Source organism: Narcine bancroftii, chromosome 8 (assembly GCF_036971445.1).
Source record: "Narcine bancroftii isolate sNarBan1 chromosome 8, sNarBan1.hap1, whole genome shotgun sequence".
Classification (NCBI taxonomy): domain Eukaryota; kingdom Metazoa; phylum Chordata; class Chondrichthyes; order Torpediniformes; family Narcinidae; genus Narcine; species Narcine bancroftii.
Genome location: NC_091476.1, coordinates 134,766,275 through 134,910,453, shown reverse-complemented (window position 1 = coordinate 134,910,453; position 144,179 = coordinate 134,766,275). Strand labels below are relative to the sequence as shown.

The following is a 144,179-nucleotide window of genomic DNA, read 5'->3' as shown; positions in this document are numbered from 1 at the left end:
TGACCTACTCCTGTTCCTACTTCCTATGTTCCTATGTATACCCTAGATACGCCTATGATCAGGGACTCTTTTAAGGACAGTTATTTGTGAACTTTATTGATTTTTTTATTCTCTCTCTATTGCACAGTTTGTTTACATTTATTATCAGTTTACAGTTCTTTACTTGTTTACCTATAATACGGTGTGTTCAGGTATTTTTTGCATTACCAATAAGTGGCAATTCTGCCTCATCTACAGAAAAAAAGAATCTCAGGGTTGTAATGTGATGTCATGTCCTTAACTCATAGGAAATGTGAGAGGATCTTACTGAGGTCCATGAAATCATGAAGGCCATGGATAAAGTGAATTATGACAATCTGCTTCCTGTAGTGGGAGAATGTATAAGGGCATGACTATATGATGAGGAGGGTGGAATGAAAGGGACATGAGGGTGCCATTCAGAGGGTGTTGGGGATATCAAATAAGGTGCCAGACAAAGTAGTGGAGGCCGGTATGGTAGCTTCCTTTGAGAAACATGGATAACTACATTGATGGGAGGGGATTAGAGAGGTATGGACTTAATGTGGGCAAGAGGGAATAAAGCAGGACATGTTGTTTGGCATGGACAAGGTGGGCCTGTGGGCATGTTTGCTTGATGTAAGACTCTGTGACACTCTGATTTAAATTTTCTGTATTGGGGACAAAGGGAAGTGTAGGTGAAAGCGGATGTGGTCATAAACAAATATAGCTTATCCAGATTTAGAATACAGATATCAGAAATTTACCAAACTAAGCAAATTCCTCTACATGTAACAGTTGATATATTACAGCAATATATCTTGCAGCATATGTTCCCATTACCGTCCCCACTGGTAGTTACATGTGGTGCAAACTCATTGCAAATAGTGTCACATACTTTCAAGTGATTTGATGCAACATGAGAACCACTTCGCTAAGGTGCTACTAAAAATATTTTTCAACGTTTGTGTGCTTAATCCTTATACATTGACCATATCGACTACAGCAATAAAATTTAACATTAAAATCAACATAATTTTGATGTAGTTCTTAAATGTTTTTATTTTGAACTCTATTATTTTCTTTAACCACTCTAGCACGAATAAAAGCTCTCAGAACTAGAGAAAGAACAGAGTTTATAACTATGGGTAGGGTTTCACAGTAGTCTTCGGAAGGGTTCTGGGTTTAGGCGAGAAACCAGGGTTATATGTGAGCAGATGGGGGTGGAGCTGGGAGGCGGGGCCAGACATCAGCGCAACAAACTACCAGTGAATCCCAGTTCACTGCATTTATCCCTTCCTGCAGAATTTAGGGTCTGTGAATGAAGACAGAGAACATGGGTTCAGAAAAAGAATTGAAAAATATACAATTATTTACAAATTTAAGTGGTCTGGGGGTCTGGAGATCCTGGTGGAGCGCCTTAGCACCGGGGTGCCTTGGATTCCTTGAGTCTCCTGGTCTCCTAGTGCAGTGAACTGGGATTCACTGGGAGAGTGCTGTATTGATGACTGGTCCCGCCTCCCAGTTCCACCCCCATTTACCCATATATAACCCACCTAAACCCAGAACCCCTCTAAAGCCTACCTGTTGTTGAAAGCTAATAAAATCTTTTGTTCTCCCTCCAGTCATATGAGAGCTATTATCTATGCTACAATTTTATTAGCTTTCAAAACAAGGATGGAGGTATTACTCAAGCCCAGTATGCAGCTAATAGACCCCCAGTCCCCGACACGGATGAGGAGCTCACATATTGGCTTGACTGCTTCCAGGCCTACCTGAATGCGACCAGGGACATCTTCCATACAGACGAACGCTGGAGGCCGGCGCTCATCTCTAGGGTAGGAACGAAGGGGTATGCAGTCATCAGACTGCCAGACGTACAAAGCCGCCATCAAGGTGCTGAAGACTCACTACGTGAAGGCCCTGAACGAGGACCTAGCAAGGCACCGGCTCGCTCTATTTTGCCAACGGCCCGGAGAATCAATCAACGACTACCTGCTGGATCAGCAGTTGCTTGCTAAGAAGTTCAGGTATGAAGTGGCTTTGGGCCGTGTCTGAGAAAACGAACAGATCCAGGATACTCTAGTTGCAGGAGTCTGCTCAAGGTACATGAGGTAGCGACAACTTGTGTCCGGAAAGAAGGACCTCGCTAGTCATGTCAAGCTGCCCAAATCACTGGAACAGGCCAGGCTCAAAAATGATGATCTTGAAGCCAGAGAACTCACACTCTCAGGTGAGCTCATCCAAGGACCGGGTGCTTCCGCTACGGCTGCCCCTGCTCTAACGGCTGCCACTTCCCATGCCAGGGAGTGCTTTATTTGCAGAAAAGGTCAGCAGCCCCAAGCCCATTGCCATGCTAAAGACTTGGGGTGCTCCAGCTACGAAAAGAAGGGACATTGGACGAGGGTCTGCCTCGCGAAGGGAAGTCTGGGGAAGTCCACAGCCTGCACCACTCCTGGATCTGATTCCAGCCCCAGGCCATCTGCCAGGTCCCTGATGGAGACAGTGACCTCCCTGCCATCCAGGTACTCCACATAGGCATATGTGGGATTGGCGTGGAGTGTTTCACCCTTTCCACAAGGGGGTTGGTCTTGCTTCTCCTCATGTGCTTCCTGAGAAGGACTGGACCAGGAATGGTGAGCCAGGTTGGGAGTATAGTTCCCAATGCTGACCTTCTTTTGAAATTTAATAGGAGTTCGTGAGGAGTAGCATTGGTCATGGTACATAGTAGTGACCAGATGGAATTGAGCGCCATAGGGAGGACTTCCTGCCAGCATGAGTCTGGAAGGTCTTTTGACTTTAGGGCCAATTTGACAGCCTTCCAGACCGTGGTGATCTTTTTTTCAACCAGCCCATTCCCCTGGGGTTGTAGCTAGTAGTCCAGCTGGATGCGATGTCCATCACCAGCAAGTACTGACGTAGCTCGTCACTCATAAAGGATGAGCCCCAGTTGCTATAAATATAGCTGGGATACCCGAAAAGGATGAAAATGGAGTCTAGGGCCTTTATTACTGATGAAGTGGACGTGTCTGGACATGGGAAGGTGAAGAAGGTGTTCCCATTCGTGGAGGGGAGGGGTCCCTTAAAATCGACACTGAGCTGTCTGAAGGGCCTGGATGATTTGATCAGGTGCGCCTTTGATTCCTGGCAAGACCTGGTCCTGTCCTTGACGTCTTCCATCGAGTAGGGCAAATTGTGCGCCTTGACGAAATGAGCCATGCTCGTAACCCCTGGATGGCAGAGCTCATTATGCAGAGACCACAGTTGGCCAGTGTGTGCAGAGGCATAGCTTACTGGGATAAGGCATTTGGAGGGTCATTAATGGCTCCTGGCTGATAGGCAATGTCATAATTGTAGGTGGAGAGCTCGATCCTCCACCTAGAAATTTTGTCATTTTTGATTTTTCCCTTCTTGACATTATTAAACATGAATGCGACAGAGCACTGGTCAGTGAGGAGCTTAGTGTCTCCAGTGCCTCATGGCTTCGACAATGGCTTGAGCCTCCTTTTTCACAGATGGGTTCCAGAGCTCGAGGCCTTGTAATGACCAAGAAAAAAACGCAACAGGCCTGCCTGCCTGGTTGACGATAGATCTTGAATGAATATTTTCATCTGCATTTGTTGTGGGGAAGGTATGGAAGCTAAAGAATTGAGAGAAATGAATAGGGATGGCTTGGAATATACCCATGTTATAAAAGACGAAGTAATTGAGGCCTTAAAGCACCTGAGGATGGATAAATCATCATGACCTTGTGGGAAGCTAGAACCTTAGCAGAGATAGTTGTACATTCTTTAGCCACAGTTAAGGTACCAGAAGACTGGAGGGTACCTAATGTTGTTTATTTGTTTAAGAAGGGCTATAAGAACAAGATTTTCAATTTTTTAAGACAATGAACTACAGGCTGGTGCATAACATAGTGGTGGGAAATTACTGGAAGGAATTCTCAAGGAATTCAGAATTTAGAAAGGCAAGCATGATTAGTGACAGTTAGTAAGACTGTGCATTGGAAATTGTGTCTCACAAATTTTATTATGATTTTTGAAGAGTTGACCAAAATGATTGATGATGGCATGGTGGTGGACATTTTCTACATGAACTTTACAAAGGCTTTTGACAAGGTTCTGCAGGGTAATTCTTCTAGAAAGTCAGATCACATGGATGCAAGGTGAGCTGGCCAATTAGATGCCACAAGACACTTGTCAGGAACATGATGGAATATCAACCACTTGCCTGATGCCACTTCATCAACTCTAAGAATCTTGACACCATCCAGGAAAAATTGGGTGACCTTCATCCATTTTAAACAGCCATTCCAAATCTACTAATGTATACTGACTGCAGTATGTGTTATCCACAAATGGCTTAGTTTATCACTCAGTGGCATCACTTGGGTTGGTGTCCTCCCCCCAATCACACCCCCTCCCCATAGACCTCCTTCATACCAGACCATACAGAATCCTTAGTAATGTTTTTTGAACTAATGTTACTTGAAGCCAGCAAGCTCAGCAAGCTCACCTAGGTGACCCCTTCCAAGGACTGGCTGCTCCCACTAACCTAGCCCGAATGGCTGCCACTTCCCGCTAGAAGTCCAATGCGCTATCCATTGCGCTACGGAGCCACCCTGGCTGCCACTTCCCATGCTAGGGAGGGCTTTTTCTGCAGCAAGAGCCAGCACCCCCGATCTCGTTGCCTGGGTAAAGACTCAGTGTGTTCCAACTGTGGTAAGAAAGGGCATTGGGTAAAGGTTTTCTGCCAAGGGGAAGCCTGGGGAAGTCCACGGCCTGCACCGCTCCTGGATCGGATCTAGTCCCAAGCCGTCTGCCCCGAATTCACCCGAGCCCACTTGCTGCGCTACATGCCCGACAAAGGGTGGCAATGAGGAAATAGCACGAAAAGGCTCCGCGGCCACCTTGCCGTGACCCAAATTCCATTGTCAGAGGAGGAAGGAATGCAGCTATCTTGCCGTACCACGAGGTCAACACCATCTTACCCATGCAAGGCAACCCAGGATGAAGGGGCCCACTCGAGTGAGGAGTATGGAGTCTTTGGGGTCAATTGGTGTGGAGGGAGGTCCTCTTTTGCCTTTCTGAATTGTCTCTCAAGAGAATTCCTGTATCTCAATGACTTTGCCTGCACTCAATTGCCGTTATCTCATTTTTGCTAGCCAGAGTCTCAATACCCCTCAACAGTCAGGGTTCCCTCATCCAGGAAGACTTGGCTTTCACTTGATCAGGAAGACATTGCCTCTGGACTCCTCTTATTTCACCTCTTATTGCTAGATGTACCCTTGGAGAGTTAATGTTTGATGCCGTCAAAATTTACCTTTCCCTCTGTTTAGGACTTTATAACTTTAACTTGAGGACCAGTGTTATCTTTACAAATAAACTATTTTAATAGAATTATGGCCACTGGTCCCAGGTCCATAATTCTGATACTTCAATCATTTGGCTGCTTTGTTTCCCAAGAGTTGTTTCCTGTGTTGCACCCTCTCTAGTAGAACCCTCTGCATATTGCTTGACAAAGCTTTCCTGGATACTTTTAACAATTCCCTCTCCATCAAAGCCGTGTGAGGGCAGCTGAAATCTCCAATTATCCAATTATTCTTACACCTATCTGTAATCTCCCTACATGCTTGCTTCTCTAATTATCAATTACTTTTATCTGAGTTGATCCTCTGTCATTATATTCATTAAAAAAAAAACTAAGTTCAAATTGCAAAAACATAATGCTCTATCGTTATAGCTTGCACAATCAAATGAAGTAATCAATATCTGCTGCACACATCAAGTCTTTCCTCTATGCGGTCGACTCTGGCGTAACACAATAGTAAAACAATATGGAATTATTTCAAAATCACCTCACTGAAGCAGATCCTTTAAATAAGAAAATATCAATAGTTCACTGAAATATAAATTTTTGATCAATATTTTATAAGGTAAATTAAAAATGTGATTACATTTTGTTCAGTATTCCCTGTAGAAAGTCAATGATAAAAGAAATCTGATCTACTACTTTATCCTAATTGCCACTGCTTCCAGTATCTGCTTGCAGAAATTGCAGTTGATGGAATTAAATGGCCAATCCAGCAAATTCAGAAAACATTTTTTTCCAGATATTCTTTCACTTTTGAGCCAATTCCAGACTCATAAACATGAAGAATTTTAGAGAAGGTTGAGTTCCTAGCACGCTGTATTTTCCAGGGAACACTAAAACTAATGGCCATATTCAAAGCTCAATGTTCAGATTTATTGTCAGAGTACATACAGTACATGGCATCACATACAACCTGTGGGCCAGGCAGAATTACGATTTATCAGTAGTGCAAAAACTGTACTCAAGAAAGATACATATACCAAAGAGAGAAATGTAAATAAAGAAAGAAATACAATCAAACTGACTGTGCAATACAGAAAATAAATATTCTATAATATATAATGTGAAGAGAAGGAGTCCTTAAATGAATTTCTGATTCAGTTTGTTGTTTAGGGGTCTGATGGTGGAGGGGTAGCAACTATTCCTGAACTTGGTGGTAGGAGTTTTGTGGCACCTCTACCTCTTTCCTCATAGTAGCAGCGGGAACAGAGCATGTCCTGAGTGGAGTGAATCTTTATTGATTTCTGCTGCTCTCCCTCAGCAGCGTTGCATGTACTATTTTTTGAAAATTTTATTTATCATTTGTATCAATACAAAGTATAAATTCAATAGTATAATAACTTAATAAAACATACAAAATGACACAACAATTTTTTAAAATTTTCTCCCCAACCCCCCAAAAGAAAGTAAAAAACTGAAGAAAAAAAGAAAAACAAAAAGAAAGAACACCTACTTCTACATATTAACATATATAGTATTCAATTACTTTTTTAAAAATTACTAACTGAGAGGGGTGAGAAGATGGAAGATTTTATTCATAAAATCCATATATGGTTCCAAAATTGTATAAAAGTTTCCAATTCAGTTCCTTAAACTGTATGTAACTTTCTCTAAAGGTATACAATTTTGCATTTCAATATGCCATCTGTCTATTTTTACCAAATTCTCAGTTTTCCACGCTACTGCTATACATTTCTTTGCTGTCACTTCAGCTATATTAAAATATTTTTCTTGATATTTATCCAATTTCAATTTTACATCTTCTTCATATTTCATCCCAACTAAAAATATTCTTGGGTCTCTTTGTATCTTTATCTTCATAATTTACCCGAACAATACACTCAAATCTTTCCAAAATTGTTCCACTTTCACACAGGACCATACCGAATGTAAAAAAGTCCCTATTTCCTTGTTACATCAAAAACATTTATTTGGATAAATAGAATTAAGCCCGTTCAATTTATGTGGACTATAAGTGATGAAGAAAATTATATTGAACCATTTGATATCCAGCATTAGCATGTACATTTTCTCAATGGTAGGGTGAGTTTTGTCTGTGGCATACTACCTTTTGCAGAGATTTACACGCAGAGGTATTGGTGCCCCTATACCAGACCATTCAAATTCTACTGCCAGTTTATTGTCACCTGTACCAAGATAGAGGTTATTTTGAGAGCAAAACAGTTAGACATTGTTTTTAATTTAATCATGGTGTCTGCAGACTTTGGAGTTTTACTCCAGAGAGGGTGTTTTGGTTTTTATTGCCGATTAATTTGCTCAGCAGCCCAGTCCCGGTGGCCACTCTATAGCCTCCAGCTTGCTCTCTCCTCACCTTGCCTTGGATCTGACATTGTGGAGATATTCATTTCAGTGTTTTAAATAATCCTGTCCCAACGCATTCCCTTCTGTGGCTGGCAGATGGGTCCAGTGCCGATTGCAACACTGATGCAGGGCTCTCCGCTGACGTGGAACAGGGAGCCCAGGCTTGGACATTCTCCACACATCCTCACCCCCCACTCTAGAATACAATGTCCGTATGTTTTATTCACTCCCATCTCCCCTCCTGAACCTTCCAGACTTGACCGGCACTGGGGAATTGTCTGCAACTTCTGCTGGAATCTCATGTTTTCTAATGAGAATCTCTTTTAGTTCTAAAACCAGGAATACCAGCCTGTTCTGCTTAATCTCTCCTACTTGCTCACTCCAGGGATCATTCGCATGACCGATGGCCTGGTGGCAAAGCCCAGGCTGAAACTCTGCTCTTGAAACAGTCCTGATCCCATGACATGAATTCCTGTTTGGATCCTGGGGATGTCCCAAAGTGCCTTGCAATGAGTCCCTGTTAAAATGGGGAGAAACAGAGAAGGCAGCACACACAGATGCTCGCCCAAGCAGGCAGTACATACACACAGACACTCGCCCAGGCAGGCAGCACACACAGACACTCGCCCAGGCAGCATACACAGACACTTGCCCAGGCAAGCAGCACATACAGATGCTCGCTCAGGCAGGCACACTCACCTGGAACTTTGAAAGGAAGAAGGGAGAGTCGCCAAATGCTGACTGGTGGAGAGAGGAGGCGGTGAGGATAGTTGTGGGTTAAAGGGTTCACAAGATCACAAGGTAAAGGAACAAAAGTAGGCCACTCGGTCCATCGAGTCTGTCCCGCAACTCCACCCTGTTCTCTCATCTAGTTCCAAATTCCAGCCTTTTGCCCTGATACCCTGACTAATTCGATTCTTATCAATCTTAAACTCCCCCAATGATCGGCCCTCCACAGCTGTATGTGGCAACAAATTCCACAAATCTATGGCCCTCTGGCTACAGAAATTTCTCATCTTTGGTGAAGGTTAAAGTAAGTAAGTTTTAACAGCGGGAAGGAAATTTTTTAAGCTAATTCTATATTTGCCCATGCGGAAGACTTATTTAGGTCAAATTTTCCACTAATAAATTGCAATTGAGTAGCTTTATAATAATGCTGAAAATGTTGAAGTTGTTAACCACCTAATTCAAATTTCCAAGTTAGATTTTCCAAAGATTAGAGCATTTTCCCTTTCCATAAAAAATTCTTAATAATTAAATTGAATTCCTTAATTTTTTTTATGTATTTGACAAGGAATAGACATATTGGATCCTTGGAAAATTATACATTTTAATACAATTTACTCTATCTATTAAAGTTATAGGTAAATCATTCTACCTTTTTAAATTATCTTTAATTTTATTAAGTAATGGTAAATAATTCAATTAAAACAAACTATCCAAATTTGTATCAATTTTAATTCCTAATACTTAATTGGATTTTGTGTCCATTTAAATTGAGCAATTCCCTTACACCAACCATAATCCCTCTCAACTAATGGCATAATTTCACTTTTATCCCAATTAATTTTATAACCAGATATTTCTCCATCATCTTATAACTTTTTATATAATGAACTTAATGAATTTTCAGGATCTGTTATATAAATTAAAACATCATCAACAAACATATTAATCTTAAATTCCTCACTATTGACTTTAATTCCTTCAATATTATTAACTTGTCTTATTTTTTGTGCTAATGATTCAATTGCCAAAACAAATATTGCTGGAGGCAAAGGACACTCACCTCCCACTTTAAGTAATCCCTATGCCATAGGTGCTCTGTGATTAGTAAGGGATTGCTTAAGGTGGTATGTGGGTGGAAAGAAAAAGTTGGAAAACCACTGTTTTAATCGTACCTCATTGACTCGTTATGTGCACGGTTTCATATCTCCAAAGGAAATGGGACAATGACCATTTTTCTCAAGCAAAATACTTCAGTAACAACTGGGTCTAGAGCAGTGATTCTCAACATTCCCTTCCCACTCACATCCCAATTTAAACAATCCCTTACTAATCTCAGGGCACCTATGCCATAGAGAATACTTAAAGAGGTATGTGAGTGGAAAGAAAACAATGGAGAACCACTGGTGTAGATCCTATTGCAAACCTATATAGTCTTCTTCACTGTGTACCATAGATATATTTTTGTGTCATCAGCAAACTTTACTTAGCATATATATTCTTGTCCAAATCATTTATGTATATCACAAAATGCAAGGGTCCCAGTACCAGACCCTGAGACGATCCACTGGTCATGGTCCTCCAGTGTGAAAAAAACTGTTCTTTACCCCCCACTCTCTGGCTTCTGACTTTCTTTAAAATCCAGTTGGCTCATTGACCTCCTGTCATGTGGGTGCAACCTTCTCGACCAACCTACTATATGGGTCCTTATCAAATGCCTTACTAAAATCCATATGAATGACATCAACTGCCTTCTTTGTCGCCCCTTCAGAAAATTATTTCAAGTTCGTGAGACACAATTTCACTAACACAAATTCATGTTGGTTTTTCTTAATTTTCCCCTGGCCATCCAAATATTGATGGATTCTATCAGAATGCTTTCCAGAAATTTCCCTACCACTGTGGTTACCTGGATTATCTTTGTACCTTATTTAATCTTTCATTCTCTGGAACTTCTGTCCTCAACGGTGAGTTAAAAATGTCTGTCATGGATCCAACAACTTCCTTATCTCCCCACAATGCTCCAGGATGCACTTGGTCTGGACCCAGAGATTTATCCACCTTGATACAATTTTAGGATTGCTAACACCTCTTCACTACTGATGCACACATGCCATAAGCTAACTTTAGTCACCTCCCACTCCTGTTTATCTTGCTCAACGGTAAACACATTCACAAAATATTAATTTGAGATCTTTCCCATATCCTCTTGTTCTACACACAGATAACCCCTCTTGATCCTTAAGAGGATTTACTCTTTCCCTTGTGATCCTCTTGTTCTTAACAAACTAATGATATTTTTGGATTCTGTTTTTCAGTTCGACAAAGCCATCTCAAAAGCTCTTTAAGCTCCTTGTTTCTCTTCACTGTGGTCCAACATGCCTCATACACCTCAAAGGAAGTAACTGACATATGTCTCCTTTTTCTTTGATCTGTTCCTCTATACCTCATTAACTAAAATTTCTTTACCTTGTCATTCCTGCCCTTTACCCTTCAGGGAACCTGTTCATCCGGGATCTCTTTAACACACTCTTAAAGGCAGTCATGTTCTTACTCTCTAAAATTTGTGTCCCACTAACTATTGCCAACTCCTAAATCTTGTGGGGCACGGTTAGTGTAACACTATTACAGTGTCAGTGACCTGAATTCGAATCCAGCACTATCTGTGTGTATTTTGAAACACATTTAAGTACTTACACAACATTTTTAAACATGCCTCCTAAAAAAGAAAAAAGCTGCTGCTGCCTTACCTTGAGCCCGACATGACAAGAAGACAAGAAGAGAAGTGAGGCCTACCATTGGTGAGAAGCAGGGAGCTAATGTCCAAGCTGCTCCCTGGCTGAGTGATCCTTCGAAGGGCTTCTTTCGATGTCGCTCTCCCACAACGATGGGGAGATGGCCTCCAAAAAGAAGTGACGTGTGCATGCGCGAACAACAGAGGCCTTCAGCGGCACTGTCAGAAGAAGACTCAGGCTCACAGATATCGAGCAGTGAGGAAGATGAAGATCAAGGAAGAGAAGGAGAGCAGCAGCAGGAAGAAGAAGAGGAGGTAAAGAGAAAAGAAACAAGAATTATAGAAACTAAAATAAAGACTAAGGCTAAAGATGTATCAAACATTGACTTTTTTCCTTGATGCCAAGTAACATAAATAACATAAAAAACAAAGAATTTGGACTTGATTTGGATGGTGCACAAAAAAGATTGGTTAGGATAGCCCTAGCTGTAGCAAAAAAATGTATTATGTCAGCCTGGAAATTGGAAGATAACTTGAGAATACAACAATGGTATATAGAAATGAATAAATGTATTCCATTAGAAAAAAATAACATATAATTTAAGAAATAATATTACAATATTTGAACAAATATGGGAGCCATACATGAAACACAATAGAGAAAACCTACTGGGGACATCTATCACCTAAAATGACAGAAGGAGAAGGAAATGAAAAGAATTGACTCAGTGGAGTTTCTTGTTTATTTTTATTGAGTGACAACATTGTTTGGCGGGTTTAATGTATCTTAGATTCTGAACTTTAAATGAATGGGAGGGGAGGTAGGGAGGGTGGGATGGGAAGAGGGAGGGGGGGGGGAGAAAACAACACTGTATATATTTGAAAAGAAAAATGTATGTATCTTGATCAATGTGGTTTATAGTGTGAAAAATAAAAAATTTAAACAAAAACAAAACATTGACTTATGGGCAAATGTAAAGGGAGAAATAAATAGTGTTGGAGGCTGTTAATAAAATGAAGAAAAAAATCAAGTAAGTTAGAAGGCTCAATGAAAAGAATGCAAGAAGATATGTAACAAGTAGAAGAAAGAGTCATTATAGTAGAAGATTTGTAACTACTGCTTCAACCATGGAGAACAAGAAGTTGCAGCAAAAGGTGGATGTATTGGAAAATTTTAGTAGGAGAAACAATATTAAGATTGTGGGTCCCAAAGAAGGTGTAGAAAAGCAAGATTTGACTGGTTTCCTTCTGGAATGGTTTTCTGAAATCATTTTGATTGTCCCATAGAGACTGAATGAGCACTCTTAGACCTAAACTGCTTTCAACTCCAAATCCACGCTCTCTATTGATTAAATTTTCTTTGGTACCAAGATAAAGAGAAGAATCTATCTTTGGTGTCAGCAAAGGCAAGACCATCAGGGGGGCTCCACTTGAGTATGAAGGTGCCAGAGTTTTATTTTATTCTGATATAAGTGCAGATCTATTAAAAAAGAAGAAAATTCAATCCAGTTGAGAATATTCTATGGGAAAAAGGATACAGGTTTGTTTCTGCACCATCCAATGACTTTGAAGATCTTCATACTGGGTGAGGAAATCAAGTTCTTCTTGAGGTTTGCGAAAGCTGAGAAATTTGCATAAAATATCCAATTGTTCAGAGAGAGAGAGAAGAATATGAAGATCTGTTAATGTTTCAATTTATTTAATGGACTGAGCCTTTTTTGCAGTTTTGAGAAGGAGGAGTAATTCAATATACTATATTTTAATTACTTTTTTTTGTATAATATATGCCTTTTTTTCTTTTATTTAAGTTTGGAGTTAAGATTTAAAGAATTTAAAGTAAAAGAACCGGGGGGGGGGGGGCGGTTGGGGAGGGTAGGTGTAGTTTCGATCATGGCCCATTTTTATGTGTTAGACTATATTTTTACAACAGCTATTGAGGAGGGTTCTTTTTGTAGTGACATGTTTTGTTATAAGTGTATTTTGAGAGTATCTTTTCTTTCTTCATTCTTTCTTTTTATTTGGATTGCCAGAGGAGAGGTGTGTAAGGATGCTGGATTTGGAATAATAGAGTTATGGGAGGAAGGCCTACTACAGCTGGAGGCAGAAGAAATTGTGAATTATCAAGATGAATAACACAGTTAAATTAGTAAATTCTAAAGTTAATAGATTAAACTGGTATATGAAAAGGAACAAAGTATTAACATATCTTAAGAAGATGGGGTAGATATAGCTTTTCTGCAAGAAACTAATTTGACTGAAAAATAACATTTGAAGTTAAAGGGAGATTGTATTGGACATGTAGCAGCTTCTTCCTTTAATTCCAAAGCAAGAGATGTTGAAATTTTGGTTAAAAAGAATATTCCAATTAAAATACAAAATGTAGTGACAGATCTTACTGGAAGATATGTGATGGTACATTGTCAAATATTTTTGGAATTATGATGCTTCTTAATCTTAATGCACCAAATGTAGATGATGAGACGTTGATTCAAGAGACATTTTTGAATTTAACAAATGCACAAGATAATATCTTGATAGGAAGAGATTTTAAATTTTGTTTAGACCCAATTTTAGATAGAACTACAAGAGGTGCAGTAAGAACTAGAGCAGCAAAAACAACTTTGGTGTCAATAAGTGACTTGAATTGATAGAAGCCTTGAGGAAAATTCATCCTAAAGAGATTACTCTTTTTATTCAAATAGACATGACTCATTCTAGAATTGACTTATTTTTAATATCTCACAATTACAAGATAGGATATTAGATGTGGAATATAAAATTAGAATATTATCAGACCACTTGCCTTTGTTAATGACTATTATAATGCCAGATAAAGAAAAATTGGTATATAAATGGAGATTGAATGACCATATAAAAACTTTAAGATCACCAAGAGTGTGGAACAAGCCTGCTGGAGTCACTCAGCTGATCAGGGAGCAATTGTGATGGGAAGGAACCATCCACGTTTGAGGCAGTGGCCCTGACTTACACTGTGGTCACTTGGAAATTATTGAAGGGTGTATTTATCAAAATAAATTTGTGATTAGTTCTCATTAATTTGATCTGAGCTGATCCTTTGTGCAACCCAGAATAATATTATCTTTCTCTTTTTCTATATTTTTTTCTATTATTTTCTCATAGCTATATATCTATTTCTATTATTATGCTTTTTAGTGGGCAGGGGGTGTAAGAGGGAAGGAAGAGAGGGCAAGGGGGTGGGTTAAATCATTTTGTAATTATTGTAATTTCAAATTTAATCAAAATTTTGCTTATGTAAAAGTTTATAATTACATGGATGGAAATTTTTTTAATAAAATATTCAAAAAAAAACATAATGTTACAGCTAATAGAATTGTGGTCACTGGTCCCAATGTGTTCCCCTACCATTACCAGACTAGTTTTATCTGCCAGTACAAGATAGGTCCAATATTGGCCCTTCCTTAATAGGCCTACCCACATATTGCTGTAGAAAGTTCTGGACACTCCTAACAAAGTTCACCCTATCCAATCCCTTAACACTTTGATATTTCCAGTCAATGTTGGGTAAGATGAGTTTACTACAATAATAGCTTTGCTGTTTTTACATACCTCAGCAATCTTCGAACATATTTGATCCTCCAGCTCCCAGTGACTGGTGGCCTGTAGTATAAATCCATCAAGGTGACCATTCCTGTTCAGTTAATGATTCACCAGCAATATCTTCTCTAAAGATTACTACAATATCTTCTTTGCAAGCCTGCCTGTTAAAATAAACACAATGTAACATGACTGATTGCACTCAGAGACAAGTGAGGAGTACAAACATGCTTTTAAAAGCTTACAATCAATGGTCAGTAGAGACAATAGTCCTCAGGTGAATTTGAGGTAAGAGTAGGTGAGGGTGGAGCCAGGGGAGGAGACAGCCATCTGAACAGTGACAGTGAATTCCAGTTCACTGCATTCACCCCTTCCTTAAGAACAGAAACCATTAAAAAAAAACTTAATACTTTACAAATATTTATGTTAAGTCTGTCTGGGAGTCTGGTAATTCTGGTCAAGCACCACAGTACTGGAGGCTTTGGTACAGGGTCAGTGGGTCTCGAAGGCTCTGACTCAGATAGTGGGGTGGATTGGTCCACTTCCTGAGCAGTGTCCTCCCAGACCCTGAGTGGGGTATGGGTAGTTCCTGGCACACTTGAGGCATTGGGTGCCAGGTATCTGATTGAGACAGTGTCTTCCCTGCCATCAGGGTATGCCAAGTAGGCATATGTTGGGTTGGCATGCAGCAGGTGCACCCTCTAGATCAGGGGGTCTGTCTTCTCCTCACGTGTTTTCTCAGCAGGACTGGCCCTTGTGCCATCAGCTGAGCTGGGAGAGTAATCCCAGTCATGGACTTCCTCTGGAATGTAAACATAAGCTCGTGAGGAGTTGTATTGGTCGCCGTGCAGAGGGGTAACCTTATGGAGTGGAATGCCGTGGATAGGACTTCTTGCCAATGTGAGTCTGGAAGACCTTTGGACCGGAGAGCCAATTTCACTGCCTTCCAGTCAGTCACATTCTTTTTTTCAACTTGTCCATTCCCCCGGGGATTGTAGCTAGTCATCCTGCTTGAGACAATGCCCCTTATGAGCAGGTACTGGTGTAGCTCTTTGATCATAAATGATGAGCCCTGGTTGCTAAAGATATAGCTGGGATTCCAGTTCACTGCACACAATGAAGTTATTGCTTCAGCTAAATGTGTGTCCTCCACCATTCTGCTTCCGTGTGCTTCCTTTTCCTTCCTTGCTATCTGTAATCTTGTCAGTCCCCCTCTCTCCATCTTGGATCCTGACCACCTGCCAGATTAGTTTAAAGCCTCCTTGGTGAATCGAGCAAATTTTCCCATCAGAATATTAGTCCCCCTTTCATTCAGATGTAACCTGTCTCTTTTGTGTAGGTCACTTCTGCCCCAAAAGAGATCTCAATTGTTTATAAATATGAAAGCTTCCACCAGAATGCCAACTGTTTAGCCATGTGTTCACGTGCTCTATCCGCCAAACCTACTCTCACTGGTGTGTGGCACTGACCATGTTCTCTACTGGTGTCAATGGTACCAATGTGTTCTCAGTGAAATGCTGGAAGATTTCTCATATCTTGGGAATGTCTCAGTGAGGGCATTTATAATGATGAAATTAATGATGGTCTTCAAAGCATGAATGTGGCTTTTGATTGATTGAGAAAGATATCTGCAGATCAAGGTCTCAGACTAGGTAGCAGTGATCCCTTTCCTTTTATACACTTCTGAGGCCTGAACTACCTGCAGCAGGTATCTCAAGGCAAGGGAAAATTCCACCACTTTCTCAGCAAAGCCATTCAAAGTCAGTGTAAGGATCAATGTCAACGTCCTCTCCAAGAAGACAGAGTAAAACATTCAAGGATGTTCTCAAAACTTGCTTGTAAAAATGCATTATCATGGCTGACATTCAAAGTGGATGAAGGTAGTGATCAGAATTGGTGAAAAATAATTTGGTTTTCCTTTGACTTTAAAGTCATTTTATCAGAGGGTGCCTAACATTTTTAACAGTTGTTTCTCCACTGCATTAACTCTTACACAATCTCATTTGTGTAACATTTAAGATATTTCAAAACAGGAGAACCAGCCTCACTTCAGCACATCTCATACTTCCCTTCATCTTTTTCTAAATTGCATTTAATCTGTTGATTAATCCAGAAAGTCAGAAGCTTGCCTGCATTTATCTTTTACAAATTTGAAATACTTCAAAGCACCCTCTAACTAATGAAATACTTGCTGACACGCAATCACAACTATAAATCCTGCGTCACACAGAAAGCTTCCACTAATGACCAAATTATGTTATGACGTGGGGATTATCTGTTCCAATGATGTTGAGTGAGTCATTGTCCAACATGAATGCCTGCCACGGGTGTCTTCATATCCAAATACTCTCAGTTTTGAGCAAAGTCAGCTTAGAACTTTGCTTTTCTGTCTCAGTTGAATGAGTGTTTTACAGTGAATAGAAGGTAAAACACAGGATTCTGTTGTTTTTTAAAGGTCCAGAGCGGGCAGCTGGCCAGGAGGTGTCCAGGAAGGGGAAGAGGTCTTGAAGTGGGAGAAAGGGTCTTGGGGGGGATGTTGGAGTGTTGTTTTTTAAAGGTCAAGAGTGGGCCCTTAATGGAGGGCTCAAGCCCAAAATGTTGATGATGTATCTTTACCTAAAGGCACTGTTTGACCTGCTGAGTTTCTCCACCATTTGTGTGTATCGATTTTTTTTACACTGAATAGAAGGTTAGTTGTACCTATGTTGTTCTGCCTCTGAGCCTGTTTGAGGCAACACATTTTCAAACAATTCTCTTCATGCTTCTCAAATAACACATGATAAAAGTAGGGAAATAATTAGAGTTAAACAAGGAAATCTTGTTTACAATCCATGATTGTAGTTTAATACACAACAGTGGTGGAGAAACTCAGCAGGTCACACAGCATTCTTTATGCACCAAAGATACATTACCAATGTTTTGGGCCTGAACCTTTCATCAAGATACGAGGAAAACGCAGACAGGCACCTGAATAAAATGGTGGGGGAAGGAGCAGGGGGAGGTGCACAGGCCCACAGGCAAGAGGTGGATATGGGCAGGGGGACAGAATAGAAAAAGCTGAGAAGTGAAGAGGGAAGGGGTAGCTCTCAGAATTTTTAAAAAAATTAAATTTACAGATTCAGCATGGTAACAGTTATTTCAGTCCATGGGTCTGTGCCTCCCAATTTACACCCAATTAACTTATACCCCCTGTATGTTTCTAACAGTGGGAGGAAACTGGAGAGAGTGTGGGATTCAAACCCCAGTCCTGATCACTGGCACTATAAAGGTGATGTGCTCACTGCTACACCAACCATGCCGCAAATGGAGAGGGTAGGGGCAGGGAGCTGGAGGAAAGGAGATGGAGGGATAGGGAAAAAGAGAGAGAGATAGGAGGGGCCTAATGGAATCTGGAGACCTTCTGGTTGGAGAGTGCCCAGACGGAATATTAGATGTTGTTCTTCCGATTTGCAGGTGGCCTCAGTTGGCAGTATGAGGCCATGGACAGACATTTCCGTGTGGGAATAGGGTGTGGAATTGAAATGGTTAGCCACTAGGAGGTCTCTGCAATTGTACTGTACAGAAGGAAGGTGGTCTCCAAGTCAATGTTCAGCATACAAAATAAAGCATTTTACACCTACGGCTCCTAGAACGCTTCCACCAGCGTTATCTCTGCTCCATCCTCAACATTCATTGGAGCAACTTCATCCCTAACATCGAAGTACTCGAGATGGCAGAGGCCGACAGCATCGAATCCACGCTGCTGAAGATCCAACTGTGCTGGGTAGGTCACATCTCCAGAATGGAGGACCATCGCCTTCCAAAGATCGTGTTATATGGCGAGCTCTTCACTGGCCACCGAGACAGAGGTGCACCAAAGAAGAGGTACAAGGACTGGCTAAAGAAATCTCTTGGTGCCTGCCACATTGACCACCGCCAGTGGGCTGATATCGCCTCAAACCGTGCATCTTGGCGCCTCACAGTTCGGTGGGCAGCAACCTCCTTTGAAGAAGACCGCAGAGCCCACCTCACTGACAAAAGACAAAGGAGGAAAAACCCAACACCCAACCCCAACCCACCAATTTTCCCTTGCAACCGCTGCAACCGTGTCTGCCTGTCCCACTTTGGACTTGTCAGCCACAAACGAGCCTGCAGCTGACGTGGACATTACCCCTCCATTAATCTTCGTCCGCGAAGCCAAGCCAAAGAGTATGTATGAAAATAAACAATTCTATTCAATTTGATCTATCTTGCCCTCGCTATCTTGTCTATCTTTATCATTCTCGCTGGCTATCTCCCTGATTCTTTCTCTATGTATATTCCTCCATTCTCCAGGTTATCAAATTAAATGGCATTGATTATGCTACAAATTATGTGAATGATGCACAATTATTTTAATTTGCAAATGGGAAAGCAGCATATTGAGGGGAAGTGATAAATGCGATTAGAAAATGCCCAAACTGCTAATTTTGATTTTTATTACACATTGAATGGCTGGAAATTTCTTTTTAAAAGCCATCAGTTCCAACATCAAATCAGAAATGCAAGATGAGCACCAGCAGATTTCCCCAACTCACTGGTTGGGTTCAGCACCTTCATTCATTTCACCAAAGTGCAGCTGTAGTGGGGTGGGGGGGGGGGGGGGGGGGCGGGAGAGAGAGAGAGAGAGAGAGAGAGTGCAAAGTAGCATAACTGGTTTTGTGTCATTAGGTGGAATTATTTAATTGAGTTTAATTAAACATATTCAATTATTTCTAAGGATTCTCTGGTTTTTTGAAGTGTTCTCATTTTGTTTATTTTAACACATTTTAATGCATTTTGAAACATTTTAATGGTATGTTTATTTTTTAAGAGTTCTTGAAGGTTTTTGAGTGTTAGAGACAGCTCTGATCACTGATTCAGCCCAGCTGGGATCACAGGAGTTGTACTGCAGGCTTTGTTGGTTGACTTGTTGGATTTTTTTTCCGGGGACCTGTCTGAGAAAAGAGTAGATTTAATGGGCAAAGACAGCCAGCAGCATTATTACCAGGAATTACGAGTGAAATTGAAAAGCCTGAGATGCTTTCACGTCACCATTCAATGAGCTCTTTACCTTCAGGGTGACAATGTTCTCGGTCATAGAATCATTGAATCACACAGCATGGAAAATGGCCATGGACATTAATGGACATCCATTTGTATTAATCCCACTTCCCAACACTTGGCCTATAGCCTTTTATGTTTCTGTTTATCTAGACATTCTGTCATGCTGTCAGTAACTCTGCTTCCACCACTCTATCTGGCAGTGTTATCCAGGTACCCACCATACTTAAAATGAAAAAAGTCCCCCCAATAAAACCCACAATAAATCTCTTCCTCTTTATGCATGCCCTTTAGTTTTATTCACCTCTGATCTGTCTATCCTATTAATATCTTTTTTAAAAACTTTTAAAACAATGTAAAATCAATAACAACAGAAAAAAAGATTTTTATATAATATTATAAACCCCCCTGCCTCCCTCCCCCTCAGCCAGCCCCCGTAAGGGGAGCAAATAAAAAACATAAAACATATACAATATTTTAAGATATTTCTAAACCCATATATTCTAAATAAGATTACCATATTTTAACAAAAAAAGAGTAATTATTATGTAAAATGTATGTTATTTTCTCTCTCTCTCTCTCTCTCTATATATATATATATGTATATATATACACAAGATCTCACTTCATTATGCCAACGTACTTTATTAATCTCTACATTGTCTTTACAAGTAATTGCTACACATTTTTATGCCACAGATAAGACCAAACGAACAAATGCAATTTGAAACTTATCCAACCCTAATCCAGTCAGAGAAACCGTGTAACCCCCAAAAAAAATCATTGGATCTAATGGTAATTTAATTTTAAATATTTTCTCCAAAACCCACCTAACTTTTTCCCAAAATGATTGTACCTTATCAGAAAATCAAACTGCATGCAAAAAGGTAATCCACATCTAAAACAAGAATCCGAATGACTAAATCCATATTTTTTTCAATTTCTCAGGAGTCAAATACAACTGATGCAAACAAATTATAATTAACCAAACCATATCTTACATTAGTCAATTTAGTTACACCTTCATGACACATAACCTCCCAATCCTCTTGAGATATAATATACTTTAAATCACTTTCCCATTTATTTCTAGATTTCTCCACCTATTATCTCTCATGAATTTATATGCCTCAATCATGACCTCTCTTAACCTTCCCTACTGTGGGGCAAACCAACCCAACCTCTCTTGTTTCTCCTCATTGTGGAAACGCTAACTTTCAGCCCCAGGCAATATCCCATTGAAGATCCTCTGCATCCTCGTTAGCACAATCATGTCGTTCCTTTAGTGCGGTGACTGGAAATGCACAGAGCACCCCAGGTGTAGCCTCACCACTATTTTATGAAGTTGTAGTAGAACCTCCCTGCTCCTATATTCTATGTCACTGTGATGAAAGCAAACATCCCATGTCCCTTCATCACAGCCCTAATTACCTCTGCTGCCACTTTCGGGGATTTATTAACTTCTACTCCATCCTCCCTCTGTTGTAGTCATTGAGTTATGTATCGAAGAAAGAGGCCCTTCTGCCCACTGCATCTATGCTGACCATCATCCCTATCGATTTTAATCTCTCTTGTCTTCTCTAATTCCATATCCTTCTATGCCCTGCTCATTCAAGAATTGGTCAAGGTTCCACTTAAATGTTGTCATTGTCCCTGCCTCCACCATCATTTCTAGCAGCTAAATACAGTAAAAATCCCCATTATCCGGAATTCAAGCAATCGGCAAAAAAAATTTGCAGAAAATAAATAGATCAAAAATGTGTGTTTAAAATTGGCGCCCCCTAACAGTTAGTTCGCCAATCACACAACATGCAATCTCAAGCAACCAACAAATTCACTTATCTGACATCTACCAATTTCCCTAGGTGCCAGATACCGGGGGTTTTACTGTACACTTTATGTGAAAACATTAGCCCTCAGATTCTTCAACACTCTTCTCATTCACTGTACATGTCTTACCCTTATTTGATCTTCACAAAATGCTTCATCTCATATTAATCAGGATTGTCTCCAGCAATTCTTCGTTTGATTAAGATTTCACCACCAGCAGCTGTGGTGTTTCTCCATGTTTCTCTCACACTAACATCAGCATAGTTACTTCAAAGAGTTCAATCAAATTTGTAATTTTGGTTATCCCAATTCAATCCCTGCCTTTCCAAGTAAAAGTACATCCCGTCCCTAAGAAATGTTTACGGAATCAGAAGCAGAATTTATTGTCAAGAACAAGTCACGAAATTGGGTGCTTTGCGGCAGCGTCACAGAGCAAACATTTATATTATGAACCATCTTACAAGAATAATATACCAAAAAAAATTAAAATAGTAGTGGACAAAAAGTAACACAGTGTCTTTAGTTCATTGATCATTCAGGCATCATGGCAGCAGGGATGAAGCTGTTCCTGTGCTCGTCATTAGGCTCCTGTTCCTCCTTGATGGTAGCAGAGTGAAGAGTGGTTGGGGTCTTTGAGGATAGAGGCTGCTTTTTTAAATCACCACCTCTTTTAGATGCCAGTGATGGAGTGAAGTCTGGTGCCTGTGATGTCGCACGCTGTGTTAACAATCTTCTGGAGTTTTTTCTTGTCCTGAGATTTGGCCCCTCCATACCAGACAGTGATGCAACCAGCCAGAATGCTCTCCATGGGATACCTGTAGATGTTTTTGAGCATCTTCGATGACAGACTGAATCTACTCAAGCACCTCAAAAAGTATAGCTTCTGGTGAGCCTTCTTCATGATTGAATCAACATGGAGGCTCCAGGACAGATCCTTGGAGATGTTGACACCCAGGAATTTGAAGTTCTTGATCCTCTCCACTACTGAGCCCTCGATGAGGGCTAGGTCATGTTCACTTGACTCCCTCCTGAAGTCCACAATCATCTCCTTGGTTTTGCTAATGTTGAGCTCAAGATTGTTGATGTGACATCATTCAAAAAGTTGACGTATCTCCCTCCTGTACACTTTCTCATTGTCATTTGTAATTCAGCCGACAAGTGTGATGTCAGTGGCAAATTTGTAGATTGCATTGGAACTGTGCCTGGCCACACAGTCGTGGGTGCATAATGAGTAGAGCAGTGGGCTAAGCACGCATCCATGGGGTGTGCCTGTGTTGATGATCAGTGAGAAGGAGACGTTACTGTGTGACTGCCAATTAATACTGATTGTGGTCTTCCGATGAGAAAGTCAAGCATCTTGTTGCAGAGTGAGTTACAGAGGCCCAGAGTTTGTAGCTTCTTGACCAGTGCTGAGGGAGTAATGGTATTGAAGGATGAGATGTAGTCGATGAAAAGTAGTCACATGTCCAATAATTTTCTTACCACTAATATAAGATTAATTGGCATGTTATCAATGTCTTAACCTTGCTTGAATAAAGAGACTGCTTTCGCTAACTCATGCTAATGAAAGTGTGAAAATCTCCCACAAGGCCCAAGCAATTTCGTCCCTGCCTCCCCATAATGGCTTTACTATGTTAGTCAATATTAATCAATCAACATTACTGAAGCAGATGAGCTGGTGATCGTGATATTGGTGTTTGTTGGAGCTTGATGTTCGCAAATGTTCTGCTGTGTATCCTAAATTACAGCAAGGACCAGTCTTCATTGAGATTTTTCACTGACTGTTATAAGCCTCGGGCTGAATTGCATGCATTAATGGCACTGACCTTTCTTTCAAAGTTAGTTCAGGAACTTGTTTTGAAATGTGAAGAAATCAGTCTTGGATAATGCCTGCTGGGACCAGAATTGCACCAGTGGTATATTTTTTTAAATTCTGCCCCTTTTGCATCCATTATTCGAAAAGTGCACGCAAATTGTGATTTTAAATTTCAACATGATGTTGAATCTTGTCCAGCAGAGGGAAGCACAGAGAAGCAGTAGAACACCTCTTTTTCTATTGGCTTCACACAGCAACATTTAGCCAAGACATGTGCAAGGTGAACATTTTTTAGCAAGGTTTTCAGTGGCAAAACCACAAGAAGAGACAAAGCTAGAATAAAACCATTTCATATCTTTTTAGAATAGGCATCTTAATGAGAAATGAGAAATGTGGATGTACTGCCGTAGCCAAGATTGGCTCTAATACAATTTGTGCACACTACTGGTGCTAGCTGAATAGTGATATTTTGTTAAATTTGATTAAATTAATCTGCTTTTTCTTTGTATAAAATGTTATTCCATACTGGCATTTTGTTTGCAGCCCAAGGCTCAACACCAGTATAGATAAACTTACACTTAGCTATTTACCATGGGGAATTATTGAATTTCAAAATCTGTGTCCCATTTAAAGATGTTAAAAAAAAATTTTGAGTATGATGATCCCATAGCAATCGGTGATGGTTTCTTGAGCACAGATGATATATTCAGCTGAGGTTGCAATATGATGAGGAGAGATTTGGTCCCTGTCTGATACACAGTTTATTGTGGGGGCTTATGATATGGTTTCTGCTTGTGAAACAGGGATCCAATGGACCTTGCAGCTATAAATGAAGCCCAGCTCATTAAAGCAAAATAGTTAGCAAGCTGTACTTTTCTTTAAATTGAAGCCTTGTTGATGATGTGCTGCTCTTTAATATTAATATTAATCAGTCTCCTGCCAGGAAAGCACTGTGGTAAATTGATAAGACCTTGCTACCAGAACCCACCTTGCTCCCAGTGTATACAAGGAAATTAAGCCCACTAATGAGAGATAACTCTCAAAACTCTTTTTTTAATCCACAGATGATTACTGATTCCTTGTTGATCATTTTCTGCTTTTAAATTCATGCTTGCTCTGGATTATAAATCAAAGACACTGGGCAGCCTTATTTCCAAAGTGTGCTTCCCCAACAGAGACACCATGCATGAATTCTGCTCATAAAAGAACACTGAATAATTAAGGGAAGGTTAACACAGATCATTTTAATGATAACGGTTAACATAGCGGTTAATGTGATGTTATTATGGCACCAGCAACCTGGGTTCGAATATGACGCTGTCTGTAAGGAGTTTGTACGTTCTCCTCTTGTCTGCGTGAGTTTCCTCCGAGTGCTCCGGTTTCCTCCCACCCTTCAAAATGTACGGGAGTTTAGATTACTTGGGGTATTTGGGCGGAGCAGGCTTGTCGGCTGGAAGGGCCTGTTTCAGTGCTGTGTGTCTATATTAAATTAAAAATTAATGTTCATTCCAGTGTCCCTTGCAGCTCAGTAATTTTATAACCTGCGCTTTCAGAATCCTACACCCCAGCAGATTCTAGAGTTAAGCACAGTCCCTAGTTGAGGTTAAAAACTTCTCCAGCTGTTAATTGTATCCACTGTTCCAAAGTGTTTAAATCCTCCCCATTCCTTGCTCTCAAAATTGAAGATTCCCTGCCTACAAACCAAGAGTGAAATTGATTTAGATTTTTGTAATTTGTTTCACATAATCCCAAAGCTATTGCAATACAGGAAGTCAATGAGCCAATTTATACACCGGAAGATTAGACAAACAGTGAGAGTGACAAGATAAATTTTAAAAATATTGCACGGTAGACCTTGTTTTCCATTGAAGATATACCATGGGATTCTTCACCTATCTGAGAAAGCAAATAAAGTGCCAAGTTAATAGAATACCTGAAGAATGGTGCCTCTAGCAGTACCGCTCCCTCAGGTACAGATCCAGATTGTCAAGAGCCTGGTATGCATCTTACCTACTCAGGGCTCAAAAAATTGCTCGTGAATTGTCCTGGCCACCCACATTGAAGCAATGGTCATCAAAAAGGAACAGTCCCTCTAACTTCCTCAGAAACCCACATACCTTAATAACTTCTACAGGTCAGGGTGCATCAGTGTGGTATGGCAGCTGCTCTGCCCAAGACCAAGATAACTGCCGAGCGTTGTGACAGTGGCATGGTCCTTCATACAGTTGCCCCTCCCTTCCCCTGACCAATCTATAATTCCCACCGCCTTGGAAAAGCAGCCGACATGTGGCAGTGTAATAGTGTTGCACTAACCGCCAACTTCACCACCTGTAAGTTGCACAACGATCCTTTTTGAAAATACATCATTAGTTCTTCACCATTGCAGCATCAAAACCGTAGAATACCCTGCTCTGCAGCTTCATAAGAGGGATTGCAGCAGTCTGAGAATGTAGCTCATCATCACCTTCCTTCAGGCACTGTGATATTGGCAGTAAGTAGTGGCTGGATGAGCGGGATGCTCACAACACATGCATGATCAAAGAAAATAGGCCAGTGAGTCAGTACATTGGAAGTGAGTTACTATAATGAAGGAATTGGTATGACAAATAGTCCTTTCCAGACTCATTTCAAATCAGTGTCATTCCATCATATGGCAGGAGACCATTCAGAGCCTCTGTGAACAGTTGTCCAAGTAGATGGATATTTATAATCATGAGGAAGAATTCAATTGCCAAAAGATTTTGGGTTTGGCCATGACTACCAAAACAATGGAGCAACAACCTGGAGTGTCCAGCTCTCTATTGTGTGAGGTGAAAAATGAAAGACTGAAATTGTAGTAAAAAACACAGAGATGCTGGAGGAACTCAGCGTGTCTTGGAGCGTCCGCAGGAGGTAAAGATATATTACCAATGTTTTGAGCCTGAGCCCTTCTTCAAAGTATAAGCAAAAAGCAGACAAGCATCTGCCTCCCGTGGCTGCTGCAAGACTGGCTGAGTTCCTCCAGCAATTCTATCCGTTGTGTGAAACTGCCAGGAGCTGACCACACAGTTACACATCAGATTGCTCATCAGGTTATTCTGTGGTGTAACCCAATCTCATTGGGGACTGGGAAGAAAGCAGTTGCATTTCTGTTTTCAATCACTATTCAACAAGGTCAAATGAATCCCCACTTGTCTGTAATCCAGCATGTAGTAGTAGGAGAGTTAAATTTAGCTTTTTGTTTAAACTGATGTGTCACAGGACTGCAATAAATCACTTGGATTTAAAACAGGAAGTCAAAGCTGAGCACAAAATAAAATGCAGTTCAACACTTTCAAACTTCCCTATTGCATCCATGCCTAACTTCGACTGACTGTTGATTCCAACATGTAAGATCTTAAACCAATCACCTGGCAGAATCTAATGGAATGGTGAGCCAGAATAGAGAGAAAAGCAGCTACTTGATCATAGGAGAATTCAATTCAGATCAGAACAGTAAGGCTTCAACCTGGAAAAATGGACAGGGGTCAGACATGATCCTTCCACAAAGGGAGTTTGATGAAATACTTAACTTTGTTTAAATATTGTAGATTTTCAGTATATATGGAGAGGAAGAGTAAGGATCTGTGGATTTAGAAAATCTTTGCAGGCAGGGTGAGTGAAGTGTCTCTTCTGTGCAGCAAGCTTCTTTGGTGCTGTTAAAGATATCGTGTGGTGTAACATGGAGATTTCCAGATACTGGTTCATGTAATAAAAAGTTAAAACTCAGCAGGTCAAGCGGTGTCCTTTATATAGCAAAGGTAAAAATGAGACCTTTGTTATATAAAGGATACTGTTTGACCTGCTGAGTTTCTCCAGCTTTGTGTTTTTACTTCAATCACCGTGTCTGCAGAATTTTGTGTTTTTACACTGGTTCATGTAAAGTTGATGTAATGAAAAGAAAATGACAAAATGTTATCACTAATCAAGAAAGTCACTCCCCACACTTTCTCGAGGATAAATACTGATGGGGAATAAATTCTGACCCATATTTTAGACATGAGTTAATCATGCCACGTTATTAATCCCCTCTCTTCTCATTCTCACAAAAGAGACATCACCACAGGTTAACATTCACATCCTTGGTTCCTCTTCCATGTTTTTTGTCCATCATGTAGAGGAAAAAAATGGGTGAGAATGAATGGCAAGACCAGTTGAATTGGAATGATTAACAGATTAGGTGAATTTCTTCAAAAATAAGGCATGAAACACAAATATCAATGAGACACAGTAGAGTGAAAGTATCAGAATAACCAAGCTAATCTTTAGATTTAAGGCATCCATCAGTGGCTCCATATGAATGCTGATTCATTTTCTAATCACCTTTACAATAACAATAGGGCTGGCACAGTTGGTGTTGGGGCGGCCTGGTTGGCGTAGCAGTTAGTGCAACGTCTTTCACAGCACCAACATTCGGGACCATAACCATATAACCATATAACTGTTTACAGCACGGAAACAGGCCAGGGTTCAAATCTTATGCTGTCTATAAGGAGTTTGTACATTCTCCCAATATCTGCCTGGGTTTTCCTCAGGAGCTCTGGTTTCCTCCCCCATTTGAAAAGTTAATTTGCAGGTTAATTGGGTGTAAATTGAGTGGCACAGACTCGTGGGCCGAAATGGTATGTTACTGTGCTATATGTCTAAATTTAAACATCCAAAAATAAATGAATGGTCCTGTATTTACATTCAGTGGGAGATTAGTATTCTTCATTGGTGACTTCATATGAGCCAACCCATCAAGACCCAGGAGTGGCATGGATTTCCTCATCCCTAACATTGGGCATGGACACTCAGCAACAATGATGTCTTCAAGCAGGTTGAGCAATCCCTCGTATTTCTTATTTCCCACTGACAGCAAACTAGGAAACACAAAACCTCAGTCATAATTGTTTAACATTATATAGATAGTCATTCTCAACGGTCACCCCACAGCCCCCCGGGGGGCCACATCACATTTAAATGTGTCTTGTTTTCACTTCACGTAACAAATTTTTAAATGATTTTTTTTGTAGTCAGTAGAAGAGAAGTACGGAAGAAACCAAAACTTGACTGCTTCACAGGGAAGAGGCCCCATAAACTTTGAGCAGAGTCCGGTGGGGGGAGGGGGGGTGGAACGGGGGGACAATGACATAGCCAAAAAAAGTTGAGAATGGCTGATATAGAGCATTAAGTAAAAAATGGAACACATACGTGAAATTAAAATAGATATTTGTATATAATAAACAAACATAAGATAAAATAATTGTTATTTGAATAGATGTAGTATTTTAACAATATTTCAATGCATTCATATGTAAAGTTAATGCTTTGGGGCCATGGAAATTATTATGCTTAAAACATGAGGGGAAATCTGACTCATGCAAAAATGATTAAAGTTTTCAGGATTCTTTACTCTGAGAATAGATAACAAAATTATCGCAGATTACACTGGAGAAGGCTATCACTGATGAGCACTTCTTAGCAACCTCACTGATACTCTAATTTCAATTCCAGGTGACAGTGACAGTCAACATTTAATGTTAAATTCTACCACTGTTCAATTCCACTCATGGCACCTCAGAAAATTAAGGTGCCTTTGCCTGGTGGCAGTCAGACCCAAACAATGTTCAGCACAAGGTGACGAGTACCACTCGTGTTATACTATCATCAGCTCTGTCAACTGTGTCTAAGCTCCTCCACCAGTGGCATGTCTAGGTAAAATTCCGCTATGGAAAGCACTGAAATTGTGCCCCCCGTTAACAAAAAATCACATAAAGTTGACAGTCGGGTGATTTTCACACACAATTGGACCGGTGCTAACTGCTACACCAACTGTGCCACCCGTCATATCCTTGTGAATTTCACACGTTACGTTAGAATTTATTAGAAGTGATCCAGTGGATTAACTCCCACCCGGGTCCCTAGGCCGAGCTTTAGTCAGGGAAAGCACTTTCCCCCCACCCTTGCTCCCCTCTTCCTCTGCCCTCTCCTCTCCTCCTGCTCCCCAACACTGGCTCCTTCCCTCACTAACAGAACCCTCGATTGTGAACCATGACACACCACATTAAGGTGTATTATTCCCAGTCGCCAAGACGTGGGATTATCCAGGCTCCAGCCTGTGTTGAAGCGAACCAAGACTTGGGTTTTTTACCTGCCGTTCCCGGCTGGAAGCTGCAGCCTCTGCAGGCAAAATGGCCGTCTTCCTTACCCCTAATTCCCTATGCAACTGGAACCACTGCTCAGTTCACCTGTGGCCAGGGGTATGTGAATATTTCAATTCAAACATTAAATTCATGGACAGAGTCGTTGAATATTGTAAAATACAATTTTCTTTTGTCTTTTCAATGTTCTTGTCTCCAATGTAAACATTTTCATTAGGAATACATTAACAGTCTGTTCATTCACAAGATAACCCATGCATGTATAGATTACTACTTGTTGTTATAAAAAGCCTTTTTATAACAGCAGGTAGATCCCATGAAAATTAGCTGCTGGCGCTCACACTCAGAAACACTGGAAACACGAGTGTAGACAAGCAGAAGTGGCAACCCCCTCCACACACACACACACACACACACACACACACACACACACACACACACACACACACACACACACACACACACACACACACACACACACACACACACACACACACACACACACACACACACACAAGCCAAACTTAGCGATCATGGCCCAGCTTTCAGGCAGGGAGCAAGGGCTGACTGTAATGTGGCCAACACTGGGATTAAGGACGAGCCTCACAGTGGAACACACACGCAATGGCCCTCGGCCCTCCATAAAAAGCAGGAAGCTTGGCTGCAGCACCCCAAGCCATCCCCAGCACCAAACACCGTGGTGCCGCCCCTGGGTGCTGATGGGCCTGGGCTGCTGAGCAAATCAACAGGCAAGAAAAACCAAAATACCCTCCCTGGAATAAAACTTTAAAGTCTGCAAACACTATGAATCAATGCTGGAGAAACTCAGCACATCAGGTTAAAATAATGAGCAAAGATATTGGGCCGGCATGGAGAAGACACAGGTGCCCCCCTTCAAGTGGTGCCCAGGGCATGTGCCATGGCTGCCATACCCTAGATAAGTTTATGACTTCCACTCTTCACTGGGACCCCACTATCAAAGTTTAGGAAGATACCAGAAAAAGTACTGGAGGAGAGTACTGGAGCAGCTTCTGACGTCACTTATTTTCTGTCTCTCCAGAGCCTTTCACCATTGACAAGGCACTAGTCAGGAGTGTGATGGAGTTCTCTTCACTTGTGCAGATGAATGGAGCTGCTCCAATAACATTTAAAATGCCCAATACCAACCAATGCAAACCCACTCTCTTGGAAACCTATACATCTGATCAATGTTTTTAAACTAACATTAGACACAAGAACAATCTTTCCAACAGGCTCTTGAAGCTCTCTTGTTACACTAATCAAGGACTACTCTGAAAATACAAGAGGACCATTGTCAAGACACTTTTCAGATTTCAGGTTTATTGTCAGAGTGCTTACATGACATCACATACAACCCTGAGATTCTTTTTCTGAAGGCGAGGCAGAATTGCCACTAATTGGTAATGCAAAAAAACTGTACACAGCATATTTAGGTAAACAAATAAAGAACAGTAAACAGATAATGAATGTAAACAAAGTGACTGCAATACAGAGAGAATTTTAAAAAATCAATAAAGTGTACAAATAAGAGTCCATAAATGAGTCCCTGATTGAGTTTGTTGTTGAGTCTGATGGTGGAGGGGTATTAGCTGTTCCTGAACCCGGTGGTGCAAGTCTTTTGATACCTATACCTCTTTCCGGATGGTAACAGCAAGAATAGATCTGTGCTGGATGGTGTGTATCCTTGATGATTGCTGCTGCTCTCTGACAGCAGCGTTCCCTGTAAATGTTCTTGATAGTGGGGAGCGTTTTGCCTGTGTCCACCACCTTTTGGAGGAGTTTAAACTCTGGGGCATTGGTGTCCCCATACCATATTATGATGAAGCCAGTCAGCACACTTTCCACCACACCTCTATAGAAATTTGCCAAGATTTCTGGTGTCATACCAAACCTCCTTAAACTCTGAGGAAGCAGAGGTGCTGACGTGTTTTCTTCACAATGCCATTAGTGTGTTAGGTCCAGGAAAGATCCTCCAAGATAGTGGTATTCAAGAACTTAAATTTGCTCACCCTTGCTTTCCATTCCTGAAGTCAACAATCAACTCCTTAGTTTTGGTGACATTGAGTGCAAGGTTGTTGTTGGTGCACCATTCAGCCAGGTTTTCAATCTCCATCCTGTATGTGACTCATCCCCATCCTTTATACAACCCACTATCATGGTATCATTAGTAAATGTCTCGTACCTAGCCACAAACATAGTTGTAAAGTGAGTAGAGCAGTGGGCTAAGAATGCAGCCCTGTGGTGCTCTGGTATTGATGAAGATTATGGAGGAGATGTTCTTATCACTCCTCACTGATTGTGGTCTGGAGGTGAGTTGGATGTTGAGTCCCGGGTCTTGGTATTTGCTGAACTGTAGTCGATAAAAAGCATCCTGGGGTCTGCTAATCCAGCCGGTGTCAAAGATATCTCATCCATTGTCTCACTTAAGTCTGTTAGGTTGCAGGATCGGAGAGTGAGGACAGACATAAACACTCTGCAGCCTAGAACTCTGGACATCCTGTGGGCATCTTGGGGAAACTCTACACAAAACAGTATGCCTCCTATGTGGGGAAATGGAAAAAGTACTGTGCCCAAATTGGACTGAATGAACAGTCAGCCTCTATCAGAGGCGTACTGAGTTTTCTAACCAATATATTCTATGTGCAGGGGGCCAGCTACAGTGCGGTGAATACGGCAAAGAGTGCGTTGACTGCTTTCTTGACATTCCAGGACTCTGAGCATGAGATGATGAATAACCTTCCGATCAAAAGATTTATGAAAAGAGTGTTCCACTTGCATCCTCCAGTACCCGGATATAAGGAAATTTGGGATGTAAAGATTGTTTTGGACTATTTAAGGGTACTATCACCAACTTCCAGTTTGGACTTGCATAGTCTGTCCCATAAACTGATAATGTTAGTGGTCTTGACCTTGCCCCAAAGGGTACAAACTTTGTCTTGCATTCACATGGACAATATCCATTGGGAGAAGGACTGTGTAAGCATTCAAGTTACAGACATTTTGAAACATAACAGGCAAGGGAGAATTGGGACAACTTTTTCATTGTTTGCATATGGAGAAGATGAAAGATTATGTGTCTTGGATTGTTTAAAAAGATACATTGTATGTACTAAACATATTAGACTAAATGAGAAATTTATATGTTGGCCAGATGGCTGTGGGAGATCATGAGAGTGGCTGGAGTGGATATTTCTCAGTTTGGGTCCCATTCAACTAGAGCGGCAACAACCCCGGCAGTCAATAGCGCCAATGTCCCTATATGGGATATCCTTCGTCAGGCAGGGTGGAGTGATCAGAAAACCTTTAATAGGTTCTACAACAAACCTTTAAATTCAGAGGGGCAGAGTTTCACGGCTTCCATCCTGCATGTGGCAGATTGAATAAGGCTACAGAAGGGGGATCCATTGAACTGATTATGGTCTGTCAGACCACCCGAAGGGGATAAGCTACTGAGCTACAAACTCTCACGTTGGCGAACCAACATACATTGCAAAGAATTATGGAACATTAAATGAGCACTTACCTGTGCGAAGTTTGATGATTATTGTTCGAGCAACGGGAGTTGGTGAGTCAACGTGCCCACTCCCTCCCCCTTTTTTCTTGTTTACAGATAAAGATGTTTGGTTGTAATAAGTATGTTCAGTCGCAAGTTTGTGTTGTGGTTGGTTCGTCTAGTTTAGCTCATTTAAGTTCAGTGGCTTCTCCCCTCCGGACTGTAAAGGAATGTCTACGCATGCGCGGATGGGATCTTACGTTGACTCACCAACTCCCGTTGCTCGAACAATAATCATCAAGCTTTGCACAGGTAAGTGCTTGTTTAATGTTCCATTATATATAATATTATATTCGGTAGATGGAGGTTTGAGTCTGGCGATCACCAATGAATTTTATATATGGTTCCTAGATTTTTTTAAAAATTGTCTAAAATGATCTCTTAAATTATAGGTAATTTTTTCTAATGGATTACAGTTATCTATTTCTATATACCAGCGCTGTATTTTCAAAGATGTTTCCATTTTCCAAGTTGTCATTATGCATTTTTTTGTTGCTGCTAAAGCAATCATTATAATTGATTTTTGAGATCTGTCCAATTTTAACTGTAAGTCTTTATTATTTATATTAAAAGAAATTTTTTTGGATCTTATGGTATTTTACCTTTTGTTATTTGATTTAATATTAGATTCAATTCATCCCAGGAAAATTTTACTTACTCACATGTCCAAATTGTACCAATTTCTTGTTTACAATGGAAGTATTTTTCTGATAATGTGGGATTCCATTCTTTTAATTTTTGAGGTGTACTATATAATCTATGTATTGTATCATGCAATACCAAATATTTATTCTATTTATCATAATACCATTACATAGTTCAGACCAAGTTTCATTTTTTATCTGTATATTTAAATCTTCTTCCCAATGTTGTTTTGATTTGTACATTTCTTTATCATTTTTATTATTTTGTAATTTAATATACATATTTGCAATGATTTTTTAACTATCAATGTATCTGTAATTATATATTCAAAACAGCTTGACTCAGGTAGCCTTAAACTTATTCTTATCTTCTCCTTTAAATATGTTTTTAATTGATAATAAGAAAATATTGTGTCATTTGATATTTCATATTTGTCTTTCAATTGATCAAGTATCATTAAAATATTACCCAAACAACAATCTTTTTTTCTTTTAATTCCTTTTCTTGTCCATTCATTGACAAATATATTGTTCATTGTAAAGGGAATTAATTGATTTTGCTTTAACAACATGTTTGGTAGTTGATAGTTTACCATCCCTCTTTCTAAATGTATATTACTCCATATTTTTAATATATGATGTAATATTGATGTATTATATTATTGTGTACTTAACACAACCCAAAAAGTCAATAAGGATGTTACATACTAAATTGAAAGAATACAGTGCAGAATCAGGATATAAAGTGAAGTAATGCCAATGAACACAGCTGATTATACACATTGTAAACAGGAATCTCCTTTTAAATGGCAGACACAGGCAATACATTTTCTAGGTATTACAAAAGACAATAATTTAAAGCATCTGTTTAAATTAAACTATCAACCATTATTAAAAAGATCCAAGATGATCTCGAAAATGGAAAGACTTACCTATAACTCTGAAAGGGAGGGTAAACTGTATAAAAATGAAAGTATTTCTGAGATCACAGTATTTTTTTTCCATCATTACCTATTCCCTTATCAAGAAACAAGTGGGTACTATAACCTGGTGCAGTGAGATATTGAAGATATTCGTGAATAGATTGGTAAGTTGGTCAGCACAGATTTTTAATACTCAACCAGGTACTCCATCTGGGTCAGATGCTTTCCTCGGATTCACTCTCCTGAAGGTAGCACGCTCTTCATCCTCAGATTTGGACAGGATGGGATCATTAGGGGATGTGGGGGTGCAGAGGGTGGTTCTTTGCTGTTACTGTTGTCAAATCAGGCATAGAAAGCATTAAGTTCCTCTGGGAGTGAAGCTTTGCTGTCTGCTACTTCACTGGATTTGTTTTTTTTAGGTCCTGCCAGAGCTGACAGAGGTGTCCCTTGTTATTTCCACTTCGCCTGCAAGATAGCTTTCTGCAGGTCATACCTGCTCCTTCTGTGCTGATCTTGATCTCTGTACATAAATGCTTGTGATCTGGCTCTCAGCAGGTTCCAGATTTTATTGTTCATCCAGTGCTTCTGGCTGGGGAACACGATTTTGTAGGAACACACTCATCCACAGCAGTTTTGAAAGTCTTTTATTTGCACTAGGATAGTAGATATTTATTACCTGTATCTTTTTTTTATATTTATTTTCTTTTTTTAATTCAACTAAGTATTATTTTAGTTGTTTTGTATGTTTTTTTACTGCCACAAGAAAGAATTTTGGGCATCTGTACATTGTACAATTTATATCACAAATTTATTATCATGTATTTATTTTCTATCCCTTTTTTAAATCCAATTTTTCTGCCTGTCTGTCTGTTTCCTTCCCTTCCTCCTTAAATTCCTCCACATCTGATGTGGAATTCTCTATTAATTTCATCAGCCATTAATTCAATTGTTTCACAGAACAGTTTCAGCTCTTCATGTTTTTGTTTCTGATTTCTGGTCTACAGTAAGCATCAGTCTGTAACTATCTTTGCATATTGTACAGTACTCGAACATACTAAAACACTGTAGTATTAGCAATTCTACTGACTTCATGAAATTAAATTTAAAACGGGTTGCATCAAATTATTGGTGAGCTGTAATCTTAATGTCTTGGACTTGTTAGTTATCAGAGCCACATTAGTTATTGAAAATGACTGTAATCTGCTATATGCAAAGCTATTTCTTAAATTTAAATTTCAACATACAACATGGTAACAGGCCTTTTTGGCCCACGAGCATTTTTGGCAATTACACGCAATTGGCCAACAACCCCAGTACATTTTGAAGGGTGGAAGAAAACTGGAGCACCTGAAGGAAACCCACACAGACATGGAGAGGTCATGCAAACTCCTTACAGCCAGCTCTGGTTTCAAACCCCAGACGCTATGCTAAACTTTGTAATGGTGAGCATAGAGAAAATCTACTCAATAAAACATTTGGAACATTGACATCCAATGCAAAAGAGGTTGATGACCTTGTATGCAATTTGTCAAGCATAATTAAGCTGAAGAACCCTCAATCAGCCCATGAAAAGGCTATGGTCCATTTTTCATGAATGAACAGTGTTGTACTTCCCTTATTTTTATTGATTAAAATTCATTCTGATTCTTATACTTCTTTGCATATATTTTCTTGATAAACAAGAATTGGTTTTAGCATAAATAAATTTTATATGTGTGCAGCAACTTGTCACTAGATGAGGTTTTGTTGATATTTCCCAGACTTGAATTGGCAATCCAAGGTAAATAACCTGCGTGGCCTCACTATTCCCCTGAGCTCATCAGAAACTTGGATCAAACCTCTTTCAATCCCATTTCTTTAGTTAAAAACAAGTTTGCTTTTGCAAGTGCGTCCTCAGAATGTCAAACATTGCAACACAGCAAGTAAAAGTTTCAGATGGGCTCAGATGTTGAATGACAGGAGGCCAAGCAGCAGAACATTGGTCTAGACAAGCGTTAGCAGCCCATCAGGGAGCAGGAGGGGGTTAGACAATGACGAAACAGGAGAAGTAGAATCAGGCTATTCGACCCACTGTTCAATATGAACTGAATTGAATTCACATGGATAAGAGGATTTGCCAGTTACTTGAAGCTGCATGTTGCATTAACTGGCAAACTAACTGCTAGGGGTCACCAATTTTAAACTTCAGTATTTTTTACCATTTATTTTCTGCAATTTTTTTTGCCAGCTGCTTAAATTCAGGATAACAGGGATTTTATGTATTATAATAAAACAGAAGTGTAGGCCGCAGTGTTACATGAGATAAAAATGCAGGGCATAGTAAACTGTATGAAAGAGAAAAATATAGCACCTGATAAAAGGGCCAGGCCTGAAACATTGGTTGCCTTTTGACTTCCTATGGATGTCATGTGACCTGCTAGGTTTCTCCAGCACTGTTTGAGTAAGAGGAAGCTGTATCATTCTTGTTCAGCAGACCAACATGCTATTGCTTGATGTTTCATATGAATGTTCTGCAGAGAATCTTTCGGTGACCTTGTCTTACGTAACCAAACACAGTTGTGTCTCCACGTTCAGACAGCACTACCAGAATTTTCTAAACCAGTCATTATTAACCTTTCTTGTCTGTGGCCGCCACCCCCAGGACTCTGCTCAGTGTTTATGGGCCCCCCAATCCTGATGAAGCGGTCAAGTTTTGGTTTCTTCCAAGATTCAATTTATTTAAGATTCAATTTATTGTCATGCTTACAGTGTCATAGTAAACAAAATTGCTTTTGAGAGATTTGCCATTGGCAGAAGTTCCCTGAAGCTCCTCTTACCGTCAGAGAAAGAGAAGCAAACGAGAGATCCCCCCCCCCCCCCCCCCCACCGCCAGAGTCACCAAGTGTCCGTGGATTCGCCTCCAGCGCTCCTACAGCCTCCGCAGCCACAGAGTCCAGTCCAATCCGAGCTCCAGATTTGAACCACCGGTATGATTAGAAACCCTTCAGTGCCCTCAGCGCCCTGTCACATCCCGGTTCTGAGACCTCATACCTGTTAGTCAGTCGCAAGCCAATCTGGTGTGTGTCCCTTGAACACAGTATCCAGCAGCACATAGCCTCCATTGATTCTTCGCTTTGACTCACCAGCAGCTCACTACCTGTGTGGTTCCTTCAGCCACAGAACACCTCGCTGGTCTGCCACCAAGGTCACCGTCCCCTGGGTCATCACCTCTGCTTCTCCTTCTCAGGCAGGGGGCGTTCTCCCCATTTTCTGGTGCCCTGAGCCAGTCACCTGCTTCCCTGGAACTCATCGTGGCCACTGCCAATCATAGATGCCGCCACCTTGGGTCCAGAACCCCACGATCAAGGAATTTTAAATAAAACTACCATTTGGCTCCTTTAATGGGCCATTCAAAGCCTGTACAGAGCTGATGGCAATCGGACTGGATGGGTGGACCCCACAGGAGCGCTGTGTCTTTGCTCCCGGCTCTCCGTGAGTCTGCACCAGCGGCAACACTGCTGGTCCAGCAGCTCCGGTTCCGTACTTGTCTCCTACTGACTACATAAAAAATACTTATGTTACTTGAGTGAAAAGAAAACATGGCTTTTACTTAAATGTGCTGTGGCCCCCAGGGTGGCCATAAGAGCCCTGTTGAGAATGGCTGGTCTGAACAGCTTCTACAGGGTGGTCTGCTGTCACCACAAGCAATACTTGGCAGATCTGAAACTATGGCTGCCTGTTGCTATGAGTCAAGGTAGATGTTTATGAACATAAAATTAACTTTCTGAAAATATGCTTCACATTTTGTACTATTTATATTTTCAATTATATAATGTTGGTAAGGTGACAAATAATATTGTGTAAAAATATAAAATTCTTGGAATTTGCAGCTTAATCTTCAAATAAAGTCTGCCAATTTTGATTATTTTTACAGAAGTCTACATGGTCTGTGCTTCCTTACATTAATAGTGTTAGAAGAGAGCCTGAGAATACAGCAAAGGTGCATAGAAATGAATAAATGTATTCCATTGGAAAAAATAACATATAATTTCAGAAATAACATCACAGTATTCGAACAAAGTTGGGAACCGTACATGGAACACAACAGAGAAGTCCTACCGTGGACCTCCAACCCCTAAAATGACAGAAGGAGAAGAAGACGAAATGAACTGACCCAGTGTGTAAAAGTAGATGACACAATTTTCTTGTTTATTTTCATTGTGTGATGACATTGTTAATGGGTTTAATATATCATATAGGTTGAACGTTGAGTGGGTGGGGAGGGGGGGTGAAGGAGGGAGGGGAGGGAGGGAGGATAAAGGGGAGAAAATGACATTGTGTATATTCAAGAGGGAAATGTTTGTGTGTATTTTGGTCAGTATGGTTCATAGTGTGAAAAATAGGTCCTTGCTGTTTGTTCCCTCCTCGCACATTTCTCTGAAAGCAGTCAGATATAATCTTCCTACCATCCATTCCAGCTCTCCAGCCATCAGCTGAGTGATCATTTTGAGCATGAGTTGATCCTGTATTATTTACTTACTCCATCTCTGTTCCTACCTATCGTAAGGAGGATGTTGCAATGGGATTCTCTATTACATTCCCTCTTATTTCCACTACGGTAAACATGACTCTGCTACTAACGCTTTCAAACAGAACTTAAAGTTGGTTAATATGTTTATGTTGAAAACATTCTCCCCATTTTTGTTTATGCATCTGATGGACTAGCATCAAAGCTGACAGAGGTCATGGCAGCAGCTAGAGACAGGGATATTACCACGGCAATGAGCTCATTGCATAAATTAATCCTGTTACTTAAGGAAATGTGGGATACAAATTGTACACCTGTAGATCAAGTGAGTGCAAACATATCCAGACTAACTTGGATCGAGATTCAATGGTATAATCAGTTAATTTAGAATATTTAACTGTATTGATGAAGTGCATTTTTATTCAATAAACAATGGGTTCATGCATTGGGTAGCATGAGGCCATGGATAAGAAAGATTGCAAACTTGTTCTGGTTAAGTTATTGATTGATATTGAAATCCACATCCTGGTTTTCTAATAAAACCAGAAGATCATAAGACATAGGAGCAGAAATAGGCCATTTAGCCCATGAGCTGATCCATTTTTCCACTCAGCCTCACTGCTCATCTTCTCCAATAACTTTTGATGCCCAAGCTAATCAAGAATCTATCAATCTCTGCTTTAAGTCCACCCATGTAGAAACCATATAATAGATATCCTATGCATGATATGGTTTCCCATCTTTCATTCCAAGATAAATGGATGCCATTCATCCCATTAATTCTGTGCTCACTCTCAGAGCAATCCCATCCTCTCACATTTCCCTGTCCCTACTTTCTCTCATGTGATCATCCAATTCTCTGCCATCCACACACGCATATTAGGGGTAGCTTGCAGTGACAATTGACCTGCCAGTAGAGCTTTGAGATGTGTGAAGAAACTGTCGATTTATGCAAAAACATCCCTATGGTTAGACTTGGTCTTGCAATATAGGCAACATTCCATTCACTAATTGCTTGGTGCGCCTGCATAAAGACTTTTTGCTTTTTTTTATAGAAAGAGCTCCAGATTCCTTTGTATCACTCCATCTAAATAATAATTTGCTTTTTCATTCATCCCCAAAATTGGATAACCTTACACTTTCCCAGATTGCACTCCATTTGTTCTCGATCCTGAAGCAGGATTAAATCAGTGATTGATTTCTCGGACAAGGAATAGTTTTAAATTCTAAAAAAATTATGGTAACAGACCTTCCAGCCCACAAGCCCCTGCCACCCAAATACACCAATTAACCTATACATTAATACTCTGATTAACCAATGTTTTTGGAGGGCGGGAGGAAACTGGAGTGCCCAGTAAAAGCCCACATGGTCTCGGGGAGAACGTACAAGCTCTAGATTTGAAGTTGGGTCGCTGGTGCTGAAATACCATTTCGCTAACTGCTCCACTAACTGTGGTGCCATAGTATGTATGTAATCAACATAAAGGTTCCATATCCCAGACTATCAGGTTCTTTGGCCCAGTGCACCATGTACAGCATCAATTCATGGCACACAGGAAACTATTCATAGGAAAAGATGACTTTACAACTCCAAGCGCGCCTTTTTTCTCATTATTCTCAAAACTCTGTGAAGACAGTTTCCACCATGATACTGGGTACGTTGTCAACACCTTTTACCATCATGAGTGATAAACAAATTGTCACTGCTGTGCTGCTTTGGGCTCCAATGGTCAGCAAAGCGTGGGCTGCTTTCCACCCTTTTCCTGCCCTTATTCAGAAAGGCAATAATAGAAGTTGCCAGAGTGAAACACAATAGGCTGCAGACACTGTGATTGTAGTAAACACAGCAAAATGGTGGAGGAACTCAGCTGGTCTTTCCAGCATCTATAGGAGACAAAGATATAGTTGCCAACATTTTGGGCCTGAGCCCTTCCTCAAGGGAAAATCAGAAAAGACAGAATCAGGATATATCAGAAAATCTCAGAATTCAAACAATGGGGGAGGAATCCAGGCAAACAAAAAGTGTTAATTGGCTATGATAAGGGACTAGGTAGAATTTATCACATCTGTGTGAAAGGAGACAGAGAATGGAAAGACAGGGACGGGGAAGAAGGGGGGCGGTGGCATTTTTTTAACGAAAAGCAGAGAAGTTGATATTAATGCCATCGAGTTGGAGGATGCTCAGTTAAAAGATGAGGTGGTGTTCCTCCAATTTATGAGTGGTCTTAGTCTAGCAGTTCATGAAGCCATGAACAGTCATGTTGGCAGGGGAGTGGGATTGAGAATTGAAATTGGTGGCCACTGGGAGATTCATGCTACTGCAGCAGTCAGGGCCGAAGTCCTCAACAAAGCGATCTCCAAGTCTGCATCCAGTCTCTCCTATATAGAGGAGACCACTGGATGCAGCAGATAACTCCTGCAGGTTCACAACTGAAATGTTGCTTCACTTGGAAGGATTGTTTAGGACCCCAAATGGTGCTGAGGGAGGTGGTGTGGGCGCAAGTGGAGCATCTCCTGCAGTTACAGGGTAGGTCCCAAGAGGCTGATTGATGGGTAGGGAGGAGTGTAAAAGGGAGTCACAGAAGGAGGAATAGAAGTTGCCAATCTGGTTACAATCAGAGAATTGGAAGAAAGACATTTGGATTCAAAGGTGCTTCCTGCAGCTCTGGTCAGGAACAATGCACATTGGTAAATATTACACAGAGGTTAATGAAGTGTGAAGAACTGTGTGAAATAGCTGGCATAGTTCAATGAGTTGTAAGTGGCGCCTTAGTGACTAAGGATGAGTAGAGCCAAAATTTCATGCCACTCTTGCAATATGGATGGATGCTATCAAAGCTATCTCAACACAGAAAAATTTTCTCATGTTTTGGATCACTGTAAAGGCATCAAACTCACAGAACAGAGAATCATACAGCACAGTATAGGCCCTTTGACCCACAACATTGTGCCAATCCATGTAATCTACCCAACATCAATCTAATCCTTCCCTATCTCACACCATTAACCCGCTAGTTTTCTTACAATGGTGACAAGATTTACCTGGCATCCATGCAACAAAATCTATGACTTTGAAAGATAGTTAATATCAATACCGTCTGGTCTATCCTTGCTTGTGTTGATGATACACAATAAGTAACTGTTGACATTAGGGGCCTGCAATGTTTCTGTGCATTACAATTATCTCTGAAGTAAAACAGGAAGGTCTGCAAACACCATGGTTGAAGATTTCAGTGGAATCCAGCAGCAACGTCGGGACTGTGGTGTCTGTGTATCGGGAGCCAAGTGATGAGAACAATTTTTGTGGGATCCAAACACTTCAACCATGATTGTCTCTGAGATCAACTCCATCAGTGGAACAGAGAAATCTGGATTGAAACTTCAATGTGGTGCCAAAGGAGTGCTGCATTGCCAGAGGTGTCATCTCATGAATGAGACATTAAAACTGAAGTGGATGCAAAGGATTCCTTGACACACTTGAAAAAACTGTCCACTGGCCTGGCCGATGTTAAAGCAGACCATCTGCCTTGTATCTCTTTTGAGCTTTGGGGAGCTATTTTAACATAGTGCTTTGAGTGTCATGAGGTTATCAAAGGGCAAGACAGTGGTAGTTTGAGCAGTGGATCTTGACTGTAATCGTGAAGTAAATGGCATGAGGTTTAATTTTTGCAGGAGGTGGTCAATATTTGTATCTCTGTTGTCAGAAGGTGATTTGTTGCAGTTAAATATTTCACCAATATAGATTAAATCAGGGAATTTGATTGTGGCCTCTGGTGTTTATAATTAGACTAGAGTAAAAGAAGGGCTTCACAATGAAAGAAGATTAGACATATGACCTCACATACCTGGAGTGGATGGACTGGGAAATCCTGGGGAAGACATCAGACAGATGAATGACTGAGAATGAGAATGCGTCTGTTACGAATAAAATGTGAAAGATGAAATACAGGCACATTTTTTCTTTGACTTGGAGTCTGATTTTCAGGATCTTTCCTCTCATACATTCATGATAATTGTGTCCTGTTTCAATATTTCTATTACATTTTACAATAATAACACAGAAAGTAGAAGCCATATTTATCTAAATATAAAGAAGGCAATATGAAATAGGAAATATATAAAGACATGGTAATTGTGTCTAATCTGTTACTAAAAGAATTACAGAAAAATCCTTAAAAGTAAGTTATGCAAGTAGTTAGTAGTCATCTCTTATAAAAGTGAAGGAAATCTAATTCACTTCCAGGTTACAAACTCAAATCTCAGCTCTCGGAAAACTATTGCCTACAGCAAATTAAACCATCCAGTAAGATGTGAACAAACTCATTTAATACTGTTAGTCACTTTATTCCAGCAGTGCCCAAAGTTCATGTAAAATTTAACACAAAAAAGTGCACAGCAGGGGGTCGTCTGAGTGAATGAATTAGCTCATCTAAATTAACACCCGTAAAATCATTAACTGAAGAAACACCAGCAATGATCTCTCTTCAACCATCTGAGTTGTTGCAACTTCTTTATTCCTGTTGAGGGCAAGCAATCTTGAATGGGACTAGGCAGATGAGCAAGACATAAGGCCTTTTGAGCAAGGAAAATGCCCAACTGTAAAGGTGGAGGTTCTCCGAGACACCAAATCCAACCCTTCTCAGGGAAGGATAATCGGCAGAGTGCTGTGCTCCACCACCTGGCTTGCAGCGGCTGGTTAGGGGCGGCTGTTGATGACGTCAGCCCACGACCCATCTCCCTACTCACCCCTCTCCCTCCTTGACCTCCTCAAAGGCAGGGGTGGTGAACAGGTGCTGTCAGGGCAGCAGGGGCCAACGGGAGCCATTAGGGCAGCGGGGGCCAATGGGAACCATTAGGGGAGTGGCCGGTACGGGCTGTGACAGCCTCACCAGGTCGCTTCAGCCTTTGGGGCTGTTCTCTGTGACTCAAAACGCCTCAGAGCAATGGCTGTCTTCCCAACCCATGATCACCCACACAGTTGGAACCATTCTTTGTTTCCCAGAATAGTTCCAGTTGTGTGGGGGATTATGGGAAGGGAAGATGGCCATTGCTCTGCCACGTATTTATGATGGGTGGTGCTTTGGCACCAGTTGCCTTGCCTCCATTGGATCTGGAGGGCCCTATGAGTTGCCACTCAATATGAATGCAACGCAGGAGCAGCCTTTGCTCTATGAAAGGTTAAGTTTTAAGTTTTCCTTCTGTGTTTGTAGCCAGCCTCCAGGCAGAGGCCTGGCATGAAATGGCCTATAGATTGATGTAGCATGGATTGGTGTATGACTTGGACTGGTGTGATATGGATAGTTGGGACATGGACTGTGTGACATGGGTTGGTGTGGCATGGACTGGTGTAACATGCATTGGTGTGACAAGATCTTGTATGACAAGATACAAGATGGGTGGGTTATGGATTGGTGTGGCATGGACTTGTGAGATAAGGATAGGTGTAGAGAGGACTGGTGTGACATGGATTGGTGTGGCATGAACTGATGTGACAAGGTGCTTTTGGGGGTTAATTCCAGGGATATAGGGGTTAATCTGCAAGGAAAGACTGAATGGATTGAGCCGATACCTAATGTTCAGAAGAATGAAAGAAGCCATTGAACCGTATAAAATTAAAAATGGTCTTCACAAGTTGGATGCCGAGAATATATTTCTCTTCACAGTGAAATGTGGAGCAAAGTGGTGCAACTTTTGGAATATGAGGGTTCCCATTTAAGATGGAAATGAAGAAATGAATGGAATTCCTGCTCTTAAAAGTTGGTCAATCTTTGGAATTCTTTTCCCCAGAGAATTGTGGAGACTGAATTATTGAATGCATTCAATATGGAGATAAACAGATATTTGGACCACTCAAAGTTCAAGTTTGATGGGGAACAGGCATTAACATGGAACTGAGGACAAGTTCAGATCAAGAATTATCTTACTGAATGACACATTGATCGTGAGAATCTGTGAAACCTGCTGCTGTTCTTATTTCTTATGTTTGAAAATACTGTAGGATTCAGCTTAATTATTCATTCATGGACATGGTCATCAGTGGCAATGTGAACATCTACTACCCATCACTAATTGCATCACTGAAGCTACCAGTTAGCTACTTTTTGCAGTATGGTGAAGTGCTGCACAGAAGTCCAGGAATTTGACACACTTATGAGGAAGGGCCAGTCATATAGTTCCAAAGTGGATTAGCTGTCACTTAGAGGAAACTTGGAAAAAACGGAGCCTTATGTACCATTTGTCCTTGTCTCATGTTTAGGAACTGCTGTGAAAATAACATTGGTGAGTACCTTGTTAACGATATACACTGTAAGCATTGTACATCAAATGGTGGAGAGGGGATCATTGATGACCGAGTATAGGATGTGGATTAAATGGAGTTTGCTGATTTGTTTAAGTGTTTTTGAAGCCGAACTTATCCAGGAGAGTAGAGAATTTTCCGTCACATTCCCAACTTATGCACTGTACAAGGTAGCAAAGTCAGCAGACATGTCACTCATTGCAAGAATCCCATCCTTATGACTATGAGGATTTTTAAAATTTAATTTAGACATACAGCACAGTAACAGGCCCTTCTGGGAATCGAGCCTGTGCCGCCCAAATATCCCAATTAACCTACAGCCCCCGTACCTTTATGGAGAGTGGGGGGGGGGGGATCCGGAGCACCCAGAGGAAACTTACACAGACATAGGGTGTACAAACACAATGCGGGAGAAACTCAGCAGGTCAAACAGTGTGCTTTATGTAGCAAAGATAAAGATATATTGAGGCGGAGTCTCTATCGTTACATTTTGGGTTATAGCTCGAGCTGTAAAGAAGACTCTGCAGACCAAGGGAGTGTAATCAACACTGACTTTATTGGGCTGCAGCTCTGCCTTTTATAGGCTGTGTCACCACCGGGGTGTGGCTTGAGCGAGGCCGGCTGCTGATTGGTTGTCCTGGATGCACAGGCCTGGATTGGACCTCCTGCGATCTGCTGGCTGTGATTGGCCAATTTGACTGCTATTCCTGTGGCCTAAGGGAACAGGCGTCTCATCCTGCATGCTGTCTGCCCCTCGTCATGTTTGACGACTGTTTGCAGTGTCGGCCCATGAAGTGGGTTGCGGGCCGCTACAACATAAACAATGTTTGGGAGTCTTTCATCAAGGTATAAGCAAAATGTAGGCAGGCGCCCAAACATGTTTGGGGGGGGGGTGGGGGAGGAGGGGCACAGGGAGGAGCACAGTTCCACAGGTGGATAAGGGAGGAGGGGAGCACCAGCAAACAAGGGGAGTGGATGACTCTGTGTATGGAGAGGGAAGGGGGTGGAGAGCTGCAGGAGAGAGAGGGATAGGGAAGAGAAGGAATGCTGGAATAGGCTAGCAGAAACCAGAGAAGTCAATGTTTGTGGCATCTAGTGTTTCAACCACAGCGTGAAAAATATTTAAGTTTTAATATTAAGTGACAACTATTAAGTAAATGATCCTAGATGCTAAATAAACCAGCTGACTTCCTCCAGCATTTTGGTGTTTTTACTACAATCACAGCATCTGCAGTCTCTCATCTTTCTCTGTATATTATGTTTGTAACTTGGTTGTGAATATCAGATGAATGGAATCTTCTTGAGTATTGCAGGTTAAAAATTAGAATAAGAATGGAAGTTGAAATCTTTGACAATGAGATCCTGGAAGCTGTCTGAAGTGGTTTTGTAGGAGATGGGATAGATTGCACATTGATGGGGGATGAGGGTGTTATATATTTTTTTAAGAAAAGACATACTTTATTGAACTTAATATTTTCACACTTTGCTTGATACACCTCTTATTAACCATATTACTTGGGCTGCACAAAGCAGAGAAGTATTTAAAAGATTAGAAAAAAACGTGATAGACAATAAACATTTGCATGATGTGCAAGTCAAGCTTGTTGACTTTATTCTCTCTGCTGAAAAGTATTGAGCTAACAAGGAGAAAGTGGGGGATTTTAACTGAGACTTAACAAGACCTGACTTTGTGCTCAGTCACTGTCAGATCAACACAATTAACCAACCTTTAACCAAATATAACAACCCCTTTTCATTAATTCTCTTACCTAGATATGGTGGAGGTATTCTCATTCAAGCTCACAAAAGCATCCTATGTGAGATTGGTTATGAGGTGAAATACAATAGTTCACAGAGAGCATTTTGAATGGAATGAATAGTTCAACAATGGTCATATGTGGGTGAAGTTAAATTAGATAGCAGCGGAGCACAAAGACAGGATTTGTTAAGTCTCAATTAAAATGAGACAGACTTGAGTATCAGCTTTCAAAGATCCTATATTTTTCAAAATACGATAAGACTGAAGGAAAGGTGCCCTTTGGCTTGTTCTGATTTTATCCTTTTTGTGCCAAATTCACATCCTTCAAATCTTGCACATACATACAACCTATTCATTACAATGTCAGGAAGACATGAAGGTGTTGTTGATGAAAGACAGAAGCCCATTTCCAGAAAGAACAGTCCCATAACACTTCAGAAAGTCTCTGTCAGTGAAATCTATGTTGGACTTTCATGCTAATTCTAGGAATCAAGCATCACCCGTCTTATAATAGCCTCTTTGTCCTTAAGACATGACAAATTTTAAATAAGAATTGGTCCCTTTGTGTCTGATTTGTTGGCAGGAGTCTTGGATGGGGGTACCAGTTCTTAAAAGATACCTGTATCTTTTAAAATAATCCTGGATACAAGATCTTCATCAGATTTAAGCATTTGCATTACTTCAGATCTCCTGAAAGGAAATTATATATCATGTTTATGTATGATCTCTTGAAGGGTTTATTTGATACATATTATTTGCACAGAGATAGATTATTCTGCAGTTAACTGATGTCATTTAGATGATCCACTATTTAAGTTCCCAGCAGGGAATGAGATAACAATCTTCTCATTTTTAAGTCACACCAATATCCAGACATGAGAATTCATCAACTCTCAATTTCTAATTTGTTAAAAAAAATAGACATATAGCATGAAAACATGCCCACAAGCCCGTGCCACCCAATTACACCCAATTAACCTATAACCCAGTAGATTAATGCTTTTCTATAATGAATTAGGCAATAAGGGGAAACAATAAAATCTGTAGACGCAGTACATAAACGTGCTGGAGAAACTCGGTATCTCAGCATCCATAGGAAATAAAAGAGTCGATGTTTTGGGCCTGAGAGCTTTTTCAGTGCTGAAAGTCAGAGCTCTAGCTGAATAAAAAATGTTGGAGGGGAAGGGGAGGGGGGCAAGGCTAACAGATAAGAGGTAGGAGGTGGACGTATTTGGGAGGGCAGAAGAGAAAGAAGCTGAGAAGTGATAGGGGAGCGGGCAGAGGGTAGCTCCCTGATAGAAGAAGGAAGGGAATATAAAGTGTTGTTCCTCCAATTCGCTGGTGGCCTCAACTTGGCAGTACATGAGACCATGGACAGTGGCAATGTGGAGTTGAATTGAACTGCCTAGCCACTGAGAGGTCCTTGTCATAGCAGCGGAGAAGGTGCTCAACCAAATGATCTCCCAATCTGCAGAGGCCTCATCAGGAGCACTGGATGCAGAATGGTGGTGTCCTCTATCAGTAAACATGTGACTGAGGGATTGTGGCTCAGCGAGAAGAATGGGTGCTTAACTACCTCTGCGATCTAGGTTTGATCTGGTCTCTGGTGCTGTCTGTGTAGAGTCTGTATATTATCCCTGTCATTGCATGGATTGGATCTCAGTGTTCTGGTTTCCTTTCATATCCAAAATAATGGCCATTTGGCAGATTAATTGGTGACTGCAAGTGTAGGGTGTTGTAGATGATTGGTGTGGAATCTGTGGAAGGAAAGGCCTGTTTCTGAGCTGTATCATTCTGCAACTCTATGAAAATGAGGCCCTTCAGCCCACAGTGTGAATGCTGGCACTCAGCAGAGCAATTCCACCAGTCCCATTCCTTCTGTAATTTACTCTCTCTCTTTCTTTCTCGCTCTCTCATGCCCATCAGCTCCTCTATGAGTTTATCGCCTATTACTCTGAGGGGAAATACACAGACCAATCAGCCTCATATGAATACTGGAATGCACAGAGACGAACTCAAATGGAGAAAGTGCAAACTCCACACCAACAGTACCCATATTTGGGTTGAAGTCAGAGGGTTCAGTCAGAGCGCGATAATGGAGGATTGTTTTAAATATTGGAGGCTTGTGACTGTACGAGTGCCATAGGGATTGATGCTGGGTCCCTGCTGTATGACGTATATTATCAACTTGGATGAGAATGCAGCTGAATGACACAAACTTTCTGAGGTGAACAGAGAAGAAAGTAATCTAAGATTACAACAGGATCCAGCTCAACTAACAAAGTGGGCAAAAAAATCGCTGATAGAATTCAACTCAGACATGTGTGAAGGGATGCATTTTGGGAAGTTAAACCAGTCATTACAAGCAGAGTGAGTGAAGAATGTGGTAGAACAGAGAGATCAAGCAGTTCAGGTTCATCATAACAAGAAAGTGATGACTTCGAGAGACAAAGTGGTGAAGAGGCACGCTCACCTTCAGTGGTTTGGTCGTTGAGTTCACAGTTTGGACGTCATGTTACAGCTGCATGAGACATTGGTGAGACCATACCTGGAATAGTGTTCCAGTTCTTGTTGCCATACCACAGAATGATGTACTTAAGGTGGAGAGGGTGCAGAAAAGATTCAAAAGGATGTTGTTGGGACTAGAGAGTTTGAGTAATAAATGGAGATTGGTTTGGCTGAGGAATGACCTTATTTAGGTTTATGAAATAAATCATGAGGGGACATAGAGAAGTAGTTATTTTTTCAGCATCTCTTTCCCCAGAGTCGGGATGTCTAAAACTGGAGTGTTAAGGTGAGGGGGAAAGATTTAAAGAGAACATAAGGGACAACTTTTATGGATTAAAAACTTTTAGGATTATGGAATGAACTGCCCGAGGAAGTGGTAGAGGAGGGTGCGATTGTAATATTTAAAAGACACGTCTGATTGTTTGGACAGGGAAATATCAGCCAAATCAGGCAAATATGACCAACTCAGGAAGACACCTTGGTCAGCATGTACAAGTTGGGCCGAAGGGACTGTTCCTATGCTGTATGGCCCTATGACTCCATAACTGGTCCATGTTCCTGGACATGTGTATGAGCAGCATGACCATACCTTCTTGTTGGTGGGTATTATGATTGCCTCCTGCTACTGGTCTGCCACTCTGCCTTTGGTTCAGCTTTTGATGGCTGCTTTGAAATTTTGACAGCTGATTCCATCAGATAAATTAAAAACTGGCATCACCATTGCATCTTCTCTCAATTATATATATATATCAATCCTTCTGGAATCAAGCAGTGGTAGTGCGAGAGTTCAAGTATTTAACCCAAACCTCACCTTTTCAGCCTAAACTCAGAAATGCTGGAGGAGCTCAGCAGGTCTCGCAGCATCCACAGCAAGTAACAATATATAACTGACATTTTGGGCCTGAACCCTTCCTTAAAATATGACTGAAAAAAAGACAGATGTCTGCGTGCAGCAGGGAGTGGATATGGGGAACAGTGAGGGAGTCTCTCACAGAACTCCCTTTGAAGATAGGAGAACTTCTTCAGGTTAGGTAAAAACACAATGCTGGAGAAACTCAACAGGTCAAACAGTGTACTTTACGTAGCACAGATAAAGATACAGAACCAATGTTTCGGGCTTGAACCCTTCATCAAGGTAAGATTTTTCTTCAGAATAGGCATCCCTTGAAGAGATTTCACAGTGGAGCAACTGAATGGAGTGTAACATGCAAGTCTGCAGATGCAATTATTGTAGTCGTTACACAGAAATGCTGGAGGAACTCCGCAGGTCTTGCAATGTCCATAGGAGGTAAAAAAATATATGTGACATTTCAGGCCTAAGCCCTTCTTCAAGGTCAATGTGCTGAATTGACTCCTGCTCTCTTCGCTACCCATTCCCTGAAGAAGGACTCAAGCCCAAAATGCCAGTAGTATATCTTTGCCTTCTATGGATGCTGCGAGACCGGCTGAGTTCCTGCAGCATTTCTATGTTTTGACTCCAATCACAGTGTCTGCAGACTTTCATGTTTCATCATTGTTTCAGCACCCGTGGGAGGAGATTGTTCTGAGGAGGGGAGATAAAAAGAAAACAAATGGAAATATTCCTCTACTACAACTCTTACCCACATTTGGCAATGGGATGGACAGCTGTTGAGAATGAAAGAGCAGTGCATGGTCCTACATAATGTTTCCAGGGTGGAAAGGAGGTAAATTAACATTTAGGTCCAGGCTGTTTGGGTCTAATGGATTAAAATTCAACTTCAGAACACCAATGTGCACATCAACTCTTCTAAAATTTGATAACTTTGATGTCCCAAATGACTCAAAGTTCAGAAGCACAAAAAAAAGTTGGACGCACGAAAAGAAGCATTTAATGGTCTGGTATTTCTACAATATGCATTTTATAGTGGTAGAGGTTTTGAATTCTCCTCTTGTACATCCAATCAGTTATAATTTTAACCCTGAGATTAATATCCTTTTGTTACAGAATGAAGGGATGTGGGGAGAAAAGCTCTACAGTAAAATCCCTGTTACCCGAAATTCAAGAAACTCCCAACCACAAGCAACCGGCAAAAAAAATTGCGGAAAATAAATAGGTCAAAAATATGGAAGTTTGAAATTGGCGCTTCCTAGTGGGTAGTTCATCAATCATGCCACATGCAATTTCAAGCAACAACAAATAGACTTATCTGACATCTACCTATCCCCTTAGGTGCCGGATATTGGGGATTTTACTGTATATGGAATTAAAACACAAATTAGGCATGCTCTAATTAACTAGCAAAGAAGTAAGGGGCTAACTGACTTGCTCCAGTCCCTACGTTCACCAGCAGATGTTTTGTCTGACTTGTTGGCAGGAATTGGGGATGTGATGTTAGTTAGCAAGAAGCAGACACGACAGCTGTCCAATTTTACTCCCCTACATCCTGTTGATTGACCATTGTAAGAACAGAGAAAATATTTCTGAATGAGAGAATTTCCATTTATGGGGATTGGTAATGAATTTCATGTTAGTTGATAAAGTAAAGACCCATAAGTATCAATCATTTCTCCCAAACTCATTGATCACTTTTGGAATCCAAAGATGAGTTACCCAGAATTTGTTCTTCCTCTTTTTCTGCCCTTGAACAATGCTTGGCCTGCATGCAAATTACATTGTTCATCAAGAGGTCCATTTGATTGACCAGGTCCTTTATGCCCCTTCTTCTGTATGTAACATGGAAATATTTTGCAATTATTAATGGAATGAACAAAGTCTTCAACAAATCAGAAGAAATCAAAAGGTGCTAATCAATTAATTCCTTGTACCTGGAAGGATTTAATTGGCTGAGAATGACATTCCATAATCACTAACTTGATTTTCCATGGGTTTATTTTAATATTTCAAAAGGAAGTTGGTTCTAAACACCAGCTGTCTCTTTATTCTCTGTAATGAGGTGAATCAATACTGAACAGGAACAGGCAAATCCACCTCCATAAAAAGCTGGATCTGCCTATCACTTGCCAGCTCTTGCCCCATCCCTATCCCTTACCTCTTTATCCAGGCTTTTCCTCCTCCTCTTCCGACACAGTCGAAGGGTCTCAACTAAAACATTAACTGCTTATTTCCCTCCACTGATGGTGCCTGACTCTCTTGAGTTCCTCCTGCAGTTTGGTCTTTACTCCATCAGAAGTGATTCACCTTCGAAGTAAAATCAAAGAGAAATGTTAGAAATATGAAATAAGTCCACAAAAGAAAAATACAAGTTCATGCTGTAAGTTAATCCATGGTAATGTTAGTCACCGAAAGTCGCAATTACATTCTAATCATAAGAATGATCAATTTCTCTGTAACATCGGACAGTTACCCGAATGTTTAAATAAAGTAAATAGTTTAAACATTCATAAACTCCATTGGATTTAAAGTTAACTTATATTTCAACTCTCTGGCACTATGGGGATGTTTAGCAATTGAATATTATGAGAATTGAAAGAAATGGAAAAAAAAGTTGTCGAAAGAATGTGATGAATCTGCCCAGAAGTTTGAGTGTGTAGTCAAAGTTACAGGTCCCCTGTGTCAGGAAATGCTGTTAAATTTTTTGCAAAATTTGGTCCATATCCTCAACCAGGATTTGGAATTCAAGAGCTGAGCCAGACTGTGTTTTGCAATTGTAGATTTCCTGTGGACTTGGCACAAAGTGTCTCAGCTGCTGGGGTACTCTCTGGGTCTGATCATCTAATAACTGCTAACTTGAAATGCACCTAATACTCAACAACACCTTGTATTTGTTTGTGAATTGAATGTAGAAAAACAGGTGTTTCACATGAGTGCTATTTTTAAAAAAAAACAGACACTCAGCCAAAAAATGCTGTTAAAGTCTTGGCCAAAGTGATAGGTCTTACAGAGCATCTTAACAAAAGACAGAAGATTAGTAGAGAGGTTGAGGAAGGGAATTCCAAGGATTACAATATTGCCAGCTGAAGACACATTAACAGTGACAAAGCAATTACATTTGGAGATGTACAGGAGTTGAGGATTGGAGGAGCTCAGATGCTTTGGTGGTTTAAAGCACTGGAAGTAATTAGAGAGGCATGAGGCTGGGGTTGGGGGTCAAAAAACTTAATAGGAGCCAGTTTGTGATGGTGAGAGCGAGGTTGGTAGGTGATGGGACTTGTGCTTCAGGGTATGGGCAATGAGATATGCCTTCACTGATGCACTCTCCTCAATGAACCCCATCAATTGTCATGTGTGATCTCAGTGAGCACAGATACAGGAGGAAGTTTCAGAGACAGCTTTAACACTTTAGTGGACTAGAAACTAGACTCACTTTCATTTGCTATAGTATTTGGATGCTGCATATCAGGTCCTGCTGACTGCCAAAGGCCTGAGATATCAAACAAAAATATTTCATTTTAGCGAAGGCCTTCGACCTGAACTATTTCCCTTTCCACTGCTGCCAGACTGAGACCACTCGTAAATTGGAGGAACTACACATCATACTCCATCTGGGCAACCTCCAACTGGTTGGCATTAACATTGACACCTCTGGTTTTCATTAGACCACTCCTAACCACCTTCCCCTATGTTTCCTTTCTTCTAGCTCTCTCTCTTCCCTTTTCCTTCTGTCCCCTTTCACAATGCCAAAAGCTACCCCTTCCCCCAAACAATTCTCACCTTTCCTCTCTCCTATCCTCATCATATCCAATTCATATCTTTTGTCTGTTGGTCTGTACTCCTTGCCCTCCCACTCTTCCCTTTCAATGTAGGCCCCTGCCTACTTTTTGGTCATACCTTGAGGAAGGGCTCAGGCCCGAAATGTCGGTTATATATCTTTATCTCCTATGCGAGACCTGTTGAGTTCTTCCAGCATTTCTGTGTTTTCACTTTTTTTCAGTAAGCTCTTTGAACAGAAGGAATATTCCCTGTGCAGAAATGAACATGAGCAACATTACTCTCCTTACAGCAGTTCAAATATAGAAGCCTCTTCATCAAGTTAATTCCCAACCCAATGTCAGTTTTTTTTAACCAGCATGCAAGACAAATTGTTTCACTGTGTCTCGGAATGCATAACACTCACCAGTCCAATTCAATGTGTATACACAAAAGTGATGGAGAAACTCTGCAAGTCATGCAATGTCCAGAGAGAGCAAAAGGAACATTTTGGGCCTGAACCCTTTGTCAAGGTATGAGCAAAAAGGAAGAGAGAAGAAGAGGCGGGGGGGGGGGGGAGGGAGGCTGTGTGCACATGTGGATATGGGTGGAAGGGCAGAAAAAAAAATCCTCAGATCTCTTGCCTGTTAGCTTGTGCTCCTTCCCCTGCTTCTTCTCCCTTCTTCTCTCCTCCCCCAAGCTTTTTATTCAGACTCCTACCTGCTCTTTGCTCATATCTTGACAAAGGGCTCAGGCCCGAATGTCGGCTATAACCCTTTCCTTGCTATTAGCTGCTGTGTGATCTGCTGAGTTTCTCCAGTACTTCTGTGCTTTGCTCTACAAACACAGCGTCGGCAGACTTTCCTGTTTAACTCAATTCAATTCAATATCCGGTGTGCCATTGACTGAAACTTGTTCTCCTTGCCTTCACCTCCTGATCTCAGTTCTAAAAGCCCAATGCTTTTACGCTGAGAGTCGGCCCCTGCTTCTAGACGTTCCATCAGAAGGAGCAGCCTATCTGGTGACAAGCCTGGAATGCTTTAGATGGATGGTTGTGGTGAGAATGGGTCTAGTGCCAAAGAATACTCTGTTCCAAAGGCCCAGCTGCCCATACAGTCTGTTCATGTTACCACCTCCTCTCAGGGTTTTGATCCCTGACCATCTGCTTATTCAGCTCAGAGTGATTAGAGTCACAGAATGCAGAAGCAGTCACTTCAGCCCAACTTATCCGCGTTGACCAAGTTGTCTCTAAGAGCTCGTCCCATTTGCCTGCATTTGGCCCATATCCCTCTGAACCTTTCCTATTCCTGTCTAAATGTCTTTTGAACGTTGTCATTGTGTCTGCGTCTTCTGATATAACTGAATAAACATTGTCTCTCATTGAACGCCTTCTCTTACCCCACCATCCCCACCACTGCCCCAATGTGAGGAGATGCATCTGGGTTCTTCTGGCTGTGTCTAGGAGCTCTGGTAAGGATAATATTCTATGTCATCATGCTGCGAAGAACAGAGTAATGAATATGATTCTCTTGTCTCATTCACCAAACAATTATTAAATAGGAAGACCATTTATCAAAGAAGATTAAATCATTGTGGATAGCTCCATGCCTGTTTGCCTATCTTTGTTTTTGCAGTGAGAGCCAGCCTTTGTTATTTTCATTGATGTGAACTATGGGAGGAAGGCACTCCTTTCTCCTGCACACTGACTGTCTTATTGTTTTGGGAATTTGACATGCATGTATGAGGCGGTCTTAGCCCTGCCTTGTATATATAATACACCTGCATCTTTCTGACTGCGTCACTCTGGTGAAACAGCCAGTGTAGGGGCTATATTGGTGATGTAGTAAGTGACACTCACTCCTGTTCGGCTCCGAATCATGGGTCCTCTACCGGCATCACCTACGGCTCCTAGAACGCTTCCACCAGCGTTGTCTCCGCTCCATCCTCAACATTCATTGGAGCGCTTTCATCCCTAACGTCGAAGTACTTGAGATGGCAGAGGTCGACAGCATCGAGTCCACGCTGCTGAAGATCCAGCTGCGCTGGGTGGGTCACGTCTCCAGAATGGAGGACCATCGCCTTCCCAAGATCGTGTTATATGGCGAGCTCTCCACTGGCCACCGTGACAGAGGTGCACCAAAGAAAAGGTACAAGGACTGCCTAAAGAAATCTCTTGGTGCCTGCCACATTGACCACCGCCAGTGGGCTGTCTCGCCTCAAACCGTGCATCTTGGCGCCTCACAGTTGGGCGGGCAGCAACCTCCTTTGAAGAAGACCGCAGAGCCCACCTCACTGACAAAAGGCAAAGGAGGAAAAACCCAACACCCAACCCCAACCCACCAATTTTCCCCTGCAACCGCTGCAACCGTGTCTGCCTGTCCCGCATCGGTCTTGTCAGCCACAAACGAGCCTGCAGCTGACGTGGACATTTACCCCCTCCATAAATCTTTGTCCGCGAAGCCAAGCCAAAGAAGTAAGTGACAATTTATCATTGCATGCTGATTATCCCATCATATCAATCTGTGCAGAGGCAATTTTGATTTAGGACTGGGATTTGGACCAAATCTCCTCAAACTCACTTGACTTTTCACTGTTAATGGAGAAAGGAGATCACTCTGCTGAACCCGTTGTCTCATTGATTATTCATCCCGTTGACATGGAGGCCTGAATTAATGTCACATCTGTGAAAATTCAATTGTACAAGATCATCCTGGGCTGAATTAGCTCAGGATTTTTCCTTCTCAGCTTTTAACTCTCAACAAGAGTTATCACTGCCAGCCTTAAATTAAAACTAACTGCACTCTACCATAGTGAGGGAACCCAATCCCAAGTAATCCCTATTCATGCTGAATAATTTGTCAATGTGGAGCAAAAAACAAAAGTCTATAGATGCCATGATTGAAGTAAAAACACAATGCTGGAGAAACTCAGCAGTTCAAACAGTGTCCTTTAAATAGCAAAGAATAAGATACATAACCAATGTTTCCGACGTGACCCCTTCATCAAAGTATGAGCAGAATGTAGGCAGGCACCAAAATAAAATAGTGGGGGGAGGGGAAAGGGGAGGAGCTCAGGTCCACAGGCAAGAGGTAATAGGTGGATAAGGGAGGGAGGGCACACCACTAAACAGGGGGAGGGGAATAGTTCTGTGAATGGATAGGGAAGGGGGTGGAAGAGGGAGTTAGACCACTCCCCATTCTCCTCTCTTTCCTATCCCTTTGTCTCCTTTCCTCCAGCTTTCCACACCCTTCCCTCTCCATTCACAGAGACATCCCCTCTTCCCCTGTTTTCTGTGGTGCCCTCCTTCTCTTCTACCTATTACCGCATGCCTCTGGCCATGTACTCCTCCCTTGCCCCTCCACCATTGCTTATACCTTGATGTAGGGTCAGGCCATAAACGTTGGTTATGTATCTTTATTTTTGATCTGCTAAGTTTACTTAAAGTGGTCAGTGTGCATGAGTTACTCTTTCTCATACCTTGATTGGCAAACCAGTCAGAGTTACAAACTCTGAAGTCATCTCCTGAAGATGTCATAGAACCATACAACATGGAAACAGGCCCTTCTCCCATCTTGGTCATGCTGACCAAGTTGTGGACCAGGGTTATTCCCATTTGCCTGAACTTAGCCCATATCCCCCTGAACCTTTTCTATCCATTTACCTGTCTGAAAGTTTTTCTTTAAATATATGGAAATTGTACATGCCTTCGCAGCTCATTCCACATACCAACAACCCTCCGTGTGGGGAAAAAAAAGTGCCCCTCGGTTCCTTTTTAAATCTCTCCCCTCTCACCTGAAATGTATGCCCTCCAGTTTTAGATGACCCCTACCCTTGGAAAAAGATCATTAACATTCACAATCCCTCATGGTTTTATAAACTTCTCTAAGGCACCCCCTCTGCCTCCTTTGGTCCTGGGATTAAACAAGAATTTTGTAGTCTGTCCTTATTGCTCAAACCCTCCAGACTGTTCTTATAACTCAGCTACCTCTGTGTGAATGTTTTCTGTGCAAGCACACAAACTGCTGGAGGAACTCAGTGGGTCAGGCAACAGCCATGGAGGGAAATAGATAGTCGATATTTCAGGGCAAAATATCCACAGATGCTGTCTGATCCACTAAGTTCCTCCAGTATTTGGTATCTCTCTTGGTTACCAATCTTTTTTGTACCTTTTCCAGCTTAATGACATCCTATCTATTACTAAGTCAGTGTTTATTTCTATCAGCCAGGGGTTACATTGTAACATGCAGACAGAGAATGCAAGATTTATCAATCAGATTTCATAATGGTGGTGGCTAATAATGTTGAGCAACACCTAAACAAAAACTCTCTTATTCTTTGAAACACCAGAGATAGGTTCAACTTAACAATGGGTAGAATTACAGTTCCTGGAGTGCAGCAGTTCCTAGCAACTGATTTTGTATCAAAGTTCTAGGGCTGTGCCCTCGGAAAGACAGGACTGCCACTCACAATTAAATTTAATGAGGGGCACATGTGACCGGATGTACGACTGTGAAAACATTTTAACCATGTTGGGAAACCAATGATCAGTTTACTCCACTATTTAGAACACCAAAGAGTAAAGATGCTGGAAATCTGAAAGAAAAACGATGTAGTTCTCAGGAGGCGAGCAGCGTCCATGGGGAGAGAAACAGAGCTAATGTTTTGATCCAAACACTAAAAACAGAAAAGCAAATAAACAGGTGTATTTTAAATTGTGAGGGTGCGGTGTGAGGCGGAATTCTGTCTGTCTGTCTAACATTTGACATTCAAATGTTTCAAAAGTACGACTGGTTCCCTTTAAATAAATAAAGTGAGACATACTGTAATTCAATTTGCTTAACATTTTGTTGGAGTCCACAAATTCCTATAATCTGGACAATTCCCGATCCAACTTCATTGGAGATAATATTTTTTGAAATATGTTGAAATCTTAAAATATTAAGGAGACAGTTTCTACCTTTTGTTCCAAGTTTTAAAATTAAGTTTAAAAGACTTCTGAAGTTTGATGAGGAAGAGCTGGTCTATTTTGCAAGAGGTGGGATGGCCTTGATTTAACTGTTGGCAGGTTTCACTGTAAAAACACACAGTAAATGCTGGAGCAACTCAGCCCGGTCGGTCTCAGAGCATCCAGAGGAGGTAACAATATATAATCAACATTTTGACTCTGAGCCTTTCTTCGAGATATAAGCAAGAAGCAGGCAGGTGTCTGAATAAAGACTGGAAGATAAATAGGGAAGAGTTGGAGGGGGAGGAGTCCAGACCAAAAGACAAACATTGTTAATTGGATATGATGAGGAAAGATGAGGATTTTGGCTCTATGAAGGGAGACAGAGGGAAAAGGGAAGAGAGAGAAAGAAAGACAGACAGACAGAACTAGAGGAAAGGAGATAGGAGACAAAGATGGGGGAGGGTAGGTTTAACCTTTAATTGGGGTTATTAACACAGACTATCAGTGTGGTTTCTCACAGCCACTGGTGCGGCACAAATTACAAATGATCACCTTTAAATGGGATTATTAATACAGACTCTCAGTGGAATCTGATAGCCACTGTAAAAAGATTAAAACAAAACTGTTTCTCAGAATTCATAGTTAAGGTACATAAACACAGGGGCCCTTGAAATTACAGAGCCCATAACATTTGCTCCTCTTGCCTTTACATTAATCCCACACCCACCCCACCCCACACCCAGCATCCCACACCCAGCATCCCACACCCTACCCCACACGCAACATCCCACATCCCACCCTCCCCACACCCCACTCCATGCACCCCACCCAAGATCAGGAATCCATTTCTCCTACTTTCCTCCTTTCCCTTGGTGGTGAGAGCCAAGCCTGACAATTCAACTGACTTCTGGGATGAAGTTTATGTTTTTTTAAGTTATATTGTGAATTGTGGAGAAGTCCTGATTCCTGCGATTCCAGTCTAAAACTCTGGCCCTTTCCATCTCTTTAGCCTGCTGCAGACAGACTTGCTAATTTTTTTGCAGGATTTAAAGATTTTCTGTCGCTAGAGTAACAATTGATTATTTGACGAAGAGCCACGGTATAATGTACAACACTGCAGAAGCTGAAAGTACAAGATATGCTGTGAATTCTAATTAGGCCAAGCAGTGTCTGTGGAAAGAGTGTTACATTCCTCTTAATGACTGAACGTGAGAACTGTTCTAATGTAAAGTCATTAACCTGTGGGTAGTTTTGAGGAAACAGGGGCATATAGAAGCATTTAGACAGATTAGGAGAACGGGCGGAGAAGTGGCAAATGCATTGGAAAGTGTAGAGTCATGCACTTTAGTTTAGGAAATAAACGGGTGGACTATTTTATAAATGGGGAGAAAATGGAATATTCCCAAATATAAAAGAGCGAACTCGTGCAGGATAGCCTGAAGGTATATTTGCATGCTGAGTTGTTGGTGAAGAAGGTAGAGGCAATCTTTTCAAGTGGAGGAATGTGATGTTGAGGCTTTACAAAGCACTGGTGAGACCTCACAGTGTATTAGTAGTTTTGAGCTCCTAATTTAAGAAAGAATGTGCTGACATTGGAGAGGGTTCAGAAAGATGATTCTGGGAATGAAAGGGTTATTATATGAGGAATGTTTGACAGCTCTTGGCCTGTATGCATTGGAAATTAGGGAGAATGAGGGGTTATCTCATTGAAACATTTCAAATGTTGAAAGGCATGGACAGACAGAGTGGATGTAGAAAGGTTGATTTCCGTGGTGGGCACAACTTCAGGATTGAAGGGTGTCAGCTCAGAACAGAGATATGGAGGAATTTCTTTAGACAGAAGGTGGTAAATGTTATGGGAATGTGCGTGTGTGAGTCATGCGCGTGACATCAGATAAACAGAGTTACGCTGTATGGAGAGTTTCAGTTTGGTGTCATCTTAAAACGAATAAAGACATGCTTACCTCTCCTCCTGAGTAATGTCATTTACAAAAGGAAAAAACATGAAAAAGTGGTGATGAGGATGAAAAATCCAGACTCCAGACAACGGGATCTACAGGATTTTGGAAAAAGAAGTGGGTAAGAGAAACAGTAAAGTGAAAGAGAGAAAATGAGATGCCAAAATCGAGAGCCGTGAGTGAGAGGCTGAAAGAACTGTGACCGGAACATCTGGGGAAACGGGCCAGTACAGCCGGGGGCCAAACTCAAGAGCCGGGACGAGAACAGCCGGGGAAATGAGTCAGTACGGCCAGGGGCCATACCCAAGAGCTGGGACCAGAACAGCTTGGGAAACCAAGGGCCGGGACAACTGGTGGCCAAACTCAAGAGCTGGGACCAAAACAGCTGGGGAAACAGAGACAGGACAGCCGGGAGCCAAATTCAAGAGTTGGGACCAGAACAGAAACCAGGGCTGGGATAGTGGGGGTGGGAGGGGGTCGTCAAACACTGAGTGAGAGACTGAAAGAACCAGGACAGCATGCCCACAGAGGGGTCAGTCAGCCAGGACTAGGGCAGCTGGAGCAGGACTCTGCCAGGTGTGGAAAAGTGATGCACTAGCCAACGAGTCGATCTTCGGTTTCACTGGAGATCTGGGACTTCTGAACATCTGGGAAGAGATGGATCTTTGGAATATCTGGGAAGAGATTGGAATTCCAGAAGATCAATAACTGCAAAGAACAGAAGTTGTTAAAAGGCATATTAAGGGCTTTTTGGATATGATGATTGCAGAGGAAGAAAATTTAAGGCAGCAGTGAAAAAGAGCATTGTTGTGTGCCAGAAAGAGTTCCATGCAGTGTGTCAGGAACTTGGTTTGGATGCATATCTGCCAGAAGAAGATTAGGTACAAATGATGAAAGAAGAGCTGAAAATTTTTTAAAAAGCAGCATTTTTTAAAGCCAGGCCCAATTCTGTTGTATTTTGTGAGCCATTTCAACTAAAGCAAGCAGACCAATCATTAATAGAAAGGTTTCCTTCCATGGCTCGAGAAGTTTGAATTAGCAACAGAAAAACATGCAAGAGAGCAGAAGGATTTTGAAAAGCACAAAGCAGAAAAAGAAGCCACGCGAGAGAAACCTGAACAGGAGAAGAAGAAAGAAGCTGAAGAACATAAGAGAGACGAAACTGCTGGACTTCAGCAGGAACTAGTATATAAAGCAAATCCTGTTCAACATCACAAAAAAGTGGATATTAAACCCAGTGTTGAACAGCTAGATGGATTTCATCAGCACATTGCTTCACTTGATGAAGAAAAGGAAACGAGAAGGATGGAGTTTATAGAAACAAAGAAACTCAAAGAATTTAATGTCTTCAGGGCACTTAAGGCAGATGAGATGAACTTTAAGATCTTCAAGGCACATGAGCAAAGGAAACAGCAATGAGGGGAACAAGGTAAGGCTCATAGAGAACGACAAGAACAAGAAGAACTTCAGGAAGCGATGTCTCAACGTAACCCTGCACATGGAGATTGAAGAGCTGAAAACCCGTGCTTCCAAAAAAGCAGAGTCTGGGAATTCAAGAAGCACAGCTTAATCAGCATCTGTAGCAACTAGAGACTATTAAACTAGCAATGGGAAAAGAAAACAAAGAGCTCCGGGAGATGCAGGAGAGGATTCAAGCACCAAAAGATGAAATGAAGAGGACCTCGTAACAAAACACTGAGCTTAAAATGAAAGAAAAGTTAAATGTGAAAGTTAAGCAAGAAGCTTCTGATTCTGTAGTGATGGAAACCAGGATTTTGGAGTTGTGCCTACAGTTTCCACAGGAAATCACGGACCAAGTTATTCAGAATGATGTGTCGCAGGTTGAGCCACAGAAGAGAGCAATGGTCATCAACAGGCTTCTCTCTAAAGGCCAGCTAGATTTGCTGACCTCCTTTATCGTATAAAGGATTCCTAAACTGAGCAAAATGAAGGGATCTTACAACCAGGAGAAGCTGGTTTATTAAATAATTGAAAATGCTGGAAATAAAGGAACATGGAGCAGAGATAGTCAATACACGAGCAACCTCCCTCTAATAGAGACCAACAAAATCTTGAAGAACATGGAAATAAAAACAAATTTAAAAGGTGTAGTTGGTGGCAGCTTCGAAGGAAAAGGTATACAGCCGGTCCAATCGCAGACTGGTGGAATTTGGTACAGTGACGACGGCTTTGAGTCAGAATTCGTGGAAGTGTTGAACTAACAGTGCTTCAAGTTCTTACAAAATAAAGCTGAGGTGGCACGGAAGATTAAACAAGTCCAGTGGTGCAAAGGAACAGTTCATTTGCTTCATCACATGAAGTGTGGAAATTCATCTGTTAAGTGGGAATCAGTAAAGTGGAAGATATAGAAACATTTCTAAATACATTGATATAGAAAGGGAAGAGAGAGATGACCATTACATCTGCAAGGGAAGGCACAGTTGGTTGTGTGGATGGGAAATGAATCTGTATAGAGCAGTCAATCCAATCATCTAGTCCATTGACCTGACGAGGACACCTTGTAGGATATGTCCGGTGCATTTAGAAGACTAGGTGCAGTGACTTAAAGATTTTATGCAGTGCATCTCAAAGACTATGGTCTGCTTAATTAAAGACTTTGTATGTTTCCAGTTGATACATTTTATATTAAGTAGCATGGGATCTATAGTTACCATGATCAGTGGAAGTTATAGTTAAATTCTTTTTAGTGTTAACATCGTTAAATTTAACTTTATACTTATTTATCAGTGGGGGAAGAGTGTTATGGGAACGTGCACACGTGGGTAATGCGCGTGACGTCAGATACACAGAGTTACGTTGGATGGAGAGTTTCAGTTTGGTGACATCTTAAACTGAATAAAGACATGCTTACCTCTCCTCCTGAGTAATGTTATTTCCAAAGGGAAAATACACAACAGTAAATCTGTGGAATTTGTTGCCACAGGCAGATGTGGAGGCCAGGTCATTGGAAATGTTTAAGGGAGAGATTGAGAGGTTCTTGATTAGCCAGGGCATCAAAGATTATCGGGAGATGGCCAGGCAGTGGGGCTGAATGGGAAAATAGATCAGCTCATGATTAGATAGCAGGACAGTCTCAATGTGTTGAATAGCCTATTTCTGCTCCTATGTCTTATGATCTTATGGAAATTCTAACTTTTTTTCTCCCCTGCATTAATAACATCTCAATTTGGGCTAATTATTAACCTACTTTCAGCTTTTGGACACGTCACTAATGTCATTAACAACTAGGATCACTGTAAGAATTTATACTGATGAAGCTAATGCAGTTTATGATGTTGCTCAGTAATACATATGCCCAATTATAAGGGAGTAATCCAACAAAGGGAGGACTGGTAACATTGTAAATAGTGAGAGGGAACATTTAATTACCTATAACCAACAGCTCAAAGTTTCTCCAATCTCCAGCCTATTTTACAGAGTAGAATCTGTTCAGATGAAAACTTTTCCCTGTTATGTTTGCCTGGCTAGTTGATCTCAAATGCAGGGTGGGAAATAATTCTCTTTATCTTTCAGGATTTAATTGGCATGAATTTTCCCTATTCAGTGTTTTAGATGGCTTCAGATCCACACCAATGTCTTTCCACCATCCTGCAGTGGATAATCACCCTGACCTTCCACTCTTTCCTTCCCCAAATCCCAACTAATCCATTTTCCCCAATGAAAATGCATCTCACTATCGTGTGTGGAAGATATATATAACATATATGTTGAATTAATGAGGGACAAGAACACAAAGGTTCTGAAGAAAAGGCTTTGGCTTGAATCACTGACTGTCTCAGTGCGAATATAATCTCACTTGATATGATTTGTGGCATTTCTGCTTTTCAAGATTCAAGATTTTTTTATTGTCATGCAATAAAACAGAAAATGTAATATAATATTACACGAAATTTCCTTTAGTCCTCCGTAAGGCAGACAAAAATTCACCATCAGCAGAAATTACCTGCTGCCCCTTACAGTCAGAGAAAGAGAAGCAAATCAGAGTCCCTTCAGCGTCACTGAGTGTCCATGGATTGACCCCCAATGATCTAGCAGACCCGCAGCCACACAGACTCCAGATTCAAACCTTTAACATGGTCTGGAAGCCATCAGCGACTACAGCAACCTCTTGCATTTCAGTTTTGATACCTGGTACCCCTACAGCCAGTCTCAAGTCAGTCCCCAGCAGTCCGCAGCCTGCATGGGTTCCTCGCCTTGAGTCACCAACAGTCCATTACCTGTGTGTTCTTCAACCCCAGAGCCCCTCACTGGTCTGCAGCCGTGGTCACCATCCTGAGTGTCCTCCTCTGCTTCTCCTTCTCAAAAGGAGGTTGGACCCTCTGTTTTCTGCAACCCCTTGCCAGTCCTCTGCTTCCCAGGGTCTGCAAACCCTTGTGGCCGCTGTCTTGGACCCAGACCCTGCATTTGCAGGAGTTTAAAATAAACCATCATCAGCTCCTTTAACAGGCCATTTAAAGCCTGTACAGAACCAACAGCAGTCAGACTGGGCAGTTGGACCCTGGGGGGGAGCGCTGTGTCTTCACTCCCCACTCTCTGTGGGACTACGCCAGCGGCAGTGGTGCTTTTGCAGCAACTCCAGCAGCGCTGCCATTTTTTTGGAGAAAATTAAGCAGTTGTTCAATTTTAAAAAAATAAATAAAGTAAACTGAACATAAGAGAAAAGAATCAATGCTAAAAATTGAGTTTTACGTGTGCTGTCTGCAGTGAACTGGAATTCACTGTCTTTGTATTGTTCAGATGGCCAGCTCCTCCCTCGACTCCACCCTCACCTACCCCAACATAAACCCTGGTTTTCTCGCCTTACCTCAGATTCATCTGAAGACTATTGTGTCTACTGGCCATTGATTGCAAGCTATTAAAAGCATGTTTGTACTTCTCATGTCTTTGTATGCAATAATTCGTGTTACACTGACTTCTCTCCTTTGGTATCCTTTCCTTTAGATCTTCTATATTCAAATAATTTCACTGTTCCCTAATGATTCAGTGTACAAATTTTCTTTGTCTCATTTTTCCTTCAGCTCAAACTTAATGCTGCCAGGTCTGGGGGTATCATCAGAAATCAAACCAAGAGACATGCAAACTCAATCTTGCCATATTTTTTACTAACATAAATATAAACAATGTTAACATGTTGATGAGCTCATACTTTTTTCTATGAATGCATTTATTCACGTACCTGTAATTATTCCTGTAATACTGACCTTGGCTTGGTGTAGATTTTTTTTTCTAATTTTAGAGATTTGCAATAGATCACCACATGGTAGGAAGGAGTTGATCACTCTGTTGAAGTGCCGTAGTGGTTCACCAGGGCATTGCAAGTTTGGATGAGTTTCGATTTGGCGAGAGATTGGTTAGGATGGGCTTGTTTTCCCTGGAGCAAAGGAAGCAGAGGGTTGATCTGATTAGAAGAGTTAATTATGAGATGCTTAGATTGGATAGACAGTCCATATCTCTTTTTCTCCCCTTCATAAAGCTATCAAAAACAAGGGTGGTTGACATTTGAAATGAGTCAGAGGAGTTAGATACAATTATTGTTTCAGAGTCATTTTGATGGAAATATCAATGCAGACAAAATATAAAAAAGGGAATAATTAATGCTTGGTTTTTGAAAAAACATGTTTGAATAGACTTGCTTTTATCAGGATTACAACAGTTTACATTTGATTGAAAATGGAAGTTGAATTAATTATCAGTAACAGGAATGTGTAATCCTTGAGGAATGAGTCACTGTCTGCTCTTAATTCCATAAAACTCATAGTAGGTCTTTCGCCAAGTCCCTTGGCCCAGTATTTAGTATGAGATAAAATGTTCTCATTGAAAAACTATCTTCTTAGTAATGCAGAATTTAATTTGTCACAGTCTCTCATTCACATTTCACTATTCTCAATGCTTAAAGGAATGTTGACAATGTGTTTTGCTGTTGTTTCCTGGAAGTTTGGCTGAAACATTATCTCAAGAGGATGGGCTAAATTCACGTTAAATCTACAGACAGTTTGTCGGGAGCTAAGAGCTGCCTCTTGTTACTGCCTCCACTCTTCACTGTCCAATGAGATTTTTAGTTTCAGGGTTCCAAGTCATAGTGTCAGAGTCATACAGCATGGAAACAGGCCATTTGGCCCAACTTTTCCATCCATATTGCTCCCATCTTCCAGAACATGTTCCATACACTTCAGAGCTTGTCTAGACGCATACTGTAAATGCTACTTCCACCACTTTCTCACGCTGTGTACTCTTCATATCTAGGTGAAAAAGCACGCCCTATCATCCTTTCTAAATTTCGTTCACCTTATTTTAAATTTATGTCCTTTAGTTTTATTAAATTGGGAAGGTCAAATGTTTTCTACAGTTCTACTTGCTGTACCCCTCCTAATTTTATAAATCATTACTCTCTGGTAATGGACCTGCGAAAGGATCTGCAGTTGAAGGACACACAAAGGTGGTGGGTTGCTAGTGAGGTTAAAGGACTCACACCAGACTGCGGGCTGGTGGAGCCTGGGCTCATGAGAACCAGATATCAGAACAGAATTTGAGAGGCTGCTAAGGCCAAGAAGAGCTCCCAAAGGACTAGGCACTGAAGACTTCCTCATCATGTTGGAGGTTTGGATTTGGCCTTGGGCTGCCAATGGTTTGAACTGAACTGGAGTCTTGTGTGGGTGCAGAGGCTGTAGGAGCGCTGAAGGTGAATCCATGGACACTTGCTGACTCTGAAGGGACTCTCTTTTCCTTCTCTTTCTGATCGTAAGGGTCATTGGGCAATGCTAATGGCGAACCTTTGACTGGCTTAGGGCAGACGAAAGGCAATTTCATGTAATATTACATTTCTGTTTTATTACATGACAATAAATAGTATCTGTATCTGCATCCTTCTTAACCTCTTCTGTTCCAGAAAAAGCAACCTGGCCTCCCATGTCTCTCCCCATAACTAGACCATTCCTTTCCAGGCTGGTGAATTTCTTCTGAACCCTCTCCAGCTCTGTTACATCTTTCCTATAGTGTGGTGACCGGAAATGCACACAAGACTCCAGCTGATATATTCCTCAAAGATTTATAATTAGAGCATAACCTCCCTCTCTTGTATTCATCGCCTTGACCGGCTCATCTCATGATACAAGATTATCTGTTTGTCGATCCCTCATTCAAGGGGTTCACTTGTTGGGTAGTTTGGGTGATAATAAATAATTTGGAAGGAACTGTTTATTTCGAGGGAAGCTGTGAGAAATTGCTTCAGTAAATGGTCATTGGAAGCTCTGGGACACAGAGGATTTGGAGTAGAACCATGAGAGTGGAGGAAAGCCATTCAGCCTATTGCTTCAAGAACAGTCCAATCAGCAATCAGCTCTGCAGGGCACTAAATTCCTGAACTTGACTCCCTCTTTTCTTTGAAAACCAATGTTGGATCTGCTTCCAGGACTTGCCTTCAGATAGCGAACTCCAGAATTAAAAGCAAACAGAAAATGCTGGAAATATTCAATGAGTTAGACAGGAATTGTGGAGAGAAAAAAAGATTTAACCGTTCAGGCTACTGATAATTTCAGTTCATAACAAGTTGTTGGGTGAAAGCTTTTATCCTCATGGGGTTTGCCTTTAGATCTACACCCTCTGCTTCTCAAGTCTTCCACCACATCATCAAGTCACTGACAACACAACAATGGGCCTTATTAGTAAGAATGAGGAGTCAGCGTACAGAGATGTGGCGCAGTCGCCAACGGACTGGTGCAGAGCCAACAACCTGTATCTGAACGTTAATAAAACAAAAGAGATGGTTGTCGACTTCGAGAGGGCCCGGGGGAACCACACTCCGCTGATCTTTGACAGATCGACCATTGAGGCCATCAAGGGTATCAAGTTCCTTGGAGTGCATGGCGGGGAATCTCACCTGGTCCCTTAAGTCAGCTCCACAGCCAAGAAAGCCCAGCAGCACCTCTACTTCCTGCGAAGGCTGAGGAAAGTTCATCTCCCACCCTCTGTCCTCACTAGATTCTACAGAGGGTGGATTGAGAGCATCCTGTGCAACGGCATCACTGCCTGGTTTGGAAGCTGTGCCACCCTGGACCACAATATCCTGCAGAGGATAGTGAAGTCAGCGGGAAAAATAATTGTAGGCTCTCTTCCTAACACGAAGGAGATCTACAACACTTGATGCAGGCGAAAGGCAATAAACGTTATGAAGGACTCCACACACCCCTCATGTAAACTGTTCTCCTTTCTGCCATCTGGTAGGAGGTACTATAGCACTCAGGTCCTTACGTCCAGATTGGGCAATAGTTTTTTCCTCCTAAGCCAACAAGGTCCTGAATTCCCAGAACATATGTGGATAGTGTACTGTGGACATTCGCTGCATATGTTTTAATATTTTAATATTTCAATGTGTTTAACTTTTCTAACTTACATTTATATAAATGTTTTGTGGTCCTTGAGAAATGCTCTCGTCTTTACTGTGCAAGCGTGGTATGAACTGTAAATAAAAGTGACTTGACTTGACTTGACAATAGGGGACAGCTCATTTTCATGTGCATTGTCTTGACTCTTTAGAATTATCAACACCTTAAACAGGTCTCCTCTCAACCATCTCTTCAATTAAAAAAATAATAACCTCACCTTCTGCAGTTTTTCTGCGTAGCTGAAGATAGACATCCCTGGAAATATACTAAGTCTTTGATTCACCCTCTTTCCATGTCCTTCCTAGTATATCTTCTTTCTTCTCTTCTTTGGCTTGGCTTCGCGGACGAAGATTTATGGAGGGGTAATGTCCACGTCAGCTGCAGGCTCGTTTGTGGCTGACAAGTCCGATGCGGGACAGGCAGACACGGTTGCAGCGGTTGCAGGGGAAAATTGGTTGGTTGGGGTTGGGTGTTGGGTTTTCCTCCTTTGTCTTTTGTCAGTGAGGTGGGCTCTGCGGTCTTCTTCAAAGGAGGTTGCTGCCCGCCGAACTGTGAGTTGCCAAGATGCACGGTTTGAGGCAATATCAGCCCACTGGCGGTGGTCAATGTGGCAGACACCAAGAGATTTCTTTAGGCAGTTCTTGTACCTCTTCTTTGGTGCACCTCTGTCACAGTGGCCAGTGGAGAGCTCGCCATATAACACGATCTTGGGAAGGCAATGGACCTCCATTCTGGAGACGTGACCTGCCCAGCGCAGTTGGATCTTCAGCAGCGTGGTTTCGATGCTGTCGGCCTCTGCCATCTCAAGTACTTCGATGTTAGGGATGAAGTCGCTCCAATGAATGTTGAGGATGGAGTGGAGACAAAGCTAGTGGAAGTGTTCTAGGAGCCGTAGGTGATACTGGTAGAGGACCCATGATTCGGAGCTGAACAGGAGTGTGGGTATGACAACGGCTCTGTATACGCTAATCTTTGTGAGGTTTTTCAGTTGGTTGTTTTTCCAGACTCTTTTGTGTAGTCTTCCAAAGACGCTATTTGCCTTGGCGAGTCTGTTGCCTATCTCGTTGTCGATCCTTGCATCCGATGAAATGGTATATAGTTAACCCAGAATAGGACATGGTTCTCCAATTGTGGGCAGAACAGTGCTTTACAGAGGTTCAGCAAAGTTTTATCATTTGAGAGAAGTAAAACACAAAAGTCTGTAGATGCAATGTTTGAAATAAAAGCACAATGCTGGAGAAACTCAGCAGGTCAAATAGTGTACTTTATGTAGCAAAGATAAAGATACATAACTAACATTTCAGCTTGAGCCCTTCATCAAGATATAACTCAGCTGAACAAAATAGTGGGGGTGGAGCACAGTCCCACAGGCAGGAGGTAATAGGTGGATAAGGAATGGAGGACATAAATGTTAGTTATGTATCTTTGCTATATAAAGCACACAATTTGACCAGCTGAGATGGTGGATAGGAGGGGGAGGGCAAATAGGGAGGGGGGAAATGGCTTTGTGAATGGAGAGGGAAGGGGTTGGAGAGCTGGACTCGAAAGGAGACAGAGGGATAGGGAAGAGAGGGAGATTGGTAAATGATTAGACTTCTGATTCCATTTGAATTGAAATCCATGTCTCTGGACTGAATTAAAATTCTGTGACCACAAGGGGAAGCATCTTAATGGAGTAGAGTTTAGGCAGAAAAGTTCAAAACAGGTGATGAGGCCCCACTCTCTCCTTTAATGGTCCTGGACACATGTTATGTGCACCTTGTTGCTTTGATCACAATAGGGGATTCCACAGTAAAAGAGGTCATTGTTACAGACTTCTAAATCTAAGACATTTTTATAACAAGTTTATTCTTTAACTATAGTAACTTGCACCATAAGTTGTTTGAAAAAAAATTATTGTGCGAATGCGTCAACAATGAATGATGAGTCTGAAGAAAGCCACTGCAAAAGAATTAAGCCAGTAGGTGCCGCTGTTAACCACATTTTGTGCGACATAACTCAACCTTGTTTCAAATGGCCTTGAGATTTCTCACAGAAAACAACATCCCATTTTTTTTAACTCATCGGCATTTTCCCCCCCTTCTTGTTTTTTTTTGTATTGAGCAGATACCTTCGAGAGCCATGTTTCTCCGGCATGTCAATTCTACATGAAGTATTTACCCCATACAATATGGTGACTATTCACAGGTTCCAACGCTCATGGAAATTTGTATGAACTTGCTATGCACAGTTTGGGGTCTATGTTTCAGATCATACACAGTTTGAAAAATTTTTCATTGGGCTATAATGTGCATTGAGTCAAGCTCAGGCATGAAAGGCAGGAGAGGATTGTATGCCTGTTCTAATGTTGAAGAATGTTACATGTTTAGAATAACATCTCATCATACCCAACTCAATGTTCAATGTTTGTGGCTCTGTTGGTTCTGTGAAGGGGCCCACAGAATTTAGAGAAGACTGTAGAGTGGATGTATCTTGGAGGAAGCGCTGGAATATATGAATGATAATGGAGAAAATATTATCCCTTTCACAGATATCAGAAGAAATCACTACTGTACAGCTTCTCTCTGCTCTCTCTCCATGGGTGATTCACAGCTCATTATCTGGCACCTCACAGGCTATTCATCTTTGAAGTCACAGAAGCACAGGACTGTTGTAAGGCAGAAAGATGACATTTGGATCTTCTAATCTATCTTGGCTCCTCCACAACTCATTCTCCATGATATTATTTCCACTCAAGCATCAGATAAATCTTGTCCAAAACCTCAGATTGACTCTCCTTTCACTGCCCTGCTGTGTGAACTCCAGATCATCATCGCGAGTGAAACTTTTCACTCAACTTCACAAAATGAATAACATCTAAAGCTTCCAGATATTCTGAAAACAACAGAGCATAAATCCCAAAGAAGAAATAATTTGGATTGCTGGCTGCTCCACAAGGATCTGTGACCGTTTAGCTGCACAAAACACAGGTTTGGGAATTCGGCTCATTAATGTTAACATTTTTAATTTAGAGAAATGGCACCATAACAGGCCTTTCTGGTCCATGAACTCGCACCACCCAAATGCACCCATGTGACAAATTAACCTACAAACCCTGTACGTCTTTAGAATGTGGGAGGAAACCAGAGCTCCCAAGGGAAACCCACGGGACCATGAAGAGAAGCTACAAACTCCTTACAGACATCACCAGATTCAGTCTTGAGTCCCTGGTGCTGTAAAAGCATTGTTGCTAACCCCTACACTAACAGTGTCACAAACTTTCCAAATATGCAGACTCCACAGTATACAGCTGGGGTGAAGAAGTTGGGTAGAAGAAGTGCAATGGAGAGTAGACCTCCTGCCAGACGCAGGAACCAGTGGCTTCCAATGGCTTCAGGGATTCAGTACCAGGGTCCAAGGAGGTGAAATGGAGAATGGGGTTGCAGGATGCATGGACTCGAGCTCAGTGACTACAGGGTAAAATGTGGGAACAATGGGAGAAAGTGTTGGCGGCTACAGTGGTTACAGGGCAGCGGAGACATCTATATCAGAGGAGATGGCATGGTCTTTGACCACTTGCTGTCTATGACAGCACTTTCTTCCTTTCTTTAGTTTTTGTATGTCCCTTTTCAAGACGGCACTGGACCACAGTGCCTTTGAATGGGGTGCAAAAGAAAACTCATTACTGTATCTTGATACTTGTGGCAATGATAAATAAAACTAAAGGAGAACTGATGGACTTTTTTGCAATTATTAAAGGTAAATGCAGAATACATTAAGAGTAATGGCAGAGAATGCAACTTCTCTCTAAACATCAATAAAACGTGGGAGATAATTATTGACTTCAAGAGAGGGGGCAGAATCCATACCCCTGTGTGTTTTGAAGTCAAAAGAGTAGGTAAAAACATCTCCAGTGACTTGACCTGGGACATGCATGTTGACATGATTGCAAAAAGCAGCAATGGGTCTACTTTCTCAGAAGACCATGACCCCACCACCACTCTCCCCCCAACCCCACCCCATGTCCCTCAACAAGTTTTACAAGACCACCCTCAAAAGTATTATGGTTGAATGCATCACAGCTGCTCTGCTCAAGATCATTAGAATCTGCTAAAGTTAATGCAGCTCGGAACAACAAAATCTTTCCTCCTCTCTGTGGATTCCATCTACATCTCCTGCCTGGAAAAGGCAGCCAACTTGCTGAAAGACCCATCACACCCTGGATGTACTCTCTTTTTCCCTCCTCCCTTCACATAAAAGGTTCGAGAGTGTGAAACCACACACCAACAGTCTTAAAGACAGTGTCTTCCCCGCAGCCATTAGGCTCCTGAGTGAACCCCATAACAGTGCCCTCACACTGCCCTCAATTCCCATAAATTGATCTTCCTTTTGTTGTAATCTTATACTCTGAAAATTGTGCTCTTTACACGGCTGTATTTATGCCAGGGATAATTTGTTAATGAAGAAAAACCTTTCTCAGTGGAATTGGCATTTTGTGATAATTACATTTAATCAGGGCGCACAGAACGAAGGTGGTTGACAAAAGAACAAAAAGTGAATTGGGAGGAAATGTTTCTGCAATGAATGGTCCAGATGTGAAATTATTGGCTGGAGTGTAGTGGAGGCAGATGGAACTGTACCATTGAATGTGGATCTGGATAAGTAGCTTAAAGGAACCAGTGGGCAGAGGCTGGGGTGGGACTCGCTAGATTGCTTGATCATAGAGTTGGTACAGACTTGAATGAATGTTCTCCTCCTGCATTGTAAGAGTTCTGTAATTCTGTGATTTGATCCAGTCAGGAGAGGAGATTTATCTGGATTTTTTATATCAGAGCTTCCACCCTTATGTTACTGAGAAACAAAGACAGATGCTAATTGGATGTATTGTACAACTATGATTGGAATCTGACAATTAGTGTGCGCGATATAAATTGCCAGAATTTAATCTGTGCAATAACATACATCATTTGTGATGTTGTTTGTTTCTCTATTGTTATTCATGATTTGGGTGAATCACGAAGATCTGCAGATACCGCGATTGTAATAAAAACACAGAAACGCTACAGGAATTTAGCAAGTTTTGCAGCGTCCTTAGGTGGTGACATTTTGGGCCTGAGCCCTTCTTCAAGGTATGAGTGAAAAGCAAGCCGGTCCCTGAATTAGAAGGCTGAGGAGGGAAGAAAGGGCAGGGGAAGGAGTACAGACCCACAGACAAAAGGTGTTAATTGGATATGGATGAGAGGGAAGGTGAGAATTGGGGGTGGGGTGGGTTGGATCTGTGAATGGAGAGCTGGGGGAAAGGAGACAGAAGGAAAAGGAAAGAGAGAGAGAGAGAGAGAGAGAGAGAGAGAGAGAGAGAGAGCTAGAGGAAATGAGACATAGGGATAGGTGTTGGGGGAGGGTATATTGAGATAGGTCCACATTCAGCACTCAACCTATTTCTGTCTTCCCCGATCAAAATACCATCTTACTGGGCCAAAGTGACCCTGATTGGCAGCAGGGCCCTCAATGACTTGGTCAAGAGCCCTGGCCTGAAACACCCTTGAAAGGTTTTGACATCTCCCAAAGACGCCAGGGATTGACAATCTTTTTTTTAAATTTAAAATGATTTTAAGAATTGATCCAAAACTTTATTCAAATTGCTCATTGATATTTAAAAATGTCTCTATATTCTTTAAATTTTTAAAACTATTTTAAGATTAGGGCACCATGGTTGGCATAGCAGTTAGGGCAACACTGTTACTGTGCCAGCAATCAGGACCAGGGTATGAACCCTGTGCTATCTGAAAGGAGTTTGTATGTTCTCCCTGTGTCTGCGTGGGTTTCCTCTGGGGACTCTGGTTTCCTCCCACTGTTCAAAACATACAGGGGTTTGTAGGTTAATTGGGTATATTTGGGTGGCATGGGCTCGTGGGCTGAAATGGCCTGTTACTGGCTGTTGTCTAAATTTAAAATTTAAATTTTAAAAAAGTTAACACTTTTGCAAGTTATTAAAGGATGTTGAAAGTTTTAGAAACATTCAGAAAATTTAAAAAATATTAAATTCTTACGCATTTTTGGTGGAAGGAGGAAGTTGTTGTCTAAGGGATGGATCTTGCCTGATTTTGTAGTCAGTGGATTCTTGATGTCCCTCGTGACACTGTCGTAAAAGCATAGAGATGGCAGTCCCTTCCCACCACCTCCATGCCAATATTTATGCCCCTCTGCACTAATCACACAGAGGCTAACAGAAGGAGTGGTGCAACGTTTAAAAGACCTCTGTGCAGCTTCACGGAGAGGAACAATTTGGAGAGACAGGCAAATGGCACTAGCTCAAGAAGGCATGTTGGTTAGTATGGAAAAGTTGGGTCGAAAACCCTGCATCCATGTTGAAGCACTCCATGGCAGGGTTACAGTGGAAAAAGAAACTCCCAGTGTTTTGCCCAGTGGGATTGATGAAGGCGTGGTCCACAGCAAACTCATGGCTTATCACAAAATTCAGCTCCACAGTTGAATGAAACGTGCTCCTACAAACACAATTCTGGTCAACTCATTCAAATACAAAAGATATCTGCAATGTTTATCTGATGTAAAAGGAAGAAGCTGTAATTTTTGTGGTCTTGAATGGAAGTAGAAATCCCAGTCAAAACCATGACTCATGATACCTTGAGGAAGGGCCCAGGCAGTAATAAATCTTCACTTCCTATGGATTCTGTGGGAATGGTTGAGTTCCTGCAGCAGTTTTGTGTTTTGACTCCAATTACAGGATCTGCAGACTTTTATGTTTCATTCCATAACTCAATGCAAGAGTCATTTAGGGGAGTGGCTTTGTGAGTTTGTTCACTGTGAGGGAGAAGCAGGTGTTGAGAATGCCCTGCTCCTGCAGTCTCCAGCTGGGAGAGTGACATTAACTACACTCTCTCTGAATGAGAATTTCAAAGATTCACAAACCAGAGAAAGGAAATTCCTTATCAGCTCAAATGGGAAACTGGGGAGAAGTTTCCCATGGGTTTCCATCCATCCAGGTGACTGGCTTAGCCCTTGGTAAAAACCTGGTATTTGCTAAACTCTATCAGTTTGACCTGGATGGAGAGAATACTCTGTATATGTCTGAGCTGGCATCTCTCATCTTTAATGAGTCGTGCTTTTTTCTTTCCCAATTGTGGACAGCTGTAATACTAGAAATTTAGTCAGACTTCCCAACTCAACCTCTGCCATCAAGAAGGTCAAGGCCAGCAGACAGATCGGAACACCACCAGGTTTCCTTCAAGTTGCACGGTATCTTGACTAAGGAAGGTATTGAGGAGATTGCTTTTCATTGCCTGTTGATTGGAATCCAAACCAACATGACTGCAGCTGCTCAAGAAGGTTGCTAACCACAATTTTCTCAAGGTGACAAGGAAAAGATCATTCATCTTGGTCTGGCCAATCATACTCAAGTTGTATGAATAAGAAAATCACGAGCTAAATGATTCACCAGGTTTTATATGTAACATCAATGGTGAATTTATCACTATAAGATTGCAGTAGGCAGTAAAACATCAGAAAGATGTTTCTCACGGGCAATGAGAATCCTGAACGACCAAAAGAACTGCTCACACTGACCATCCAAGGGACTTTCATATTTCTGAAGCAAAGGTCAGCTATCTATCTATCTATTTATTTATTTATATAAATGAATACTTGTCCTGCATGCATTGTTTGTTTGTATGTCTGTTATATCTGGTTGTGTGTCTGTGTGTTTTGCGCCAAGGACCGGAGAACACTGTTTCATCAGGTTGTACTTGTGCAATCAGATGACAATAAACTTGACTTGATAATTTTACAGATTCTGACTGGAAACAAATAAGGTTCTCTGCTGAGATGTCTGGATTTCTCCTCATCTGTGGTTATCTCACCAACAGATCTAATTCCACAGTTGTCTCCAAGCTTGCAATGATCTGCCTACAGACTTTCTTTTCTGGCTCTGAATAATCATTTCCCCATTTGGTGGGAATTTTCAAGTCATGAACAGAACCCAAACAGCATCTGCTCCACAGAAGAATGACCGGGGGAACTAACTGCTGAAGTGACGATGAATTTACAACTTAATCCCGATGACTAACACTGCATATCTTCCTCATGAAACCATATTGGAACGTTTTCATCTGCTGGACTCAATTCCCAAGCGGAGACTCATATCTCACAGCTGTACTGAGGCGTACAAGATGTGCAGATTGACATTCTTTAGAACTGATAATGGGGCAAGTCTCCTCTTCCAGAGTTTGATAAGGTCTGTTTATTAGCAAGATATTGTCCACGGTAAATTTCACAGTCCATTCTTTCATCTCGTTTGGTCAAGTGACACTGTATGTGCACAGGCTTTCATGTAATCTAATATATCACATAGAAAACTAGATGGGAAGTCAACTGCATTTTTTCATGTTCATTATAAGGCTTGCACATCATTACATCAAGAGGATGTGCTTCATATCTGCAAATTAATGAATCAAGAGTGTGGAATTGTTATAGTACTTGTCTCATGTGAGGCAAACTGAGCATGAAACTCTCATACCCAGTTGTTCAAATACATAAACCAATACACTGACGCAATGCTAATGCACCACCACTGACGCAATGCTAATGCACCACCTTTGCTCTGTTTCATTCTGGCAATTTACCACTGTCTCTCATCTGCAGCATTTTGCGAGGATCTGATTTAAAAGAACGTTCCTTGTCTTCCATCACCATGGAACAGATAGGTCCAGATTTTCTTGGAAGCCATATAAAAGATCCCAGGGAAACCTGGAGCACCAAGACTGCTGTTCCATGTGTCCTGGCTGGAATTCATTCCTCACTCATCAATTTTTAAAGATTAGTTGGCCACTATCGCACTGCTGTTTGTGAGTGTCCTTTCCATGGTAATTAACAGATGTACAGTGTCCAAGAGAGCAGTTAACCAAGAACATCTGCAGGTGATGGGATTGATTGCAATACACAAAAGTGCTGTAGAAACTCTGCAGGTCTAGCATTTCCCCCCCCCTCCCCCATCGATGTGATCTACCTGGATCGTTTTCTGAAGAGGGGACGCAAAGTCATTAAGGACCCTCTTTCACCCCGCACACAGCATCTTCCAGCTACTCCCATTGGGAAAGAGATATAGGAGTAACAGGGCCAGAACCACCAGGCTGAGGAACAGCTTCTTCCCACAGGCAATGAGAATGCTGAACGACCACTGGAACTACTCGCACTAATCATATGAGACGCCAATATTTATGAAACAATTTAAAATATTTTTTTAATATATGAATACTTGTTCTGCATATATATTCTGTGTCTGTATGGGTGTTATGTCTGTTTGTCATGCTTGTTTTCCTCTGAGGACTGGAGAACATTGTTTCGCTGAGTTGTACTTGTGGAATCAGATGACAATAAACTTGACTTGACTTGAAGTAAAAGGCAATCAATGTTTCGGGCCTGAGCCCTTGGTCAGGAATCGAGTGAAGTAGGTACTTGCCTTTTTACTTGACCAGGTAAAATATAGCAGTTGAAATGCCGCTGCTGTCCACTTCCCAGCCAATCACATTCCTCAGAGCTCAGCATTCTGTTTCCACAACATCTGAAGCAGCAGCGAGGTGGCTGGGGAACTGCACATGCCACAGACGAAGCTTAATTTCTGTGACAATCTTAAATCTTCTGTGTGGTCGTTATGGACTCCTCTGAGAAATAAGAGGCATTCAGTCCAATAATGTGATGGATCTTACCTTGAGGAAACTCCATGTCACATACATTGCTTCCCCTCCACTGGTCTCCGCTGCCTATTGTGACACTCTCTCACTCCAAGGTTTAAAGGCCAGACAGTGGTAAATCTGTGGAATTTGTTACCACAAGCAGTTGTGGAGGCCAGGTCATTGGGTGTATTTAAGGCAGAGATTGATAGATTCTTGATTAGTCAGGGCATCAAAGGTTATGTGGAGAAGGCCAGCTCATGATCAAATGGTGGGGTAGACTCAATGGACTGAACAGCCTATTTGTTGATGCTATGTCTTATGGTCTTAACTTGCTGTAGTCTTTTGCTGTTTTTTTTTTATCTTAGCTTAGCAACTAATCAAATGTTCATCTGATCATCCCACTTTCCCCAGCAGAAGTAAATAGTTAACAAGACTTTAATAAATATTTCACTCGTCCCTTTATTTTAATTTGCACATTATTAGCAATGGATTGGGAAAATTTTCATATTTAATCTGCATTTATTGTACTTCAAAGTTCAAAGTTCAGATTTATTGTCAGAAATCACATATGACATCACATATAGCCCTGAGATTCTCGAGCCAGGAAGAATTACCACTTATTGGTAGTGCTATCAGTACTTCAGATTAAACCCCAAGCAATGAATACAGATTACAGTCATGTAAGTCTTGATAGTTTGGTAATGGAAAATATCCAAATATTGGGAAATGGAATTGAGTCAAGCTTCATGGTGGTGATCTAAAAAGGATGAACTCCTTGACCTGTGTGTGAAGTCGACTCTGTTACAATGGCTTCATTCACACTTTCTGCAGAGTTCGTGGTCATCAACGAATTTGGTCTTCAATTGCAGTGTATTTTGCTGACTTATAATGACTGTAACATTCCTGTGGTCATGTCCACCCATCAATACCTCAGCATTCATAGAAAGTTAAGCTCTCGCTTGTTGAGTGGTTAACCATTTTAGCCACACAGAGGACTTTTTGTCCATGTGCGGTGAGCTATGTTTTTTAATTGATTTTAAAAATTTATATTTAGACTGGTAACAGTCCCTTTTGGCACTTAAACCTGTGCTGCCAAATTACACCCAATTGACCTACAACCTCTGTACATTTTGAATGGTGGGAAGAAGCCAGAGCAGCCAGAATAAACCCATGCAGACATGAGGAGAACGTACAAACTCCTCACAGACGGCGCTGGATTTGAACACTGGCGCTGTAACAGCATTGCACTAACCACAACACTAACCATACTGCCTTATCTGGTGTTTGTAGCCTGATAACCAGGGGAAAGCAGCCTAGGTATATTTCATGCCTGACCTCAGCTAATAGACACAAAAGAAGTTGCTAAACTCGGGGATTGTCATTTCTATTAGACAGGAATGTACACAGTTTAGAGTTCCAGCAAGTATGTTCTCGTCTGATACTTTAGCAGTGATTTAAATCAAATCTAGATAAATCCCACAAATGAATTTAGAATTATGTGGAATGATGCTGAATTTACAAGGGCTTAGACATGCATTTTGGTTGAGTAGTTTATTCAAGATCTCTTTGCTGACTGCTTCTGGAATTTCTCATGTATATTGTAAAATCCAGAGAACAATTCCGTGCATGACCTTCTTAAAGCAACACTTATTGTGTGCAAACAATATTGTGCATCCAGGGGTGATGAATACTTTGGGAACAAATATGTCCAAAATGTAAATGGGCTCAACTGCAATTTTTTTAAATTCTCAACACAGAAAATCTCTGAATTCAAATCCCATCCTACTCCTCACCCTTTTCGAGTGAAAGTAATTCATCAATATCCAATCCTTTTTGTCATTAGATGGAATGCTGCCCTGAATTTATATTCTTTCTCTCTCAGAGGGAACTGCTTGAGGAAACATGCCCGCCATCATTGAGCAGCTTATTTGCATTCATTTGAAGGCTAAAAATCTGCATCCCCCAGCGAACTTCTTGTGCAAAAGTCTTGTGTGGATTTAGACCAAATAGAGTTCCTCGGGTGGCACGGTTGGCGTAGCACAATGCCTTTACAGCGCGAGCGATGGAGACCCGAACATTGGGGGGAACTATTCATGCAGAGAATGGTAGGATGGAACAAGCTGCCAGCTAAATTGGTAAATGCAGGCTCAATTTTGACATTTAAGAAAAATTTAGACAGGTACAAACTTTGGATGGGAGGGGTGTAAACAGATATTGAATGGGTGCAGGTCATAGTTTTGGGCAGAATAATAGTTTGGCACTTCTGCTGGGGAAAGTGGGATGATCAGATGAACATTTGATTAGTTGCTAAAGGGCCTGTTTTGTGCTGTAATTTTCTATGGTTCTATAAAATGAATGAGTTGGGATTGTCAGTTGGATTCTGATTTACATCACATTGATATCAAAATCGGTTATTCATCAAAGAGCAACTTTAGCACTGTCAGAAGCTGGTTTTGCAGAATTCACACATTTCTGGGTGAGACCCTTCATCCAGACTGTTGTCGCCTTACTGTGGTCTACGTAACATACAATTTGAAAATTCTTCAATGGGTGTGAGGCGCCTATGAATATTCTGAGTCTGAAAGGCAACAGAGACATTTTCCTTATTAAACCATCAAATAGTAGCTTACCTGACGATGAAAGTTTATTTTGAACTTTCACTACAGCCTGATGTTTGTTTTAGATATAAAGCTAGTCAATTTCCCAATCATTTCAAGTTTCACATTTGCATTCTGTGTATCTTGAAGGAAGTGTGAGATTCAGTGGAGGGAAGTAGGTATCTGAGAACTGGCAGAAAAACCAAATTAACCAGCCTGAAGGCTTGTGAAATAAACAGTGCAAGGGCCAGCAAAAGAACATAAAATTCGATTGGATGAATGGAAATTTAAACCAGGTTCAGAATGCTAAATAAGAAGAGAGAAATAAACTCGGATTAAAGAGAGAAAAAAAACCCAGGATTTTAAATATTAAAAAAAACTATTAAAACTGTAACGTTTACACTTTCAAGGCACAAGACTCTGCTTGTTAAGTTAAGTGGCCAAGTTTCAAACATTCGCAGTAATTTATGGATTACTATCTTCAACCATCTTCTTCACTCTGAGCTTGCTACATGACTAACAACGGAAAACTTTTTCTTTGAACCAGATATATTGAAGGTTTTGCTGATTTCCTGTGTAAGCTCCAGATCTCAGTCCTGGACTATTAATGGAAAGAATCCCGATGGAAACTATTACTTTTCTCCGGAGTGGCATTTCTGTCCTTTCAAACAATGACATCCACTGTCCAGATTGACCACATATGGAGATCTCTTGACTCATCTAAACTTCCCAGGACATTGCAATGTGGGAGGTATATTCCTTGTCATACCAGCTGCTCTTTGGTTTCTCATGAACAGGCAGCACAGCCAGTTTCACTGAGTTCTAACATGTAGAATCTCTCCAAGTTGAAGGGTGAAAAAGCTACATCTACTTTACACCTCCCTGGAACACCCTTCATACCCTTACAGTTTCTCTTGCTCACTAGCAGAACTGTTTCTTGTGGAATAAACTGTCGGATACAGATTCAGAGATAGCATAGATTCATTGGATGTGTGCATCAAACAAGTCACCAACCTTGTTTTTAGGTTATGACCACAGCAGTGAAGGACAATTAGCTTCATTATGCAATTTTCCTCATCTCTCAAAAGCTATAATTTTCCAATTATTTTCACAGGAACCAGTTCTTCGTTGAATCAATCAATATGGTTTAGCCCTTCTTGTGTTGTCATTCACTAAAGTCAGGGATCCTTCTATTAGCAGACACAAGGATATGAGTACTTGGTGAAAAACAAATGGACTACATTTAAATCAGACAGAATGTTATCAATCTATCAAAATATTAGAAAACGTAATGGAATTAAAAGAAGACAAGTTACCAGGCTCACTATGAGTCTTCAGGCCTTGTCTTCTGTGCCAGGTCCATCCAGCCTTCAGTTCCCTGTCCTTTCAAGGCTCAAGTTTTAAGAAGTCAGGATGTCTATTCCTGCTGCTAGTTTTTTCTACAGATTCTTCTTATGGATACAATATTAAATAAAGATTATGTGAACACCTCTGCTCTGGTCGCGGTGACAGGGTGATAATACAGATTTGTCAGGACTGAAACACGAAAGTTTGCAGCTGCTGTAAAACATTGGTTTCTGTTAGCACCTCCCTCCACCCTCATCTTTCCCAATGTCTTCCATCCTCTAGCTCTGTCTCTCTGTCTTTCTGACTGTCTCTCTCTGTCCATCTGCCTGTCTGTCTGCCTCTCTCTCTCTCTCTTCCCTTTTCCCTCTTTCTCCTTTCCTCCAGATCTGTTTCTACAGAGCCCAAAACAAACCCTCCCCCCATCAATTCTAACCTTTCCTCTCTCTCCTGTGTCCCATCCATATCCAATTTTATCTGTTTTTCTGTACGCCACCCTCTGCCCATTCTTCCCTCCCCAGCCTTTCAATTCAGTCATGTGTCTGATTATTACTATTGCTTGAAGAAGGGCTCAGGCCTGAAATGTTGGTTATATATCTTTACCTATTTATGGATGAATGCTGTGTGACCTGCTGTGTTCTTCCAGCATTTCTGTGTTTTTACTAATAACATTGTCAGGTCAGGCTTATATGTGGGGGATCTGTTAAGTTTAATCTTCTTTCATTACTTGCCTTGGTTTTAAGGAAGCAGCTTTTATTGAATGACTTGACTTAGACTATGAGTAGGATTCGTCTGAAAAAGGATAATTGTGACTAAGCTTTTACATCCTGGTGTCCAAAACACAGTTGGTGTTTGGTTGAAACTTGGAACTGGTGAGGTAAATCACTCTGTGAATCACATTGCTGGAACAAAGCTGCAACAAGACTAGACAGCAACAAGACAGGAGTCTTTTGTTGTTGGGTTAGGGTTAGGGCTAGGGTTAGATCAAGAAATAATTGATGTTATTTAACAGCATAATTACTTTTACTGCAATAGGTCTGGGCATTCATTTCACAATCAAAACCTCAGTGAAGAGTTGCCAACTTTTCTAAGAGTCAAGTAGTCAAACGAAACCAAGAAAAAAAATCTCATATGCAATTCCTCATGTAAACTTCTTTTGGTATTGGAAACCATTTCTGCCTCAATACTGAAATGACTCAGATGAAGTCATTGCGATATTTCTTACAATTATAACAACAGCAGTTGATCCCTTCTGCAGACGTGCTTCTTGATCTATCTGTAGCCATTGACACAGTGGTCCTGCCTTCCTCTCCAATGCCTCTTCACTGGTGAGTGGGAACTTCCTTGTCTGCTCTATTCTCATCAGTCCAGAGAATCAACTCGATCAGCTCTACTTCCTGCTCCCACCCAACTCTCTCTCAGTTTGCACCAGACCCAGTGGCAGAAAGCTGCTGGGAAATAATCTGATTTATCCATTATGTTGAAGTGCTGGAAACCTAGTTTGCCGATTATCGCGGTTAATTGTCTCTTTATTTTTACCCTGTTTTCTGTGAATTTTAAAATTTAGAATGGTCCCGAATATGGTGACTTCTTTGTGAGGCCTGAATAGAACACAAAACTATGATTTTCCTGCATCTCAGTACATGTGACAATAAATTAAATAGCCTATACTCTATTCTCTCAGGAATTTTTTGTTTCTTTTTTGCTTCTCTTTCACTGGCTGAAAGGGATGCTAGGTAATTTTTGCTTATAGCAAATCTTTTTCTGCCTTATGGTAGACTAAAGGAAATTTTGTGTAATATCATGTTTTCTATTTTATTACGTGACAGTAAAATAATCTTAACTGTGCTCCCTCCGATTTCTAATCAACAAGCTGCTCCTTGGGAATAACATTCGAAAATACAACATGAGTTTCCACATATATATTGGAGGACGCAACCCACCTTCTCCACCTCTCCTATGTCCTAGGTGCTCTGTTGTTAGTAAGGGAATATTTAAGGTGGTATGTGAGTGGGGAAAAAAGGTTGAGACCCACTGCTCTAAACCTGAAACTGTTGAAATTTCCAGGACATTGTATTGGGTTCCATTCCCTGCCAGCGTCTTCCTGATAAGTGTCTGGAGACTGAATTATCCCTGGAGTCAGGTTTGTCCTCAAAATGAATTGTTAAGTGGTAATGTTGCCCCATGTTACCTGTGGATGCTCTTGAAATACAAATCCATTCCATTAACACCACTGGACAAACATTCCCACACACTCCTGGTTAGTTTCAACTGCTTTCTTTACGATAACCTCAAAGGGGAGAAAGTACAAGGGTCCATCTTCATTCAACATACTTCAGCTGACACCTTGGTTGTGGGGCTAATGCCCAGGATTCTTTCTCCAGCAATTGCTGCCCATAGTGCGAATGTGTGGATATTGGACCATGTTTGTTTGTTATGACATGAATGGAATGGTCTACTGACAGGCACTGTTATGGCTCTTGAAGAACTGTCATTCAAACAAGAGGATTGTTGGCAGTCCAGGATCAGTGCTCAAATTAAAAATGGAAAATGCTCAAAATAAAATTTTAAGATTCTTTTATTGTCGTGTCATAAAACAGAATATGTAATATTACACAAAATTTCCTTTAGTCTGTCATAAGGCAGAGAAAGCGTCACCATTAGTATTGCCTGACGCCCCTCACAGTAATAGAAAGAGAAGTAAAAAAGAATCAATTTAGAGACACTGAGTCTCCGTGGATCTTCCTCCAGTACTCCAAACGCTTCTGCAGCCACTCTGATCTCTGTTCTAGCCTTTGGCAACCTGAGCTCCAGACCTATACCTCTGGTACAATCAGGAAGCCTTCAGCACCTTTGGGAGCCCTTCTTGCTCTCAGCCCCCTTTCGAATCACAGTTCCATCCAGTCGATAAGAGGAAAGGTTAGTGTTTCAATCAATCATTTCATATCAGAACTGATCAGAAATATCAACTACATTTCTGTAAAAACAGAATATATTTAACCTGCTTCTCGTATTCTGTCTTTACTTTAGATTTTTGGAATCCAGACTATTTTTCTTTTTGGTTGTGCAGGAGTGGAACTGGAGCAAGGATTGGGTTTAAATACAGATGTGAATGTAATTCTTTTGGATTGGAAACAAACCAGATGTCCAGATTGAGGAGTCATGTGGAAGTTACATTTTAATATCATTTGTCTTTACTTGATGCCATTTGTTTTCACTTGATGCCTTTCCTGCTGTCTAATATTTTAATGTAACTGAAAGAATCAAATTTTAAAGTGAGAATATGTGATTTATTTTATGTAAGGAAATCCTTGCTTGATTTTATGAAGTTTGAAGAGGTACTGTAGTGAGTAATTAATTTTACTTTTACAACTGATAGTAACTGTATATGACAAATGCTCTTCAAAAATGCATTTTGTGTATCTTTGCTGTTCTAGTTCATGGCTTATGTACTCTATTTTTCCAAAGGTGATTGGGAAATGATCCTATGAATGTAATTTATCATATGAATGTGATGTCCAGTTAGGAGGAGGGAAAGGAAATGATATGGAACACAAACTTTCACAAGTTCTTTTTATGTTTTCAGAATATCCTTATAGTTCTGCTCACAGGATGTTCATTTGCTTTTATTGCAACCTCCAGCCTTACATTCAGGTGTGCTGGGGAACAAGCTGAAGGTCAAGCATGAAACAAATGGTTTACAACGAGTATTACTGTAAAATAGTTATGTTTATGTTCTGGGAAACTTGAAATCAAACCTAACCAGAATAACTTCACCAATGAATCTGGTCATTTATAAAATCTGAAACACTTAAAAGTGATGATAAATTGGTCGGAATCCCAAGCGGTTCACTAATGTCCTTTTCAGATGGCCACCCACCACAGGAGTTACATTGACTCTAACTCTATGACAGCATTAACTACTGAAGTGATCCTCCAAACGACTGCAGACTTTCATCACCAGGTTCCAGTGTCAATGTCAAGCCTCTCAACTTACACCCATGACCAATTGCAAAGTGTTGTGGCAGTCTTTAATAATGGCACTGAGTTACTGAGTGGTAATCATTGTTGGTTCGGCTTCACTTCTGTGTGGTCAATAGATCTTTGTTTGCAGATGTTTGTAGTTAATTTTGACTCTTGCTTATAAATATGGATTTTATACAGCAAAGCAAAATAATTGCTCCTATAGGAATAATGGATATTTAATTTTCAACAGGTCGTTCTGAGCATATTTTTCAGTCTGCCGGCCTTAAATGAATATTGACCTTGGCATAAAATAATAGCGCTTAGTAATGAGTGGCTGCAGTTCGCGAGCTGAGGACACACATCATGTTGAAGTTTAAGTTTAAATGTCTCAGTTAAGAATGTGTGGAGTTTGACTATGTATGTAAATCTTCCCAGATGTTGGATTTGTACATAACATATCAAAATCTCCATGAAGTCTTGGATTTGGACTCAAACTAGAGGTCCTGTCTCAGCACTCTAAACTGGCACAGATCCTATTTTCATCTTTAATGAACACCTTGCATACTTTTAAGAAGTTTCTAGTCAGTATCTAACTTTAGAGTCATGAAGTCATACACCATAGCCTTTTGGCCCATCATGTTCATGCTTATTATCAATACACGACTTTACTAATCCCATTTGTTAACACTTTGGTCCCAGCTGCCTTTGACTTGGGACTTTTGTAACTTGTCATACCATCGCCTACAGATGCACCTACATAATCAAATGATTATCCGGCTGAAGGTCATGTTGAACATCTTTCCACTTCATTTAGTTAGGTGTGTGTCCCCATCTCTAAAAATAACTGGAGGTGGGGGGAGGGGTGATGACACGAGGGGTTTACAAACCAATGTAAAATCAAGTCATGAGGAGAGAAAGAACATCTTAAAGAATATGGATTAAGCTGGGAGCGAGTGCTTAAAACTGTGCTGAGAGCTCGATGACTTGTCCTTGATGGCAACTTGTAGCCTTCCACCAGCAAATTACAACCATTGAGGAAGCTCTTGGGCAGATAGGCAAACACAGAAAGGCAGGCAACACTTCTTGGATGAGGGTAACAGATGATTCCTTTAACTCCTAGAGCAATGGTTTTCAAACTGTCCCCTACAATCACATGCCACCTTAAGTAATTCCTATGCCATAGGTGCTCTGTGATTAGTAAGAGATTGCTTAAAGTGGTATGTGAATGGAAAGAAAAAGTTTGAAAACCACTGTTTTAATCGAACCTAATTGACTTGTTATGTGGATGGTTTCATAACTCCAAAGGAAATGGGCCAATGACAATTTTTCTCAAGGAAAATATTTCAATAACAATTGGGTCTAGAGCAGTGGTTCTCAACCTTCCCTTCTCACTTTAAACAATCCCTTACTAATCGCAGAGCACTTATGGCATCGGGATGCTTAAGGTAGAATGTGAGTTTAGGGGGCAGTTTGAAAACTAGTGTCCTAGAGGGAGAATTATATTGTTTTTTGAGCCAGCTGATGTGCTGTTGTCTACTGAGGTTCTTCAGTGGACTCTAGGATAGAGGATGAGTTTCCTCCACCTCAGATTTAGTGATTTTTATTTCTTTTCAGCATGGTATAAGCCATTTCTGTTCATTAAATGCTGTGCCACCCAATTACACCCAATTGGGAATGTGGTCAGCCATGCTTCTGGAGCTGAGAGTTGGGAATGTGGGACAAATGTGTTGTCAGAGCTGGGGAGAGTGTGGGAGCTGGAATGCAATTAGACACGTGGACAGAATTGATGGTAAGGATCAGCTACAAACATGTAGCTGGGAACGGGCAAGGGAACGTGGTTGGGCATATGGCTGGAGCCAGCACTCAGAAGCGGAGCAGAGGCTGGGGTACATTTGGGAATGTGTGTAAAAGGCCAGCTGAGGAGTTCAGCAGTGGAATACTGCCGACTGATGCTTCACTCCTCATCTGTTGAAAAGGCATTTCACTTGAAGCAAATCACTATTGGATTTATTGCTTGATTAAATGTGAACTTTACCAGAGGAAAAAGCCCTTTTTATTCATTAAGGTAAAGAGATCCCTTCACAATTATTCCTACTTTATGACTACTTCTTAATCATGGATGACAATGTGCAGATGGTGATAATCTCACAGAGGTTCAGGCAAATATTCTGTATTGCTTCCTGATGGCAATAGCCTTTTGATAAACTTGTTAGTGACCATAATTTTTTATCACTAGCGGAGGACTCTTTACTCCAATCCACCTCATCTGCTGCCAGATCCAGGTTCAGGATATGAGATGCTAATTTTCAGAGGATCAAAGCATTTACCATTCACGATTATGCACGTGGTCACTGTTGTAAGACCCATCAGAAGCGACTTAATTAATTTACATTACAAATACTTGGCTTTAATTCTTCTGCCGTTTTCACTGAGCTCTGAATTCCTCAGCCAGTTTGGGTCTGGAATTTGTCTGTAGTCGTCATTGGTAAGGAATGAATTTATCACATCTGCCACTTCCTGATTCCCCCACAGTACAATTACCCAAATTCTGCCTTCAGTGATCTTTCAGGCATTTTTAATCTTACATTCACTTCATTCATAATTAAAAAGAATTACTGTGATTCATCCTGATGCTGTTCACATGCACCACTTTTATTTTGCCTTAAACTCAGGTATTCCAGGTGATGATGAAATATGAACGGTTATTTAGGTCTTGGGTGTAGTTAGAACATATTGCCAAGCTATTAAAACATCATCATATCTATAGATCTTATTTGTGAGACTCCACAATGGGCAGATACTCCTTTTCACTCTTTATCACCCAAGTGGTGAAGGTAAAAATTGTCCCAGTGTTATTTCTTATACTGACTTTTCTTGCATATGAATTACGTAAACTTTGCAATAAAGAAAAAGGAATTTCACTTAACACCTGCTGGAGGAACCCAGTTTGTCAGTGGGAAAGAAAGAACGGGTGACATTTCAGGTCAGAATTTCGTCACCTATCATCCAAAGTAATTCTTCCTTAGTCTTGACTCAACAGGGATGAATGTACAAACACCACACTTAGAAATTATAGCCTGTTCTCTCTGAGGTAAAGAACACCATTGTCGCAGACTGAGGAATTAGGTCTCGTCTATTTATTCAAAATGATGTAAGGTGATGATTTTTAAAAAGGACTGTGATCTTCCATATACTACCTAAAGTTTATTTCTTCCCACCAATGCTTCCAGAAATCAATGCTTTGCACTAGTTGCTATCTTTTCATTGTAACTCTTTTTCTCTGTAATTATGTTCTTATCCTTCCACATTATATGGCTCCATGAATGTTAGAGTTCACCTGCTAGATTGTTGGAATGGTTAGTGTAGCAGTTAGTGCAAGACTACTGTAGTGCCAGTGACCTGCGCTCGAATTTGGTGTTGTCTGTAAGGAATATGATCGTTCTCCCCTTGACCTGCATGTGTTTTCCCCAAGTGCTCCTGTTTCCTCCCACGCCCCCAAAACATATGGGATTTGTAGTTAATTGGGTGTAATTGGACAGCACAGGTCCCAATGGCTAGAATCAGTTTCTAACGTAGTAAATAAAATGTATTGATTTATTTTAAAAATTACCATAAAAATCTGGTGACAAATAAACTTAAACTTCTGGTATAAAAAGTTGCAGCTGCATTTACTTGCAATGAAAGTAATCACACTTTGAAACAAGTGCATTGCTGATGCACCATAGTGCTAAGAATATTGAAGTCACAGAGACTGATGCACTGTCACTAAACTTAATGCATAATTGGCCAAGTGTCAGAGATTTGTTTAGCCCTGCCAGTTGGTAGGGAAGGATGTGCATTTGATACTCTTCGCTTGTTGGCAGGTACCACAATTCTTCTGTAGTCTGCAGTCACAATCAATGCAAAAAACCTATTCAATCAAACTCAATTACATTCCACAAAATGAAGACCTTGGCAGAGGAATTAGCCATCTAAATGTGTCAGGATATATTCCTTGTCAACTGTTTTATTTACAAGCTGCAGTCTGTAAACTCCTAATAAAAAGGATGCCGAGATCTCGTTTTGTTCTCAAAGAAATTCAGCAGCTATTTTCAAACTCACTTTATTTTCTCAAATGTTCAGTTCAAGAAAGTGTTTAGACTTTCTCTTGAATGATTAGGAAATTAATGTGACGTATAATTCTTACATTAGCTTGCAGACTGTCGATGTCACTAGACTTCCAAAGAGGTAAATTTCACAATAATTCCACATGCCACTTTTGATATTAAGTGACTGATCATCAACTATTTTTTCAGCTGATTAAGAGTTTGAGCTCCTTGACATTATTCCCTCAATATTTTAACTGGCTGTCCCTCCTCAATGCATCTGATGTTGAGTAGATTTTACAGACCTTGACCTTCCCTGTAGATTGCCAAGGAGTGATTCAGGAGACTGTGCAGGTCATTTGGTAGAGAGGCCCATTCCAAGCCCAAATTAGTAGTTTATCCCACCTGCCTCACCATTTACTATCATAGTTATTTTGATGGTAACCCTAACTCTACATCCTCATTTAGCTGCAGTAACATTTCACCCCATTGCTTATCAAGAATCTACGGTTGCCTTAAAAATAATCAATGCTCCTAAAGCTCCACTGTTTTCTAAGGAAAAGGGTTCCAAAGACTCACAACTCCCTGACAGAAAATTTATTTTGCCCTTTTTCTGTTTTAAATGAACGAGACGTTATATTTAAACAGGCTCTGGGACGCTTGCTGGAATTCAGAATAACCAGAGGGGGTCTGATAAAACCACAAAATTATGGAAGAGGTAGATAAGATGGAAGCAGAAAAGTGTTCTCACTAGGCCACATGGGTTCAAGATTCAGGGGAGTAGATTTAGGACAGCGAGAAGGAGGAAAAACTGCTTTTGCCAAAGAGTAGTGAATCTATGGAACTTTCTGTTCAAGGAAGCAATAGAGACTAACTCATTAAGTATACTGAAGACATTTTGATATATTTTTGGATAGGAGAGGAGTTAAGAGCTATGGGGAAAAGTCAGATAGGTAGAGCTGAATCCACGGCCAGATCAACAATGATCTTATTGAATAGTAGAGCAGGCTTGATGGGTCAGATGGCCGACTACTGCTTGTATTTCTTATGATCTCCTCATTCTAGTTTCTTCAACAAGTTCAGGTTCAGGATCTTTATGATTTGGAGATCAGATAGAGGTGACCCATGGTGATTGGGTGCTTTGGAAGAAGTGTACTCCTGGAACAAATGTGTCCACCATAAGATTTCTTGATGATCATTATCAAGGCCACCACTTTGTTTAGTTGAGCCAGTGGACCAGGATGTGCATGGATCTTGCTGTGGTCACTTGCAGCTAAATATTGGAGAAGCACCTGAAAACCATTCTTTACCATTACTTGCTGGGCCTATGAGATGGCAATACACCGTGATCGATATGGTGTGTTAACACATGCCATTTTGGTACCGTCGAAACTCATTTTCCGCCTGTTTAAACAAACACAACTTAATCTATTCTCCAGACCAGAATTTTATTGCCATAATTGCAAGAAGTGGAAAATATCTGTTCTCCTTCACTAACCAACACAAACACATCATTTGAGATTATTGGCACACCTCCTGAGCATGCTATTGCCAATTCAGATTTCACACATGCTTTAGATAGTATTTTCTTAATAAAATCTGTTACATAAAATGAACAATTTAATTATCTCTATCCTCTTCTCACTTAATGTCCACAATGATATTGTCTTTGGAAGGGACTTCCATTCAGTCTTGTTTGCTACAATAATTGAGTAATGTTGGATTCTTGTCAAAAATAATTGCACGCAAATTTTTTCGCATTTTGGTTTTCATAATGTGATTTTTTAAAATAATTTGTATTACTCTATTTTTTAAAATCCATTCTCTACACTGGCTGTCACTAACAAGGCCAGCATTTGCTGATCATCTTTCGATTTCAAGAGAATACTTTTGGCCTATTGTCTGAAACCATTACCAACAGAAAGACTGAGTTGCCAATAATAATAGATAATCAAAAGAAACAGGAAAGGAGGAATTTAAGACAGTCTCTATCATGATTATTTAATAGTTGGGGGGGTGTTGGTGTGGGTGGGGGTTGTGCGGTTTCGCATTTACTACCTTCCAATCCACATCAACAATTCCAAAGTCTATTGAGTTTGAGAGGATAATAACAGATCATTCACTGTCTCAATGGCCAGCATGGTAAAAACTCTGGTAGGGAGATTGTCGGATCATTTGGTTCAAGATTCCTTTCGTTGACACGTAATAATACATTAAAAATGTAACTTACATGATATACCTTAACTTTTGTCTGCTGTAAGCCAAACAGAGTTGGCATGAACATTGCCCGGCGTCCCTAAATATAGGAGAAAGAGAAGCAAAAGAAAGCCCCTTCAGAGTCACTGTGTGTCTGTGGATTTACCTCCAGCTCTCCCACAGCCTCTTCAGCCACACAGTTTGGTTCATTGGCAACCTAAGCTCCAGATCTGATTCTCCACCTCATCCAGCGATTTTATAAGAAATAGTGACTTCCTCCAGTTAATCATTCCCAGTGGATCCTTGATACCCTGACTATCTTGTACTTTTTTAGAGATGGACCGTAATGAATAATTCTTTGCTTCTTCAATGAAATGGGTTTTTAATAACAACTCGGTGCAAGGATATTTTTATTAAATCCAGGTTTTCATTCCGAGATTTATTTTCGTATACATACGATTAAAACACCTAAATGGGATAGGAACTTGCATCCTGCAAAACATCACTGTTGTCACTGAATTTTTATGTTATTCAACCATCTCAAGTTTCATTCAATGCAATTGTTCTGGTCTCCCAGGAACCTGGATAAACTGAGATATATAAACTTAGTTTATTCCCTGGAAACCGGAAATGTTGGTAGATGAGATTAGGAAGAGAACTTAATTATTCATCAGTGAATTGAGTCAATGGACAATTTATCATCCAATTACAAACAAAACAGAGAAGACAATTGTTCTCAGGCCAAATTCTTGAAGTTAATTCTAACAGTCATGGGTAATGTTCTTTTGTTCAACCGCAGGAGCAGTGTCCCAATGGCAGTAGGTAATAGATGAATAAGGGTGGGAGGGCATGCCAGCAAGCAGTGGAAGGGGGGATGCCACTGTGAATGGAGAAGGAAGGGGGTGGAGAGCTGAAGGAAAGAAGACAAAGGCAATGGGGAGGGAGGAAGATTGGAGATTATGCTATCAGAAACTGAAGTCAATGTTAATGCCATCCATTTAGAGAGTGGCCAGATGGAAAATTGGACTGCTCCTCCAATTTATGGATGGTCTTGGTTAGACAGCAGATGAGAACATAGACAGACATGTCAGCATTAGAGTTGGACACACAATTGAAATGGTTGGCCCCTGGGAGATACCTGTAATTGATCTGGACAAAGCGAAGGTGTTCAGTGAAGTGATCTCCCAGTCTGTATCCAGTCTCTCCGATGTAGAGAAGGCCACAACGGGAGGACCAAATGCAGTAGCTGACTCCCATGGATACATAAATGAAGTGTTGCTTCACTTGAAAGGGCTGTTTGGGGCCCTGAATGATTGTAAGGGAGGAGGTGTGGTTGCAAGCTAGTTCAAGTATCCTGTTGTGGGCCTGTGCTCTTCTCTCTGACGCCCACCATTTTATTCAGGTGCTTGTCTCATACCCCTGATGAAGGATTCAGGCCTAAAACGTTGGTTACGTATCTTTATCTTTGCTATGCAAAGAATGTTGCATGACTTGGTGAGTTTCAACAGTATTTTTGTGTCAACTACAATCAGAGCATTTGTAGATTTTCTTGTTTAATTCAAGAATTAGGGGATATGGGGAGAAGGCAAGTAGGTGGAGTTAGGTCATAAATTAGATCAGCCATGATCGTATTGAATGGCGGAGCAGGCTCGATGGGCCATTTTTGGCCTACTCCAGTTCCCACTTCCTATGTTCCTATGTAAGTATCCTTGCTACTTCTCCCCAAAACCTGGGGAGTCAACTCATCCACCTATCTAATAAACACAACAATGGAGATCAAAGAGATTTACAGAATAGGCAGATGACTGATGTGAAATTAGTATTGTCCATTCATGTGTGGGGACTGAGATTCAGCTTGGTGAAAAACTCTCATTTAAGAAAATGAACAGTTTCCAGTGAGTTAATCAGAAAATACAAGAACAGCATTATAGGCAGTCTGTAATGTAATGATGGACAAAGAATTCCATACTCAAGGACAGAAAAATTGGGAGCAGGCGTAGGCCATCAAGACTGGACACTTCTGCAGTCAAATTTCATTGCTGCATTTAGGCCTTAAATCATTCATAAGCAACAGTAATCAAATACAGCAGGACTCCCTATTAATGGCCAGCAAAAAAAATACTGCAGCTGCCGGAAATCTGAAATAAGAGCATAAGATACAGGAGAAGTAGTAGCCCATTCTCCAGTTGCTGTTCATTGTTTAATAAGATCATTTCCCAGAGGCTGTTGGAGAAGCTGTTCTCACTGAATCTCAACACCCCTCTCTGTAACTGGATCCTGGACTTCCTAACGGAAAGACAAAAGTCTATCCGGGTCGGTAGCAGAATATTGAGCACCATCACACCGGCGCATCTCAGGGCTGTGTGCTCAGCCCACTTCGGTTCATGGAACTGACCCATGACTGCATCACCAGATCCATCTCCAACTCCAACAGTGTCATCAAGTTTGCAGATAACACAGCAGTAGTTGGCCTCATTACCAACAATGATGAGTTGCGCTACAGAGAAGAGGAGGAACATCTTGTGAAATGGTGTGAGAGTAACAACCTGAGTCTCAATGTGGACAAGATGAAGGAGATGATCATGAACTTCAGCAGGACCAGGACCGACCACCCTCCATTACACATCAACAACTCTAGTTCCTTGGAGTTGACTTAACTAATGACCTATTGTGGAGACTCAACATCTCCTCACATGTCAGGAAGGCAAAACAGCAATTGCACTTCCTTCTATAGGAGCTCTCTTGAGAGTGTTCTGGCCAGCTGCATCACAGTGTAGTACGTTTGCTGCAGAGAAATGGATCAATGCACAGGACCATAAGAGTGGCAGAGAGGATCACTGGAGTCTCCCTCCAACCCCCACATCAATGTCGTTGTCTCAAGAGGGCATGCAAAATCATTAAGGACCCCTTCCACCCTGAACACAATATCTTTCAGCTGCTCCTGTCGGGAAGAGGTACAGGAGTATCAGAGCCAGCACCACCAGGCTGAGGAACAGCTTCTTCCCATGGGCAGTGAGAACGCTCGCACTAACCATCCAAACTCTCATTTGTACAGAACAATATTTATTTATATATTTTAATAGATATAATACTTGTTCTGCATGTGCATTATTTGTCTCTATGTGTGTATGCCTGTTTGTGTGTCTGGATTTTTTTGTACCGAGGACCAGAGAACGGTGTTTCAAGGAGTTGTACTTGAACAATCGAATGTCAATAAACTTCACTTGACATTCAGCCTCGCAAGTCTACTGCACTATTGCATCATGATCTGATCCATCTCCCACTCAGCCCCACTCCCCTGCCTTCTCCCCATAATCTTTGATACCCTGACTATTCAGACACCTATCAATCTCAGTGCCTTAAATACACCCAATGATTTGGCCTCCATGGCCACCTGTAGTAGCAAATTCCAGAGGTTCACCACTCCATGGCAAAAGAAATAACTCTGCATCTCTGTTTTCAATGGGCGCCTTCAATCCTGAAGTTGTTCCCTCTTGTCCTTGACTTCCCTACCATGAGAAACAACTACTTTGCCACATCTACTCTGCCAGGCCTTTCAACATTTGAAATGCTTCTATGACGTCCCCCCCTCATTTTTCTGTACTCAAGGAGTACAATCCAAGAACTGTCAAACATGCCTCATATGCTAATCCCTTCATTCCAGGAATCATTCTTGTAAATCTTCTCTGAACTTTCTTCAGTGCCAGAAATTCCTCTACTTCCTCCCAGGACATCACAGGCAAAACCCTCCCCACAATCAAGAACATCTACAGGGAACGCTGCCATCAGAGAGCCACAGCAATCATCAAGGATCCACACCACCCAGTTCACGCTCTGTTCTCGCTGCTACCATTAGGAAAGAAAAAAGTGCCACTAGATTCGTACCACCAAGTTTAGGAACAACTGCTACCCCTCAACTATCAGACTCCTCAACAACAATCTCAATCAGGGACTCATTTAAGAACTCTTATGTTTGCACTTCTTTTTTTCGCTCTGTATTGCAGTCAGTTTGTTTACATTTCTTTATTTATTTACATATATATGCATCTTCTTGAGTACACTACCAAAAAGTGTTAATTCTGACTTGCCCGCAGGAAAAATCTCAGGGTTGTATTAGATGCAATAAATAAAAAAAATTCAATTTAGACATACAGCCCAGTAACAGGCCCACAAATCTGTGCTGCCCAATTTACACCCAATTAACCTACACCCCCGGTACATTTTGAATGGAGGGAGGAAACTAGAGCCCCCCAGGGAAAACCCACGCACAAACATACAAAGTCCTTACAGACAGCACAGGATTCGAACCCTTGTCCTGATCGTTGGCACTGTAAAGGCATTGTGCTAACCGCTATATCAACTGTGCTGCAGCCCATGTTTGTACTCTGACAAGATATAAAGCTAAATCTGAAATTTGAAATTGCTGGAAAGGTAAATTGGGTCAAACAGCAGCAGCATTAATGTCTTTGGTTGAAAACCCTTCATCAGAACAAAATCTATCCTTTAAAAACTATGCATTTCTGATTTGATCAGGTTCATAACCACATGGACCACTTAAATCTTCAGCAAAATGAACAGAGCGGAAAGAAATGAACAAAAGTGCCTGCCACTGTTCAACACTAGCATTTCAGGTGTGAAAACAGATTCACTCTCTAATTGATGTCCTACAATAGAGAGCAGTGATATGATATCTGCTGCTGCGTCAACTTTCCTGAGTTTTAAGACTTTCTTCCAATAATATGCGGGCTCACTCCTAAGTCTTCTTTTTCAATGATTTTTATAACATTGAAATTTCACATCCAAAAATATAGAGCACATACGGATAGATGTTAAAAGTCAAAAAGATACATACACTTTAATCATATCATTTCATCAAAGATATCCCACATTTTAATTAAACAGATTATATTGTATTGATATTTCATTATTTTATTATAAAAAAAGGAAAATCTAAACCCACTACCAATAAAGAAGCTGTTTGGTCAAAAAAAAAGGAAGAAAGAATTCTTATCAAAGTGATAAATTACCTCATTAGTCATCAGTTCTACCTTCATAGCAAATCAAAGATTATAAAAGTTATTCAAAGAGGGTCCCCACTCTTGTTTTAAGAATAAATTGAATAAATACATGGATGGGAGAGGTCTGGAGAGTTATGGACTGGGTGCAGGTCAATGGGGCTAGTGGAGTGATATTTCAGAACAGACTAGAAGGGCCAAATGGGCTGTTTTCTATCCTGCAATGCTCTATGGTTCTATGATTCTTATAGTCTCTTCATGAAACTTTCTGCATGTGTTGGCCTGATGGCAAATTCATCCATCTGAGAGAAGCAACTCATCAGAACTGTACGACACAAAGGCTACAGACACCTCCCAACACTTCATGCTCTCTCTCATGGAGGACTTCAGCATCAGCAAGTGCGAAAGACTTGACCAGCCAATTACCCTGGGGCAGCTGATGGGCTTCATCCATTCCTTTGGATCAAGGAACACTCCCAGAAGCAATGGACTACTAGCTCAGTTGTACACGGCTCTGTGGACTGGGTGGGCCCGGACCTGCTGGAAGTATACAATGCTATGTTCCTGGCATGCAGCATGTCAGACTCCATGAGGAAGGCACCATCACCCTCATCTTCAAACAGAATAGGGAGAAGGATATCAGGAATTTGAGTCCCATATCATTTTTGAACATTGAGTACAAAATCCTGTCCAAGGCCATCACCAATCAAGTCAAGTCTGCCCTGGGGCAAGTAGTCCACCAAGAACAGAGCTTCATGGTTCCTGGCAGGAAGATCTTTAAAGCCTTGCGCTGCTCAAGGATACCATTGCCTTTGTCCAGGACAGGAGGATGAACAGCTTATATTAGGAGAAGGATTTCAACTGGATATCATGCATATGTGCTCTCTAAAATTGGCTTCCCAATGGAGTGGGAGGCATGAAGGTGGGTCTTTCCCTGTGCACAATCTGGCCAATACAAAGTCCCGACCCTCAGAGTGAGTCCCAGGAGTGTAAGCAGGTTTGGGGAATATTCATGCAGATGGTACAGCCAGCATTGCTCCATGCCATCGGTGAGAGTGCAATCAGGAACTGTATCCAGGCATGAGAGGGTCCGCAGCTCACAGCCCAGCAAAGACGGGTGTACCCTGGGGGCTACGTTGTACATCCTGGATGTGCAGCTGTCTGGCTGACCCCTGGTTACCCATGGCATAGTACAGTGTCTTCTATCTGGGATGCATGCCTCCATATGCCTCAAAGATCTGAAGGAGTACCTGGATGAATTGTCACTGAGATGGAAATCCTTCAGCAAAAGGAGGTATCAGAATGGCCTTGGACTATCTGCTCGTGGATGGAGGTGGTACCAGTTGCTGTTGTCAGTAAGAATCGGGGCACTTGCATTCTGAGCCAGTCAGGGAATACCACAAACTGCCACACATGAGAGTTGGTGAACAAATTAAATGAGACGGGGACTAGTCTCTTGGCCACAATTCCCCATGGGGAAGCTGGGAGGATGGCAGGCAATCAGTAGGTATGGGCTGAGTATAATATAGATACATCTGTGGTGTACTAGCCTGTAAATGGATTGGCATGGGGTGGTTACTTCTGAGGGGTGGAATGATGTGTGGTTTGTAAGGATAATATGGCCTCTCCATCTGGAATCTAGTGGGAATGTGGATTGTGGAGAGTCCTGCGACCACTCTGGCTGGAGTCTCCATGGAGACTAACATTGAAATCCAGGCTGCAGGCCATGGGCAACTCCAGTGGGCTGACTCAATTGGCCTGCCCCAGATTGCAAGCAGCGGCGACATTGGAGATCAGTTTCATGTTTATGTACTCGTTAGTTCGCAGAATTCCATTCCTGTGGGTGGTGAGTGCTGAAGAGGTTAAACTCTCATTTCTGGGTAAACTGTGCCTGTGAGTGGTGGGTGCTAAGCAAGTTAAACCCTCATTTCTCAGTATACCTGTCTGTGTGCTGTGCATGTTAGTCTGTGTGAGTGTGTGCCTTTTTGTGAATTCCCCTGTGCATAAATAAAGTCCACTGTTTGTTGATAACATGTGTCCAGCTTTGATTCTCTTTGAACCCATCAAAACTATTCTTGAACACAACCTGATTCGCTGAAACTGAGAAGAATGAGGGAGAGTTGATAGAAGTGTATAAAGTTATGATGGGGACAGAGTAAATGCAAATGGCGTTATTCCACTGAGGTTAGAGGACATGGGTTAAGGGTGAAAGGGAAAACGCTGAAGGGAAACATGAAGGGAAGCCTATTCACACAGAGAGAGCTGGGAGTGTGGAATGAACTGCCAGCTGAAGTGTTGAATGTGGGCTCAATTTTAACATTTTAGAAAAAAATTGTATAAGCACATCGATGGGTGGGGGTGGAGCGATATGGTCTGGGTGCAGTTTACTGGGACTAGGCCAAATAATAGAAAAGCCTGTTTCTTTGCTGTAAAATTCTATGGTTCTTTGGTTCTGTTGGCCTTTTAAATTTTGTTTTATTTTTCTCAAAACAGTGAATAATTAAGTGGTTGATTATGTGAACTGTATTTTTAATGACTCAAAGTCAATCGATAATATACATTGTGTAGCACCTTTTAATTTTTCTTGAGATGGTAAACATTTATTTTTACCTACAGTCAGAGGAAAGCAGGTTCAAACCTGTTTGCGTTGAGGCGCAAGAAGGAAATGGATTGCCTGCACTTTGATCATGACCTGTCATGTGGGTGACATTCTGCAGACATTGTTGGGAGGGAAACAATAAATTCAAAAATTCTCTTCAGTTTCATTAACATGTAGGTGATTTATTACAAGATTACCACAACCTCACTGGAACTAAATTCAGAGCTTTATGAATATTTCCACAAGGAGATTTTTTTCCAAAATGAATTAGGTCTGCTGTTTCATTCGAGATTTTAAGTTAATTCAGCTGTGTGGTTCCAGCATTACCCGAAAGGTTGTCTGCAACCATTATTAGTTCACACAATACGAGTGTCCAATGTCACTGATGTGTGAAAGTAAATGCAATTTCATAACTTCAGGATATTACATCAGGATTTGATAAATATAAAAATGCCAACTCTTGTACCATCAAGTAGGACCCAGAAACTGCAGATGATTAAAGGATAAGAGGATCCCCAAATAAATCTTGTGGCAACAGTGACACAGTTAAATATCAAGTCTGAAATCCCGAATCAGTGATTTCAAGTTCAAGTTGAAGATTATTCTCATCTGACTGTACATATGCAACCAGATGAAACAGTGTTTCTCTGCACCGGGGAGCACACACATACAAACACAATACACAACACATATTAATCACATATATACATAAAGATAGAATTTAAAAACCACAGGGCCTGTGCCCAAGATGGTGTTGCCTGTGCTGGGCAGTGTACCATGAGGGTTTGCAGACACTGTGGTGCAGAGGACCTGCGCAGGACAACAGGAAGGGGAAGAATACTCCCCATCGAGAAGAAGAAGCATAGGAGATGACCCTCCAGGAAGGTGACGATGGCAGCAGACCAATGAGGGACTCAGCAGCTGAAGGACACACAGAAGGTGTGGCAGTTGGCAACTTGTGGTTGAAGGACCCACACAGGCTGCAGAATGCTGTCAACTTGCAGTCAAAGGACACACACAGGCTGCAAGCTGCTGGAGATTGGTTCATGGGAATCAGATATCAGAAATGGGATTCGAAAGGGTGCTGAAGGTAAGAAGAGTTTCCAAAAGGCCTTGGGCACTGAAAGCTTCCTGATCATGTCGGAGTTTTGGAACTGAAGCTTGGATTGCGATGGTTTGAACTGGAGTCTGCATGGTTGCAAAGGCTGCAGAAGCGCTGGAGGTGAAATCAAGGACACTCAGTGACTCTGAAGCGACTCTCCTTTGCTTCTCGTTCTCATATATTCTGTATGACAATATAAGGAGCCTTTGAAATAAAGAAAGAAAATATTATTTGTTTTTTGTTGTTGTATCACTGTTGAATTCTTTGCTAATTCGGCAAACTATAACTACAGGAAACAATTTTTGTCAAGACCTGATTTCTGACATTGCTTTCATAACAAATGATTGAAGAACCATTGAACATGCAGTACCAGTATATTACAGGTTCCAGGAACAGCCACTCAAAACTCGAACTAGTTAGCAGTTAGCTTCTCAAGACAGCCCAGTCCAGAATTGGCATCAGAAGAGATCCAAATAGGAGGCAATAAGGTAACAGCAGGGTGGGGCAGGGGGTGGGGGGGGGGGGAAAACGACACACAGTCTGCCGTTTGAGAACTCGCTCAGTGGGGGGGTGGAGAGCAGCTGCCATAGTTGCCATGAACCTCCTCTGTCTGCTGTGCCATCACACTTCCCCCTCTCTTTGATGTATCAGACAAATGTGAGTGCTTATAGCGCATGGAGACGAAACAACGTGATTCATTTTGGTAACACCCCCTTTGATGATGTTACCTAGTATGGTCCGCACCTAGTGCTGTGGTGGGTGGGGAGGGGGTGCAGTAACTCATGGGGGGGAGCATGGGCCGCGAATGCCCCCCTATGATGCTGACCCTGGCCCAGTCCATGAGCCATGAATGGATCGACATAGTCATGAGTTGCTTTTCTCAGACACATGAATTTACCATCATATTTATGCATGCAGGAAGATTCTTGAAAAGACTGTTATCAGAAGTGTCAAAACCAGGGAAAGTTAATGCAACAGCAGAAATCACTGCCCTTGGCTGTGGGACCATCAGTTACAGAGTGAGTCTGTTTTCAACCTTTTTTTGAAAGTTTTATTTATCATTTGCATCAATACAAACATTATAGCAACATTCCAAAGAATTATCGATTTTCTCCCCATTCCTCTCCCTCTCACCCTCCCAAAATGCAAGGAGAGAAAAACACCTAAATCTATACATTTGCTATTATTATTCATCATAATTATTTTATTTCTAACTATTAATTATAAACTATTAACTGAGATGAGTGGGTGATGTGGAGGCTGTAGATGGATTTTGTGCACAGTCCATATATGATTCCCAGATCTTATAACTCCCAATCTGATTCCTTAAACTACAAATATTTTTTTTCTAATGGCATACAGTTTTGTATTTCAATGTTCCATTGTTAGAAAATTCTCCATCTTCCACACCATTGCTATACATTTCTTCACTGCTGCTCTTGTTATACTCAAAAATTTTGTTTGACATTTATTCAACTTCAATTTTGTATCTGCTTCATATATATTTTACCAAGCACAAATTTTCCTTGATCTTTTTGTATTTTTATCTTCATAATTTGTCCTAATAATGTACTCGAATCCTTCCAAAATTCTAATCTATTTTTAACTGTGGAGAAATGGAGTGCCTGTATTATCTTTTGATTGGCGATAGTGTGAGACTGCTCATTTTACCATTGCGTTGAAGCAACTCTCTTCATTCTTCTTAGTCTGGAGTTTTTGTTCTGTATTATTTGAAAAGCTCACATTCAATTGTCCAAGCTAACCATGTAGTCAGTGTCCTCCTGAGAGGCCATGAAGAGAAGTGAGGTGCAACAGAACAGAATGATCAGGCCGATGTTCAGGTTCATTGTCCGATGCACCAGGATGCAGGGCTGACATGTGAGCTGCCCAGCTAGACACCCCATACATAGTGCAGAACGTGGGCAGACATGTCTGCAAGGGAATAGTATGGGGAATTGAAAAGGGTGATATTATGCAGGATGAAATCATGTTCAATGGGTTAACAAAGAAATGGGTCCAGACACAGGCCCAAACAAAGGATGATCTTTATTGCGCACACAGGGAAATAGTGATGGAGAAGACACATAACAACATTTGGTACTTTAAACAAATGTAATCAGTCATATCCGATAAAGCAATCTCTGATACCAATGGCTACTTACTCCCTCTCTTTTTTGGAATATTTTATTTAGAATTTTTCAAATATATAAAATACAAAATAACCCCCTCCCCTTCTCCCACCACCCCCCAAAACCCACCCAATAACCCCAAAAAGAAAGAAAGGGAGATTTAAACAATCACAAATACAATCAACTGCCATGGATCAGAGCAACACCACCACAACGAGCCACAAGAGATTCAAATTTTTAAACCCACTTGATCTAAATAAAGGCTCCATACTTGCTGAAAAAAAAGATAATTGTCACGTAAATTGTACGTTATTTTTTTTCCAATGGAGTACAAGATTTCATTTCCATATGTCATCTCTGCAATCAGAAATCAATCTCATTTTTCCAAGTAATGGCTATATATTTTCTTGCAAAAGCCATCACTAATCTTAAAAATGCAATTTTATACATAATCAATCTCAATTTCAAACTAAGCATTTTAACATTACCTAATAAAAATAACATTGGGTCCAATGGTAAAATGAACTTATAAAACTTTCTCTAAAAATTCCTCAAGTCATATCCAAAATGATTTAACACTATCACATAACAAAATTGAATGTAAAAAAGAACCTACTTTCCTTATAACATCTAAAATAAAAAATCTGAAGAAATTAAATTATATTTATTTAATTTCTGAGGTGTTAAATACAACTGATGTATAAAATTATAATTAACTAATTTATATCTCACATTAACAATCTTAATCATACTATCCTTACATATAGTTCTCCAATCATCTTGATCTATTATTATTCCCATAACTTTTTCCCATTTTAATCTTGATTTATGAATATCTAATTTAGGCATTTTACTTTGTAATAATTTATACAATTCTGAAATAAATTTGTTTGTACTACCTTCCATTAGCAAAATTACATATTTTGATTGTCCTGATAATCTTAAAGTATGTCCAAAATTATCCAATAATAAAGCCTTAAATTGATAATAACAAAAAAAGGTATTATTTTGAACTTTGTATTTTTCTTTCATTCTTTGAAAAGAATAAACAGCTTCATAACAATCTTGTATTTTTTAAATTCCTTTCTGATTCCATATTTTCAAAAACTGATCATTAAGAGTGAAAGGAAAAAGTTTATTCTGATATTAAGGTGTTTCACCTTAAATTTTACCCTGTGTGCCTATCTTATTCCATAATTCACTTAAATGTCTCAAAATATGTGGGTTAATATTAATAATTAATAATGTAATATTCCATTTATAAATAAATTGTGCCATACTTTTCTCACCAATCTTAATTAACTCTATGTTAGCCCATTTTAACAGGTTATCCAAATCAAACATTCTATGAATAAACCTCAATTGTGCTGCTTTATAATAATTCTGAAAATTTGGGAGTTGAAAACCTCCCAATTCATACTTCCAAGCTAATTTTTGTAGGGATACTTTTACCATTTTATTTTTCCATAAAAACTTCCGAATTATAAAATTCAACTAAGAATTTCGGAGGAATTTTACAGGGAATAGATTGAAAAAGATACTGAATTCGAGGAAAAAACATTCATCTCGATACCATTCACTCTACTTATTAATGTTACAGGTAAATCTTTCCATCTATTTAAATCTTCTCTAATTTTATGAAATAAAGATAAATAATTTAACTTGTATAATTTGTCCAGATCCTTATCAATTCTAATACCTAAATATTCAATCTGATCTTGTGATGATATAATGGGGGTGGAGGGCGCATTATATTGACTGCTTGATATTGGGTATGGCTGCAGAGATACTCCACCCTACTGGTATAACGGATGGAGATGCTTTCCCACTGGCCAGTTTCTAGTCTGTTAATAAAAACCCTGTATTGATATAATACTTGACTGGTCCATGTCTATGGGATATCAGATCTGACCATTTAAATTGAACAGTTTTCTTACATTGAGTATAGTCACCATTAATCAACAGCATGATCTCAATTTTATCCCAATTAATTTTATAACCTAATATTTCTCCATATTGTTTCAGTCTCTTATATAAATGAACTTAATGAATTCTGTAGTTTTGTTAAATAAATCAAAACATCATCAGCAAAAAAATGAATCTGAAATTCATCAGAATTAACTTTGATGCCCTTAATATTACCATCCAGTCTTATCAATTACACTAACATTTCAATAGCTATTACATACAGTGCCTGGGACAAAGGGCATCCTCATCTAGTAGATCTCTTTAATAAAACTAATGACGATATTTGGATATTTGTCACCACTCTGGCAGAAGGATTTTTATATAAAGACTTAATCCAACTAATAAAGATTGGTCCAAACCTAAATTTTTTCAATACTTTAAACAAAAAACTCCATTCTAACCTATTGAATGCCTTCTCAGCAACTAATAATAAAACCATGCCAATACTTTATGAGCTCTCTCCCTTAATTCATATTTTTGTCTAGTTCTTTGTATTAATTTCTCCATTCTATAAGTCTGTATTGAATGAAAATGCATTTTTTATTTAATAACTATCTTTTTCCTCTCTGTTAAGTCCTTCTGTATATCTTTCTCTTATCCCTCTATCTCTTTCTCAAATTTATCAACTTGCTTTGAATACTTTCTTAATTTTAGTAGAAAAACTAATAATTTGTCTTCTTAAATAAGCTTAAATAAATTTGCTGTCAACTGAATCAGTAGTTATTTTCAAATACTGTTGAATTTGCTCTCTTATAAAATTACAAATTCAATATTTTTTAACAATGAAGAATTAAATCTCCATCTATAAGTTGTATCTATCTTTTCAAACCTATACAGGATCCACTTCTAAGGTAGGCCCTATTTCATCAGTAACTCATTTCTTTAGGAGTCATTTTCTTCACTGTCTGTGTCCTAGATTTCTTCATAACTGCAATAATATCTTTTTAAAAAGACTTTAACATGTACTACCAATTCCCTGTTCCAACAGGGCATGGCTCAATGCTAAGTTTTCCCACACAATACTACAGTCCCACTCTTAGTGTAGTGTGCCCCTTACCAACAACTCCTCCAGCAATGTCCACAGTTCACGATCTGGCATAGAGCAACATTTGTAGTCAGGAACAAGGAGCAAAGAGATTGAGGTGCTGCATGTGGTTGGCTTTTAAAGTGCAGTAAGGTGGGTAGTCCAGTCCAGGTAATCACTAAGTAATTTAAAGGGGCCAATGGTCAGGTGTACATTAATTGGAGGGCAGAGTCCAACCTTGATTGACAGGTAATGTGACTTCCGACTAGATTCCAGTAACTAGGTACCTGTAGATGCCACATGGCCCTCCACAGTCCACATTACAGGTACCCACTGGGAGAACCACACTATTGTGGTGGACAGAGCCGAGGTGATCAATGTCCATCTAACTATTCAAGGCAAATTTAACTTCACACATTGTTTGTTTGGTCTGTGTTGAGAGATTGAAGGAGCATATGTTAATACAATATGAAGAGCAGTATGCTCTCTGCAAAGTTCCCATCACTGCACAGATAAATTCAGGTCAATTAGAAACCAAATTCCATAAAATGTTTAAAATACCTAAGCAAATGGCCCCTCTGTACCCTCAAAACTATTCATAGTATTTATCAATTTGTAACTTCTGTTTTAATAAAATTGCACACTTAATCAGTACCATATATGAAGCTGTAATTAAAGCAGAATGTTGGTAAACAGAATGTCTAAATCAGAAACATCTGCATAATATGTTGCTTAATGTCGAGTCTACTTTTTTTGCTATTAAATTATATCATTTTGTTACGCTATGCTGAACAATTCTAATAATCTCCAATTTGCAAATCATATTAACAATATCGAATTCAAGTTCATGCAATTTATTCAATCATCTTATTTTTTTTTCAAATGTCACAACATCTCTCTCTATATGGGGCATGATTGATATTTTCGACAAGTCTCTCATCACAGATAACAAGCAGTCTGAAAATTCAGTCTGACCAGAAACTTATGCAGTGTACTCAGAAAGAAAAGCAGAGAGGATCATTGGGGTCTCCCTCCCTCCACTGAATTAATCTACCGGGATCGTTGTCCGAAGAGGGTGTGCAATATCATTGAGGACCCCCATCCATGCTGCACACAGCATCTTTCAGATGTTCCCATCGAGAAAGAGATACAGGATTATCAGGGCCAAAACCACCAGCTGAGAAATAGCTTCTTCCCATGAGCAGTGAGACTGCTGAATGACTGATGAACTGCTCGTACTAATCCTCCAAGATTTCTATTTATCAAACAATTTTTGTTTATTTTTATGTCAGCATATATAGATCGATTGATATGTATTGTTTGTCTGTAATTTTACATGTGTTTACACTGAAGACCAGAGAACGCTGTTTTGTCGGGTTGTACTTGTATAATCGGATGATAATAAACTTGAACTTGAAAGCTCACTGAGTTGGATTCACACAGAGTCAAGTTAGATCCTTTGAGATCCACAAGACTAATTATTTTGAACTGCAAGTGGCAAAACAGAGTAATTTTTTAAAATCTCCATTTGGTTTTAATGTCATTTATTTAAGTTGTAGTTTTTTTTAAATTTCTTTATGATGTTTAGAAATTGTTCCTAGATTTGGAAGACCTTGTTTGCCACGAGATGCATTCAGTAGGACCTTAGTTGCATCTCTTCACTCCTGAGAAAGCTAAGTAAAATAACAGATAGATTTGAACTGGCGCCTATAAGTGATTTTTAAAAATCTGACCTGCATAATTTTTAAAAAGTAATTTTTAATTTAATTTAAAATGCAGCACAGAAACAGGCCCTCCTGGCCCATGAGCTTGTTCTGCTCAAATACACTCATGTGACCAATGAACCTACTCACCCTGTAATTTGGAATGTGTGTGGATACTGGAAACCCCAAATATGTATATGTCAGATATTACTGTAATAATGAATGTCTTAAAACATTGAAAATACACAAGGACAACAGATCAAGATTTAATTCTGAGCTGTAAATTCCAATGAAATATGATGGATACTGTAATATTACAAAGTTATTCTTAATTTTTAATGAGATTGCATTTCATATTTAGTTGATCCTGGCTGCCGCCACGTCTCTTTAGGTATTTAGAACGCGCCTTTCTTTTAAATTCTAACAGTAACTGCACAATTAAGTTGAGTAAAGCTTGGAAAGCAGCCACCAAGTTTCATTCTCACAACAATTTCCTCAACTTAATTGTCAAACATGGAGATGGCGTGGAGGCCCAAGTACTTAGACCAACAGTTCACATACAGCTGCCAAGGAATGGCAATGCTGATGTACGACTTCCATGAACTACGTTGACGACTATGGGGACAAGATACTGAACAAGTACAGAACACTATTAGGCTGTGTGAGTTGCAACTTTTTCGAATACTTAAAAGGGTGTGAAAATTTTGACTCAGCTACCTCTAAGTTGGACGGTTTGTATGTGAAGACTCCCAATGAGGTTTTTGCCAGACATTTACTGGCTACCAAGCGGCAGAAGCCAAGAGAATCATTAGATGATTTCTTCAGGGAGTGGAAAAGTTAAAGCGAAAGTGTAATTTTCAAGATCATAGTGTGGAGCTGTATGGAAACAAGGCAATTTGTGATGGGTCCATCGCTGGTATTGCCTCACCTGCAATGCACCAGCATCTCTTAGAAAACAAAACACTGTACTTACAGACTGCATATAACCAAACCACTGTGTTAGACATAGCTCAACTCAATAAAGATGCATATGCTACCTCGGCGGCTCATACAGCTGCAGTAGTGAACCCTGAATTTCCGCAGGTATGTGAGAAGGATTCTTTAGCAGAGCTGCCTGCTAATCTTCCAGTTGCTCTTGAGAAAACAGCTATGACCGCCACTTACAATACAAAACGGAAATGTTTCCTATGCAGTTTCTCTTACCATTTATGAGATAACTGTCCAGCATGCGAGGCTACTTGTTATAAATGTGCCAAGAAGGTACATTATGCCTGGGTGTGCAAATCCAAGGCCTCACCAAGCTCAGTGGCAATCGTGGTCACTTACTAATGTGCCACAGGGAGACATAAGTGGAACCAGTCTACTTCTTTACAGAAGGTTTCTTCAAATGTGGTTGTTAATGAGTTTGAATAATGTCATTTGAATTTTATCTTAATTATAACCAACTGCAGAAAAGAAAGAAAAGGATAAGCAGGGAAGGTTAAATCTGTTGCAGGGATGGTTAAAGAGACTCATTTAATAAAATTGAAAGGATCTAATAAATCTTCAAAATTTGGTTTTAAGTGTTCAATTCTTCCTATGAGAAGGTGGAATGTTGAAGAAAGGAAGAAAGACAAATGACACGCTGAAGAAATACCTCATGTTAAACTCAAAAGGAAAATTGTATCTATTTTGTCTGAGGAACATTTGAGGTTTACTGGTTGATGTTTTAACTCAAAAATTCAGGAGACAAAGGAACTTTTATAAGTCCAAACTGACTATTTTATTGTTTGCGTATTACACAAGTTACAGAGTTTATTGATCCAGAGAGGTGGCAAAGATCATCCTTTTGCTAGGCTATATGCTGGTAACATCTGGTCTTGTGAAGAAAGAAGAAAGAAGATCTGTATATTGTTTGATTGTTATTTGTAACTGATTGTGTAATTATTATTTAAGACATTACATCTCAGTAATTAGGGGCCAGTATTGTAAGAGCAAAAGTGTGCAATTTGTTTACTTACTTTGTTAGATCAGCATCCCATTTGGCATTGGAGGGATCCCAGGTTCATTTTGGCATCTTTATTGTTGTGCAGTTCCAGGACCATGTGCAGTGCGTTAGTATATTAGAGTGCTGGTTGGAGCATGTGCAGTAATGTATGGCACAATCAGGAGCTTTAGAAAGTTTATACAACATAGTGACAGAGAGAAGGATGAATTTATAATTTTCATTGACCGTTTTCACAAAGCTTAATATGGTTTTCAAGGCAATCAATGCAGATGTTACATTTTTAAGGATGTTATTTATGGACTCTTCAATGTTTAAGAGGATGGTGTCAAGTTTATGTGTGAAATAAAGGATTCAAATACATTTGGATTTGTGTTGAAAAAATAATTGAAACGCATCACAAATAAAGTGTCTCACTTAGTCTTCAAGCAACTATTTATTGGATTGAAGTTGCTACACGGCTCTTGAAGCCAATGGATGTTTATACCAAATTTGTAGGATTCCATTTGGAGTCACAAATGGGGTAGCCACCTTCCAGCAAGCTATGGACGTTAGTTAGAAAAGTAAGGTACTTTCCCTTACCTATTGCTGGACAAACACAAGAGGAATATGATCAAAATGTAAAGAAATCCCTAAAGACCATCAGTCATAAGCACCAAACACTTTATGATTCAAAGACTGTGGAGTCTGTGGATACTGTGTGGGGAATGGGAGCATTAAGGGAGATCCTGAGATACTTCGCCCACGACAAGAGCTTCCTACACCAGAAAAATTGCGATCCTTAGAAAGGGCCCTCGGGATGTTTGCTCATTAAAGCCAAGTGGATTCATGGGTTCTCTAACAAGATTCAACCGATGGTAAATACAGAGAAGTTTCCAATGGAATAAAAGGCCCTGAAAACCTCTAATTTACTCAAGAGGAAGTTGGAGGAAGCCACCCTGCACTCGATGAATGAAAATTGACCCTTTGAGGTAGAGTGTGATGCATCTGATGTGGCTATTTCTGCTGTCCTTTTTATCAAGGAGGACCACCTGTTGCATTCATGTCAAAGATGCTACAAGGAAGTGTATTGCACTACCACATTGTAGAGAAAGAGGCAACTGCATCATTGAGGCAGTGCACAAATGGAACCTCTACCTGGCACAGTGCCACTTTAGCTTGGTTCCTGATCAGAGGTTTGACAGTAAAAGCCATCCAAAGATAGAATGCAAAGATTCAAGAATGGACAAAATTGCAAAATTTAGTTACACATTGAAGTACCATCCTGGGAAAGAGAATGTGGTCCTTGACGCATTTAGTCAGGTGTACACTTGTTCAGCCTTTACTACCTCCACACTCGCTGACATTCACGATAGACTTTGTTATCCAGGAATAACTCGGCTGCTGCATTTTGTTAGAGCAAAGCATCTCCCGTTTTCTACAGAAGACGTCAAGAAGACTTGTGCTTCATGCAGGGTCTGTGCTGAACTAAAGGTTCAGCTCTACCATCCAGCAGGAGGAACTCTTATCAAAGCAACAAAACCTATGAACGGCTTAGTATTGAGTTCAAGGGACCTTTGCCTTCAGCTGTGCATAACCCATATCCACTTACGGTAGATGATATCCCCTTTGCCTTTCCATGTCCCAATATGCATGCTACAACAGTGATCAGATGTTTGGATCTGCTATTTAGCCTATGCAGAATGCCATATTACATGCATTCTAATTGATGCACCACCTTCATGTCTAAGGATCTGAAAGATTATCTCTCCCAGAAGGGGGTTGCCACAAGTCAAACAACCCCAGACACCCAATTGGGAATGGAGATGTTCAATGGTCCATTTGGCCCTTAGATCACATAACCTGCCCGAGAAGTATTGGGAACTGGCGTTTCCTGAGGTACTACATTCCAAAAGATCACTCTGTCGTGTACAGCAACAAATATTACACCCCATTAACAATTTTTTTGCATTCAACACCGCTGATCCCATGGAAATTCACGGCCCTTCTGGCTAATGACCTCTGAACTCATACTAATAAGAAGGTTTGTGAGGAGTAATAAAAACAAACTACTTGTAGCTCAAGTTGAACTCCCTGGAAATAATACAACATATGCAAACATCAGGTACCCAGATGGACTTCTGTGTCTGTTTGTGACTTGGCACCTTGTCCAGAACATAGGAACATAGGAAGTAGGAACAGGAGTAGGCCAAAAATGGCCCATCGAGCCTGCTCCACCATTCAATACAATCATGGCTGATCTAATTTATGACCTAACTCCACCTACCTGCCTTCTCCCCATATCCCCTAATTCCTCTATCATGTAAAAATTTATCTAACCGAATTTTAAATATGTTTAATGAGGCAGCCTCAACCACTTCCCTGATTAGAGAATTCCAAGCATTCACTACTCTCTGGGAAAAACTATTTTTTCTCATCTCTGTCCTAAATCTTCTCCCCCGAATCTTGAGTCTGTGTCCTCTCATTTTAGTTTCCCCGGCCAGCTCAAAAAACCTTCCTACATCTATCCTATCCATACCCTTCATAATTCTATATGTTTCTATAAGATCTCCTCTCATTCTTTCTGAACTCGAGCGAACACAATCCTAGATGATTTAATCTTTCATCATAAGTCAACCCCTTCATCTCAGGGATCAACCTAGTAAACCTCCTCTGGAACCTCTCCAAAGCCAGTATATCCTTCCTCAAATATGGAGACCAGAACTGGACACAGTACTCCAGGTGCAGTCTCACCAGTACCTTGTACAGTTGCAACATTACCTCCCTACTCCTGAATTCAATTCCTCTAGTGATGAAGGCCAACATTCCATTTGCCTTCTTAATAACCTGCTGCACCTGCAACCTAACTTTTTGCGATTCATGCACAAGCACTCCCAAGTCCCTCTGCACAATAGCATGCTGTAGTTTTTCACCCTTTAAATAATATTCAGCGCTTTTATTTTTCTTGCCAAAGTGGATAACCTCACACTTACTAACATTGTACTCCATCTGCCAGACCTTTGCCCACTCATCCAGCTTAACTATATCCCTCTGCAGACTCTCCACATCCTCATTACAATTTGCTCTTCCACTCAATTTGGTATCATCCGCAAACTTGGCTACACCACATTTTGTCCCCTCCTCCAAGTCATCAATGTAAATGATGAACAGTTGTGGGCCTAACACCGACCCCTGCGGCACCCCACTTACCACTCTCTGCCAACCTGAAAAACTCCCATTTATACCGACTCTCTGCCTCCTGTTAGACAACCAATTTTCAATCCAGGCCAATATACTTCCCCGGACTCCATTTTGCTGTAACTTACTGATAAGTCACTTGTGCGGCACCTTATCAAACGCTTTCTGGAAATCCAAATATACAACATCAACCTGTTCCCCTCTATCCACTGCACCCATTATATCCTCAAAGAATCCTAACAAGTTTGTCAAACAAGATCTTCCCTTTCTAAAACCATGCTGCGTCTGCCTGATTGAACCCTTACATTCCAAAAGTTTCACTATTTCATCTTTAATGACGGCTTCAAGCATTTTTCCAACTAAAAAACTTCAAGCTAATTGGCCGATAATTTCCAGTCTTCTGCCTACATTCCTTCTTAAAAAGTGGCGTGACATTTGCTGTCTTCCAGTCTGCTGGGTCCTGCCCAGAATCCAAGGAATTTTGGTCTATGACCACCAATGCATCAACTATAACTTCTGCCATTTCCTTCAGAACCCTTGGATGCATATCATCAGGACCAGGTGATTTGTCTGGCTTTAGACCCTTTAGTTTCTCCATCACTACTTCCTTTGTAACAACTATTTTATCAAGGCCCTCCCCAACATTCGCATCCTTAACTCCGCACTTGGGCATGCTGGACGTGTCTTCCACCGTGAAGACTGACACAAAATATTTGTTCAATGCCTCGGCCATTTCCTCATTTTTTGCTACCAGTTTTCCTTTCTCATCCTCCAAGGGTCCTATGTTAACCCTCTTCCGTTTTATATATTTATAAATTTTTTGGCTTTCTGTTTTTATATTTTGTGCCAATTTACTTTCATAATCCTTTTTCCCATTTCTTATTACCCGCTTTGTAACCCCTGGTTTTCTCTTAAAGTTATCCCAATCTTCCCGTTTCCCACTGCTCTTTGCAGCTTTGTACACCTGCGCCTTCAATTTTATATTCTCCTTTATTTCCTTTGTTTTTGCCCAGGCAATCCCCACATCTCCTATTGTGGAACAAGATAAAAGAAATCTGGTGGTACCAATACTAGAGGAGGAGGAAGATATAACCTGCCATGGTGTGGAGGATGATGAAACAGTAGCTACACAAGAACTAAGGGGATCCGGTCGTGTACCAAAACCTCCCAATCTATGTGGATGGGAGTAGTCCCGTAAAGTGTTGCTTGATACTGCTAGTGATTCATTTATTTTAGGAGAGAAGAATGTAATATTACAAAGTTATTCTTAATTATTAATGTGCTTGCATTTTCTATTTAGTTGATCCTGGCTGCCACCACTTCTCTTTAGGAATTTTAAATTTTAAATTCTAACTGTATCTGTACAATTAAGTTGAGTAAAGCTTGAAAAACAGCAAGTTTATCATTCTCACAACAGATACAAAATTCTTCACTAGTCTCTACAGTTACATCAGTAAACAAGCTTTTTCTCTACCAGATGAATCCAACTGCGTGAAGCATGAATTAGCCAAAAATCTGATTTGAGCCCTGTACTTTATCAAGCATTCCTGGATTTTTGCCAAAGAATGGCAGCTGGAATTATCCTACATCAATGTGGAACTTATTTGGTCTTTGTAACAGACAAACACTCTGAAATGACATTTGGTCCAAAGACCTAAAATGGTATTTGGCTCAAATTTATATTTAATTGCATGAACATTATTACCTTTTAATTATAATAGCATGTTAATTCACTGACAAATTTGTACCTAAACTGACCCAAGGACCAGACCAGAATGAATTTACATTAGAAAAGTATACATTTGAATTAGACTTCATAAAGTTCTAAAGAGAAAGGTGATGAAACTTAACTCCAACAAGAGAATGAGATCTTGTCTTTAGCAGAACCCCATGGTATGGTTTGTTTACGTAGAAACAAAGGTCCGATTTCTGTACATCTGACTATAAGCAAGATAACAATGTGATATTCTACAGTGTTCTTGCCGAACCTTCCACTTGATCCAAAACACAATATTTGATGGTTTTGGATATTTATTCAATAACGTATGTTGAAATAAATGTGACTTATTTTATTTATTAAATACTGGAAATTAACAGATTTGCGGATTATGTCTGATGCTTGCATATCTCAAGTTAAACTTCTATCTTCAAAAGTAAAAATATTAACTTTGCCACATTCCTGTTAAATATTGATCTGCCTCAACTGCGTACATAGTTTATTAAAGCTGGTGTTTTACAGGTCATTGCTTTAGGAAATCAGTTTTCCCCAAGTGCCCAATATAATTTTTAATTAAGTATGTAAGCCACATATTTTAAATAAATCCAGCCCAATCTGATTGATTTTTCAAGAAATCAAATGTCAAACATGAAGTATTCCTTCAAATGAAATATTTTTCCAATATGGAATGCAGTAAACCTGAATATCCAGTTTACAAACTGAAAGTTTGCTTTGATACCCAAGGGACCAGTATTGAGAACTCAGAGACAATTTGCATTACAATATTTCAGCTGATCAAGGAGTTCTTATTGCTATTGTTTAAAGGGGTCAGCATTTGCAACAGGGGACTCTTTTGCTGGTCTATAATACTGACATCAATTTTGCCTCACAAATATAGAAGTGAAGCAAAGAGATGAACCCTCTCCTACCCCATCTCCAATTTTGTTCTAAAAATTTTCCAGTATCTTTGAAATGTCAAAGGCGGGAAACATTTGTTTCCGACCTCACAGGGTTACTGAGTTTGGAAGTTATCTGCTGCACGGGATCACCAGCCAACCATAGCTTGTTCTTGTGTGATGGAGCTATAAATAAGATGAGTTGGCATAGCAACCAGACTTCTTGACAAGTTCAAATCTTGATCTGCAGGCAGGAAGGAATTGGATCTGTCATTTGTAACCAAAACCCTGAATATGAAGATAAACATATGAGAATTTATTACTGTACATTGATTTTTTGTAAAGGGTAAAAAATTTTGTAACTCCATTAACAGGTGTTCCAGAAGTGGGAATAGTTGAGTGGTAAATATTCCACAGTGTGCAAAAATAGATACATTGCTGGCTTCAGAATAGATGACAGTATGGGGTTGATTTTGTTATTTTTTTTCATGCCATTGTCAGCTGTAACCTTCTGTAGGACAGGATAAGATGTACAATAACCTCTACAAGCAAGTGGAGTGAGATGGTATGTGCTTAGCATCTTGAGTAGATGTATGTAGCAGTGTGAATTTGACAGACTGCATTCTGAATCTACTTCCATTTTAGGGAATAGCATCAAGACTAATACATCACTTCTAAATTCTGAACATTTTTTTTATTTTTGACCTTTGTTAATACAAGAATTTTCTCCCAGTTTCTAAGTGACCTCACTTATAACTAACCTGACAATATATTTACAATGGGGGAAAAAACTATTAAGGATCATAATTAAACCAGCTTCTTATTTTTGCTGTATAAAGAGATTCAGCTATTTTTGTCAGAACTTAATATGCTGGAATTTGTAGATTTGCGTAGCATGTTTAGTTCTTCAACCTCTTAAATAGAAGAAATTATATTAAGTACATATACAGGAAGTCTCTGGGTTACAGCGAGTTCTGTTATTGAGCTCTGTCTTTAACTCAAATTTGTATTTGAATTGGAACAAGTTGATACGGTCCTTATTTAGCGTTAGTCAAATCTTCATCTTAGTTACAGCACCTAATTGGATGATATAGGAGAAGACGATGGAGAGGTGGCTACCGTTGGAGAGGATGGACCTGGTGCTGGAGAGTCACGGTTTAATTCTGCTGCTGGAGTGGGGGGGTTTACTACTGGAGTCAATTTCTTGAAGTAGGCATCAAGGGAGGTTTGTACAGAGCTTTTATTTTTCTTGTCATAAATGGCTTTAAATCCCCTGGTAGATTTGGTACAGTACAAATACAGTATCCCTGTACTCTCCAGTGAAAAATGAGCTGTATTTTCCCTCTGTGTTAGAACACTGACATGTAGCAAATCATTCTATTTATTCTAGGATGATGTGCAGCAAGAACCGTTGCAGTCATTTACAAGGTCTGAGAGAGATGCTCCTTCAGCAAGTGAATGAGAACTAAATATATATCTACATAACCATTCCACATGACACAGCCAACCCAAACACCTCTCACTCACTGCATTCTCATTACTCTCGATCTGAAGTCGACATCTGCAAGGAAAGTCAGGTGCAGATCACCTAACCTCTCCTGTCTTTCCATTCATCGTCACGAACATTATTAAGCAGCAATGAGCAAGGCAGGAGGGTGATGGAAAGGGATAATATTTGCAAAGCTGAAATATAACATTTGAAACAAATTCTCAGAATATTTTACTCACCTATTTGCATACCCTGATGAAGTGAGAAATCTTATCAGACTTGCTTCGCTTTTGGCCCAGCCATCCCTCTTTCTCGGCATCGCTCGAGAGTATCGTGCAGCGTACTTTCTCATGATGCTGACTCATCTATGCTCGAACCGGAATATGATGGCATTCTACTTCCAGCCAGCTTGTCAGTTCGTAAGTACAAGTTGTTTGTAAATCAGATGATTTTAATCTGGGGACTGCATATACACACGCAAAAACAGTTTCATGAAAATGGACATGTATTAAATTCAGCCCAAAGAGTATCATCATTTAGCATTATTACCATTGTAGAGAGGTATATCTATTAGATGCATTTCTAATTTCATAATAAACAAACCTTGGCAAAGTGTCAATGTTTTTCTCTCCCAGTGAAATTTTGGCTTAGTTAACTGCAGGCTATATGAAAAATATTGATGAGAATGCAGTTTGGTATGGTGAGTAAGTTTGTGGGTAGCATCAAATTTGCTGTTGTGGTGGACAGTGAAGAAGGTTATCTAAGTTTACAACAGAATATTGTGGATAAGGAATGGCAGATGAAATTTAACTTGGGCAAGTGTGGGGCATTGTATTTTGGGAAAGTAAACTGTGTTGGGCGCTACCAGTTGCCCCAGTAATTACGGAGACAAAGACTGAGGGGAATGATAGGCTTTATTATACAAGAGACTGCTGGCCCAGGTTCAAGCTAGGGAAAATGAGGAGAGGGAGAGGGGACTCGACCTTTATGGCCTGGGTCACGTGGGGGAGACCAGGGAGGAGTCAAGGAAAGGATGGCACCAGGAAGGCGGGCCAGCCAGTGCACACAACCATATCACCAGTACCAGGGCAAAGTAAATAGCAGGACCCTGGAGAGTGATGTCACTTGCACTAACCACCCAAGACACTACTATCGATTAATCATTATTTATTTATTTATATATATGCATATTTGTCCTACATATGTATTATTTATTTGCATGTGTATTATGTCTGGTTTTGTGTTTGCATGTTTTGTACCGATGGCTGGAGGACACTGTTGCTTCGGGTTTTACTTGTGCAATCGGATGATAAATAAACTTAAAATTGAACATTAAAAACAATGCAAATATAATTAGATGTTACAGAGAGAAAAATAAAAGATAATAATTAGAGTTCTGAGTACAGAAGATGTGTAAGACTATACCTGTAGCATTATGCACAGTTCTAGTCACCCAACTAGAAGAATGATGTCTTTCATCTGGAAAGGCTGCAAAAAAGATTCACAAGGACATTACCAGAACTGGAAGGCTTATAAGGAGAGCCAGGATGAGGGGCAGACATAAGATGAAAGATCACAGGGTTGTTTAAATTGAGAGGGGAAAGATTTAAATGGAAATTGAAGGACAACTTTATTGACACAGTGGATAGTTTTATATATATCAAGCATGCCGCCAGAGATAGAGGTGGGTACTAATAAAACATTTAAATTAAATTTTAAATTTCGGCATACAGCACTGTAACAGGCCATTTCGGCCCACGAGTCCGTGCCGCCCAATTTAGACCCTATTAAACTATATCCCCGGTACGTTTCGAACGATGGGAGGAAACCAGAGCCCCCTGGAAAAACCCACACAGACATGGGGAGAATGTATAAACTCCTTACAGACAGCGTGTGATTTGAACCCCCCACCCCGCATCCCCCGTCCTGTTCACTGGCTCTATAAAGGCATTGCGCTAACCACTGCACCAACCGTGCTGCCCTAAAATCTGTTTAGACAGATTATATGTGCAAACAACCTTTAGAGGGCTGTGGAACAAATGCAGGCAAATGGGACTAGCCTAGGTAGGTAACTTGGCTGGCATAGATGTTGAGCCAAAGGGCCTGCTTCCATGCTGGATAGTTCTATGACTATACTCTATGTATATCTTTTTCACTCTAAAATGCTCTTTTAAAAATTTCTGCAGCTGTGAGTTGCACTGTGAAGTTGACCCCCACTGATGCAGCTTGGAGGCTTTGTTACTAAACAAGAATTTAGAAAAATAAACTGTTGATCTGAGGTTGAATGAAACATAAAAGTCTGCAGACGTTGAGATTGTAGTAAAAACCTCGAAATGTTGGAAGAACTCAGCCGGGCTTTCAACATCATAGAAGACAAAGATATATTACCCTACCTCAGCAACTGTAGAATTTAAATTGGTAATTAAATAATGATCTTGATAGACTGTGGTATAAACTCCTCTGATTCAATGTGGCTGCCTCAAATTGTTCATGACTGTGCAAGCAACTAAAATTAGAAAAGGCAAGAAAATTGGCCTTGAAAACAACATTTGCATGCCATGAATGAATTAAAACATTATTAAACTCAACATTTTTTACCTGAACTTTGCCAAATTTTACTCCTTCTTTCCTCATCTGGATAAGGTACTTATGCCTATCTCGCTACAGAAACACAACCTTCTCAATTTTCTTACAAACTCATTATCCTGAGGAGTTTCACTAGACCCAATCCTCCTTTGCCAACATGTCTGTCCATGGTCTCATGTACTGCCAGACTGAAACCACGCAAATTGGAGGCATGCTCTAACTGGATGGAATTAACATAATCTTCTCCACTTTTTGTAGCTCCAACCTCATCTTTCCTTATGGTTCCTTTCCTCTAGCTCTGTCTTTCTCTCTCTTCCCTTTTACCTCTGTCTCCTTTCCCCTCAACCGGCTTCCACAGAGCCCCAAACAACCCCCACTCTGCCAATCAATTCTCATGTTTCCTCTCTCCTTTGCCCCATCCATATCCAATTAACTCCTCCCCCTCCCAATTCTTCCCTCCCCAGCCTTTTAATTCAGGTACCTTTCTGCTTTTTATTCATGCCTTGGAGAAGGGCTCAGGCCTAAAATGTCAATAATATATCTTTACCACCTATGGATACTATGAGACCTGCTGAGTTCCTCCACCATTTCTGTGTTTTTACTACAATCACAGCAACTGCATCGCAAGAATCCACATCACCCAGCACATGCTCTGTTCTCACTGTTACCATCAGGAGAGCAGCATCATACACATCCCTGAGATTCTTTTTATTCATGCCTTGGAGAAGGGCACAAAACTATTCAACAACAAACTCAATCAGAGACTCATTTAAGGATGCTTACTTTTCCACTTTATAGATTTTTTTTCTCTCTGTATTGCACAGTCAGATTTATTTATTTGTTTACATGTATATATCTTCTTGAGTAGTTTTTTTTGCACTATCAATAAGTGGTCATCCTTTTGCTGCAGGAAAAAGAATCTCAGGGATGTGTATGATGTCATGTATGTACCCTGACAATAAATCTGAACTTCGCAGACTTTCATGTTTCACCCCATTCCTCCTCCCTTCCCTGCATCCTTGCAATTTGTTTTTTCCTCGAATTCTTTGCCATTCACATTTTGAAAGACTGGATTGATTCTATGTCTATCATGTGTATAGGTTGTGAGTTATAGATTTGTATAAAATAGATATTCCTTTTACCTTTCTGCATTGTTTGACACCTATTTATAAATCCCTGTACCTGATTCTTGAGCTGTTTGCTATTGGGAACAGTTTCTCTCGATGTACCTTGTCTAAACCCATTATACTCTTCCACATATATACCATTGTTTTTCTCAACAAACCCTGCTTCTCTAGTCTAACATTGAAGTGGAACAAAAAGCAGAATGTGTTGCAGGTCAGTCACCAACAGTTAACATTTTAATTGAAATCCTGTTTTACCTTCCACTGTTTCAGCCCGATTGATTGCAGGTTTCCAACATTTTCTTTTTTTAATTTCAGATTTACAGCATCTGCAGTTTTGTTCAACATTAACTTTGCAACTGAATGCCAAGGGCCACTGCAGTCAATCTGTTCTGCATCTTCTTTGGGTCTTGCATGTAGTATCCAAAGTATGGTATCCAGAATTAGAATCAATGTTAAACCGAACTTTTCACATCAATGTGAAGTAACTTTCCATGTTTTGATTTCAATTGTCAAAGAATTTCTGCTTTAATATCATTACCTGCAACAAAATTCGTGTGCAAAGTGAAATCATTCCATATCAAATAAATCTTTGAGGATGTAACTTATTTATTGTTCCCAGTTAAAGGCTTGGTCAGGCTTTGATGAATTGTCCTAATCAGGAATTGCAACTAATAAAATGTGTCTATGCTTTGGAAATAATTACCTATCTAGACTGTTAAAAAAAATGTGAAAAATATGTCTAGTTTTGGCAATTCCTACCTACTAGATGTTTAAAAAATGATCCTGAACTTTTTAAATATGTTCAGAAATGTGATGAAATTTTATTTTAAAGCATCATCTTCCTTGATCTATACTGTTGATTCAGGATGCTGGATATTCTGTCAATAGCTCACACCAAGACACAAGAGCAACTTGTCCGTGAACTACTCTTTGCAGACGATGCCGCTTTAGTTGTCCATTCAGAGCCAGCTCTCCAGCGCATGACGTCCTGTTTTGCAGAAACTGCCAAAATGTTTGGCCTGGAAGTCAGCCTGAAGAAAACTGAGGTCCTCCATCAGCCAGCTCCCCACCATGACTACCAGCCCCCCCACATCTCCATCGGGCACACTGAACTCAAAACGGTCAACCAGTTTACCTACCTCGGCTGCACCATTTCATCTGATGCAAGGATCGACAAAGAGATAGACAACAGACTCGCCAAGGCAAATAGCGCTTTTGGAAGACTACACAAAAGAGTCTGGAAAAACAACCACCTGAAGAAACACACAAAGATCAGCGTGTACAGAGCCATTGTCATACCCACGCTCCTGTTCGGCTCCAAATCATGGGTCCTCTACCGGCATCACCTACGGCTCCTAGAACGCTTCCATCAGCGCTGTCTCCGCTCCATCCTCAACATTCATTGGAATGACTTCATCACCAACATCGAAGTACTCGAGCTGGCAGAGTCCGCAAGAATCGAATCCATGCTGCTGAAGACCCAACTGCGCTGGGTGGGTCACGCCTCCAGATTGGAGGACCATCGCCTTCCCAAGATCGTGTTCTATGGCGAGCTCTCCACTGGCCAACGAGACAGAGGTGCACCAAAGAAGAGGTACAAGGACTGCTTAAAGAAATCTCTTGGTGCCTGCCCCATTGACCACCGCCAGTGGGCTGATCTCGCCTCCAACCGTGCATCTTGGCGCCTCACAGTTCGGCGGGCAGCAACCTCCTTTGAAGAAGACCGCAGAGCCCACCTCACTGACAAAAGACAAAAGAGGAAAAACCCAACACCCAACCGCAACCCACCAATTTTCCCTTGCAACCGCTGCAACCGTGCCTGCCTGTCCCGCATCGGACTTGTCAGTCACCAATGAGCCTGCAGCAGACGTGGACATACCCCTCCATAAATCTTCGTCCGCGAAGCCAAGCTAAAGAAGAAAAGAAAGAAGAATAGCCAAATGCATCAACATCAGAAGAAGGATTAAAAAATAACGGAGTAGTGATCAGAGAGGAAAGAAATGGAGAATATCACAATTAAAACCACAGTTTATTACCACAGTCCAAGGATGTTTTTCACTAAAAATTTACTTGCACTATGGTAGATTATCAAATCACTTTGCAGCACGTTATTCTATGGGCATGGACTCTTCATTTTATTATTACTCATTAACTCAAGCCAAACTCGACTGAAACAGATCTTTATAGAAAAATACAAAGTAACACATTATGCTCGTGCAGTAGTAAATGGTTTTTAATTGATTTGTTGTTTTGAAGAATTGTGAATTTATGCCTCTCTAATCTGTGCTGCTGTCCTAAAGAAAGAAAAACAGGAAAATGTCTTTCCAAAGCATTTACAAAAATGACAAGACAATTAAATTTGATTTCTCATTCTCTCCAATTAGCTATTGCTTTTTACTTGAAAGCTGGATCAGACTGAAAGGGCCACTTTTCCAGAATGATTCCCACTTTGATTTTCCATACAGTCAGCCAGTGCCATTTGAGAGTAACTGCACATTCTCCCAGGATTGCTTAACAGTATAAACTCCAATCAAAGATGCATTGAACCAAACACTTTGCATTTATCAGACTCTGAGGACGGATCAAGGAGATTTACAACCAATAGATTACAATAACCTTGATGTGAATCACAGCTTCACGTAGAGGAGAAACCATCCCAAGATAATATATTTAAGATAAAAATTGAGAATTTAAATGGCAAATAAATGAATGAACAGATTATATTTGCTTATGGGAGGAACGTTGGTCAGATATTTTATGATAATTTTTGAAATATTTCACTACACCTCGAACAAACAGAAACTTCTCAACAATAACCTGACAGTCTGGATTATATATCAGCCCATACTGGGACACAAACCCACAACTTCAAAAGTTTCCAACTGAACATTGCTCATAATTGAATGACTCTTGATGTTCTTTCCTTCCCATCTTCTTGCCAATATTGCTGGATAATCATTGTCAAGAATGTTGTTGAGGAGAAGATTGATCTCAGAGCAAATTGTGGTTTAACCTTCCTAACCTGTGAAACCATATCTTTCAATTGTTCTCCTTTTGTAGTTCTGTTTCATTTGGATCTTTGCCTCAATTCTCATTAGACCTTATTTCTGATGCTTGGCTTCCAATTCAATGAACTGATACAAAAATAAATCCACTATGCTTCTCTCACTTAAGTGATTGGTGAAATAAATGGAGAGGGTGAAAATATCACTCTATCATTTAACCCTTGGGCCTGGAAATTCATCTGCACAATGTTCAAACAAACAATGACGATGCCAACTAATTTCATGTCAAGGAAGTTTGCGCACATTTCAATGAGAACTAATTCCAGACATAAATGAAGGTTTTTCTTTTGTGTGATAGCTTTGGGTGCTCTAAAACTGTTTATGAGACTTTCAAGAAACCAAATGAAGTCCATTATAATAGAATGTTTAAAACTGATTCTGGTAAGATTTTCCATCACATTGATTCTTATACAACTGTTTCCACTCTCAAAATAAACTGAATAACACAAAGGGCCCAGTCTGTGTTATCTCATGGACCAAGCGCATTTATCCTGTTTAAAGACGATGTGGCATAAATAATTCACAAAAGGTTGAGTAGTGAAACAATCAGGCTTTTACAACCATCCACCTCCTTGACTGATCAGAGCAAAAGCATGCAAGGGGCTATGGGCAGGATCGGTCTCGGGTGGCATGTCCAGTCAGTAGCAGCCAACGATGGTATAACAATTCACCCTTCTTTATAGAAAGAATCCTGTGGGATGAGAAAAATGAGTGAAACAAATGTCCATATATACACATTTACAGATTAAGTCTATCCGGGGGTCTCCTCTGTCGCAGCGAGTGGCATGGCAAAAGTTGGGGGGGGTGGCCTGCTGTAACAGGGTTGGCCTGTTAACTGATCGCCAATGGATGGGATCAGGTGGGGGGTGTAAGGGAATGTGGTGCTGGTACATTATTGGCAGCAATAGTAGCCTGCGGTAAGGGGTGGTCACCTGCAGGTTCGGAGACCCCTAAGGTTGAAGTGGGGGAAGAGTGTCTGTGGAATGTCAGTGGTGGTCCAGGGGGATCCCCGAAGGTGCCAGGACTCAGATGTTTTCTCGCCCGTCAGGGAGGGCAACGTAGACATACTGGGGGTTGGCATGGAGGAGGCGGACCCTCTCAACCAGTGGGTCAGTCTTAAACTGCCTGACATGCTTGCGGTGAGGTAAGCCAGGTGTGCAGCGTAGTCCCTGAAGCAGCCTTCCGAGGGAAGGCAAACATCTGTTTATGAGGCGTGCTGCTGGTGGCCGTACATAAAAGTGACTGAATGGAATTAAGTGCATCTGGAAGGACTTCTTTCCATCGGGAGATGTGGAGACCCCATGACCTCAGTGCCAGGAGGATGGTCTTCCAAACTGTGGCATTTTCCCTTTCCACTTGCCCATTACCCCTGGAATTATAGCTGGTGGTCCTGCTCGTGGCCACGCACCTGGCCAACAGGTTCTGCCGCAGCTTATCCCTCATGAATGATGTAAGACTGTTGTTGTGGATAAAGCCAGGGTACCCAAAGAGTGTGGAGATACAGTGGCCGTTGTAATGTCAGGGCATGGGATGGTGATGACTGTAAGGAAATAGGCATTCCAGTTGGAGGAGTGGAGGGGTCTCTTGAAATTAATGCTGATGTGCTTGAATGGGCATGTAGACTTGATGAAATGCATCTTGTCTGGCTGGTAGAACTGCTGTTTGCAATCAGCACTGGCCCGGCAGTTTCTAGTCATTGTCCAAATCTCCTCAGCAGAGTAAGGTAGATTCTGAGATTTGACAAAATGGAAAAACCTGATAATTCTGGGATGACAGAGGTTATTGTGAAGAATCTGTAGTTTTTCTATTTGAAGATAATGGGATAGGGCATCTGGGGCCTCATTAAGTTTGCCAGGTCTATAGAAGATATCATAGATGTAAGTGTAAGTAGACAGTTCGATTTTCCACCTGAGGATTTTATCATTTTTAATTTTTCCCCTTTGTTTATCATTAAACATGAATGCGACTGCTCGCTGGACTGTTGAGAAGACTGAACAGTTTCCCCATGGGGTAGTGCCTCCAGTGGTGTACTGCTTCCACGTTAGCCTGAACCTCCTTCTTGACAGAGGATTACCCTTGGAGGGTACATGAGAAAAAGGTGATGGGTCTACCTGCCTGGTTGAGAGTGGCCACCAGGGCAAAGTCAGATGAATCTCTCTCCACTTGGAATGGTTTTGACTTGTCTATGGCATAAATGGCTGCCTTAGTAATGTCATCTTTGATCTGTTTGAATGCCTTCTGGGCTTCTTTTATTAGGGGAAAATGTTGTGGCTTTGACCAGTGGCTGAACCTTGTCCACATAGTTGGGGACCCATTGAGCATAGTAAGAGAAGAACCCGAGGCATTTCTTCAGTTCTTTTAGGGTATGTGGGAGGGGCAGCTCCATTGATGGACTTTTGCAGTCAGGGACGGGGCCAATGATGTTGCTTTCAACAACACAGCCAAGGGTGGCCAATTGTGCTGTCCAGAAGACACACTTGTCCTTGTTATGTCAGGTAGCAATGGAACTTGTTGAGATTAGCATCATAATCCTGCAGATCATGGCTGCAAATGGTAACATTATCGAGGTAGGGGAAAGTGGCTCATAGATGGTAATGGTCCACCATGCGGTCCATTTCCCATTGTAAAATGAAGACCCCATTTGTGACACTGAAAGGGACCCAGAGGAAGTGATAGAGATGGCCATCCCCCTTGAATGCTGTATTCTGGTTGATAGTCTGGCTGTAGCCAATGACCATCGTATTCTTTTCCCCATTCTTGACCATGGGAGCCTGGGCTCTACAAGGTCTATTACTGGCCTCAATGATGCCCTTGCTCAATAACAGCTGGACATCCAACTTGATATCAGCAGCCCAGTACAGTATACACCTAGTGGTTACCGGTTTGCAATCAGAGGTGACGTTGGTGAACAGTGGGGGGGGGGGGTGGGGGGGGGGCCGGGGGGGTCGACCTAGGGTCAACCACATGTTGCCTGCCATCTGAGAACTGTTCATTGCAGATGGTAAGAGTTGGGGGGGGGGGGTGGAAGGCCCATTGAATTGCAAGGTGACCTTCTCCAGTTGGCACTGGAAGTTCAGCTCCAGTAACAAGGGAACACAGAGACAAGGCATGACAAGCCGTCATGCCTCCAACAGTCAGGGTCCCATGGATGACTACAGAGTATGATTTGGGTGCAACAGATATCCTGTGCTCGGCAGACCGTACTTTAAGTGACAGACCTTTAGTGGTATCAGGGTAGATAAAACTGACTGTACTACTGCTATCGAAAAAACATTTGATAACTTTCCCATTTACCTGGATGCCCACCATGGACCTGGCGAGTTCATGTGGTGCGTCCTGATTCAATGTGATGGATGCCAATATGGATTCAGTGTCCGAGACTGTTGGGTGCTCCCACTCCCGAAATGGCCACCCTCAGTCCCAAGATGGCCAGCCTTGACTCCCATGTGGTCCAAAATGGCATCTCCCATGATTTGCACATTACATTACTGGAGTGCAGGGAAGATGGCACCAATTGAGACACCTAGGGTAGAGAATGGCTGTATGCAGTGCTAGTGGATCTCGTGGGCATTTAGATTGGCAAACTTTCATGTAATGCTCCTTTTTTCCAGCAGCAGGAGCATACTGCATCCTTGGTAGGGCAGCGTTACTGTGGGTGCGTGCCCTGCGTGCAAAAGTAACTACTGGAGAGCTTGCCCATGATGGTGGCCAACATCATTAGGGTAGTGGGCCTATGTATGGACCAGTCACTCACAGAGTGGAGTAATCCCCCATCCCAGGATAACGGTGACCACAGTGACCAAGCAGCTGAGTAGTCATCGGAGTTCAGGAGGGCCACCTCCAGTGTCTCTGTAAGCTCAACTGCCCTTGTCAAATAGAGTATTTTTTGCTCCAGTAATCGGTGGCGTATGTACCCAGAGCAGAGGTCGGCAACATAGGCTTCTCTAATGAGGTCCTCGGCACACTGGGCAATGGAAATAGGTTTACAGTTACAGGCTCTGCACAGGATCCAGAGGGCCTGCAGTTACTCAGCACTAGACTCACTAGGTCATTGTTTTCTGGTGGCCAGGAGATGCCTGGCATAGACCTCATTAACCTTCCAGCAATACTGGGCCTTGAGGACCTCCATCGTTGCCTAGTATGATTTGCCATTGGTGATCATGGGAAAGTCCTGGGGCCCGACCCGCAAGACAAGTAGTCTCAGTTGATTTGTAACCATGGTGATAGCACCTGTGGCCAAAAGGTTTTTGAAGCATTGTAGCCACAGCTCGAAGGTGTTCAGGGCATCCAGCGACTAGGAGTCGATGTCAAGTTTTAGGTACTCCTTTGAAAATTTTAGCTGTGAAATTGATGTACGATCAATAATTCACAAAAGGTGGGGTAGTGAAACAATCAGGCTTTTAACAGCTAAAGACTGGAACACTATCAAACAACCATCCATCTCCTTGACTGATCAGAGCAAATGTAAAAGGGTGACGTGCAAGGGTAGGATCGGTCTCAAGAGATGTGTCCAGTCAGTAGCAGCCAATAACGGTGTAACAGTGGTTTACCACAAAAGATGAGTTTTTAAAAAAAAAACTTTTATTTGAGGTTCTGGACATCTCCTTGAGGAGATGAGCATGAGCCACCTTCTTAAATGGCTGCAGTTCCTTCGATGAAGGTGCTTCCAGAGTGCTTTTGGGGCGGAAACTCGAGGATTTAAAAGCAGTAACAGTGACTATGAATGCACTTCAGTACTTATTGCAAAACAAACATAAAGCAGGCCAATCCAAACTCACCAAAGGCCCCACACACCCAGTGGGTTTCCCTGGAAAATTATGCACAGAAAAATGTTCAAAAGATAAATAGTTCCATGATCAGAAATGAGTATCAGCCAGAGGAAAGACATCTGACAAAAATGCAAAAAAAGGAACACAAACTGCAGATGCTGGAATCTAGGAAATAGCGAGAGGCTGGATGGACTCGATGAATCAGCAAGCATCCATGGGGAAAAATTCAGTCAGCATTTTCGGTTGGGACAAAGTTCAAGGTTCCTTTTATAGACACATAATAATACATAAAAATGTAATATACACAATATACCTCAACATTTGTCTGCCTTAAGGCAAATGGTCATGAGCGTTGCCCAGTGACCTGAACAATAGGAGAATGAGAAGCAAAAGAGAGCCCCTTCAGTGTCACTGAGTGTCTGTGGATCCCACAGTTTCTATAGTTGCATAGACTCCTATTTGATCCACCGGCAACCTGAGCTCCAGATCCAAACCTCCAACACAATTAGGAAGCCTTTAGCGCCTGAGGCCATCCTGCAGCCTTTCTCTCAAATCCTGGTTCCGATACCTAGTTCACTTGAGCCAGTTTCCAGCAGCCCACAGCCTGTGTGGTTCCTTCAGCTGATAATCCCCTCCCTGGTCTGCTGCCATAATTATTCCTGCAGGATCATACTCCCGTGCTTCTCCTTCTCAATGGGGGCTGCTCCCCATTTCTGATGCCCTGAGCTGGTCTGCCAGAGTCTACCACTGCTTATGGTCCGCTGCCCAGCACATACTCTGCTATCTTGGGCACAGACCTCCATGGCTGCAGCGATAAAAAATAAAACACAGGCAGTTGAAAGCCTATACAGAGTTGTGGACAATATGACTGGGGAAATGTGGGTGCCATTGAGAACGTTCTCCGTTTAAGAAATAACCCTTAAACCCATAAAATGTGGGCAATACTGTTGCAACTGCAGGGAAGTGTTGTCAGGGAAGAAATGTATGCTTCAATTTAGAGGTGATGGTTTTCTGTTTATGTATAACATAGGAATAAATTAATCATGATTACTTTGGAAAGGTGGTGCCAGGACTTCTGTATTCAGGAAGGGATATACGAGCAACAAGTTTACAGCTGGCTTTCGGGTCCTTGACTTCTTCATTCGAAGGCCACAGTCAGTACACATGTGTCCTCCTCACATATCAGTCAACACAGGTGCACCTCAAGTGGGTATGCTTAGTTCACTGCTCTACTTGCTTTACACCCATGACTGTGTGGCTGGACACAATTCAAATGCCATCTATAAATTTACCAATGACACTATGGTCATTGGCTGAATCACAGACGACAATGAGGAAGCATATAGGAGTGAGATAAATCAGCTAGTTGAGTGGTCAAGGAGTTGAGAGGTTAAGAACTTCAAATTCCTGAGTGTCAACATCTCTGAAGATCTGTCCTGTGGCCTCCATGTTAATGCAAACACAAAAAAGGCTTGCCAGCAGCTATACTTCATGAGGAGTTTGAGTACGTCACCAAAGACTCTACAGGTGTATCGTAGAGAGCATTCTGACTGGTTGTGTCACTTTCTGGTATGGAGGTGCCAATGCACAGGACAGGAAAAGGCTACAAAAGAGTTGCGAACTCAGCCAGAGCCTTCATGGGTATTAGCCTTCACTCCATCGATGACATCTACAAGAGGCGGTGTCTGGATAAAGCAGCTTCTATCCTTTAGGCTCCGCTCCACCCAGGCCATACCCTCTTCCCACTGCTGCCATCAGAAGTCTGAAGAAGAAAACCCAATGATACAAAAACAGCTTCTTCCCCTCACCCATCAGGTTTCTGAATGGACACTGAACCACAAACACCACCTCACTCTTGCACTAATTTTTAAAAAAAATTTTTAAAGTGTAATTTATAGCTTTATTTGCATCTGTAATAGTGTGGCAAAACAACAAATTTTGTGACATGTTTTTTTTTTTTTTAATTTTTTTTATTTTTCACACCATAAATCACATTAGCCATGATATACACTATTTCTTTTCACACATATACAGTTACTTCTTCTCCCCCCCCCCTTTCCTCCCAAACCACCCCCCCACCCCCCCCTCTCATCCATTTTAGGTATACAATCTAGGTTGCATTAAGCCAGTCAGACAATGTTGTCATTCAACAAAATTACACCAGAAATTCTACTGAGTCCATTCTTTTCTTTCCTTCTCCTTCCATCAACTTAGGTAATGTTTGTCCCCGGTAGGTTTTCGCTATTGTATTTAATGTAAGGCTCCTATACTTGTTCGAATATTTCAATATTATTTCTTAACCAATATGTTATTTTTTCTAATGGAATACATTTATTCATTTAAATTTGGTAGTTTCTTCCTTTTAATTTGGTTATGTATTCCATTAATATTTAAAGACATATAGTTCAGCGTAGCCCTTTTATATTTTGTTTATCTTCTCTTTCCGTTTTTCCATCATTACCTTTCCTCCTTTTCCATTTCTGTTTTCTTATTTTCAACTCTTTATAAGACAACATTCCTACAACATCTAACATTTTCCTTATTCTCCTATTTCTATCTTATTTATCCCCAATCTCCCCTTCACCTCCTGAGTTGTCCTTTATCCCTTGTCGGACAACCACATCTCCCCTCTCCATTTGGATTTGCGAATCCACTCGCAAGCGTCAACTGATTTTGCATGACCGCTATTTCCCCCCACCCCGCCTCCCCCAGAAAAGATTTCACTTTTCATATGTCACAAAGGTCCCTCTTTTAATTCCCTCCTTATTCTCTCTATTCCATTACCTTCCCTTATTAATTCTTGTCTATACTATCTATATTTTCCTCTAAGTACAGATACATTCATGTATGCTCATTGTCTCTATTCACTCTTATACCTCTTTACCTGCATACATATCAATCGTGATCATTTTTACTCTCATTACCCGTCTTCATCCCTCAGTCTATTTTTGTCTTTACCCACATACATATCAGTCGTGATCATTTTAACTCTCATTACCCGTCTTCCTCCCTCAGTCTATTTTTGTAATTGTTCTGCAAATTTTCGTGCTTCTTCTGGATCCGAGAATAGTCTGTTTTGTTGTCCTGGAATAAATATTTTCAATACCGCTGGATGCTTTAGTATAAATTTATACCCTTTCTTCCATAAAATCGCCTTTGCTGTATTGAACTCTTTTCTCTTCTTTAGGAGTTCAAAACTTATATCTGGATAAATGAAGATTTTTTGCCCTTTATACTCCAGTGGTTTGTTGCCCTCTCTTACTTTTTCCATTGTCTTCTCCAGTACCTTTTCTCTTGTAGTATATCTTAGGAATTTTACTACAATAGATCTTGGTTTTTGTTGTGGTTGTGGTTTAGAGGCCAATACTCTATGTGCCCTTTCTATTTCCATTTCATGCTGTAGTTCTGGACATCCTAGGGTCTTAGGGATCCACTCTTTTATAAACTCCCTCATATTCTTGCCTTCTTCATCTTCCTTAAGGCCCACTATCTTTATGTTATTTCTTCTGTTATGGTTTTCCATTGTATCTATTTTTTGAGCTAGTAGTTCTTGTGTCTCTTTAGTTTTTTTATTAGATTTCTCCAATTTCTTTTTTAAGTCTTCTACCTCCATTTCTGCTGCTACTGCCCGCTCTTCCATCTTGTCCATTTTTTTTCCCATTTCTGTTAAGGTCATCTCCATTTTAATTATTTTCTCCTCTGTGTTGTTTATTCTTTTTCTTAAATCCTTAAATTCCTGTGTTTGCCATTCTTTAAATGACTCCATGTATCCTTTAATAAGAGCAAGTATATCCTTTACCTTGCCTATCTTTTCTTCTTCTATTTCACCATACTCTTCCTCTTCTTCTTCCTCTGGGTTGACCATCTGTTGTTTCTTTGTTGCCCTTTCCTCCTCTTCTATCTTGTTTCTATTGTCTTCTGTGGTCTCTTCTTGCTGCAGGTGTTCTGCAGCTGTCGTTGCCGGCTGTGGAGATCGACTCCCCAGCTGGTCCCCCCTCCCGTCGGTGTGTTTTTTTTCATTCGCATCGCGCATGCGCGAAACTTCGCGCATGCGCGGTTGCGCACTTTTGCTCGGCTCTGCGAGCCATTTTTGTAGTCCATTATTTACCGACCTGAGGGAGCGGGTTTCTCTCTCCGCAGCGGGCCTCTTCGGACAGGTAAGGCCTTCACCTTTTTCCTCCTTTGTCTTCTCTTCCTCTCTTCTTACCGTTGCTTTCGACTTTTCTTTTTTTGTCGCCATCTTCTTTCCACCTTTATACTCACTTTTCTGTAACTTTTATTTCTGTGCCTTTGTGTTTTCTCTTGTTTTTCCCGACTTTTCTGGAGAGGGCTGGAGTTCACCGTCCGGCCACTACTCCATCGCGTGACTCCTCCGTGACATGTTAATGACAATAAATTCTGATTCTGAGCCTGGGATGGTCAAAAGAGTAGAGGCCAAAAGTGGCATTATTTCAGAAATTTATTCACCTTCGACTTTAACCTTTGTTGCTCTTCACCAGCACAAACATCGCCCACCTTGATGAGAAAAATCAGTGAACCCATCCCGTTCAAAGAAAGCAAATAGTACAAATCCTTTCTCGCTAGACCCTGTCAAGCCTAACCAGCTGTGCAGTTGGAAAAATTGAAATTATTCCATTGTTTTCTACAAAGTTCCAAAGGAAAATACTGAGTAACTTAACCATTGAGTAAATGGTTTCCAATTTGGCAAAATGTGTCCAGGATTCCATTTTGTCCTTTTTAGGCATCTCCTGTTATTGAGAGTTCTTGGGAAGCTGATGTAGCCACAGATGGAGCAGGTTGATGGATTGGATTGGTGAGGTCAAACAAAGCCATGTGTCATGACCAGTGTGCTCTCTGCATTTTTCTCATGTGTCCCATATTGATCATCATGTCCATTGTGCCTTTAGAGCAGCCATTCTCATCCTTTTTTCAGCTATAGCCCTCTTGGACTCTGCTCAAAGTTTATGGGCCCCTTTCCCTATGAAGCAAATATTTAGTTGGTTTCTTCTGTACTGCTCTTCTACCGACAACGTAAAAATATAAAGAATATATTTGTCTCGGGAGGCGATAGGAAAACAAGGCTTTTACGTAAATGTGTTGTGGCCCCAGGGGCCACACAAACCCAGGGTTTGTCCTTCCAAAATGCATCACCTCACACTTGGCAGCAGCAGCTCTTTGGCCAGCTGACACATCTACCCCTCCCTTTCAGCATTTTGGGTTGGCCACTCCTTTCACGACACTCTGAATTTTGTTTCTCTCCCCACCAACCCACATCCCACCCTACGCAACCCCAGCAGAAAAAAAACAACCTTATGTTTGTACCTGCTGCAGCACACGCCGCAGCATTTGCCTTTTAGAACTTCTTTATTATCTTGCAGCCTATGATGAACATAGAACACTAAGCCTTCCAGCCCTCAATGTTGTGCTGACCCGTATATTCCTTCCTAAAAAATGTACTAAACCCTCCATTTCCTGTAACCCTCTATTTTTCTTTTATCCATATGACTGTCTAAAAGTTTCTTAAATGCCCCTAATGTTTCATCTTCCACTACCATCCCCAGCAAGCATTCCAGGCGCCCATAACTCTTTGTAAAAACCTTACCACTGATGTTATCCCTGATGTCTCCCCTAAACTTACCTCCCTTACCTATGTATATATGTCCTCTGATGTTTGCTGTTCCTCCTCTCATCCTTCCACGTTCCAAAGAGAAAGGTTCCAGCTCCGCTAATCTTGCCTCACTTATTTTTCAATCCAGGCAACATCCTGGTCAATCTCCTCTGCATCATCTCCATAGTTTTAACATCTTTCCTAAAATGAGGTGACCAGAACTGAACACAATACTCTAAGTGTGGTCTCACCAGAGATTTGCAGAGATGCAACATGACCTCTTGACTCTTGAACTCAGTCTCCCATTAATGAAACCCAATGCCCATAGGCCTTCTTAACTATCTTCTCAAATTACTCGGTGACCTTGCGGATTTGGACCTGAAGGTCCCTTTGTTCATCCACACTTCTAAGAAACTGACCATTAACCCTGTACTCAGCCTTCTGGTTTGTCCTTCCAAAATGCATCACCTCACACTTATCCGGATTGAGCTCCATCTGCCACTTTTCTGCCCAACTCTGCATCCTGTCTATATACTCTTGTAACCTTCGACAATCTTCAGCTGCACCCACAACTCCTCCACCCACTTTCCACCTCTTCAATCCAGGTCATTTATTTTTTAAAAAATCACAAAGAGCAGGGCCCCCCAGAACAGATCCTTCCGGCACTCCACTAGTCACTGACCACCAGGCAGAATACTTTCCTTCCACTACTACTCTCTGCTTTCTTCCCACAAGCCAATTATTTTATCCACACAGCCAAGGTTCCACTGATCCCAAGCCTCAAGACTTTCTGGATGAGTCTCTCTTGGGAGACCTTGTCAAATGTCTTACTAAAATCCACGTAGACCACATCATCTGCCCTACCCTTATCAATTTCCAAAAAGATCCAAAAAGAACCGTCAATTTAACTGATGCAATTATTACAATAAGCCCAAACCATTGTGGTTATTATTGCACTGTTCCAAACCATTGTGGGATTCATAGGTGAATGAAGGGAGCACTTAATCAGTTTCAGGAGTTGAAACTGTCAATTAATGGATCTTTAATGAAAATTAAAATTGACCCAGTTTTAAAGAATCCCTCTTCAATTGCTCCCACATTACCCTGAAATCCCCTCCTGTTTGTCTCTAGAGAGCAATACTATCGAGTTAGATTCCTTTGGTCATTCTGACCAAATAATTATAACAGGTATCAACATGATTGTAATAGGAGAAATGCATGATCTTCCAAATTATTACTGGTGTTGGTCAACTAAGCATCTGGAGCACAGGCTGGGTTGGAAGTGGAAATATCTGAATTTGGTGTCAGTTGATGTGAGGGTAAATATTCTGCACAAGAGAGTAAAAGAGGATGATTCATTGTGTTCCTGAAAGTCATCAGTGGATTAATTAACAGGACAGTTGGAAATTCCAAAATTTTGCTGTAGTTTTGGTAACTAGTTCAGCTAATAGAAAATTGGAGATTGATTTTCATATTTTCTGTTCTTTATTCAGAAGAAAATCAAAAAGTATTGCACATTTCAAAGATTAGGGCTAAGACCAAAGGAAGTATTGATTATGAAAAATAAGCAGTAATATTCATTGCTGGATTTCACTCCTCCTGGGATCTAATCAATGGGAACAATGGTTCTGAGTGAATGAGTTGCCACTTTATGAGGCTCAGAAGGTGAATGTCCAGGCGAGGCAAGTCTGTGTAATTGGAATGCTTTGACAGCAAAAGCGCTGTAGATGGAGCAGTGATGTTTCTAGGTGAGTAGTTCAGAGGCATGTGTTAAAGTCACACCATGGCAAAAATGGAATTTAAATTCAGTTCATCATCTGGAATGTTAAAAATAAGTTGTGATTAGAATGAATCATAGAATTGCTGGATTGTTTAAAAATTCACCTGGGTGGCATGGTCAGCGCAATGCTGTTACAGTGACAGAGACCCGGGTTTAAATCCGGCTCTGACTATAAAGAGTTTGTATGTTTTCCCTGTGTCTGCGTAGGTTTCCTTCAGGTCCTCTGGCTTCCTCCTACCCATCAAAATATACGGGGGTTACAGGTTAATTGGGTGGTACAGGCTCGTGGGCTGGAAGGGCCTATTACTGTCCTGTAGTCTAAATTAAAAATTTACGGTTCCATCATATCTTCTAGGGAGGAAATCTGCCATCTTTATTCCATCTGGGCTGTACTCCAGACCCACCAAAGTGATTGACTGTAACATTCTCTCTGAAATGGCTGAATGAACCATTCCATTCTAGATATGGGGAATAAACACTGATTTTACAATTACTCCTCAGATCCTGAGAAAGCAATTAAAGCTAATTCCTTCAGAAGGGAGTGAAACACAAAAGTGTGCAGCTGCTGCGCTTGTAGTCAAAACACAGAATTGCTGGATGAATTCAGCAGGTCTTGCAGCGCCCATAGTGGTAAAGATATTTTATTGAGGTTTTAGGTCTGAGACTTTCCTCAAGGTCCAAGAGAAATAAAGACAGGCATCGGAATTAAAGGTTGGGGAATGAAAGGGGGAAGACTGGGAGAGGGAGAAGAATAGACCAACACACAAAAGGAGTTAATTGTATATGATCAAAGGTGAGAATTGATTTTCACTCTGTGGAAGGAGACAGAAGGAGAAGAGAGAATGCTGGGGAAAGGCAACAGGGAGAAGAAGATGGAGGGAAGGCTTTAATGGAAACCAGTTAAGTCAACCTTAATGCCATCTGGTTGGAGGGTGCCCAAATGCAATATGAGGAGTTGTTCCTCCAATTTGTGGATGGTCTCAGTCTGGCAGTGCATGAGACCATGAACAGACATATCAGCAAGGTAATGGGGTGGAGAATTGAAATAGGTGGCCACTGGGAGATCCATGCTATTATTGCGGTGGGCAAAGCCAAGGTGTTCAACAAAGCAATCTCCCAGTCTCTGTCCAGTCTCTCTGAGGTCAGGATACATCTTTACATTCAGAGGGTGAGAAACATTTGCAGCTTTCTTTCACTTGCTATGAATGCCTAACCCATTGTTGTTTAAAGTTTAAATCAATTGATTTTTAAAAAAATGCAAGTTAAGTTACATCAAACAATGTTGGGTGAATTATTACAGCTCAACCACAATCTCATTGAATGATAGTACATGCTCAAAGGTTGAATGTTCCCTCCTATTGCAATGTTCCTTCACTGGCATGGAAGTAATATGATCAAAGACTAGTGAAATTATTTTTGAAGATGTGGTTCTGAAAAGTGCAACTTGAACACGAACAAAGAGACAAGCTTATTCTGCACCCTTCCTATCAGCAAGCATTCAGTTTCTGTTTGGAACTTGTATATAATTGATGAAACTCATACTGGGAACTCGGGCATGGAGACGTGGCTGACATTAGCCAATGCTACACTAGTTTACAGCTTTATGCAGTGAGGCAGACGTTAATTCTCTCCAGGATAGATTCGCACCTGTGTTCCAGGGAGAGTTGTCGACACTGAAATGAATTCCCTTCAATTGCTCCTCCCATTGGGAGTTAACTCTGCTATTCCAAGTTCTTGCGCCAGATAAAACAAAATAAAAAAAGATTCCTGCATTTTACTCAATGGCGTTTTTAAGTAAAGCCAACTAGAGACAAAATTCCATGCTTTTAAATTTTTGAGACATTCACAGTCAATGTATTTATTTGAAAGATGAAGTTTTAAATTTGTTGTGATAAATAAAACCAGAATAAGCAATTTGAATACTTTCCTTGTGTAGGGTTTGAATCAGAAATAATCCGGGCATCTTCTGTTTTATTTTCTTGTTTTTTTTCGTTTATTTTCACTGAGGCTTTATCCACTGAGGTTAGAAATTGACTAACCGAATGGTCTTCTTCTGCTCCTGTATCTCATGGCCTTATAGCCTAAACCAGAGGATGTGGGTTAAGGGTGAAATGGGAAAATTTTAAGACAGTGACTTGGGGGAATATTTTCACTCAGAGAGTGGTGGGAGCTGAAGTGGTGAATGTGGGCTCAATTTTAACACCGAAGAAGTGTTTGGACAGGTACATAGATGAGAGGGGTATGGAGGGATATGGGATGGGTGCAGGTCACTGGGACAGAACAACAATTCAGCACAAACTAGATGGGCTGAAAGGCCCATTTTCTGTGCTGTAGCATTCCATGGCTCAATGGTTAATGCTTTAAGTAATTGTGCATTTTTCTTTGTACACTTCTTTATTCTCTAATGTCAATGATATTTCTCAAAGTTTAAATGTAACTTTGCTATGCTGCAAAGAAATTCATTTTATTCAAAACTAGATCATTCAAAAGAGGAGAGTCCTGGATGGATCTTTGAGTTCAGACTGTGAATAGCAGCAAACTATAATCTACACAATGATACAGAAACTGGTATTTACACGACTAACCACCAGAATACAAATTGTTCAGCGAAGTTTTCATTCCACAGTGCTTAAACTTCTTATATTATTCAATACAGGTGATTAAATAATTTGTTCCACAGATTATTGTGTCTGAATAATGCCAGTCAAACTCCTTATTTCTAAATAAGGCTTCTTGCTGATCAAAAGTTAGTGCAGTTAGAGTACAGTACTTTGATATGGAAGGCAAGAACTCTCCTCCTTTCCTTCAAAAAGTAAAATCCATAGAAACCTCATTTGTGACACTTAAAATGTTCACAGGATTACAATACTATTTATTAATAGCCTATTATTCAGCTATCATAAAATCATTTATTAATGTAGTGTAGTAGGCTACCAGATATTGGAACTGAAATGTGAGAAAGCACCAGGGATGCTGGAGGCTTTCTGGTAGTGTTTGCACCTAGAGCTCAGGTTGCTGATGGTTTGGACTGAAGGCTGTGTGGCAGTGGAGGCTGAGCCATGGATATTTGGTGACTCTGGTGGGTCTCTTTCACTTCTCTTTCTCTGGCTCTGTATGGGGTGCTTTGTCTGCCTTGCAATAGACTAAAGAAAAATTTGTGTAGCATCATATTTTCTGTTTTATTACATGACAATAAAATACTCTTGAATCTTGATAGTATTCATTAATACATTAAATTGATGATATATTATGAATTAATAGTGGTTTAATAGAATTATAACTCTAAATCATTTATGCTCAACAACATAACGTGTTTGTGTTTGGAAGCGAGACGCTTTAGCATTGTAAAAGTGACCTTTGTAGTCTGCGCAGGGAGTCTATCTACTGGAGGGAATATATATCAGACGTTTGGCTGCAGCTATACATGATGCTTGAGTCTCTGGCGTCGAATCTGAATTTCTGGCTGAATCTACTGAGCCCAGTTAGTGTTTTCTCCCTTTGGTTGCATCTCTGAGTTTCAGTACACCAGAGGCTAGAAGAAGAACACACTCCTTTCTTTTATGTCTCAAAAGTTTCAGCGTCAGAATCAAACTGACATATCCAAAATCTTCAGGCTTGGTCACTCCATAGCTTGTAACATTATTTTTTTGCAACTCAGTCAGGCTCATTGGGAGAGAATCTAAATCCTAAAGTGTGCCAACCCTGGGTAACAGCCAGATACTAATCTATCTTTCTCTTTCAGATATTTGCTGAACTGGTGTGAATCTCAATATTTTCAAATTTTATTATGACCGATTTCAAATTCACTGGAAGATACAGATGGATAACAGTCAGCAGCCATGTGAATTTGAAGAGCTCAGTGAAGCGAACTGGTGTTAAAACTGTCAAATCATCTGAGTGCCTTTTCAACTAAAATCAGTTTTGACTATACCTTCCTTCTATTTTAAATAATCAGGTGTTCACACTTCAGTACTCCTTACTAACAAGACAAGAAATTATCCCATTTCTCCGACAATCCTTGCTGGTTGCATTGTCTGACCTTGTCAGGAACTAGCTCATCTTTGGAGTAAGCACATTTAAGCATTGCCCCTTTTAATTATAAAGTCACATTTGTGATCTTCAGAACAAGTCTCTGACCCCACTGCTAAATTCACATGTGGTTTAAGTAAAGCAAACAATTCCAAGCAGCAACATATGCATGTACCTTTCACAATTTTAACCAACATAATCAGATCATTACTTCAATGCTGACTGGTTTACAGTTTGGTCCATTTATGATACAGATATTAGTGAAGCATTTCCAAAATCAGGTCATTTACCATGGATGAGTTGGATTGAGGAGTTTATTTCTGAGCTGTATAACTACGATTCTACTTCTCTCAGCAATTTAGGGAGTATTCCATCTGAACCATTTGGTTTATCCACACAAGGCACAGTTGACCTTTCTAATCAATTCTTAGCCCATCCAGAATTTCAACTGCATCTCTCTTTGTTGAAAAAATATAAATTATTTGCATATATATTTATTTTGGGTCACTACATTTGTGTAGGGTGTACAGTGTGTCTATGTGTGCACACTATGGTCCGGAGATAAGCTCTTCCATTGAGTTACAATTAGATGACAATAAACTTGAACTTGAATGTGAACATTTTTCCTTTGGAGTTGAGTACTTATTTAGAACTTCACCCAAGCCCTCTACCTCCCATTAATAAACATCCTTTTTACTCTCTGATTGGCCCCAACTCTCCTCTGGCAACTTTAAGCCTACACAAGTGCTTTCAGAATAATTTGGGTTCAGTTTCCTGTTTGCTGTGTGCTTTTTTTCCTTCATCTCTATTTTCTTTTTATTTCCTATTTAAATTTGCTTTAAGAACATTCTAATGTTCAGATTTATTGTCAGATTACAGACATGACATCATATACAATCCTAAGATTCTTTTTCCTGCAGGCCAGGCAGAATTTCTACTTATTGGTAGTACAAAAGAACTATGCTCGAGAAAAAAAAATCAGTAAAAAAACAAGCAAAGAGAGAAATGTAAACAAGAAGGAAGTGCAAACAAACTTTGCAATACAGAGAATAAATATTCAATAATTAATAATGAGCAAAGTAAGAGTCCTTAAATGATTCTTTGAGTTTGTTGTTGAGGAGTCTGATGGTGGAGGGGTTCCTGATCCTGGTGGTGTGAGTCTTGTGGCACCTAGACCTCTTTCCTGATGGCAGCAACGAGAACAGAGCATGTCTTGGGTGATGTGCATTCTTGATGATTGCTGCTGTTTTCCAACGGCAGTGTTCCATTTAGATTTTCTTGATGATGGGAAAAGTTTTGCCTGTGACGTACAGGGTTGTGTTCACTACCTTTTGTAGGACTTTCCACTCAGAGATATTGGTGCCCCCATACCAGGCCACGATTCAGCCAGTCAGCACACTTTCCACTACACGTCTGTCGAAATTGTCAAGATTTTCTATGTCATACCAAACTTAAGTAAACCCCTGAGCAAGTTATGGTGCTGACATGCTTTCTTCATGAAGAAATTAATGTGTGGATCCAGGAAAGCTCCACTGAACTAGTGACATGCAGGAATTTAATTTGCTCACCCTCTCCATCTCTGATCCTCCATGGATCACTGAATCATACACCTCATGTATTCCCCTTCTGAAGTCCACAATCATCTCCTTGGTTTTAGTGATATGGAGTGCAAGGTTGTGGTTGGTGTATTATTCAGTCAAGTTTTCAATCTCCCCTTGTATGCTGACTCATTGCCCCTTGTTCTTCACCCCACTACCGTGATATCATCAATAAATTTGTAGATGGTGTGTTGTTGTTCCAATCCACAGAGTCATAGGTGTAACCTGAGTAGAGTAAGGGGCAAGGAACACAGCCCTGTGGTGCTCTGGTACTGATGGAGATTGTGGAGATGTTCTTTACTTATTGTGGTCTGGAAGTAAGGAAATCCAGGCTCCAATTACTCAATGGGTTACTGAGGCCCAGGATTTTGAGTTTGCTGATCAGTTTTGAGGGGATGATGATGTTGAATGCCAAACCAGAGTCAATAAAGGTCATCCCTAGGTCTTACCAATCTTGCTCCTTAACTAAGGAAATTAGCATAATTTTGATGTAATGTCCAATGTTTATTAAAAACAATGAGTAATTAGTAAAAAGGTAAAGAGTTTATGATGTCAAGCTTACTTGGGAGAGGTCCTAGAAGTAAATAGATGAGAGAGCTGACTTATCAAATTGTTGTGGATAAATGTATACTTGTATTATCCAAGAATATTTCTGACCTTTAAGTCATGATGAAATTATGAAGTGGAAATTAAAAATAGATGCAACATGTCATGAGAGCTCTAATCTGAAAAGTTTTGAGGCAAAAATACCTCCATAAAAGGGTCGTTCAAGCAAGAATTTCTTTTCAATATTCTGGAATTGTTGCATGAATTTCATATTTATGGCAGGACCCCTTGATAAGAAACAGCCATTCATCTGCTCAACATCCACATTTCTTATTATTTATGACTGTTCCACAGATTGAGGTTGACACATTTTTTTAAAAAATAAAGATTCCTGGATGATTCCCAATTTATTTTGGATAATGGAAAATGATGATCCAAGAAGTAATGTGAGGGATTCTTCACAGTAATTATGGATTGGTGACAGCACAGGACTCCTATGGTCATTGAGACTACACCTGCTTCAGTCATACCCACTCACTCTCATCCCATATCCCAATCACCTCTTCCTTAAAGATAATTGTCCAGATCCTTTTTGAACTCAGAAATTGAATCTGCATCCCCTTCTAACCCTGGAAATGCTTTACAGACATGAACCAACAGCTGCGTAAATAAAAGTCTTTGTCAAC

The 144,179-nt window shown here is 40.7% G+C and overlaps 1 pseudogene; it reads left to right on the top strand.

Annotated features, from left to right (window-relative positions):
* Nucleotides 1–63,080: 63,080 nt before the first annotated feature.
* Nucleotides 63,081–63,820, top strand: LOC138741852 (DNA-directed RNA polymerase III subunit RPC6 pseudogene; annotated as a pseudogene).
* Nucleotides 63,821–144,179: the final 80,359 nt, after the last annotated feature.